Source organism: Talpa europaea, assembly GCF_964194135.1.
Source record: "Talpa europaea genome assembly, chromosome: 13".
Taxonomy (NCBI): domain Eukaryota; kingdom Metazoa; phylum Chordata; class Mammalia; order Eulipotyphla; family Talpidae; genus Talpa; species Talpa europaea.
Genome location: NC_140080.1, coordinates 24,516,000 through 24,660,178, shown reverse-complemented (window position 1 = coordinate 24,660,178; position 144,179 = coordinate 24,516,000). Strand labels below are relative to the sequence as shown.

Here is a 144,179-nt window from a genome sequence, read left to right as displayed (position 1 = left end):
ATCTTTTCACTGATGAAGCCTATTACTATAAAAACAAAACCTCACAGGTATATATATTGTTTGGATTTCACTGTCTTCATAATTATTCCCTAATTATAAAATTTGAATTCAATAGTTGTTTGATAATTAATTATATGTATGTAAAAAAAAAAAAGAATACATACCCAAAAAAAAGAAAGAAAGAAATCAGTTTAAATTAGCATTAGGAATACATGAGTATTTTTTTTTCTTCCTTTAAGTGGGTATATACATGAATCAAATGTGAAGGACAATGAACTATGCTTCCTAAAGTTTTTCTAGAGCAAAGATATGACCAAGGTGAAATCCTACAACAAACAAATAGAATGCCTTTAGTGAAACTGTATTCCAAAACTTTGGTTAAAAGTAATGGCTGAAGAATCAATCAACCCAGATTCAAATCCAGCTCCATTCCTTACTAACTGCTATGACCCAGAGTCAGTTACATAGTATGTTGGAAGTTTAGTTTTCTTCTACAACTCAGGAAGACTAACAGGGTTAGCCAGTGTAATGAGTTCAAATCTAGTCAATATTTTATAAATCGTGGCTATTTTTCATCATTACCACCTATGGGTTATTCTATACCCAAAACTGCATTCTGGAAATACCAAGTTTTCTACATATGATATTGTGTCCAAAACGTAACAATAGGTACTTACTTCTACTCCAAATAACACAACACTCCTGACTCCAGGGATCTCTGCTAAAGCCGCCTCAACTTCTGGTAATACCATGGAAAACTTGGTCTTTGGAAGTACCAATTTTACACCTGTTAAATCAATTTCTTGAACAGTGCTTCCAAGACCTTTAGGGTACTGTTCTGTTACAATAACTGGAATTCCCAAAATCCGGGCTCCTTGTAACTGAAAAGAGCAACCAAACACAAAAACCATTAGCAATACAGCGACTATGTATGCTTTATTGGAATGAATATCATACTTCAGCAAATTGGAAAAAATAAACAATCATACCAATCTTTGTCCCACACTAATAATATCTCCAAAATACTTGATAGCTGGTCTGAATCTCTCTTGCATGTCACAGCAAAAAAACACAGTGCTGGAAGGTGTAAGATTTCCCAGGGTAGTGAGCTGAGGAAAAAGGGGAAAAGAATAATTTAGTGCTTGTTATACAATGACACTTATTTTCAGTGGCATCAAAAAAGGAGGAAAAAATGTTCCTATTGTTTGATTCAGTAAGTCAATTCCTACAACTATTACCCAAATGAAAGTACCTGAATTCCAAGAAAAGAAATTATCCAGATTTTCACGGAATTGTTAATGGTGAAAATTAGAAATAAACCAAGGGCCAACAATACAGATGTGATTTAACCAATTTTAACACATTCACATGACAAAACTTTTTTTTTTTTGTATTGTAAAGATTTATTTATTTATACAAGAATCAGGGTCCAGGCCAGATGTACAGGAGGGTGAGAGGATTCACTAGAGACAGAGCAGGGAACAGAACAGGCAGACTGATTGAAATACACTGCTGAGGGGAGCAGCGGGCGAGACAAGAGAGGTCTGCCTTGCCATATGGGTTTCTCTCCAGCCGGGGCTGCGGACAGCTTCACAGTGCTGCACTCAACCGCCTATGCCACCAGGGAGGCCCGACAAAACTTTTTTATACACAATTAAAACATGTAATATAGGTTTTCAAAGAATTCATGCGATCTCAGTACTAATATTCACAATGAAATGTTAATTTTGAAAACAGAGTACAGTTCAGTAGTATTTCAATAATGTAAGAATGAAAGCAGAAGTATATAAAAATATAATAAGTGCTGATATAGTCATAGTGTCTTACATTCCCCAGTGCTATTTAAAAGCATTCTCAGAATGTCACTTAAAAATATGTATTGCTTTCATAATCAGAAAAATGTTACAATAGTAAAACTTAAAGTTGACGAAAGTATCACTTTTAAGTACAGAAAAACAAAATCTAAAATCTATAAAAGAGACTAAGGGATAAAACACAAATCAATTGATTGATTCAGAGCAAATCCAGAACTACTGCTGACATCAAGACAGAAACAGTAATATACTATTCTCAAAAATAACTTTGTAAACGGAGTTCAAAAACACACAATTAAATGAAGGCCTGCACATTTCACCGTTAAGTGGACAGAGAGAACCACCAGCATTCTTTTTTTAAATATTTATTTATTTATGCATACAAGAACTGGGGTACAAGCCAAAGGTATGGGGGGTGAGAGGATTCACCAGAGACAGAGTGGGGAACAGAACAGGCAGACCGACTGAAATACACTGCTGAGAGGAGCAGCGGGTGAGTCAGGAGAGGTCTGCTGTGCCATGTGGGCAGCTCCCTGGCTGGGGATAGCACTCATGCTGCAGTGGGTACAGATAGCTTCACAGGTTGAGTCTTAACCCCTTGCGCCACCAGGGAGGCCCCCATCAGCATTTTTAAAATCAGGAAAGTTAATGAAGGAAGACGAAAAATGGGCATTAGATTACTTAGCCTTTACATTAATTGGTGTAGTGGATCTACTCTAGTATTTGGGGTCCAATATTGATGTACCCAAAAAATAAAAATCTCTGTTGCATGTAAAAATTAATCTCATTGGATTCTTAAACGGCCAGGTTGCTTTCTCTCTACCTTCTCACCTTAAAGAATACTCTGTAAAGCACAGGTCTGGTCCTGAATGAATAGGTCCATTATGTTTACTAGGCAGCCTCAAAATTTTTCATCAAATGATCCTGTTTTGTTCTCACTAACACCATGCACAATCATTACTGATAATTTCCTGGAGGAGGCTGTATCCCAATTACGTGGCTTCACCATTAGTCTGGCCCTAGCCTCTCTGCCTCAGTGCCTGTGCACTCAGGGGACTCTTGGGAAACAACTACACAGGAATTAAGTAAATCATTAAATGAAATCTTTTATCCTTAATAGTATGACTGTTCCAATCAGTTTGCACTTTATTTATCTACACCCTGGTTTGAGGGCACTTTAATGTCCCTCTGATACTAAATCCCAACAACTTCATGTAACAATGTGAACACCATCTGTAATTCTGACACTACATATAGGGTTTTCCTACTGTGTTAATAGTAGTATGATTAAAATAAATACACACATATCTTAAATTATATATTCTATGTTTGGCTCGCTCCTTATTTAAATCTGTAATTCAAGTAATCTGCCTCCATATTGGTCATTTTCAAAAATAGAGAGTATCAAGCTTATGCAAATATTTAGGGTATTAGTTTTAAAACCAATCAAGATTTAAAATTGCATCTTAAATTCTTAGAAGTATTCAGTTTTTGGTTCAAACACTATACATTTTCTTTTTGCAAAGCTGAACTGTGGGTTCCTTAGTCATCCAGAACATGTATAGGCCATAGTATAAAAGCAGTTTGCCTACAACTGGCCTGTTTCAAATTATAATAATGCAACTCAGCCATTCCCAACAATGTACAACAGGTAGAACCAGCACTCATGCAAAACAAAACCATTTGGCAGTTACTGCAGTGAGTTGTATCCCTGCGCTAAAATGCTCACAGATTATACTTGCTTCCATCTTCAGCTGGAAGATCTGATCTCAGGCTGTACTGACTAACTCCACTTCTGCGCCTAACAACTTTGATTGTCTGAATTCTAAATTCACACCAAGTTATAAGATGCAAATCAGGAAGAAAATTGCTGGAGGCAGGCAAGGTGGCAGCAGCGGAAATGACAAAGAAAAAAAATTAAATACAATAAAAGCAGATCAAAACTCAAATAACTATACAGTCTAGGCCTCTAGTGAAGGAATAATAAGCTGCCTAGGACATAAAATAGGACAACAGTATTCCAGCATACTCAGTAAGAAAATATTAAATTATATAATATTTCAGTATGGCTACAATACAAAATGATCAAAATATCAAAACATCGGGATACTTAAAGGAATAATACCTTACTACCCAGAAATCCTCAATATTCAAAGTTGTGTTCTCCCGGGTTTCCTATTACCCAGTGATTCCCTGTAACTCACCTTAGCTCTGGCAGGGACCACCCAGATGTCACATTAGACATAGATGGAGGGGGTCAGGAAACAGAACCCTACAAAACCTTTCCAATATAGCTTTCTAATACAAGAATTCATCACCTATAAGCCTTCAGTAAAAAAAGACATCACAGAGATCAAAGGGATTTATGCAGTGATGAAATCAAAACGCCTAGACTTTCTCCTCTCACGGAGTTTGAGTTTAACTTCCAACATTCCCTTGAATTTGGCCTGCATTTAGTAATTCACTTCCTAAGAATAGAGTATAGAGCGGGGAGGTAAGTGCAATGGAGAAGCCTGCCCAGCACTGCCTCTACCAGGAATCAAGATCAAGGCAACTAATGGTGCTACGTCACAGGATGTATCCTGGAGGTGATGTGATGTGAACATAAGGAACATTCATGATCCTTCTCTCAAAAATCCCACAACCCCAGTCTAAGCATGAGGAAAAAAATCAGACAAACCAACACCAAAGGGCAACTGTACCAGAACACCTACTCTGTACACCTCAAAACTGTCAAGGTCATCAGAAACAAGCAACAGGAATGTCTGAGAAACTGTCACAACCTAGAGGAGCCCAAAGAGATGTGACAATTAAAAGTGGTCAGTATCCTGGATGGGATGTTGGAACATAAAAAGGGCATTATGAAAAAGCTAGTGAAAACCAGTAAGGCATAAGGTTCAATCAATAGTAACAGCAATGTTGGTTCCTTAATCATGACAAATATCACACAGTAAATTGCTAGCAGGAGGGGAACTTGAGTACAGGTATACAGGGACTCTCCAGATTATCTTTGCAACTCTGCCTGAATCTAACACTACTCTACAATAAAAAAAAAATTATTAAACAAAAAGATCTCCCTATACTATGGCAGTGAGGGGAGGGGAGGTAGGAAATGCTACTTTGTGAATAACCTCCAAATACTACAAACCAAAAGACAGGCTTTGAACAAAAAAAAAAAAAAAAAGTGAAAAGTAAAAAAACTTTGTGCCGAAGCAAATCCAAGAATCCAAGATTCTTCTAAAACACAAGATTCCAACAGACTGTTGTTCAAATTACAAATCAAATCTGATTCAGGGGCTTCTAACTTTGACTTCTGGATTTCTTATACACCAAAAGCTTACAGACTACTAAAAACATTGTCCATACTCTAACATTTACATATTGCAGTTCCAAGGCTGAAATCCTAGCAGTAGCAAATTGAAAGCAGACTGACCAAATATCAGGAGGACGAGAACAGCAATTAAGGATCAACACATATTCAAGAAGTGAGAAGAAATCACATGTAAAAATATATGAGTGGGGAAAAAAAATGAGTATATATACTTCATATATCCAGCTACCTACATACTTCCGATAAATATATACATACATAATACATACATAAATATACATGTTTAAATACAAAAAGTTGATCACATTCAATGGCTTCTTCAAACAGAAGAAATTAGTTCCAAGCCTGAACATTTTGTCCATTTTAAGAAACATCATTGCTGGGATTAGACCTCAGGTTTCATATTCAAAACTTTTCATGACCCTTTACTCCCTTGTTATGACAACACATACCCTCCTCCTCCACTACCATGTGTGCTCTGACCCTGCTTTCACAATGACAGCAGCGCCTGCTATGGGTCTGCCCCTCCTTGTTCAGTCCCCCTGGTTAATCAAGGTTGGGTGCATACAGGGTGTCTGGCCTTGCTTAGTGAAGCACAGCGCACGTGTTCTGTTCTCCCCACAAAAGTATTGCCAGGGTGAGTGTTATGTTGAATTGTGTCCCTAAAATTCATATTGGAAATCCTAACCCACATTTAAAAAATAATCAGTGAAGATGGGGTCATCTAGGAGTAGGGTGGCTTAGAGAGCCACTCTAGAGAACCAGCCATATAAGGATATCAATATGGCTGATATCCTTATAAGAAAAGAAAATTACCACACAGAAAGACACAATGCCTTGTGAATGTGGAAGCAGAGATCAAGGGGATGCATCCCTGAGTCAAGAGATGATAAAGATGCGAACATACTCCAAAAGCTGAGAGAGAGTCATGGAACAGAGACAGTCCCTCACAGCCCTCAGAGGGAACCAATCCCACCCACACTTTCATCTCTAACCTCCAAAACTTTGAGAATATAAATTACTGTTGCATAAACCACTCAGTTTGGGTACTTAAGTACTTACTTCCACTGGTACAGCAGTTCCCTAGTAAAGTATCATAGTGAATAACTGCATATCTTTAGGAATGATTGAAGTTTAGAATTGTAAGCGTGAGGTTTTCAAAACTTCCACAATTATTACAGTCACAAAAGAGGCACGATCTGCTCAGGAGACAGTTCAGAAGGGGACCCAAGGTAACATTATTTCACTCACCAGTGTTTCCAAGGATGTTAAGTCACAACTGCTGTAGTAAGAACTTGCTCTGGTACTGACTAACTCAACACAGGTATGTGATATGACTCCCCATGGCTACAGGGGTTCCTACAGGCACAGTCTGTGGGCATCAGAATTGGAGTTCAAGTTCACTGATTTCTATGATATGAAATAAGCACTAACATTTCCAAACAGCAAATTTACTCTGTGACAGAATGAGAAAAATAGTGTCTACCTTGTTGGCCTATTTCAAAGATAAAATGAGTTTTGTGTGATCAGTTAGTAAGAGTATTAGGCCACTGAGATAACCCTCATAGAGGAAACACACCCTCTATTCTAAAGTTAAGTACATATTAAAAAACATTTGCTTTACTGGCATTAAAATACCATTTACTAGTAATATCTACTGCCTTGCTTCTTGCTTCTTATGTTAACACAGTCTGCAAAATTAAGAAAATGATTCACAAAGTGAATTTCCAGATGTCACCAAAAGACTTGCTATTACATGATCCATTCCTGGCAAAACAGGTTTGGGTTTTTGAATTTAAGCATTAAGAGAATATTTATTTCATTCTTATTATTACAACTCTCTCTAATCAGTTAAACTATGAACTCCCCAAGGGAAGTCAGTTGTCTCCATTCACCTCAGAGCTAAGAACTCAGGGCTTTCTTAAGTCTGTGGCTCAGACTAGGGTAAAGATAAGTTGGCCATGTACCCAGAACACCGTGACCTTTGAATCTACTGGATTTCCCTTCACTTACTAAATGAAAGAAATGTCCAAACTCAAAGCATAGCTCCCACCTCCAAAGAATTTATTTACATGTAATCTCTCAGTGCAAGTATAAGGCACAAAAAGTATATAATGTTTTGAACAGTAATCTGGAATGCAATCTTTTAATTGAAGACTGCATTACAACAACGTATGTTTCAGGAGTATAATATTGAAAATCAGGGCCTCCCCGGTGGCGCAGCGGTTGAGCGCTGGGTTGCGAGGCTGCCCGCGGCCTCTGCGGCACCGGTTCGATCCCCGGCTGCTTCCCGGCCACTGGAGGAGGGTCCCACATGGTGCGCAGACCTCTCCTGCCGCCCGCTGCTCCCCTCAGCAGTGTACTTCGGTCCTTCTGCCTGCTCTGCTCCCCGCTCTGGCTCTGGTGAATTCTCTCACCCTCCCGGGCTTCTGACTGTACCCAGTGCATGTATAGACAAAAAACAAACAAACAAATAAATAAATGGATAAAAAAAACATGCCTCTATTGGAGAAAAAAAAAAAAAAAAGAAAATCAACATGTGTATGTATACACTACATTGAGTTCATCACTGAAAGGTAAAATTTTTTTAAGTGACACACTCCCATCAAACCAGCAGAGCAGAGACAATGACTGCAACCTCAGGACCCAGCTATCTGCTCTCAGTTCCCCGGCGCTGTCTGCCCACTTGAGGTTTGTCCTCACCGTGTCCCTACTCAGTTTCTGTGCTTTGGCTCACCCACCTGGTCTTCCCATACTCCCATGGTAAAGATTTTGTGATCAAAAACCACTGCCTTCAAGTTAGCAAGTTAAAGGGAAAACAGATTCACTTTCCTCTTCTGTCCAAAGCTTGCCTTCACTCCCTGCCCAGCATGAACTCTCAGGTCTCATGAAGCTATAAAATGTCCACGCCTCTATTTAAGATAATAGCATTAATAAACTTCCAGGAAGGTGAAAGCTGAAACAGAATCCCTTTCCAATTAACCAGAGCAGAAAAAGGGTAATAAACCTTCCCAGGGAAGCCCTTATCTTGCGCCCACACAAGGCCAGAGCTTGTCCCTCTTTACCCCGAAGCAAATTTCTTCTCACTGGTCTCCTCACAGTGGCCATTTCCTTCTTTCTTCTATTTGGGTTCTGCCTTCCCTGGTGACAAGGTGGAAAAACTCTAGTGGAGTATGATATCAAATTTACAAGAGATTCCAGGGTTGAATGCTTCCATTCATTAATACCTGGGAAATACATTTTGAGAAATGAAACTTCTAAAGTCTTAAAAAATATCCAAATTCCCATCCTATAATCCTCTCATTTATATTTCCACCCTGGCATCTAAAAATTCCTCAGACTTCAAGCATGCAGAATATAAACCATGTAGACACATAAACTATGCTTGAAACATGAGCTGTCTTCAGTTACCTGAGCTGCCAGCAGACACTGGGTCACTCTGACAGACTATTTCATAAAGGAAGACACTTAAAAGATACCACGGTCCCATACTAGCAAGGGGCGGTGGGAGGGAGGGTCTTAAAAGATCAGTCCCTGTAGAAGCACGAACCAACCACGGGTACAGACAATATTGTGTAAGCAACCTCAGTATTTCACAAGGTCACAGCAACAGCAGTCAGGGCAAGCATGAAAGCAAATTAAGAATACATTCCAGAATATATAGTAGGTGAGCCGGAGCCACAGAGAACTCTCAGGCCTATCTTCAGAGAAATAACCAGCCCCACTATTTAAAAGGTAGACTACATGTGGCCAGCGTCATGCTCTTCGTCCCTGCCTCCAGGAGAGGGGCATAACATCCCGGTGGCTGGCCGTGTGGCCAGCTGTGCTTCACTGATGGGCCATCTTAAGTTTTCCTGAATGACATCTATTCCCAAAGAACAATAAGCAACAAGAGAGTGATAATATTAGAAGCCCAAAATGAGTGGCTTGTTTTCCATACTGCTTGATGATTTCATTAAGCATGAAAAGAAAACATGAATGCTATAGTTGGCTCTAGTCGATGACCTTACCATGCTGAGCTAGCTCTAACATGACACAGAGAAGTAACCCCGAGCAATTTCCTATTGTGTTCTGCTTTTCTGCAAAAAGAAAGAGTTAAAATATGGGGTAAGAAGCAAGACCATGTTCGCATTCACTGTGCCAGGCACTTATAAGTTGCCACTCTGTTGTCTGTGGAGTGAACTCTATAGTCTCGTCTAGCCATAAAATGTTCTTATCTCTAGGATAATATAGCTAGGATTCAAAATATAGTAAATTGGTCATTGAAAAAAAACCCTTCTTTTCTGAGAATACACTCACATACATATATATGTACATACTTATACATATGTATCTCAGAGCTATGTGTATATACACCTATATATCTTCTCAAATGGATATTAATATATATAAATGAGAACAGGTATATGGTGTCTGCATGTACATGGTGTCTGCATATTATCTATTTTTAAGCTAAGTGAGACACCTGGCTAAAAAATTCAAAGTATTATGATTACTAAAATGAGAATATAGAAAATATTTTTAAATAGTAGTATATAACTGTTTCAGACAATTTTAATAACATTTTTTAAAAGGATGGAGCAGAAAGCAATTGCTATACTTACTGTTCATCACAAAAAAATTAACTATGTTAATTTTTAATAATAATAATTTTAAATAATTTTATTATTTTAATAATTTTATTTTAATAATTTTTAATAATTCCTGTTTTGCAGGAATCTAGAAAACTTAAATAAGGGACCAGGAAAATGAATATAAGAAAGTGAAAATCAAAATCAACAAAAACTATGAACCAGAGACACTTTTTGGGGGGTGGGGGGCGGGAGGGGAAGGATTGGGGTCAGAATGGGGCGTTTGCAATTGTATGGGGGAATATAAAAATAAAATTTATTATTAAAAAAAAAAATTAACTATGTTATCTCCTATACCAAGCAAAACATGTCAAATGCCACAAGTGACCTGATTTATGTCTTCTGAGAAATGCATAAGACATTTCAAGCATAAATAATTACATTATTAATTTCCAGAATGTATAATTTAAAAGAGTTGTCAGACCCAAGGTCTTGAATTTTTCAAAATAAAAAAATCCTGGGGCCTCCCTGATGGTGCAAGGGGTTAAGACACAACAGTATGAAGCTATCCACAGCCACTACAGCACAAGTTCAATTCCCCAGCCAGCCAAGGAGGTGACCCACATGGCACAGCAGACCTCTCCTGACTGGCCCCCTGCTCCCCTCATTAGTGTATTTCAGTCAATCTGCCTGTTCTGCTCCCCACTCTGTCTCTAGTGAATCCTGTCAATTCCCGCACCTCTGGCCTGTACCCCAGTTTTTGTATGCATAAATAAACTTTTAAAAATATATAAAAAATAAAATAAAAATATCCTACCTTGGGGATAAAAAGAGCTTTATAGACTGGGGGGGGGGCGGGGGGGATTGGGGGAGGGAAACTAGTTTGGCATAGAATAGAATAGTTTGGCTTAAGCAATAAACTATCCTCCCTCCCAACCCCTACAGGAATGCAACACAAAGAAGTCTGCATCCTCAGTATATAGCCAGACCTCCTCAGTTAGTATTTGGATTCTCGCCTTTATTAATGGATTTCTCAAAGATGCATCCAATTTCCTGGGTATTTTGGCAGCAATAATATAAATAGGCCAACAAAAAAGTTTCCAGAGAGATGTCAATCATGAAAACTCTTGGAGACATAAAAATGAGGAGCAGTAAACATCTAAAAACCACAATTCAAACTCTTCAGATGGACAGCAGGACAGACTGCGGGATATGAGAGAGTATCAACTTCCTTTTAAAGTCTCCTGGGGTGGCAGGTGGAATACCATAGACTTCAACCCCTTGAGCAGAGGAATTTTACGCAGGCTAAAGTGCTTGCTTTGGAAGCTTCTGGCATAGAAGGTGGGGGTGACAGAAAACAAAAAAAAAGAACCAATTCTGCAGCGACTACATCTGGGAAAAAAACCCTCAACAAATTAACACTTGAGTATTAAAAATGTCTTTTAACCACAAATCCCACATTTGAGTTTGGGCTTCCCAAGAAATGGCATGTCAGTTTCTAAACTAATGGAGAAATGATGTAGTACCTAAATTATACTTTCAGTTGTTTGGTTTTAAAATTTCTATTGAAAAAAACAAATCTTCCAATGACTCATCTCAGCTTAAAAAAAAGGACGGAAGACTGAGCCGCAACACTGGCGCACGGCTTTGTAGAAAATACTTAAGTTATTAAACAGGTACAGCTAGCAGAACTAAAAAATCATGGTCTAGCATAAGTTGAGTGTTTAAGAAGGTTTGCAGTCCTGGAGTCAAATGACTTTCAGCGGAGGCGACACATTTGTAATCCACAGATTCAGCTGTCTGTTACCAGAAGAAACTAGACAAAAGGTTATTTCCCTTAAGGTTCGGGGAGGCTTCAACTTGGGGAACTGACATCTGGGGAAGAACAGGGGACAGGGTCAGACTATTCTAAAGTTTGTGTTTCTGCAAGCGGTAAACACAACTCCGGGGAATAAACCCTAAGGTCAGTACTCCCCACCATCCCTGTTCCCCCCGTCCTGCATCACCCCAAATAAAAACACAGCTCCTACCGCACCGCCCTGTGGTCACGCAGGAGGCTGGGACTCGCTCCTGGCACACAAAGCGGATGCGGAGGGCCGAGGGCCACACACGTGGGAAGGGCCGCACCGCCGCCCACAGTTGGGGGTTCCACGCCCCCGCCTGAGGCGGGGACAGCTGGTGACGGTCACCTTCGGACAGGAAGATCCTTTGAGCCGGCCCCCCACTTGCGAAAGCGGCGCGGCCCTTCCCAGCCCGGGAGGCGCGCAGGGCCCGGCAGCCCGGGCGGCGCGGGGCACCTGAGGAGCGCGGCGGGGGCGGGGACCGGGACGGGACCGCGAGCCGCTCGGGGCGCACGGCCCTCCCGGGGACGCACCTGGATCTGCAGCGGCACGAGGCGCACCTTGCAGCGCTCGCTCACCGCGAAGCCCTTGGGCAGGTCCACGTACTGGCCCCACTCTTCGGCGAAGAGCTGCACCACGAATTTGCGGTGCATGTCGATCTGATCGCCGTACAGGCTGAGGAACTTCTGGATGAGCAGCTCGTAGCCCGCGCCGTGCGGCACGGACGAGGGCCGCGCGAACACGGAGAAGCAGAAGAGCACCGGGACCGTGCCCGACGGCGCCGCCGCGCCCGCGCCGCCGCTGCCGGGGAGCGCCGGGACCGCCGGCTCCGCCGCCGCCATGTTCGCCCGCGCGTCCGCTGCGCCCAGGCCGCCGAGCGCAGACACCGCCGGCCGCCGCGGCCCCGCCTCCCCGCCCGCCCGGCCGCGCCGAAAGGCGAAGGGGCGGGTCCTGGCTGGCGCGCCCTCCTCCCCGCCCCGGCGCGGGGAGGGCTCGGCGGTGGGGTCGGGGCGCGCGCGCGGGGGAGGGAGCGAGCGCCTGCGCCCGCCGCCCGGGCCGCCCCCTCCAACCTGCCGCCCCCTGCGCCGCGCAGCCGCCCTGCCCCGCGCGCCCCTCGCCCGCCGCCCCTCAGACGGCCCTGGGCGCCGCGTCTGGGCTCCCTTAGCCGTCCTCGTGTGTGCGCTATGCGAGCACCCCCGTCGCCCCCGCTCTGCACCTTCAGACGAGCTGCGTTCTCCAAGAGACAGTTCATTTAAAACTATGTTGCCTGAACCCATCAGGCCCAGAAAGATATTTTCGCAGATATTACTCCATAGTAAGGTCTTCCATTTGCAGATGCAAATATGCTAGTAAGAGAAAGGTATTTCTTTAGGCTGATGGATTCCAAAAGGGTGCCTATTCTGGGTGGACTGATTATGAAAGTGTTTCTTTCTTGTGTCTGGGGATAGGGGACTGGCCGGCCTCACGGGCTGTGGCGCGTTACCTGTTGGCCCGTGCGGAGGCGCGCAGTCCTGCTTGAAGATGGCAGCGGTGATCTTAAAAACAGTAGGACAAACCGATACTCTAAGAAATGCCGCAGGATTTAAGGCCTCCGCAGGAAGGGCCTCCAAGGCTCAGAACTGCACTTTTTTTCACTTCCATAGAAACAGTGTCTCTAGTAGTGCATGTGAGACCTTCGCTTCCTTTTACGTCAGCCCAATTTCCAGTAAAACTTGGGATTGCAAATTCAAAGAGGCTTAAGAGTACAAATTAAAACAGGTTTCTGTTTTTAAGTGAGTAAAATCGATCAACAAACAAGCAAACTAAAGCAAAAAAACCCTCTGTGTTATGAACGCTGTGGGCCCTCTAACGAACTAGAATTACAAAAACATGCACTGTGAACCCAGTTTCCTTAATGTCAGGTCTTAAGAAGATCGGTTCAAAGGCCTACAGGTAAAGTTACCTCTTAGACAATAGAGGTTTCCTCTTCTTAGAAAACTACTTTGAAGTCAGTTTCTAACCTGGCACTGTTGACATTTGACATTGATAAATAATTTTTCATGTCGGGGCTGGCTCTCTGGAGTATTTGTATTTGTAGTGTGTTTAGCAGCATCCTTGGTGTCTGCCCACTAGAGACCCCTAGGTAGCCTTAACACCCCACTACTCCCTAGTATTTTCAGATATTGTCAAATATCTCCCAGGGGGCAAATTTGTCTCCAGTTGAGAACCAATGCTTTACCATAATGCTAAAATCATCCTTTTGTCTTTACTGCCCACTTATTTAAAGCTACTGAAAGTAGTCTGTTAGCTAGCTTCTCATCAAACTTTTTTTAAAAAGATTTATTTATTTATATAAGAACCTGGATGCAGGCCAGATGTGCCGGAGGGTGAGAGGATTCACCAGAGACATAGCAGGTAAAAGAATAGGCAGACTGACTGAAGCACACTGCTGAGGGGAGGAGTAGGCAAGACAGGAGAGGTCTGCCCTGCTGTGTGGGTATCTCCCTGGCCCACCAGGATCGAACCCCCACTGCAGAGTCTGTGGACAGCTTCACAGCACTGGCTTCAATCACCTGTACCACCAGGGAGGCCCTCATCAAACTTTGACAGTTCATTTAAAACTATGTTGCCTGAACCCATCAGGCCCAGAAAGATATTTTTGCAGATATTACTCCATAGCAAGGTCTTCCATTTGCAAATGCAAATGGAAGAAAGGAAGAGTAAGAGAAAGGCATTTCTTTAGGCTGATTGATTCCAAAAGGGTGCCTATTCTGGGTGGACTGATTATGAAAGTGTTTCTTTCACACTCCCAGCCCCCAGGAGTTTTTGGGACAGGGCAGATTGGAAATTAGAAACTTGTATGAAATACAGGCCCTTCAGTAAAGCAACTTTGCATCTGCACAGTGTTCCATGAAGGATAGTCCTGAGTCAACATACTTCATTCCACTGTCAGATTTTTTTTTTAAAGATTTATTTATTTATATAAGAACCAGGGTACAGGTCAGAGGCGTGGGAGGAAGAGAGGATTCACCAGAGACAGAGCGGGGAGCAGAACAGTCAGACAGACCGAAGACACTGCTGAGGGGAGCAGCAGATGTGGGAGGAGAGGTCTGCCATGTCATGTGGGTTTATCCCTGTCAGACCAGGATCAAACTTGTGCTGCAGAGGCTGCAGACAGCTTCACAGTGCAGCGCTCAACCGCCTGCACCACCAGAGAGGCCCAACACCAGTCTCTTTTGATCTCTCCTTATACTTACTTTATTTTCAGGCCCCAAAGAACTTTCATTAGATTAGATGTGGGAAGTTAGGGAAAGAAAATCCAGAATGACTAGTTTCTGTCCTTGAGTATTTGGTAATGTCATGGTGCCATCACTGAGATGAATAGGACTAGGTGAGGATCATGTCATGGGTTAAAAGCAGAAGTTTTATTTTGGTCACACTGAGTTTAAGCTGTTTATTAGGGATCAAAAGTGAATGGTTAGTACATAACTGCAATCATGAATCTGGATCTCATAGTTGAGGAAGCTCATGATGTGACTATAAGAGATATCAGCCCAAAGAGGTATTTGGTTCAAACCATGGGAATTGATGAGATCACTTGGAGGGCTCTATCTTTGTCATAGGACCTATGACAAAGAGCTAAGGTTGAGAAAAGGAGGTGAAGTAGGAATGAGATTGAAAAGGAATAGATGTTTGGGCCTCCCTGGTGACGCAATGGGTTGAGACGCAACCTATGAAGCTTGCACAGCCTCGGCAACACAAGGTCGATCCCCGGCCTCCTGCCAGCCAGAGAGCAACCCACATGGCACAGCAGACCTCTCCTGCCTCGCCCATTGCTCCCCTCAGCAGTATACTTTGGTCAATCTGACTGTTCTGCTCCCCACTCTGGCTCTGGTGAAATCTCTTACCCCCCCACACCTCTGGCCTGTACCCCAGCTCTTGTATGCTGAAATAAATAAATCTTAAAAAAAAAGAATAGATGTTCAAATAGGGAAAAACCCTGGACACTGAAATCTTGGAAATTGAAGGAAAAAAAGTATTATTATGTTATTGACCCAAATGAAATGTGTTAATCATGCTAAGTATGCAATACCAGAAATTTCATTTGGTTCAACCTACTAGAAAGAAAAAAACGGCCATCTATGCCAAATGCTACAGATTTCACATTATACTGGTGAGAGTGACCAGAAGGAAAGGAAAGATTTATGGTGCACTAGTTGAGAGAGAACAATCGAAGGAGTACAGTCCTTGAAAAGAATGAACTCCAGAGCACAGAAGGGATTGGGGCTTCTTCTAGGATCAGGGACATTTGTTCTGTTGAGAATGAAAGGAAGAGGATAGGGTAAACATACAGTCAGGTTAATAACTCTGCAATAAGGGCCTCCCTGGTGGTGCAGGCAGTTGAGCACAGTGCTATAAAGCTGTCGCAGCCTCTGCAGTGCCAATTCAATCCCCGTCGGCTTCAGAGCAACCCACATGGTGCAGCAGACCTCTCCTATCTCGCCCACTGCTCCCCTCAGCAGTGTATTTCAGTCAGTCTGCCTGTTCTGTTCCCCACTCTGTCTCTGGTGAATCCTCTCACCCTCCCGCATATCTGGCCTGTACCCCGGCTCTTATATAAATAAAAAAATAAATAAATAAATCTTTAAAAAAAAATAACTCTGGAATAAGAAAATGAAAAGTTGTCTAATTATACACTTTTTGCTATGTATAACTTTGTATACTTAAATGTATATTATCCTTATTTGTTGGTATAATGTAGATATCTATTATTACATTAAAGGCAGTCATAATTTTGACATGGTTTGGATATTTCTAAGTCTGTCTTATTTTCTTTTCAAGGAACATACTTTCAGAGTCACATTTCTATTTTAATACATTCACCTCACCATGGCCATCTTTTGATGATCAAAGCATATTTATAATTTGTCTTATTTTGTATATCAGAATTTCCATGTATCTCATCAGGAAGTTTCTGTCCCGCTTCACTTTGCAATAAAGGGGCACCTGAAGTGGAAAGAAAAAAGCAAAATTATAAACTATTGTCCAAACCCAGAACTCCCACTGTCTCCAAAATTTATCTTAAGAACTTGAAATCATGCAGCCGAAGACAGTTCAGCAACATCTTATTAGTCACAATTCACATGATTTCAGTTTTCCCAAGTTCAGTTATGGCTGGTTTGGAATCCTTAGTCACATTCTTGCTTCCCCCACTGCTCTGCTACAGGAGGCATATCATCAGTGGCAAATGCAGTTTTCTGATTTGCCGTTCTTTGATAAAAGTTAGGAGAGTTTTCACATCAGTGTAAAATTTAGCAGCCATGTCTTCCCTCCTAACAAGTTGAATGAAGTGTCCTTGCTCTGAAGCCTCCCCTTAGCCTCTGAATTCCTCATCCCTCAGCAAATTCTATTCTGTGTATCCCTGTTCCTCTTCTATAAGAACAGTTTCTCCTGCCCTACTGGATGTTACTCATCAGACATAATTTTTTAAAGCAAAGAGATAATTAACTTGTTTCCCCCCTTTTCTCCTGCAAATATTAGCCCATTTCTCTGCTCTCTGTAGGAAAACTTCTTGAAAAAAGTGACTTCATTTCTCTTTATATTTACTCATTAACTCATTCCAATAAGGCCTCTGGTTTCAGTCCACTAAAACTGCTCTTGTCAAAGTCACTATATTTATTAGTCAGGGTAACCTAGACCAACAGAACTAATGGAAGATATATATGTATATCTCAGTTTGTATGTATATACTTACATGTATGTATGCATATATACACACGTACACATAAAATATGGTTACAAATATATATATGGGGGAAGAGAGATAGAGAGAGAAACCAGGAAAGTCAATGGCATAAATCCTGATCTGAGCCCCAATGTCTGACAAACAGGAGGACCAATATCTGAGAGCAGGAGAAATTTATGTCTCAGCTAGTGACATTTACCTTTCCTCTGTCTTTTTATTTTCCACAGTCTCTCAATGGATTGAAAGATGCCCACCCACACTGGTGAGGGTGATGAGCTTTACTCGGTCAACTGATTCAAATGCTAAACTCTTCCAGAGACAAACTCACAGACACACCCAAAAACAATGTTTTATCAGCTACATGAGCACCTTTAGCCAAGTCACACAAAATTAATCATCACAAGTCTACTCCTTGTCAACTTGGCATCCATACACATCTCCTTAAATCATACTTAAGTTCCAAATAATGATAAAATCTTAAGTCCACCTGACATGATATAACCAAAATGCACTAATCCCTTCCCCAGAAAAGGAGCGCCCTTGAGTGATGTTTACTATTCACTTGCATATTCCATAAGTTAATATGATGATAGAAAATTAATACAACTTAAATACTAATATAAAGTCAATACATCTTATACTATAAGACATAAGAGAAAGATATGACAGGAAGCAAAGGTATTTGCTTAAAATATGTATACATACACATGAACATAACAAAATAGGAGGAAATAAATACTATGACAATTATAGTCCTCATTTATAACTACCTGGCATTTAGAACTACCTTCTTTTAATACCCATTCCCTTTGACTATAAGCAAGAACCTCAGTAGTCAAGGTTCTTTACCTGGTGGGGTAAAGAATCTTCATTCTGGATCAGTCTAGGCCAACAGTAGTCCTGCCTGGATTGGGTTCTTGTAGTTTTCTGTTGCACTTACTCGTAGGATGTGCTAATACCAAGACACACCCTAAGGGATCTTCTGTATTCCAGACATGTTCTTCCCTACTTCTACAGGGAGCAGCCTAATTTCTCCTTGATAGGCAGGATCAATCACTCCAGTGACTGCCAGAACTCTCTCTGTCTGTGCCTGTAGATACAAAGGCATGAAGAGTCCAAATTGGGGGATATACTGAATTAATTTTTCTTCCTCTCCTCCTACTACTATGGACCCATTTCTCAGATCTCCATAGAAAAAATACTAGAGAAAAGTGACTCCACTTATCTTTGACTTACTCTTTAATTCACTGTAATATGGCTTCTGTCTTCCTTAGTCCACTAAAGGAAATCTGCTCTTGTCAAGGTCATCAGTGATCTTGTGCTAAATCCATCACCACTATTCCTATGGTAAAGGACCATGTCTAGGTTAGGAACTTACTAAATGTATCAAATATGTCCAACACATCTCTGATTATACTCTACTTTTTGAAATCTGATTATGTTATAGCTTCTACTCTACATTAACCCAATTTTCTTTATCAATAATTGCCTTTATTTTTATTCATTCTTCCATTAACTGATTTTTAAATAGCCTCAGTTCTTAGTCTGCTTCTCTCTCTGCACATTTTCCCTAAGCAATATGATCTATTCTCATAATTTACATGTCACTTACCTGCTATGACAACCAAATTTATATCTTAATGGTGACTCCCCCATGAGTTCAGACTTACATCAAAATGCCTATTTGACCGCTACACCTGATGTCCCAGGACTTCTCAAATATACCATAATGCAGAACTCTGTTTTCATCTAATCAACATTTTTCTTCAAAGTCTTTCTTCAAAGTGGCATCACCTTTCGCCCAGTGGACAAGCTAGACACCTGTGAGTCATTCTTGACTTGTCCCCCTCCCACACTCTAACATGCATTTATTTCATCAGCAAAGTCCACACTTCTCCTAACAATTAATCTTAGGTCATTGATTTTTCTCTGCTCCATTGCAACCTCCTGAGTGGAAGCACATCACTTGGACAACTGCCAAGTGGTTTCTCTAAGTCAACTCTTGCCTCCTAGTCCACGCTGCACAAGAGCAGAGTCAACTTAAAAAAAAAAAAAATGAGGACATCTCCCTTCTCCCCTTAAAGGCCCTCAGAAGATTTCAACCATAGTCTATAAGAAATGAAGCTCATTTTCTCACCCTGATCTGCAAGGTCCTACAGGGTCTGACTTCTACTCCACCTCTTTTCTCATCTTCTATCTCTTGATCCTTAACTCATATTGCTCCAGCCACACCGATTTATGTAAGAATATCCCTGCTTCAAAGGATAGTCCTTACTCTGTTTGCAAGGTTGTTTCCCAAGATTTTCCCTCAGATAACCCCCCCTCATTCTTATCATAGCACTGTCTTTACTCTTGTTTTTAGCATTTAGTATTCAGTATTCATCTTTTTCATTAATTTATGAAATGTGCAAACTATTAGAAGGCAGAAATTTTGTCTACCCACCTTTTTCATCCAAGTATTCCCAGCAGCACAAATAAATAGCCTGTCAAACAACATAAAACCGAGAAATACTTGAACACATCAATGGCTATCTACATTTAATTAATGCATCTTTTTCCTTAACATTCTTTTTATTCTTAAGCAAAGTAACTTGGAGTCATTTCCTACTCTCTCCCCAAAGATGTTGTAAAGCACTAGAGGAGAACTTGTTCTAGCCTCTTAGCTGGGCTGGCTGCTGGCATTCCTTGACTTGTGGTCACCATTATACATATCAATACTGTAATGACCCTGAGTGCTGGCAGGGGGCTGGGGGGGGGGGTGGCACAATAGAGATGGAGTGACTTAAATTGATTGAAAAGGAACCATTTGCTTCTGTGAGCTGTTGTCATTATGTGGTCAAAGGAGAATGGAATTCATACAAAGGGAAGATATGACTTTCAGGGCAAGTGACCTGACTGACCCTAAGATTGTAATGATATGAAGAACTGAAGAACTATGAACATTTTTTTTTTTAAAGATTTATTTATTTATACAAGAACCAGGGCACAGGACAGATGTGCGGGAGGGTGAGAGGATTCACCAGAGACAGACCTGGGAAAAGAACAGGCAGACTGACCGAAATACACTGCTGAGGGGAGCAACAGGCAAGACAGGAGAGGTCTGCCAAGCCATGGGGGTTGCTCCGCAGCCGGCGGGGATTGAACCAGCACTGCAGAAGCTGTAGACAGCTTCACAGCGCTGTGCTCAACCACCTTTGCAACCAAGGAGGCCCTGAAAATTGTTTTGGTGAAACTCCCAGTGTAGCCCAGAAGATACTGATAAACAGACACATGAGGGGCAAGGAAGAGATAGGCCAGATGTTCGGAGAGGCCAAGCCCAAAGTAAAGTGAGCAGGTAGCCCTGATAACACACCTCTGAAAGCACTTATAAATACAGGTGCTGCACTAAGCTAACCTGAGACTCTGGATTCCATGGCCATGAGGTTTTCGCAGCCTTATCCAGATTTGGCATCTGCAGCAGAGGCTCTGCCTAGAGAAGCAACTTGCCCTCCCCCAATGAGCAGTTGCCACAAGGGGAGCTGTGGATCCCCAACATGGTCACTCTCACCCTGTCTTAGTGGCTCAAATCCCTCCCCCTCTCTAGTGCCAACTGAACACTTACATTGTTGTAATGTGGATTCTTCCCAATAAAATCAAATTATAACTCTATATGACCGGCTGGAATTTTAAGTGAAACTTCCTTACTTTAGTGAGAGATAGCATTTTGAGATTCAAACCTCCTGTGACAGTCACCTCATTCCTATCACTGCTTTCATCTTTACATCACAGTCGTCTATGTCTGTCTGTGGTCAAATCTCCCTCTGCCTCCTTCTTATATGGATATTTGAAATAGCATTTAGGACACACCTGGCTCATCTCTCCATCTCAAGATCCTGAAATAAACCACATCTGCAGAAACCCTGTTGTCATAGAAGGTAACAGATAACTCAAGGAGCAATAATGCAGCCTACCGACAGTATTTCCCACATGGAAGTCAATCACACTATCGTTGAGAAAAGTATTGATTTCTCCCCATTTACTGATGAGAAAACTAAGGCAAAGGGAGGTCCCACAGCTTATGCAAGATCAAATAATCATTAAGTAGCTGTGTCTGAACTTGAATCCCGGAAGCTTGTGAACTTAAAAAAGAGCTGCCTCTACAAATAAATGAAAAAATAATTCTTACAGAATTCCCCCAACAGGATTTGCCAAGATAGAAGTCAAATGGGAAGAGGTTTCTCCTTTAAAGGCAAGACTCCTAGGTTATTAAATTCCCCCACTTTCTCAACTTTGGCAGGACTCCTTGTTTTATCATGTAATTTATCATCTAACACGCACAGAATTACTTTAAGTGCAGGGCTTTTAGAGTACAGTGAAAGAAGTGTGCTATATAAACTGTATACAGTAGTGAGTTATTTGATAAACCAAGAGACTTTTAACCAATCCATCAAAGGAACACCAAGTGTGAGCTGGCAATTAGCAGCAAACAAGTCAGATAATCCTTTTCACTTTTAATTCTTGCAAAAAAATAAAAAAATTCTAGAACAGCTTGCTAGATTCCCATGCCCCCAATACACCAGCCTAGTTCAACCTTCCTGTACAAACCCAAAATCCCACAAATGGGTTTTCTAGATTGAGCAGCGTATGGGATCAAATGTCAAATTTCCAACAGACAATTCCATAACCTTTGAGCTATGGAGCCCTAAAAGCTTTGTCCCCTTGAAATGGTTAACTTATCTACCCGCCATCCTTGCTTCTTGCTCAGGTCAAACAGTTTTAATGAAGCAGCCCATTTCTCTATTCATGTTCTGGGTCTCTGCCAGGCACTTCTGCATCTATAACCTTTTCTAGGCCCATATTCCTTATAGCACCCTGTCTACCAATTCATTCCCTATTTCTCTCCCATATACTGGGAGTTTCACCAAAACAATTTTCAGAGTTCTTCATATCACTACAATCTCAGTCAGGTCACTTGCCCTGAAAGCCATATCTTCCCTTTGTATGAATTCCATTCTCCTTTGACCAAATAAGGTGAACAGTTCACATGCACTTCAGTTTATAGCTCTAAAATGTGAACCAGTGCTGGGACACCCAGGTGGTGCTATCTACAAAATACTAGAAAGATGTATTAAAAAAAATACTACTGTTCCTCCCCTGGTGGCACAGGGGTTGAGCGCTGGGCTGTGAAGCTGCCCACAGCCTCTGCAGTGCTGGTTGGATCCCACTGCTGAAGGGAACAGTAGGCGTGGCTGGAGAGGTCTACAAGCCATGTGGGACCCTCGCCAGTGGCTAAGGAATAGAACCGGCCCTGCAGAGGCTGCAGGCAGCTTCGCAGCCCAGCGCTCAACCACTGTGCCACTGGGGAGGCCCAAAACACAAGGTTTTAACGAATGTTATTAATCTATGATTTTTGTTTTGACTTATGTTTTAGGTTTTTATTTTTATTTTTTTTAAGAGTTATTTATTTATGCGTACAAGAACTGGGGTGTAAGACAAAGGTGCAGGGGGTGAGAGGATTCACCAGAGAGAGTGGGGAGCAGAACAGGCAGATCTACTGAAATAAACTGCTGAGGGGAGCAGCTGGTGAGACAGGAGAGGTCTGCTGTGCCATGTGGGTTGCTCCCTGGCCCGTCAGGGATCGAACTCATGCTGCAGTGGCTGGCGATAACTTGATAGCACTGTCTTTAACCCCTGCGTCACCAGGGAAGCCCGGTTTTAGGTTTTTAAAATATTGTTTTACCCTTGGGATTTTTTGGTCTTGTTTCTTCCCTTAAAACTTTTTCTATGTGATAAAGTATTTACAGGTAGAGTTGAAATCTTTAAATCCCTCCTGATACCCCTCCCCCCAACCCAGAGAAAACTTTTTCTTGACTTCATATATGTCTTTCATGATCAAGTATTTCACTCTGGCTATTCAAGAATATTCACATATGAATATAAATACTCATAATTTTTGTAACTGTATGAATGGTATCCATCTTTGATTTGTTTTTTTATGCAATATTATGTATCCAATAATTCATAATTATTCTGTAATCCAAGTCCCTTAATCAATTTATTTATTTATTTATTTTTATGAAATTTTTTTTAAAGATTTATTTATTTATTTATACAAGCATTGGGTACAGTCAGAAGCACGGGATGGTGAGAGAATTCACCAGAGCTAGAGCGGGGAGCAGAGCAGGCAGAAGGACCGAAGTACACTGCTGAGGGGAGCAGCGGGCGGCAGGAGAGGTCTGTGCGCCATGTGGGACCCTCCTCCAGTGGCCGGGGAGCAACCAGGGATCGAACTGGCGCTGCAGAGGCTGCGGGCAGCTTCGCAACCCAGCGCTCAACCGCTGCGCCACCGGGGAGGCCCAAGTCCCTTAATTTAAATACCATAGTATTTCACTGAATTAACATAACACATTCATTTTCACTTACCACAGATGGATATTTAGAAGATTCTAATTTTTTGCTATTCTAAAGAAATGTTGCAATGAACATTTTTTTGTATACCTCCTTGTGAACAAGTGTGATAGGCTTCTGGATTTTATTATCAGAAACCAAATTTGTAATTAGGTATGGTCATATGGAGGTTTATTAAATGTAGGCAAATCGATTTCTTACTAAGTTTACATTCTCTTAGGGACATATGAGGTTCAATTTCCCACACATTTTTTTGCCAATTCTTTCAGACTACCCCACTCCCACCGAAATCTTATGATGTTTAGTGATGTCTCTGTATGGTTTTGATTTTCCTTTTGATTTTTGATTCCTTTCCTTTTGATTTTCCTTAATCCTTACTGATTGTGAAAATAAACAATTTTCATATTTTTGTTATATAATTAGATTTCATCTTGTCATAACTGCTTATTTTAATTCTTTGCTATTTGTGTTTATCTTTTACTTATTGATTTGCCAGGTTCTCCCCATATATATTTGCAAAACTAAACTAATTTTGAAATATAAGCATCCCAAATATTGTTACCTATTTGTAGCCTGATATGTAGTTTAACAAACAAACTTGATACTTGGTAATTTGGGTGGGGAATCATAATTTTTTTAAGTTGTTTCTATGGCAATTAATACCTGCGAAATACTAAAGGGATTTCTGGGGACAAATACATATTCCACACATATCAAAGACAAGCCACTGAACCTCTTGAAGTTCACCTTCTTTGCAGCTAAAGACAACAAAATTAAACATGTTGCCAACTCTCAAGGATTTTCGTATTGCTCATCTAGGCTTAAATATCTGCTAATTTAGATAATGGCTGCAGTCCACCCATTAATAGCATTTACAACAAAAACATATGACCAGTACTTGGATGGCCAGTCATTAAGTAATGTGAGTCATTTCCAGATGATATAGAGATAATTTATAATGTCAGTATGAGTTTTATTTGAATAGTATGGCATCTACCAGGGTTGACCTTAAAATCAACAATCCAGACATTTGGCGACTATTGAGGGACTCTAAAAAAGACCACCTGCCTACCAAATTACAAGATACAAACTTAAAATATTCACTAGAATTTGAGGGAGGAAGGGGAAGGATGAGCAGGAAAGAAGGAGAGCTTCGGAAAAAGATTGGGAGGAAAGAGAGCAAATTTGAGCCTATGTAAGTCAGAGTTAGTGCTAGGTTATTCTACAGTAACAGATAATGCCTAATAATAAATTCTTTTCTTGCTTAACTTACACATTTCGGCATAGGGATAGATGACTCCATCAATGTTGTTGCTCAGGAAGCAGCACCTTCTGTGATCATCAGAACTTCCTCCTCAAATTGATGTACATCATTTCTTATCACATTTGGTTATCCACAGCAAATCCCATGGCCACCTGCAATTTCAACAGGAAATGATGTGCTTCTAGTGATATGCCTGGAAAGAAGGGAACTGGAAATAGCCAGTAAACAGAGTAGTGGATACCAAAGGTCACCGTTCTGGTCACCAAAGGTTGATTTAATTGGTTCATTCTTTGTCCTACAAACAGAATACATACGACTTTACTCCAAAGAGACAATCCCAGCTCCCACTCATTCATGAAATGCATTCCAATATTTTGGACCCATTCATTATATTCATTAATTTCTAACTGAATTTTGGATTTGGCTGCTTTATAAATGGAGAAGTATCAATTTAAAACAGGAGTAATTATTTTCTAATAAACACCATTTATTAGTGTAACAGAAACAGATAACCATGATGAGGCTGGAAGCAATAGGAGAAAAGTTCAAGTTAAGAATGGCTGAATATGGGCCTCCTTGGTGGCTTTCGTCTCAGTGCTAACATGGCTATGGCCTGAGTTAGATCCCTGGCCAAGGAGCTAACCCACAGGTGGCACAGCAGACTTCTCCTGTCTCACCCACTATTCTCCTCAGCAGTGTACTTCAGTAGATATGCCTGTTCTGCTCCCCACTCTGTCTCTGGTGAATCCTCTCGCTCCCAGCACCTCAGGCTCCCAGCACCTCTGGCCTACACCCCAGTTCTACTATGCAAAAAAAGAGGATACATGTATTTATATATATGTATATATGTAGAACTCTTCATATATATATATATCTCCTTATTTTAAAAAAAGGCTGAATACTGCCAGTTCAGTGATTTTTCCATAAATCTTTTTTTTTTAAGATTTATTTTTATTTATACAAGAACTGGGATACAGGCCAGAGGCATGGGAGGGTGAGAGGATTCACCAGAGACAGAATGGGGAGCAGAACAGGTAGTCGAACTGAAGATACTGTTGAGAGTAGCAGCGGGCAAGGCAGGAGAGGTCTGCAGTGCCATGTAGAATCTCCCTGGCTGGCCGGGTATTGAACATGCGCTGCAGAGGCTGTGGACAGCTTCACAGAGCTGCGTTCAACCTGCTGCACCACGAGGCCCTTTCCATAAATCTTACCAATAAGCTGGATAGAAAGTTGTCTGGCATTTCATTTATTCTAAACGAGGCTTATGGTTATATCTGCAAAAGACAGACAGAAAGAACTTCCACTACTTAGTACTTTTCCAAAGTTAATAGGATGACGTGATAACACTATGTAGTGTGTATTGTAAGAAATAGGCACCAGAGCACGTCCCCATTAAGTTTTATCCTAGGCATGTCTAGATATGCAAAATTGAATTCCCTTCCCTTGTGGGTTCACTAAATTTAAACTCCAGGACTCCTTTTGCAAATGCACCTCTTTTCTATTTCCCTCATTTTCATCCTACTTGCGTGGTCTTTAGCCCTGAGCTCATGTGGACTAAAGTCTAATATCTGTGCTTCTAGCATTTAATTTACTTGGTGCTAACTGAGTTTTCCCCTTACTGAAGATAGATCTATACAAAGGAAGGAGATGTTTTGTATAAGGATGGAAAACTTTCATCAAAGGAAAATACCATATTCCAACTGTTTTTAGCAAGTGATGGCACAACTGGCTGAAAAATAAATTGCAAATGAGAAAGGATGGGGGTATCTTTTAGGATGTAGATTATACTTAAAGAGGAATAACCCAAGGAAGTAATGAAATAACTTGAGAAGAAGTACAGAATATCTAACAAAAAAGGGAACAAGCAATTGAAGAGAAAAAGCCTGGAGAAACTGAAACAGAAGTAGCAATGTAGATTTTCCCTTACTATCATCTGTGGAGTTTGCTAGAAATACAGAATCTTGGGTCCTGACACAGAATCAACATCTGCATTTAACCATATCATCTCATTATGTATGTGTGTGTTAATGTTGGCGTTCATCTCGACTGTAATTATTTAGTGATTTAAAAACAGGAAAATATTGTTCATATAGTCTGGCATTCTGAAAGCAGCAACTAACAGTTTCTGGCAACTGGCTGTTAATCAGTAACCATTATTAAAATCAATTATCCTTTTTAACTGGAAACATTTTTTCTGCTATCTAGAATATTATAGCTGAAGTAGTTTATGTGAATGGCAGGCAATCAATATAAAATTTAAATAGAGGAATGCCTTGCCATTTATATATTTACATATTCTTGTACATGTACATAAATCACATGTACAAATTTATAAAATATAAATAAAATGTGTAACTTTGTCATGTGAGAGTCTTTAGATAATAAAGGATTCCTAGACACAGAAAAGTGAAGTGTACCCAAAGTCAAAAAAACTAGTAAGTGACAGAATATGGAATAAAATCTAGCTCCCCTGACCATAACCTTCACTGTATTTAATAACTTCTGAGGTTTCAATACTGCTAGTGACATTAATTACAGTTGTATGCCATGATGCATTTCAAATAAGAATCAAATTATAGCTTGAATGGTATGGGTTCTTCCACTTTCAATTTAATATTTTTCATAATTTATAATCCGATTTTTCAAATGTTTGTTAGGTTATGATGGTGCACTAACTCTTCTACTTTCTAAATAAAGGAGCCCACTAACATTGATTTAAATATTAAAGTTTTGGGCCTCCCCGGTGGCGCAGCGGTTGGGCGCTGGGTTGCGAGGCTGCCCGCGGCCTCTGTGGCGCCGGTTCGATCCCCGGCTGCTCCCCGGCCACCGGAGGAGGGTCCCACATGGCGCGCAGCCCTCTCCTGCCGCCCGCTGCTCCCCTCAGCAGTGTACTTCGGTCCTTCTGCCTGCTCTGCTCCCCGCTCTGGTTCTGGTGAATTCTCTCACCCTCCCGTGCTTCTGACTGTACCCAGTGCTTGTATAAACAAAACAAAACAAACAAACAAACAAATAAATAAATAAATAAATAAAATAAATATTAAAGTTTTAAGAGACACTGATTTTAATTTCACTAAAGAGTCTCACAAAGTTTAAAATCTGAAAGCTTCTCACACATGGGTGGTTTTAATCTATTCAATTTTTAGAATTGAAACCATAAAACATAAAATGGTAAATACTAGTTTAATCACCATTTTCCATGTGTCATTCACTAATGTACTTTTTCTTTTACCAGTAAAAGCTCCTTCTTTTTAACTATTAACAAATATTAGATTCCCATTTTTTGCTCATAAATAACACTTTATTATTTATATCTTGAAATCTTAAAAATATGGAAAGACAACAAAATTGAAAAATAAATTGGATAGAAGCATAAAAAAAGGAAAGAAAAATAGCACATCTATGTTAAAATAATGTAATTCACAATTTCATACATACAATGGACACAATATAAAAATATTCAGGCATAGAGGATGAAATGCAAAAAAAAAGTATATTTAACAAATATAAGATTTTAGATTTTTGCTATTCTAGATTCAATGTTATATATTCTTTTCAATAAAAATTTAAGTGTTCTGTGTGTGTACGTACAAATGTTCTCTTATGCCCTGTGGCTTGAATTTTCATCTTCTTAATGATGAATTTAGAGATGTGACTCTTAATTTTAATTAAATTAGAGCTATAATCTTCATAGCTATTGTTCCAGATCTGTTAAATTTTCATATTCTGAATTCGTATTCTCTCATCTTCTAAAAACTTTTGCTTTTACTTTCACATTTAGTTTTGCAATCAATCTGTAGTTGATATTTGTCTGTGGTATGATGCTGAAACAATTTATTTTCCCACATGGGTATCTAGTTTTTACTACATAATATTTTGAAATCAAAGTCATTTCCCACCACTCTGCAGTGCTATTTGTATCATAAATCAAATGCACAGAGATATGTTTTTGGTTTCTATTGTCTTCCTTGTTCTATTTTCTATCTTTGTGACACTGTGCTAAAATCTTAATTATTTTAGATTCATACTAAATGTCTAGTTAAAGATTTAATTTACTTAAAAAAAGAATATTCAGTGTTAAGCATTTCCTGATATAGGTTTAAGTAATTTGTATATTTCTAATATGTTGGACACATCTTTTATTGAAGTCCCAAAAGGAAAAAAAAAAAAGAATAGAAAACAAAGAATATTTGAAAAGATAATAGCTAAGAATTTTCCAAAACTGATGAAGACTTTTATCCGTGGAGTCAACAAATTCAAACTCCAATCAAGATAAAATCTAAGTTAGAGACAGGAGAATGGAAAGATGGTATAAAACAAGTTGCAGAAGTAGAAAAGGAGTAAAAAAGGGGCAGGTAGCAAATAGCAAGCAAGTAGCAAAGCAAGCAGCAAAATTATGAACTTTAACTCAAATACTCTTTAATCTAACTCCAGTTAGATTAAATTTAAATGTGCTAAGTGTATGGATTAGGATTTTTCAGATTCCCTCAAATGACTTAAAGTTACCCCGCAACCTTTGTAAGAGGTGTAAGAGTGTAATCTTTGTCCCATGTCCCCTAATTTCCTTCAATATCTGACAGGCTTTCCTGCTCCCCCTTCAGTCTCGAAGACTTGACTCAATTCTCTGCATTTCTGTCTCTTATCCAATAATTCTTTACTGTTTTGTTTGGATCCTGATCATTGCAAGTAAGTGTTTACAACACATTTTATACCGTTTTTATAGTTGTTCACAGTATGAAGAGTGATCCTATCTAGCTAGTTTGCCACAACCAGTAAAGATAATTTCTCGAAACCCTTCTATTTTTCATGGCAAGGGCTTTCAATATACCTCTATCTAAAATTGTTAAAATGGTTCCCCCATTTTAAAAAACTTATTAAAAATAAACGCTTTAATAAAAAAGCATAAAAATCACACTAAAAGTCAGAGACTCTCTGAATTTGAACATTAACATTATATTTAATACTTATAAGCCTAGGGTTCATTTTATGCATTGCCCCAGTACCCAATTCCATCTATTTTCAAATAGGCATACATTTTGGGCAAACATGTTTAACATCAATTTCTTGTAACTTAACTAATTCTAAGGAGAAATATAAGATAGACATTATATTAGGGATATGGAGCAAAAAAGAGTCCAAATATTTATAACCCCTAGAAGACACTGGAGAGACAGGAGCACCATGAGGCTGAAAGGAAAGGAATAATTAAAGAAAATTATGTGCATACGGCAAAATCCATTCTTGATTTTCTTAGGATCTCTATGACTCTTTACAGCTGATCTGGAAAATCTGGCCATTCTCCTAGTATACAAATAATGCTGAATTGGGAACGCCAATATTCTGACATCTCAGTTTCTTGGTTGTTATGCTTGGTTGTTCTTGATCATGAAAACAAGGCCAGATGGTATCAGCACTTAAAAGGCTCTATGAGACACCTACCAGAACTTAAATGGAAGTTGGTCTTAAATAACTCAAAGGCTTTCAGTTGTTTTTCTTAGCATGAATGAGAAATGTGCAGTTAGTTGGCAAGAGATATTAATTTTAATACACCGAGCTTTGCTAAACGTAGTTCTGTTAAGAACTCCTTGGAGTAGGGAAGATTTCACATCAGACAAAGTCCCTGATGACTGTTGAATACTGATATTCAAATAATGATTAACAAAGTAGAGGAGGGTATAGTGAAGAGTAATCAATGCAGAGAAATATCTAGAGGATGTATTTTAAGATCTTATCATGTGACAAGCAAAGGAGCAATTTCTGACTCCAATAGGACAAAGCTTCTGACTTGAATAGTTGGGTGGGTGGATCACGACACACTTTATTGTGATCAGAAATATAGTCCATTGAAATAGTTTGGTATTTTTAAAATGAGTTAAAAAAAAAAGAGGGGCAAAGGACTTGAGCTGATATAGAGGAGAAACTAACAGCTTAAAGGTCAAGAGACTCAAGATCAAGAAAAAATATAGTTAAAGATGTCAAAGCCAGTAAATCTAAACAGAAAATATGGAAAAGTCACTGTGGGATTTATCACTATGTTGATCACTAACAACATTTAGGCAGCCATTTCCATATGATTGTGGCATTGAAAGTAAGCTTTCAGTATATTAACTTACAAAATGAAGTAAGGAAGTGGAAAAAAAAAGTTTTCAAGAATTTTGAGTAACTTTAAAGGGATGCAAAGTTGAGGGAGGGTCTTTTGTTTTTTCAGAAAGCATAAACTTAGGGAGTGGGAAAAACCCAGGGGACTAGTTAAGTAAATCTAGGAGAAAAAATGCAAAATTTACAGAAAGAATATTAAGTGAGAAAGAGGAGTCTTGAAGAAAAGTAATGGGCGGAGGTTAGTCATAAATCACAAGGAAATATTTAACATCTGAGTAGGCAAAGCTGCTAATGAAGATGCAGATGTGAATGTGTGCAAAAGGTTAGCTGTGTAAATGATACACCTCCAGACCCTAAACTCTATAAGATACATTGATTAAGCTGCAGCCTGAACATGAAGTTGATTCTAAAATATATGTTATAATTAATGAAAATAAAACCATTTCTAATAATCATCCAGAAGACTCTAAATAAATGACATTGTGAACAATTTCAACAAGAAGATTTTAATGAAAGAATCTTATGTGCAAGACTGAATTTGAATTGAGATTATGTGATGAAGGGAAGTTGCTGATATTCCACAAAGGCTGCATTTTCATGAGTAAGGCTGGCCTAGCCTTCATGGATATCTAGTCCATCAACTAAAATATTTGCCAGTGGTCAGTATAGGGTGAATGATTGAGATGGCAGAACTCAAAGAGAAGGACATACCTACAAAAATGATACAAAATAAGAGCTGAGAAAGGGGTTTTTGAAGCATTCATCACAATAAATTGCAACTGGTAATCTTTTATTTATATTGACCTTTGGGATTTAGATAGAGATTACCCTTGTTGACACAACATCCTTTCCTATTATCTGTCTTGTGATGATGCTAGATATAGGCACACCTTGTTGAACATTAAAACTAAGAAAGGTTATGCTAGACTTGAGTGAATATGTCATCAGGACAGCTAAGAAATTTTAAAATCAGATTGCAGTGTCCATTGGTGCTTTTGCTAATACACTCCCTGGCAATGTATTTTGCTTTAGTCCAATTTAACCTTGATATACTTGATATTATAAGCTATTCAGACTACAGGAAATCAGGGTTGAACTAGTGACCTGATTGTAAAAATATATCACAGGAAAAATGCCTATACAGCTCATCAACACTTGGAAGACTTCTAATAGTTAATATTAGTTAAATATTAACTAGCTGATATTAATTAAATAAATTAATACACTAGACATTTCTAGAGAGTCGTTAAATATTTACTACACACTTGAAACAGTCAATTCTGAGGTGGCAAAGTTAGAAAGATATCCTGTGCAGAGGGAGGTTACAGATAAGCAAGGGATGAGAATGGTCCATGCAATAATGACTCAGAGTTGGAAATCTAAATATAGCTCATGTTTAATTCATTGTAGATACAGGTGGTTACATATTCATAGATACATTTTTATTTATAAATACTTGGATTAGTATATGCACATCTATTTCCTTGCTCTGTCAGCTAACAGGATCATGAAGCAATAAGACCCCAGAAGTATCCTAGACCTTAGATTCTGTTATTCCTATAAAGTAAGCATGTTGACTCCAGGACCAAGGGAGGTAATTTTTTTCCAAACACTTTTTTATTTTATAAAGGCTTTATACTTATAGAAAAGCTCATACAGAGAATTCCCATATTCCTCCCTCCCAACTCCCCTTTCTATTTCCACTGTTATCAACATCTTATATTAGTTGTGGTTTATCTGTTACCAATATTTTTTTATTTATATATATTTTACATCAATGTTAATTTTTTTTAAAAAGATTTATTTATTAATTTATACAAGAACCAGGGTACAGGCCAGATGTGTGGGAGGATGAGAGGATTCACCAGAGATAGAGCAGGGAACAGAACAGGCAAACTGACTGAAATACACTGCTGAGGGGAGCAGCGGGTGAGACAGGAGAGGTCTGCCTTGCCATGTGGGACCCTTGCAGGCCATCTGGGGTAGAACCGGCACAGCAGAGGCTGCAGACAGTCTTGCAGCACTGCGCTCAACCGCCTGTGCCACCAGGGGAGGCCCATCAATGTTCATTTTTAAACAATATTTACTTCCCACGTCAGGTGTAGTCCCCAAAGAATTTCCTTCACCAACGCACCCATGCACCATCACTACAATCCCCTGTGCACTTCCCTCCCTCCTTGTGATCCCTCTACTTCCTCCTCCCCTGCAGGATGTCTCTGGTTTATAATTGTCCGTTTGTTTTTGTTCTGTTTTGTTGTTTGTGACCATATTAAGCACAATCATGAACTAAATTACCTCACTTGGTCCTAGAGTCAGCCTGCTTACTTTACTGGTAATTTACTTCATTTTTCAGGGTGCAGGTTAATCAGTGTTTTGTGCAGTTTATGATGGTGCATTATTTACATGGCTAACCTTTTGCACACATATTCACAACTACATTTTCATTGAGCAGCTTTGCCTGCTTTCAGATGTTAAGTATGTACTGTGTTGTATGAGTCTGCAGCATCTAGTAGAGCCAGAAGGTCAGAAAGTACTCAACAAATCCACAGTGATGGTGTGTGTCAAAGAGATACAGCAGCCAGCTGAAAGCACTTGTAGTGGTCAAAACTGGAATAACTTGAGCAACAAAATTAAGTAGTGAGGAATTATATTCCACAGAATCAAATAAACATCTACAAGCTCTTGCTAATGTAAACAAGCAATTGAGTAAATGGGAGAATAGAAACAAATCTCTTGCACAGAATTCCAAATAATCCAAGTAGAGAGTTTACTTTCAAGGTCATAGAAAATAACAGCTCACTTTAGTGTGGTCTGTGCATCATGACTTCCTTCAAAAGAATACAGTATGAAGAGGCCTCCCTGGTGGCACAAGATGTCAAGGAGCAGCCTATGAAGCTCTCCACAGCCATCACAGCAAGAGTTCGATCCCCAGTCAGGGAGATACCCGCATGGTGCAGCAGACCTCTCCTGACTCGCCCGCTGCTCCCCTCAGCAGTGTATTTCAGTCAGTCTGCCTGTTCTGTCTCCTGCTCTGTCTCTGATGAATCCTCTCAACCCCGCACTTCTGGCCTGTACCCCAGTTCTTGTGTGCATAAATAAAGATGACGTACACAGGCACCAACCTGACAAATACCTCAGCCGGGTGATCTAGGTTAACAGCAGTGATGTGGTGTAATAAAACTGGTGTCGGAACTTGGTAGTGTTCCTCTCCAAAACATTGTCTGAAGGAGATTTATTAAGTGCTTGCCCTCTGAAATGTTTGCCCTGCAGGAGGGAAAACAAATTCACAGATTTTTTTCCAATACACTTTTTATTTTATGAAGGCTTTACGTGTAGAAAAACTCATACAGAGAGTTCCTATACCCCACCCACTCCCAGCCCTGTTTCCACTATTATTATTAACACCTTATATTAGTTGTGGTGTATTTGTTACCAATACTGATAAATTATCATAAACTAAATTTCATATGCTTTATTGAGATTCCCAGAGGTTTTACACAATGTCCTTTGCTATCCCAGGATTCGATGCAGTGTCTTACTACATTTAGTTGTCAGGTCCCCTTAGGGTTCTGTTGCCTGTGACAATTTCTCACATTTTCCTTGTTTTAACTGACCTTCATAGTTTTGAGGAGTGTTGATCAAGCATTTTGTAGAATGTACCCAGGATTCTCTGATATTTTCTCATGATAGACTGACACTATCTATGGATTATTGCCCACAGTTCTTTTTTTTCAGTTCACTGTCAATGACCAAAGTCTAAGAAAAGCCTATAAGAATACTATTATTACTTTGCACTTCTCAAATAAATATCCCCCCTATTTCCTAGAGAAAAGTGGATTTATTTTAGTGTCAAACTTCAATTGATCCAAATCTCTTTTTGTGTTGTCATATAGTACACAAGTAGATCTTAATAGCATCAAATAAGGTATTCTCTTGGATTTAAATAGAGTATCAATGTAATGAAATAGTAAAATCAGGAATTTTGAGGCAGGTCATAGAAATTTGACCATTAACAGACTGCTTGTTTTTAAAAACTTAATAGTTTGACTTGCTTATCGATCACCAAACTATTTGACTACAATAGAATTTACAGGGGTATGTTTGATCATTATCTTTGATATAACCAGTTTGTTCATATTTCTCCCTTACTGGACTTCAATGACAACATCAAAAAAATTGTCTTTTTGTTTGTCAAACGCAGATAGTCTGACAAAAAGTGTTCATTATGTTATTGCTTTCTTGGCACAGGCATTCATGTACTCTCTTGAGAACTATTAGCTTGTTTGTGTGAGAATATATAGTATCTGGTCTCCATAATGTAATTGTTAGTATTAGAGAATTTGCTTTAATTTTCTATTATATCATGGACAATTTATAAAACATGGGGCCTCCCCTGGTAGCACAGAGGTTGAGCGCTAGGCTGTGAAGCTGCCCAAAGCCTCTGCAGCGCCGGTTCAATCCCGGCCGCTGGCGAGGGTCCCACATGGCACAACAGACCTCTCCTGCCGCGCCCACTGCTCCCCTCAGCAGTATATTTTGTCAGTCTGCCTGTTCTGTTCCCTGCTCTGGCTCTGGTGAATTCTCTCACCCTCCCACACTTTTGACTGTAACCAGTGCTTGTATAAATATATAAATAAATAAATCTTTAAAACAAAAAAAAACCATGATTATAGAAAATATAAATTTTTTGGCCCAGATGCCCACTTACAGATAATTGTATATTTAATAAATAGCACAAAGAAGGGCCATCGTGAAAAGAAGCAAAAAAGTTACCTGGTTTCTAAATTTGATCAAACTGTATGAGGTGTCAGTGTAAGTCTCTCTTAGGACCCATCCTTTTCTGTTATGTGATCTTGATTCCTATCCATAGTAATCCTCAGCTGCTCTTCTTATTCCAGCTCTAATTCACTAATAGGTAGAAAGGGCAAAATATTTGTCAGTCCGAAAATATCTGCCTTGAGAACCATCCTGGAAGATTCCAATCAGCACATGTGGTGGACAATCCTGAATATCTTCCTGCAGAGATCTTTCTTGCAATTTTCAGTCTAGTTGAATAATTAAACATTAGAGAGTTTAAATTCCAGTCCTAACCAGAATGAATCTAATTTCCAGTTTGAAAGGCAAGTTGGCAGCACTTCCTTCCAGTTAATTTTTTTTAAAGATTTATTTATTTATTTATACAAGCACTGGGTATAGTCAAAAGCGCGGGAGGGTGAGAGAATTCACCAGAGCCAGAGCAGGGAGCAGAGCAGGCAGAAGGACCCAGGTACACTGCTGAGGGGAGCAGCAGGCGGCAGGAGAGGTCTGTGAGCCATGTGGGACCCTCACCTGGGATCGAACCAGTGCTGCAGAGGCTGCGGGCAGCTTCACAACCCAGCGCTCAACCGCTGCGCCACCGGGGAGGCCCTCCTTCCAGTCAATTTTAGCTTCTCTTTCACCTGTCATTTCCCTTGACATTGGGTTTTAAGTTGTGTCCGTGCTAAAGACACTTGGAAATGAGGGGGCATTTGGGTTACCTGCCCTGCAGTGGCCTCTGAAATGGTCTTTGTTTTATTTGACTTCTCCTTAAAGACCCACGAAGTTAGCTGCTGAGATGTGCTCTGATCCCAGGTACCCATCCTTTCTCACTAATTTCCTGCTAAAATTTGAGTCCTGGGAGTCCCTTTGTTTCTGACATGCTCTCCTCACTTCTCATTTATCTCTCCTCAAAGGCCAGGAAAATCCTGCTATAGATGGAAGCCCCATTATTCTGGATCCTCTTTACTGTCTTCACCCAGATTTCTAAAAAAAAAAAACTATTGCCACCTTTCCCCACATGATTTTGTTCTGGTAAAATGGGATCTTGACATTTTGAATTCCACTTCTCACCTTCCTCTCCTCTCCCTCAAGACTCTCATTCCATTCTTCACATTGTCTTAGGATCATTTAGGGAGGCCAATCAGAAATTCTTCCTTTTTCTGTGTCCTTCCCTGAAGAATTGTACCATAACCCCATTTGAACTTGAGAAGAGACTGGATCCCCACGAGGAAGAACCCAGCAATACTTGGGCAATTATATGCTGTAGTAATTTTCCATTCCTCTGAGGGACCTATGGCCATTTTTTTCAGGTAATTATACACTTGGGAAAGGAATACCCAAACCTGTCTAGGACTGTTGAATAGAAGGTTCATTTTTATATACTAGCCCCCTAGAGTAAATCACACCCCACCCATTAGAATACAAGTTAACAGGATTCAGAAATTAAAGAGATATTGGTTATGGTTCATCTCATAGTTCTGCCAGGTTGACCATCATATCCTTTGATAATTTACTCAGTACTAGACCATAAACTAGGAATGGATATACTAAACAAGTGGTAGATACTACATAGTGATTTATTCAAATACAGTAAGATCCACAGAAGCAGAAAAATACAAATAGAAGAGACTGAATTTTCCCTCAAGCCCAAATGGGCAGATGGGACAAAAGAGAATGAGAATAAAGAAACAAGATAACACTCATAGCAGGAATCTAGAATACTTAAATAAGGGACCAGGAAAAACAATAACGATAAGAAAGAAAAAATCAAAATCAACAAACTATGAACCAGAGACACTCTATGGTGGGGGGGGAAGGGGGGGTTGGGGTCAAAATAAGGGGGTTGTATTGTATGGGAAATATAAAAATAAAATTTAAATTAATTAATTAAAAATGATATAATACATAGGTAGAGTTCAGCATCCTGGGGGAGTTGTTAAAAATGCAAGTTCATAGGACCTTCATTCAGAGATTCTCATTTAACAGAACTGGGCAGCATCTGGGAATCTGCACATTAAAAGTTGTACAAATGATCATTATACTCTCTGGCCTTGGGAATCATCTGTCTTTTGCTGGAATCTGGAGACTTAGGTCATAAGGTCTTCATACAGTCATTTGATGGGAAGGAGGAACTGCCAGTGTTCACAAGGTCGGGCATGTAGACTGAGAAACACATTCACACTTACAACTCTTTCCCCTCACTCTTGAAATATGACAGGTAATCACACAGCTAGGCTCCTATCTACAGTATAACAGTTCACATAAATCAAGAAACCAAAGTCCTGAATAAGGAAAAGAAAATGAAGCTACGGAAAGAAGTTTCATAACTCCACAGACATTTTTCATACTGTTTTCACTCTGACTTTTCATTTAGTGAAGACATTGCCCAGAGCTTTCCTGATCTGAAAAACATAGTTCCAGGAATAAATCTTTTTACCAGTAAAACAGGCACCAGAAGTTATGGAAGATCATGAAGGTAGCTCAAACTTGGCCTTTGTTATACACATTAAAGAATTTACTTATAAATTTACTGATGTTTGGGCAGAACGAGCAGCCAGTTTTTCCTTTCCAGTTTTTCCTTAAGAAGTCTTCATGTGCATAGCTTGAGATGAGATGTTTTTTACTTTAACTGCCTTGAAATAATTCATCTTTACTATGTCATGATGTGATGAAATCTACAAGGAAGTGAAATATATTGAGAGATAAAAACTACATAAAATTTATTTCTACTGAGAAATTGTCAAGTATCTTAAGTTCCCTCTTAAAATGTCACTTCATTCAATTCTCTGCTCCCTTTAAAAAAAAAAAAAAGGTCTGCTTTCCATATAATGCTTTCCTTAAAGAAAAGCAGTAACTTTTAATTGTCTTGAAAGCATAAACAAGCAGTGAACTGCAATTTTTCAATTCAAATGACAGAGTATAGAGTGAAAAAAAAAAATCTACTCATTCTCCAAGCAATGTAACACTTATTTAACTATTAAAACTGTATGAAACTCCCCGGCTGCCGGCGAGGACATGGCACGCAGACCTCTCCTGCCACGCCTGCTGCTCCCCTCAGCAGTCTATTTTGTCACTCTGCCTGTTTTGTTCCTTGCTCTGGCTCTGGTGAATTCTCTCACCTTCCCACACTTCTGATTGTACCCAGTGCTTGTATAAATAAATAAGTAAATCCTAAAAAAAAAAAAAACCTGTATAAAACTGTCTTTGAAAATATTTGTTTTTCACTGCTTTTTTTAATATTTTATTTTATATAATTCTTACATCATTTTTCATCTTTGTATAATGTATGCATTTTCATTTTGGTTCTATTCCCCATACAATTGCACCCCCCCTTATTTTGACTCTAGTTCTTCCTCTCTCAGCCCCTCCATAATCCCCCCCACAGTGTGTCTCTGGTTTATAGTTGCTTGTTGATTTTGATTATTACTTTGCATTTTCAATGCAATTTAACAAATAAATGATAAATACCCTTTTCTAACCTCTTTGTACTTACTGACATATCATTCTTTGTAATAGTTGTAGAGCATAACAAAATATATTCTACCAATATTTAACTTTTTCTATTAATTCAATTAATAATGCTTTCCTGAACTGCAAACATATTTTGACATAAATCCTGGCTCACTATTACCAGTTTTTCCCATAGAAATAAAACTGCTGAGTGACAATGTTATGCATTTTATATTCTGATAGGTACTGTCCTCCAGATACACCCATTCATAATCCCACCAACAATGCCCATTAGTGTTCTGTTACCTGCTCTAGACATATCCAATCTTTGTAATTGTTCAAATCTGATGGGCAAAAATAACTCACCTTAATTTTAAGTTATAGTTTCCTAATTGGTAATAAATTTTATGACTTTTTCTCGATACTTAATATAGGTATCTGTATTTTTTTCCACTGGATTTATCATTCTTTATGCTACAATTACTTGAATTACATCCATATTAAGTAGAAACTCACAAAATGATATCACAAAATTTTGCTTTAAACAGTTTTATGGGTGCGCAGACCTCTCCTGCCGCCCGCTGCTCCCCTCAGCAGTGTACTTCGGTCCTTCTGCCTGCTCTGCTCCCGGCTCTGGTTCTGGTGAATTCTCTCACCCTGCCGCGCTTCTGACTGTACCCAGTGCTTGTATAAATAAATAAATAAAATAAATAAATCTTAAAAAATAAAATAAAATAAACAGTTTTATGCTTTTTTAAAAAATTAAGATAAATAAAATTACCTATTACATTCCCCCTATACTCACCATTTCAATATTCTTCATTACTTGCTGAAGATAGTTTCCACTTGCTGTTACTTTTCTTTGGTTTATAAGACATCCATTAGCATTTTTTCTATTACAGGATTCCTGTCTATGAATTGTTTTAGATGAAACTAGGTTTATTTCACCTTCATCCTTCAAGGATAATTTTGCTGCACATTAAATTCTAACTTGACAGTTGTTTATCTACTGTTTAAAGATACTGTTCCATTTACTTCCTTCACAGTTTGATGAAGTCAGATGTAAGTCTAATCATTTGATTTTTAAAAAGTTATGTGTTGGTTTAGTCACTAACTGCTATCAAGAATTCCTTCATGACTTGCATAGGTATAATACTTTCATTCTTCCAAGTTGAGGATTGCTGGGCTTCTTGAATACTGAAATTTTGTCTATTGCCACATTACAGAAATGCTCCCTCATCTCTCCTTCTTGGAGTCCAATATCACCTATAATATTTCTCCACTGATAATTAAAACTTTGTTCTTTTCATCTTTTAAAAATTTCTTTTTAGACTAATTTATATTGTTCTGTCTTCAAATTTATTGATTCTGTCCTGTGTCATCGCCATTATGCTGACTAGCCAAAATGAACATTTAAATATCTAATATTGTATATTTCAGGCTCGAATTTCCATTTCATTAATTTCTTACAGTTATTATTTCTCCGAGATTTCCAATATTTTTATTAACAGCAAACATTTGTTATAACTACTTCACAATCCTTTCCTGCTAACTCCACCATGCAGGATAGCTCAGTCTCCATTGTCTTTTCTTAAGAATGAGATGTGCTTGTTTTCATATCTAGTAATTTTAAAAAATATCCCAGGTATTGTAAAAGTTATATTCTTCTGAAGAGTATCAAATCTTTGTTGTTGTTTTAACAGGCAATTAAAGTGGTTATCAAACTGCAAATTTATTCTCTAGAGCATCAGCTCAAATCTCAGATCAGATTTTGTAGCTTTGACTGGGCTGTTTGAAGTCTGGTTGTTCAGGAAGCCAAGTTTATGGCAAAGGAGTTTTCTGCTGGCACTACTCCATTCTGAGCCCAGCCCCACAATTCCCTCTTGTAAAGATGGCTCATTTTACTAAGAGAGTCATTTGTGTAGTTTTAGCTCAACAGAAGCAACTGAGCCTGGAGATTCCTAATTGAGATAAGTATAATTGTCCTAGTGATACATTTCTCTGTCAGCTACTCACAAATTTGTTCAAACTCTAAGCCTGTTGCACTTCTGATCTTGGGAGTAATATCAGGATCCTATTCAAATTTATTCTTTACATGTACAATTAGTGGTTTCTAAAGGTATCTTGGATCTTGCTTGTACATCTCTCAAAAATTCCTAAAGTCTTTGGGCTTACCAGTTTTCCTACTTTGCTATTTTATCTGTGTCTCTGTGTGTGTGTGTTTACCATTTTAATGGGCATTTAAGATAAGGGAGATATGAGAGCATATATTTAACAGTCTTCTTCCTTTGAAGTTAACAGTTAAACAAAATTTCAGAACAAAAACTCCAAGCATATATCAATGAAGATGGTTTTATTGAATAATAGGTCAGGGCCCATAAAAATCAAGTACTCTAGTACAATTAAATCATATTCAAAATTATAAACTTTAAATATGAAAAAATATACTTTTAGTGACTGTCTAAACTATTAACCACTTATTATTTAAAATCTTCAAGATTAATGCACCTATTTACTTCTTCGCTGTATCTCCAAATAAGTAAAAAGATTAATCAACTAAAATTTGTTATCAATTAAATCAGAGGAAAGCTTTTACTTAGAAAAGCTACTGTATATTAAGAAAATGTAGCACATGCTCAACTGAGTTCCCTGTGCCCATTTCATACTAAAGAATCCCATGCTTGCCTCTCACCTCTCCTAACAAAGCATATGAAAATCCCATACATAAAAAACCTTAGAGTTTGATCTCCCCATTCATTATTTGATCATAAAGTTCTTTGGTCAGTGGGACATAAGATTTCTTCAAGGAATCCATGAAGTAAAGTGGATCAGAAATTTTCAGTGGACTAAATCCTTCTTCTACCAACTGAAACTTCTGTGGTTTGAATGTACCTGTCATTTCCATCTTTTCCTATAAAGCAATAACCGTGATTAGTGGTATTAAACATTTAATATTTTCTATAACATATAAATAGCATATTAAAAATAATATTTAACTATAATATTTAATATTTATATTAAATATTACTTAACTATATTTCCTGTCCAATGATCATCTCTATATTTAGCATAACATTAGAAGTAAACTTAGAACATTTAAATGTTTAGCTTGATTTACCAGCAAATTTAATTCAATATAAAAGAATTTTGAATATAGTCCACAGCTAATTAGAAATACCTAAAATACATAGGTTTATTCCTTCAATTCAATGTCAGTACAGTATTGTGTACCGAGAGCTAGTAAACACTAAGAAGATAAAAGATATAAAAGATAGCAATCTATTCCGTAACACAGAGTACTATTAAGAACTAGAGGGAGTAATGAAAGCTCTACAACTTGGTTTCCCACTCAGATGCCTTGAGGTACATCTGTGAATTTCCAGTCTGCATGGAATACTTTCAATTTTCAAAGCAAACCTAGTGACATTTGTTGGCCACCAATCTCAAACTACTAGCTCAAGGTAATGTAATTCACTTTAATTAATATTAATAATTAATAAATTAATTCAGTTTTATTAATTGTGATACATCTTTTTAAGTGATGTCATCTATTGCAAAAAAAAGGGGGGGGCTTAGTGGTTGCTGTGATTTAAAATTAAAAAAAATGGCAAGTACAGCCAAAAAATCAACATGATCCTGTCTGGTTCAATGTAATTCCAAGGTTTGAAGAATTGTGCAATGCACAACTTATATATTTTTGGTACTTGTGGTTATTTAAAAGTGAAAAAAAGTATCATTTTAGATTTGTATGCATTATTTTTTCAAGTAAAAAATTGTTAGACCAAAATACTTAGTAATTTGTTTTTACCTAACTATTTATGCTTAGGTTTTGGCCCAAATGCTATGAAAAAAATTATAGAGACACTAAAGATGTCATGAATTTATAAAGTTTGAGGATCTCTGCTTTAAGGGATGAAAAGGAGATGAGAGGTATCTTGGTGGTAGTTTCAGGCATACAGAAGAAACCTTGTTTTAAATGAGAGCACATGTAGAGATCAATATAAAGTTTCATGAGTAACTTGGCCATTATTATTCATCTACCTGAACTAATACAAGTGTCAAATTCTCTTTGAATCTCCTCCCTTGATTCTGTCCACAGTCCCCTCCCCCAACACTATCATCAGAGAATTAGATAAGACTGTAGAAACATATACATTTTCTCTTTTTTAAGAATAACAGAAGCTCATAGTATTTGTGCAATTTGATGTTTTTGCCTCTTTTTAAAAAAAGCAGTGTTACAGCCAGTATCATTCTTAATGGTGAAAAGCTGAAAGCAATTCCATTAAGATCTGGAACAAGACAAGGATGTCCACTCTCACCACTGCTTTTCAATATAATACTGGAAGTCCTAGCCAGAGCAATAAGACAAGAGAAAGACATCCAAGGAATCCAAATAGGAAAAGAAGAAGTCAAACTATCACTATTTGCAGATGATATGATAATATACGTAGAGAACCCCAAAAACTCCACAGAAAAACTAATTCAACTCATCAATCAGTTCAGTAAAGTGGCAGGATACAAAATCAACACGCAAAAGTCAGTAGCCTTCCTATACACAAACAATAAGTCTGAAGAAGAAGAAATCAAAAAAACCATCCCTTTAATTATCGAAACAAAAAAATCAAATATTTGGGAATAAATCTAACAAAAGAGGTAAAGGACCTATACAAAGAAAACTATAAAACACTGTTAAAAGAAATAGAAGAAGACACAAAGAAATGGAAAGACATCCCCTGCTCATGGATTGGAAGAATAAACATTATTAAAATGGCCATCCTACCAAAAGCAATATACAGATTCAATGCTATTCCAATGAAAATTTCAATGTCATTCTTCAAAGAAATAGAACAATTATTGATGAAATTCATATGGAATCACAAAAAACCCCGAATAGCCAAAGCTCTCCTGACAAAAAAAAAGAAGGGAATGGAGGCATCACACTCCAGACTTCAAACTATACTACAAAGCCATAATCATCAAAACTGCATGGTATTGGAACAAGAACAGACATACAGACCAATGGAATCGAATAGAAAATCCAGAAATAAACCCACAGATCTATGGTCAACTAATCTTTGACAAAGGAGCAAAGACTATGCATTGGAGCAAAGAAAGTTTGTTCAATAAATGGTGCTGGGAAAACTGGGTTGCTACATGCAAAAGAATGAAGCTTGACCACTACCTCACACCATACACGAAAATCAACTCAAAATGGATTAAAGATCTAGACATAAGACCTGAAACCATAAAATATATAGAAGGAAATATAGGCGAAACACTACGTGATTTGCACATCAAAGACATCTTTACAGACACATCACCCAAAGCAGTGATAGTGAAGGCAAAGATAAACAGCTGGGACTACATCAAATTAAAGAGCTTCTGCACAGCAAAAGAGACAATAACAAAAACAAAGAGAAACCCCACCAACTGGGAGAACATTTTTGCACCAAACACTAATGATAAAGGACTGATCACAAAAATCTGCAAAGAGCTGATGAGACTCAACAACAACAAAGAAAATAATCCAGTTAAAAAATGGGCAGAAGAGCTAAAAAGAAACTTCTCTGAAGAGGAAATGCAAATGGCCAACAGGCATATGAAAAAATGTTCAACATCACTTGTAATCAGGGAAATGCAAATCAAAACTACCATGAGATACCATCTCACACCAGTGAGAATGGCACATATTAAAAAAACTAGCAACAACAAATGTTGGCGAGGGTGTGGAGAAAAAGGAACTCTTCTGCACTGTTGGTGGGAGTGCAAACTGGTCCAACCACTATGGAGAGCTGTGTGGAGATTTCTGGACCTACTAAACATAGAGCTTCCATAGGATCCAGCAATGCCACTCCTAGGTCTTTACCCAAAGGACACAGAAACATCAATTCCAAAGAACACCTGCACCCCTATGTTTATAGCAGCACTGTTTACAATAGCTAAGCTTTGGAAACAACCCAAATGCCCAAAAATAGATGACTGGATCAAGAAGATGTGGTACATATACACCATGGAATATTACTCAGCATTCAAAAAAGATAAGCACATGCAACTTGCAGCAACATGGATAGTGCTGGAAGGGATCATGCTCAGCGAAATAAGCCAAAAAGAAAAAGAAAAATACCGGATGGTCTCACTCATAGCAGGAATCTAGAAAACTTAAATAAGGGACCAGGAAAATGAATAACTATAAGAAAGTGAAAATCAGAATCAACAAAAAACTATGAAACAGAGACACTTTTGGGGGGGTGGGGGGCGGGAGGGGAGGGATTGGGATCAGAAAGGGGGGGTTGCAACTGTATGGGGAATATAAAAATAAAATTTATTATTAAAAAAAAAAAGCAGTGTTACACTAGATATATTTCCCTCAGGTCAGGTAATTTTCATTAAAGCAGTACTTTTTAACTGGTCCAACCATTATGGAAAGCTGTGTGGAGATTTCTGGACCTACTAAACATAGAGCTTCCATATGATCCAGCAATTCCACTCCTAGGTATTTACCCAAAGGACACAGAAACATCAATTCCAAAGAGCACCTGCACCCCTATGTTTATAGCAGCACTATTTACAATAGCTAAGCTTTGGAAACAACCCAAATGCCCAAAAATAGATGACTGGATCAAGCAGATATGGTACATGTACACCATGGAATATTACTCAGCATTCAAAAAAGATAAACACATGCAATTTGCAGCAACATGGATGGAGCTGGAAGGGATCATGCTCAGCAAAATAAGCCAGAAAGAAAAAGAAAAATACCGGATGGTCTCACTCATAGCAGGAATCTAGAATACTTAAATAAGGGACCAGGAAAAAGATTAACTATAAGAAAGAAAATATCAAAATCAACAAACAACTATGAACCAGAGACACTCTATGGGGGGTGGGGGATAGGGAAAGGAGGGATTGGGGTGAAAATAAGGGGGTTGTAATTGTATGGGAATACAAAAATAAAATTTAAATTAAAAAATAAAATAAAATAAAACAGTACTTTTTAATGGTCTCAACGATCTCATATAGTTATAACACTGTAATTAAACTTGTTCTTATTCTTGAAATTATAGAGAATATCAAAAGTTCTTACTATAATAAGCAGTAGTTTGAAGAACAAATTCATGTAACATTTGCATCTTTGATTACTTCCTAAAGATTATTCTGGAAATAAAATTACAGTGTCAAAATACATATAAGTTCTAAAAGCGTGGTCATATATTCCCAAATTGTAGTCTAAAGAAGTTATAGCAATTTGTATTTCCATAAGCAGGATGAAAGAACCAACTTAATTTCATCCCAGTCATACTGGATATTGTCACATCATTTTTTTTTTTTGGCAAAATCATCCTTTATTAATATTTGTGCTACACAAATTTTTGGTAAGGTTGTGTTCTATTCATTTTATCAGAAGCAACATACTTTTGCATTTTTTATATCATATAATTTATTATAATTCATTTGGACTGCCAACTAAGTATCTTGCAGTGTGCTAACTGTAGCAAACACTACAATAAACATAACAATCATGACCCATATCCTTTTAGGTGTTTAATGATGCTAAGATATTTTCTTAAATTTGTACAAGTCTGACATAGTTCTATGGAAAATATTCCTTTTGCTTAGTGAATTTTAAGTTGCTCTAAAGGAAAAAATATATATTGTTATTTTATTTATCAATTCTGTATTCCATAAAAAATAGGTTGTTTCTGTGGTATGATGGAACTGGGTATGGTTATGTAAGGGCAATGTGAGGGATCCTTATGGAATTGTTCATGCCTTGACTGTAGTTCCTGATACATGAAGCTACACAGGTAGTGAAAGTACACAGAACTTAAGACACAGACACACACAAGAGAGCACAAATTAAACAGGAAATTTCATTATTATACAGATTGTCTTAGGGGCCTCCCTGGTGGTCCAACAGGTTAAGACACAACCTATGAAGCTATCAGCTGCCACTGCAGCATGAGTTCAATCCCAGACAGGGAGGAGACCCACATGGTGCAGCAGACCTCTCCTGATTTGCCCGCTGCTCCCCTCAGTAGTGTATTTCAGTCAGTCTGCCTGTTCTGTTCCCCACCTTGTCTCTGATGAATCCTCTCACCCTCCACACCTCTGGCCTGTACCCCAGTTCTTGTATGCATAAATAAATAAATCTTAAAAAAAAAACAAAGTAAATGTTCTAGATGTGATAATTTTGCAAAATGTTACCACAGGAGGAAACTGAGAAAAAGATACACAGCATCTCACTATTAGTTCAAACAACTTCACACAAAACTACAATAATTTCAATAACAATTTACATTAAAATGTTATTTCTGCTTTATATTTACTTGCATTTAGTATTTCAGAAGGTTGTTCTGAAAATATATATGAGACAATATATGTAAAAGTTCTTAAAAATTAAAAAAAAGCACATGAAATATGTATTTATGACAGTTAAAATATTGTGTTCTATTGACCAAGCAGTGACTTGGCCATAGACTGACTTAGCAAATGCTTTAAAAATGAACATGACACCACTCATTACTCCATTAGAGATGTATGTCAGACAGTAAAATTACCTGAATTCTTAAAAATCGTGGGCAGGCATAAGCTGGTAAATATGTTACAACTTGTTCATAAGCTTTTTCCAAGTCTAAAGTCTTATTTGGTTTTAGAATAATAGAAGCCATTCCAGCTTTTCCTTCATACTCTGGAGGGAAAAAGTTTGAAATGGAGTAAATTTTACAAGTACTCAATAGACATAAAAATAATCCTGTTAATTACATAATAATTGTTACAATTGCATACTAATTACAATAGTTGCAAATAGAGACAGCAAATCTACTTCAGGAATAACAGTACAACAGTAGCAAAAATGTGAGGGTCCTTCCCTGAACTTATGATTTACTGATCAGAAATAATTTGGGAATAAGGAAGAGTATACCTAACTGTCTACACTACAGAATACACAATCCATAATTTTCATCCTCTCACCATTAATATGAAATATTAGGACAGGAAGCATTTACTTAAAACCCATATTTGGAAATGCCCATATCTGCATCAATGCAAAAAAAAAAAAGGCATATTTTTAGTTAAGAAACTAGAAAATGAGGCCTCCTTGGTGGTGCAAGGGTTAAATCTCAGCACTATGAAGCTACCTGCAGCCACTGTAGCACAAGTTGGATCTCAGCCAGGGAGCTACCCACAAGGCACAGTAGACCCCTCCTATCTCTGCTCCCCTCAGCAGTGCATTTCAATAGATCTGCCTGATCTCTTTCCCACTCTGTCTCTGGTGAATCCTCTCACCCCATCACATCTCTTGCCTACACCCCAGCTCTTGTATGCATAAATAAATAAAATAAATCTTAAAAAAAAAGAAACTAGAAACTGTATTTCCATAACTAATTCCACAGATTGCTTACTATTATTCACACCACCTATGAAGTTTTTCCAGGAGATCAGAATTTACTGTTGCATTTCTCTAGCACCCAGTAGATGTCTAGGAGAGTTATCATCCCCTTTCTCTTCCTTCTATCCAAATGCTCCCACCCGCCAGTGCTCCTTGCATCTATGTATAGTAATTGGAAGATACTACCATTTGTATTTAAAAAAAAAGAGTAAAGGGAAACAGCTGTCCTATATCTTCAAGTAGGTTACTTTGTCATTTTCATGAAACAATCATTATGCATATTTACACAGATAAATGAAGCCACACAGATCTCAAAATATTTTAAAAAGAAGATACAGCTTAACTGCTATTCAGTGTTATTAGATATTTAACCAGAATAGGTTCCCACTTACTAAAACTTAGAAATCTTAGCCATAAAGAGAAGAATAATCGACTATTGAAAAGCTATAATTATTTTCCAGCAGTGAGTCACCAACCAAACTTTTGAAGTTTTGTTTAAAATTACATAAACACGTTAAAATTCAGTTGGTACCTTGTCCTTGATGTGACCATAGAGTTTGTTTGCTTGATCTAGGGCACTACTTCGCAAGACATAACTAAGATATTTATTTTAAAATATAAAAAATAAAATGTTAAATTAGTAAGATTACTGCAAATTTAAAGAACAGTACTAGCACATTCTATGCTGAGAATCCTTCCAAAACACAGAATATCTTCATACCAGGCACTGTCACACCATAGACATTTGTTTCCTGTATGAAATCCAACTTCCCAATAACTTCGGCAACCTCTGTAGTTGCAACATTTTCCCCTTTCCATCTAAATTAAAAAAAAAAAAGTTCCAGTTAATTCACCAATATTTGAAGAACCAGGTATCCAGTTTTAGTTTGACTGCCTTGCATTTAGTTCTGTGTAAAAGCAACCAAAAATAAAGGCAACTTTCAAAATGAAAGGCATTTAAAAAAATACAAAAGAACACATCTACTTTTATTTATTGGCCTTTCAATAAGCTTAGATCCTTGAAAGGCACAGCACCAAGCGGATTCTGTGTCCTTGGCCTGAGCAGAAAGTGGCTTTGCAGTTTGGCGAGAACCACACCTCGATTTCCACTGTACTCTCACGTTTCCCCTCATAACTCAAGTTACTCAGTTTGCCACTGTGTTGTTCTTTGCTTTGTACACATAAACACACCTCCTGCCTAGACAGAATCTAGTTTCATCTGGAGCATAAACACCTTCAATTTTAAGAAGAGCTGTTTGTGCTCTCTGGCCCCAGAGACCCCAATTGAAGTCAGCAAAAAGGGCTTTGGGCCACAGCCTCCCAGTCATATTTTAGAAGTCCTATTCACAGCAGACCTTAGTTATTTGCCCCACCAAAGTTCGGCAGCAGGAATTTCACTCAATGAATGGCATTTTTTTTTAAATAATAAATTTTATTTTTATATTCCCCATACAATTGCAACCCCCCCATTCTGACCCCAATCCCTCCTCTCCCACCCCCCACTCCCCCAAAAGTGTCTCTGGTTTATAGTTTTTTGTTGATTTTGATTTTTACTTTCTTATAGTTATTCATTTTCCTGGTCCCTTATTTAAGTTTTCTAGATTCCTGCTATGAGTCAGACCATCCGGTATTTTTCTTTTTCTTTTTTGCTTATTTCGCTGAGCATGATCCCTTCCAGTGCCATGAATGTCATTTTAAGGAAGAATTTTGTTAATAAGTCAAAAACATCAGTACTTTTTTTGTTAAAATTACTTTATCTGGGTCTCGTTAGTATAAACTGCTTACTGTAAAACTTTTATATGTCATAAAAATAATGTTAAGTACTTCTTTATTTTGTAATATAATAACAAGCACAAAATATTCTCTTACCTCTCATGACAAAGATATAAAAAAAGAAAGGAAAATTGTTGTATTTCAGTGTACTGACCTTTGATTTCTAGTTATTAACACTATTAGCTGTTTTAGTCCATTATTTTAATTAAAATAGTCTTACATAAAGTAACTTTAAAACATAAAATAACTTTAAAACCTGGCGCAAGAAGGTGAAGAAATAGGAAGTATAATTTACTTATTCATTCCAGTATTTTCAAATACTTTCTATCTGAATAAGACTAGTCTAGTGATTGACTCATAAGGCAAAATATTTTCATTAACATAAACTAATCTCAATAAAAAGGGAAATCAGGCTGTTTCATTAATTTTATCAGTAGTTCAAGAATTAGAACATATTTTACCCAACTGGTTGTCTGTTTTAAGAAGACTATTTAGACTGCTAAGCTAGTCTACATTCTAAAATAAGAGACCAGGAAAAAACCTAATTATAATAAAGTAAAAATCAAAATCAACAAGCAACTATAAACCAGAGACAGACTGCAGGGGGGAGGAGGGAGTAGGATCAAAACAAGGGGGGTGGGAATTGTATGGGGGCTATAACCAAGATGAAAATGCATACATTGTGCAAAAATGAAAAATGATGTAAAAATGTATAAAAAAGAGGATCTCATTGATTTGAAACAAACTGGCACATTAAAATAATTAAACAAACTGGCACATTAAAATAATTATCAAAATTGACATCAAAATTGAACATATATGTTTCAATGTAGAAACAGATGGCCAATGAATTTTTAAATGGGAAGACACAGAGATAAAAAGGTTCTGCCCCCAAGGTGACACAGCAGGTAGACTATTCTACAGTGTTTCCATGAAGCCTTCCTCTAAGCCTGCTTCCCAGTCACAGAACCAGTGAAACCGTGTACCTGAAAGTGTCCCCGATACGGTCCCAAAAATAAAGGAAATTCTGATCTTCGAACATTAAATCTCCAGTGTTAAAGTAAACATCTCCCTTCTTAAAAACATCACAAAGCAATTTCTTTTCTGTGTGTTTCTTGTTCCCAGCATAACCAAAGAAGGGATTCTTGGCATTTACTGGAGAGATGAGAAGTCCAGGCTCTCCTGGTAGAGAGAAAATGTACTTTCAGTTACTATTTGACACAATTATCATACACACCATGTATGTACCTAATTATATCTGAACAATATAGCCAGGATTGGTCATCTTAACTACCTCTGAACCTATTTTTATCATATTTGACATCATTCACTCTGGCTGCCTACTTCTGAGCACACCCTTTCACAGATGGCCACAAACACAAATGAAAGTGGGAAAACAGAAAGGAAAATGAATGTAAAGGAAGGGATATTACATTTGTTTTACCTCCTTAGTAGATAGACCAAAGGCTACTTTGCCTTCAAATACATAACACTGTAATAATGATAATTATATAAATAATAATCATAAAAATAATCTTAAGAAAAAGATAGTAGCAATATTTATTGGGTACTTACTAGATGTCAAGCCCCATGAGGCCTCTGCAACTGCATCATAATACATTTCTTCACAGAAATCCTCTGAAATTAATATTACATTCCCCGATTCACAGGGAGGGAACTAGGGCCCAGAAGGATGAAGCAAACTGGCAAAATCAAATGGACTGAAAGGCATGTAGCTAGAACTCAAATTCAGGTCTCCAGGATTTATACAGAGGTTTTTGTATAATACTTTTCTGATCTAATTAATATGCTATTAGACATTTAAGAAAATGGCTCATTTCTCCAGAATGTCATTTTGGAAATCGGTAAGAATGAGATTAGGATATGAAATTACATTAGTTTTACATAACTTGGGCATATGGTCTGAAATAACTTTTCAGTCAGATTTATTCAAATTAATCAAGATTTTGCCCAGTGATCTACAAGATAAAAAGCTGTTTCTAAGAGAAGGCAGAAAGACAAGAGGAGCTGCAGTCATGTTCCCAGAGGTTTCAAGGCTATTGTTGACTTGCTTTACCCTCTGTGCAGAGACAACATCTGCAGGATGCCTTAGGTGGGGGTGAACTGCAGCAAACAGTAAAGCAATTCATGTCACTGCAACACTCTGTTCACCTCTCCTTGGCACCTACTCCCACTTTCTGGCCTCCAGGGACACAAAGGCCTTGCCCAGACAAGCTTGCTCTGCAACAGCAGAGGCTCTTCATTGTCACGGTCAACACCCACACCATCATCATCACTGCCGTGGTGACACTCTGAGCACCAGTCAGGATTCTGAGCGCTTTACAAATGGATCCCATTTCGTCCTCAACAGAGGCTCTAATATCTTCATTTTACAGGTGAAGAAACAGAGGTCAAAGAAATTTCCCTCATGTTATACAGGTACCAGATGTTGGAGTTGGGAGTTTTTTTTTAACTAGGTCTCTCCTCCAAGGCATGTCTACCAGCCTACTGTTCCCTTATTTTGGAACTTTTCAGGCCTCTTAGCTTTCCCTTAAAATTTATGTTTGTGTTTTTTCTTCTTTAGGACATAGGTGAGTTTCTTTCCTGACAAATTAACTATTGCAAATGCTGAAAAAGGTTATAATGGGTTCACACCTATCCCTTCTAGGCATAATTTACCTGTGAAGAAACAATGTTTCAGTGGAAAAAAAAATTGAGTAACCCATAATGAAAATTGCAAAATAGTAAAGCAGACATTTGGAGTCAATCTGCTTTTTCAGAAACCCCGAGGTTGCATAAGCATTTCAAGTTCCATTGTCAGATATTATTATAATTGTAATCAAACACACTAGAAAAGCATGCTCATTTTTCTTTGTAATCTCTTTAGAAACTGCTTTCCTCCTGGACACTGTCGATAAAGTTGAAATAGGGAAAGGTATTTGATAAAAATTCTTAGTCTTGAAATTGAAAGAACTGGACAACTTGTGTTTTAATAGATAAGTCTTATTTATATATTTTTTCAATATTTTAACTAGCATAAAAGAAAAACAGATTTGCAACCTTTTCCTTCACATTTGAAGTTGTCAGGGTAAAAGGGGAAACTCCTCCTCCCCCCACCCCAGCATCAGACTGTTGGCAGAAGGAAAAAGATCAACTTGATAATGTGCACACTGGGAATCTATCTGGATCCAGCCTTCAGTGAGGGAAACTGTAAATCCTGAAGAAAGGAATGAGATAGGGGCCTGGGACACCAAGAAGCGAGGAGGAGAGGATGACTTCATGTTCACTCTGCATATAAAAACAGATTTCTCCAACAGAGGGGTTATTTTGACAGATAATCCTACATGTAGATAATACCCCCTAATCTTCATTCTTCTAGGTAGTAAAAGGGAGTGGGCAACAGCTTCCTCAATTAGCATTAGGACAAGAGATAATCCTCAACTCCAGGGCCTCATCTAATCTCAAGTCAATATAATTTGCATGTCTGAAGCAGGGTAGGTGGCTGAGGAGACCAGCTCTAAGAATCGCAGGGTGCTATCTTCTGAGCATCTTCAAAGTCAAGATTTAAAGGAAACGTCTCTGAAATGTAGTTTTAATATATTCTAGGTCCTTCAAAAGTAATTTCACTGTCAACATTAACTTTATGAAATAAATGCTACCTCTACAATAGAAGAAAATGTGACTCATGCAGGTTGAGTGACCTGTCTAAAGCTGTCCAGTTATCAACTGTCAGGGTCTACGTCTAAATCCAGGTTATACTTCAAATAAGAAATGAAGTCATTCATTTTTGTACTTTATTTTGGTGATACAGAATATTGGGTTTATGGCACTATTACAAACTAGAAGTACTGGATTAAGCAAAAAAAAAAAAAAAAAGAGCCACATAAATAATCACTTTTAAATTTTCATAATTTACCATGTGAGGGAGGTTCTCGCCCCTAACAAGCAACAATTAAATCATACTACCTGCAATGAACTTCCAAATAAGTGGCACTGCATATTAGAATTAATCATTCTGTCTTTTCTAAATGGAGAAAGAATTAAATAAAAATTCAGAAACTTTGCTTGAGGAGACATCTTCAAACATAAGACTCTTACCTTTTTTCACATGACTACACCAACCCTGCTCATTTCTAATGGGTTCATCTTTCTGAAAATCATACTTTATCAAGTCAAAAGTGAAAAAAAGCTGCAAAAACAAAATCAAACAGAAACAAGGATTTATTTACTTGTGCAGTGACATCTACTGGTAGTGGATTTTTATGCTCAGGCAATTGGAATACAGAATTAGAAAGTTAATTTATTAAAATAAGTAAGCTGTACTGATAAAAAAAATCAAATAACTATTTGAACAACAGAACTAATGGTGTTTAGTTTCATTTATGTACACATTACCTTAGTGACACGGTACTAATTTTAATTTTGAGTGAGTGAATCTAGCATCTAGCAATTTATACTTTGAATTACACACTCTACTAACTCCAGGGAAAGGATTGCTTTCTTGTCCTGTTTTAACAATCACTCAAAAACAGTCCTTGAAATGGAGTTTCAATAGAACAGAAATGTAAACTATGTGAGGGCAAGGATTTTTTCTTGGCAGTTCCTAGAAAAGAGACAGGATGCCTGAAAAGTACTTGTAGTTTCACACTTGGACCAATCCCCAGGTCCTGCCCCCTTTTTGTCTCTAACACTCAGTGCCTCTGTCCACTGCGGTGGTATGGGATGGCAAATCTGCTTGAACACTCTTTATGTTGGCAAACAAGTTAACTGGACATCTCCCCTTGTCCCCAAATATTTTCAGCTCCCCCTGCTCCTGTCATGTCATATTACCGTCATTGATCCACTGCAATTTGACCCCACAAGAGAAGTACAGATTGGTTCAATTCACCCCCCTGATTTCATATATAAGAAAATCAGTATTTACATAATCACTTTAATAAGCAGTCTTAATAGGTTAAATTAGAAAACAGTAAACTAAAATGGAGGCAATAAAATGAAGTAAGAAAAATTTATAAGGAAGAAGAAATAGAAGAGAGAAAAAAATGAAGAGAAGGGTGCTGAAGAGAAAAGTGAACAAAGACAGAACAGGGAAGTGCGAAAGATCAGGAAGATTAATGAGATGATTGCAAGAGTACTATTTATCATAAAATTAAACACAAACATCTTTGGTGTTTAATGTTAGTAAAGTAAGCATATCACTAAGACCACAATTCATTATTTGAATTAAAACAGAAATAAGAGCAACTAATACTGATTAAGCACTTAGTGTATGTCAGACTCTGCCAAGAGCTTGAGAGCGGTATTTAATCGTTTACACCCTACAAGGTTGACATTAATAGTACCCTATTTTAAGACAAAGGCCAGAGAAAGAGGCAGCGAAGCAAGGTAAACTATGTTGTAATTCTAGATATAAAGATTATTAAAGCACAAGCTTGCCTTTTGGTCCTTGTAATTGGGGTAACAAGATATTGGCCACCTGCCTAATGACTGTAGAAAGATTCCACAAGTTCCGGAACTGCATTTATCATCTTGGCCAAACAAGAACAGAGGAATCTTCATTACCCATTCTTTTCTCTCTTGTTTCAACATGTTTCAGTTTTTGAAAACAATTCCCCAGAAGCTGGTGATATCAGTTTTAGGGGTTATTTGCTTTCAGATTAATTTGGCAACCATGTGTGTGGGAGAGATTCATTCCACTACTCCAAATCACTGTTCAGTGCGTCTGCTATTAGCTACAGGGAACTGATGATCAGAAACCAAATAATTTATAATCCAAATGAAATTTGAATGTGTCACAACATCTAGACAGAGCCTGAATCAGAGCTTCTTTCCTTCAAAAGGTCACACACGATTACAAAAGTCAAGTCTCCTAAATGTGTATGTGCAGTTATATAACAACATAGTTCTAAATGGGTCTGAGAGTTGTGTTAATTTGCAGCAACATGGACGGTGGTGGAAGGGATCATGCTCAGCGAAATAAGCCAGAAAGAAAAAGAAAAATACAGGATGGTCTCACTCATAGCAGGAATCTAGAAAACTTAAATAAGGGACCAGGAAAATGAATAACTATAAGAAAGTGAAAATCAAAATCAACAAACTACTATGAACCAGAGACACTCTATAGGGGGTGGGGGCGGGGAGGGGAGGGATTGGGGTGAAAATAAGGAGGTTGCAATTGTATGGGGAATACAAAAATAAAATTTATAAAAATATATATCTATGTATAAAAGAAAACATTTCTTTAAAAAAGATCAAGCAAAACAGAAAACTAAGAAAAATTTGAATTTCCTCAAATCTCACTCAAAAGTTAACCATCATAAACCGGGTATCTCTAAACATCCAGTCAAAGTGATCCCATTAAAGAGAAAAGATCCACTCAACCTTCAGATCAGTATCTTTGTTCTCTGACCTGTCACCAACATAATCTCACTACTATCCTCAAACACGCTAGGCATGCAGCCACCTCAGGGTCCTGTGCTGACTATTGAATCCACTTTGAATTCCTGATACATCTATTTCCAAAATCTTCCCTTTCTTGCCACTTTCTCAAAGAGGTTTTCCCTGGCTACTCTATCTAAAGTTGCAAAAATCCCTCTAACACTCACACATTCCTTTTCCTATTTCGTTTTCCTTTTTAGCACTTAAAAGTACTTAATACAGAGTGTATTTTACTTATTTCTCTCACTTTCTGTTTTTTCCAAGAGAATAAAACTTACACATGGGTGAAAATTTATGTGTTTTTTTTCCCCATTGTGTTCACTGTGCCAGGCATATACAAAATATTTAACAAAAATGAATGCATTTAATGTACATCAGGTACAAACGTGTTTAAGTCTACAGAGAGAAAAGGAGGAAACTGATTAATAAAATAATTTATGAAAAATGAAACCAGACCATTTTAATAAATGCAGTTTAAATTTGCTTGAAGTTACAGAAATTGGAATTAAAGTAAGCTAAAATGTTTCATCAGCAAAAGATGTTTGCTTTCTGTGTGGTAAAAAATATAACCTTGCCTAAAAAGAGGTCTGGCTTTGTTATCAGTTTCTGGAATATAATCGCTAAACTCTTGCAATGTCATGAGGGGTTGGGGACTATTTGTTTGCCTAAATGTCTTGGGCAATCAGATAGCGATAATATGGTGAAGAGCATCACCTCTGAGTTATACCAATAATGTGATGTAGGGTGAGGGCTCGGAGTCTCCCAGCTTGACCACCTAAAGGGCGGGAATGGAGGTCAGCCATGAAAGCAGCCAATTAGATTTACATCATCAAATCCCAAAATAGACTCTGGATACCAAGGCTGGGTTCAATTCTCTAGCTGGCACTTTTCCATGCATATTGTCACACAAGGATTTCCAGAGAGCAATGTCAGCCTAACTCCTTCCAGGAGGACAACACCTTGTATTTGACACTCACCTGGATTCTGCCCTGCGGCTTCTTCCCCTGACTGGTTTTAGTCTGTATCCTTTAGATGTAATAGAGGTAACTATGCATGTGACAGGTTTCAGTGAACTTTGTGAGTCTTTCCAGTTATTTAGCAAACCTAAGGGTGCTCTTAGAGACTCCCCAACCCGAAGGTGATGTCAGAAGCAAGGGTGGTCTTGTGTGGACTGTTCCCTAACTTTGTGGTTGGCTAATTCTCTAGACCCTGAGAGATGTCTACTGTAAAGACAAAAAAGTTCATAAAAATGTTTAGAAAGTGCTGATCCCATATTCTATCTTTATATTGTGGCTATGGATTTGCCATGGAATATTAGCATGTATATCCAGTCCTTTTTCCCACCCAACTCCCATTTTTGTTAGTGTTATATTTATTTTCAAACTGTCAGGATTTTTCCATTCCATTCCATCTGTATATGCAACTGTAAACTAGTGGATCTTCTTGTGTTTAAAGGATGCAATGCTTGCCATAAAATCTGTTAAGTGAAGGTAATTACATCCATTTCTAAATTCTGCTTTATCTTCAGGTTGGCCAGAAATTTGCACTCAGTGAATTTCAGGAGGGAACATTGTATTCCTATATATACATGGGTACTACTATATTCTTTGATATCTTAAAATTTTGAGAACACTTTGCGGTTGCCTTTATACTTGAAGAACCTTTTCAGGACTAAAATTCTTTTTTTTTTTTAAAGATTATTTATTTATCAAGCACTGGGTACAGTCAGAAGCGTGGGAGGGTGAGAGAATTCACCAGAGCCAGAGTGGGGAACAGAACAGGCAGACTGATGAAATACACTGCTGAGGGGAGCAGCAGGCACGGCAGGAGAGGTCTGTAGCACCATGTGGGACCCTCGTCGGTGGCCAGGGATCGAACCGGTGCTGCAGAGGCTGCAAGCAGCTTCACAGTCCAGTGCTCAACTGCTGCGCCACCAGGGGAGGCCCAGGACTAAAATTCTTATGTGAAAACATGACTTCCCTTTTTCTCTGGCAATGAGTATTTTGTTTTGGAGGCAATCCTGAGATATTTTCCATCTTCACCCTATACTTTATAGATCACTTGTTTTTTCTATCTCATCATCTCCTTGTAACTTCTATGATTTTTTTTCAATAATTTACCCAGACTACACTTTTTGGATGATTCTGTGCCATATTTTTTTTTTTTTCTGGAACACAATCTAATCTTTTAATGATCCAAATCTTTATTTTAAGAACATTTCTTCTACTCGGTTTCAAATAATCCTGTTCTCTTAGATCTGTTATTTTTTGCTTATTCTTCAGGGACACCAATTAAGCAAGTATCAGATTTTTTTTTGTTGCTGCTGTTCTATCAAACACTGAAAAAGATGTACTAAAATATCCTACTATGATTCCGGATTTGTTTACTTTCCCTTGAGGTTATAAAACTATTGCTATATAAATTCTGAGACTTTCTCTTATATTTTCAGCTTTATTCTTTAAAAATAGTATTGCTGAATGAGTTCTATTTTGACAGTTATTTTCTCCAAGACAGTGGAAATTACCTGTCCGTTATCTTTTGTGTTGCATGATTGCTACTGAGAAATCAGTTACTTGTCTTTTACTGCTAGGAATGTGGTTTTTTTGCTTATTTTAAGATTCTATTGTTATCTTGACATAGGCATTTAAAGCAATCATGTACCAGAATACTACATATAATTTTCAAGTGATATAAAAACAAAAGGTAACTAGAAATAGTGAATTTAGAATACCCAAAGGAAATGGAAAGAGGCAAATTACCATGTATCAGCTCTTTACATATTATATCATTTAATTTGAAAACTGAAGAAAGAATTGGGTGTCATTCATTTTTAGAAAGGAAAACCAAGAACATGGTTGAAGTTTTCATTACTTATAAGCACCACAATTCTCCTAAAGTTCACTTTATTGACATTCTCAACTTAAAAATGTTATATTATTTACCAGCAAAGTCCAAAAGATAGTTTACATGCTTCAATATATTTCTTTTGTAAATAAAGTACTGTACTTACCTTGTAAATGAAATTTGTTCTCCCAACTGATCCAATTTTCCCAGTGTGATTCATGAAACAAATGTTTCCTTCAGTAGCTCCATAAAACTCACACATCTTAATGTTTCCAAACCTGTCTAAAAATTCTCTCCATACATCACGCCTTACACCATTTCCAATTGCCAAACGCACTTGATGATCCTTTTCGCCTTCTCTCTGTAAAAAGAAAACATTTTACTTGTAATTTATTAATTACAGTTCTCAATTCTTTCTTTCACTGCTATTATTAAAGGGGCAAATACCCAGAAGTTACATATATGCATCAAAAGAAAGGAATGAAAACAACAAAAACATGTAAGTCTGTTGCAGAACCCTATCCAAGTGCTAATGAAACTAACACCAACACTAGTCCAAAGTAATACAGCTTTTATTATCCACATCTGGGAAAAGCTCCTTTACTGTAATCTAAATTCCAGATTACTGAAATCTTGTTTTGGTTGAAATCAATAAGGAAGGGGGGCCTCCCTGGTGGCGCAAAGGGTTAAGACTCAGCACCATGTTGGTGAGGGTGAGAAGAAAAAGGAACTCTCCTACACTGCTGGTGGGAATACAAACTGGTCCAACCACTATGGAAAGCTGTGTGGAGGTTCCTCAATGTGCTAAAAATGGAACTTCCATATGATCCAGCAATTCCACTCCTAGGTATCTACACAAAGGACACAAAAACATTAAATCAAAAGGACACCTGCACCCTTATGTTTTTTTCAGCACTGTTTACAATAGTTAAGCTATAGAAACATCCCAAATGCCCAAAAATAGATGACTGGATCAAGAAGATGTGGTATATATACACAATGGAATATTACTTAGCAATCAAAAAAGATAAACTCATGCCATTTGCAGCAACATGGATGGAGATGGAAGGGACCATGCTCAGTGAAATAAGCCAGAAAGAAAAAGAAAAATATCGATGGTTTCACTTATAGGAGGAATGTAGAGGAACCAAATAAGGGATCGGGGAAAAAAAAGTAATTATATTAAAGTAAAAATAAAAATCAACAAGCAACTGTAAACTGGAGACATTCTGCAGAGGGGGAGAAGGGAGGATGAAAACAGGGGTGGGAAGAGCACAAGGGACTATAGTGATGGTACACGGGTGAACGGGTGGTGGGAATTTCACAGGGACTATAATTGAGATGAAAATGCATACATACATTGTACAAAAATGAAAAATGATGTAAAAAATTAAAAAAAAAAAAAGACTCAGCACTATGAAGCTATCTGCAGCCACTGCAGTATGAGTTTAATCCCTGGCCAGGAAGCTAACCCACATGGTACAGCAGACCTCGCCTGTTTCACCCGCTGCTCCCCTCAGCAGTATTTTAGTCAATCTGCCTGTTCTGTTCCCCACTCTGTCTCTGATGAATCCCCTCACCCCCCCACACCTTTGGCCTGTACCCCAGCTCTTGTTTGCATAAATAAATAAATCTTAAAAAAAAAAGAAATCAATAAGGAAGAAAGCATATTTCTGGTAAAAAAACTATTAAATGTATATTTGAATTTGCATTTTCAGCTCCATCACATTTATTTAGAATAAGTCTGTTTATTTTACTTTTTTCTATATAAATTTAAACAGTGTATTGCATCTTACACTGATTCTCAATTTTTCTGCAAAAACTGATATAACACTTACTCATTTATATGTTGTATATGTCTATAGCTAATATCCAAAGTTTATCATATAGTAAATAATAAATTGAGGTCATCTAATCACTGCAATTTTGCCTTGTAAATATTATAACAACTATTTGTAACTATTATTTTCAAATATGCAATATCCTATATTCAATAAACGCTATCTTAACATGAATTATACACTGATCAAAGGTTAAAGTAAGACTGTATTGTCAGAATAGTCATGGTAAATCCATTATTCTTTCTAAGTTGTCCCAAATCATCACCAAAAGTAGTACTAAACAACAAAAACTAATAATAAATTAAACAAATCAGTGTCTCTGGCAAAAAAATGATTGATTGATGACATTCTTTATTTCAGTTCCTTCTCATTTTCATCATAAAGATTTTAATCTATTAACTTGCAAGAACAAAGATCTTGAATGTGAGTGGTGAACAATAATTCTGAAAAGATAATTAGAGGTATGTGAAGAAGCAGAGACGATAAGGCTGAAATCTAAGCGTGCAGGTGTAATAATTAACAAATACTCCCAGAAGTGTTAAGCAAGCATGAAAAAGAATGCAGAAGGCAGAAGGTCTGGCTGGAAATTTAAGGAGCAGCTGCACCCTAAATACATATAGATAATGACCTAGGGGTCTGCCCTCACTACACACTGCCCTCACTACACACAAACTGGAAAAATCCAACTAGACAGAAGCCACTTTGGGTTGAAAAACCTATCACATATTTTAGAGTTAAAACAAAATCTGAATACTAAATGGTTAGATCTCTAAATTCTCCTGCTCTGATAGCAGAGCAAATCTAATCAACAGTGACAGAAATAGGAACAGTGCTCATTTGCATTTGGTAGGAAATGACCTGAAGTTATCCAGGAGGAATGTCTTTAAGAAAAAGGTTAATTGAAAGCCAGAAAGAAAAAGACAAATACCGGATGGTCTCACTCATAGCAGGAATCTAGAAAACTTAAATAAGGGACCAGGAAAAAGAATAACTATAAGAACAAAAATATCAAAATCAACAAACAACTATGAGCCAGACACTCTGTGGGGGTTGGGGGGTGGGGAAAGGAGGGTTTGGGGTAAAAATAAGGGGGTTGTAATTGTATGGGGACTATAAAAATAAAATTTAAATAAAAACAAAAAACAAACAAACAAAAAAAACTTCTCTTCACCTTTGTATAAATGAAGACACAGGATTATAACCTCTCAACTACATAAAAGAATTGTAAGACTCAATGAAGTGGTGTTAGGAAATGTGCCCCCCCCCATTCCTCCATAGAAGGGAAGTCCTTTGTAAACCATTTATACTTAATACAGAGAAAACAATCAAAAAAAAAAAAAGAAAAAGGTTAATTGAATAAAAATACTTGAAATGTTGTTAAATCATATTGAGACATTTCAGCTGTTTGATGCAGAGCTTGAGATGAATGGAATTTAGAAAGCAAACTAGAAATAAACAAAGCAATTATGATAAGGAACAGAAAGTTGAATGAAACATTTTAATTATATTTTAACTATATTATGCGTTTTAGCTAGGAATAAAATTTGTAGATTGTAATTTCTTTATAATAATTTTAAAAAATGATCATCAACATATGTTTAAACCTTCATAATTATTTTGACCAGAGAGGTCACTGCTATTATCCTATATAAAAACAGCAGCTTTGCAAATCTTAGGATTTATTCTCCCTAATCAGATAACTGTCTTTCATATGGCATAACTCTCTATGCTATTCAGGGTTGGGGTGAGTTTTAGCAAGTGTCGCTATTTATAAAATATATTGGCACACTCTGGAAACCCATAAGAAATTTACATCAAACTCCATACACTTTAACTTATATGGGCTATTGCTATGCAAGTTTTTTATAGAATAAGAATAATTATTCATGCAAAATGAGTCAATTGATACAGAAAATCAAATTATCAAAACATTCAGGACAAGGTTTTTGTCTAAACATAAAAATCATTTAATTTAGGGCCTCCCTGGTGGTGCAGCAGTTGAGTGCTGGGCTGCGAAGCTGCCCACAGCCTCTGCAGCGCCAGTTCAATCCCCGGCCGCCGGGTGAGGGTCCCACATGGTTCACAGACCTCTCCTGCTGTGCCCACTGCTCCCCTCAGCAGTGTACTTCATCAGTCTGTCTGCTCTGTTCCCCGCTCTGACTCTGGTGAATTCTCTCACCCTCCCGTGCTTCTGACTGTACCCAGTGCTTGTATAAATAAATAATAAATCTTAAAAAAAAATCATTGATTTACATGAGATATCTTTGTTTTATTTTTTTCTCCTCTGAAATGAAAGTTAGATCATGGTTTGAGGGGTATGAGGAAAGATTAAGTGATCCAGTTAGTGTTGTCGGGGAAGAGAATGTATATTTACCTCTCCTGCTATTAAAATGCACACACATCATGGAAAATTTGGAAAGAAAAATAAAAACATTAAAAATTGTATTATTCTACCATACCACTATTACTGTTTCTATATCCATATATATGAAAACTTCTGTCACACTGTACCTATGCTTATATATTCTGTCTTATTAATATATTCTGAATATTGTTTTAAGCTATCAGCTCTTATTCTTTAAAAATGTGATTCCCCGGGCCTCCCTGGTGGCGCAGCGGTTGAGCGCTGGGTTGCGAAGCTGTCCGCAGCCTCTGCAGCACCGGTTCGATCCCCGGCTGCTCCCCGGCCACTGGAGGAGGGTCCCACATGGCGCGCAGACCTCTCCTGCCGCCCGCTGCTCCCCTCAGCAGTGTACTTCGGTCCTTCTGCCTGCTCTGCTCCCCGCTCTGGCTCTGGTGAATTCTCTCACCCTCCCGTGCTTCTGACTGTACCCAGTGCTTGTATAAATAAATAAATAAATAAATAAGTAATTAAAACAAAATAAATCTTTAAAAAAATGTGATTCCCCAAGTTTATTTTTGATAGCCACAATATTTTTAAATATCACCCTTATAAATAATACTGAGTTAATATCTTGTCTATAAATCTTTGATATAAACATTTTTATGACTCTATTACCAAATTGTTATATAAAAAGTACATTATATTTGTACCAAACTTCAGCAATCCAGTCAAATTAAGGATTTGTATATAATTTAAAACATTTTCATTTTCAATTTGATAAGAAAATGCATTTGTATTTAATTTGTTTTTCTTTGATTTTAGGCAAATTAACAACTTGTCATATAATAGTAATAAGATTAATAATTTAATAGTTAGCAGTATTATTTCTTTTTAAGTTGTTAGCATTTTTTTTTAAAGATTTATTCATTTATTTATACAAGCACTGGGTACAGTCAGAAGCACGGGAGGGTGAGAGAATTCACTAGAGCCAGAGCGGGGAGTAGAGCAGGCAGAAGGACCGAAGTACACTGCTGAGGGGAGCAGCGGGCGCAGGAGAGGTCTGTGCGCCATGTGGGACCGTCTCCCTGTGGCTGGGGACGAACCGGCGCTGCAGAGGCTGCGGGCAGCTTCGCAACCCAGCAACCCAGTGCTCAATCACTGTGCCACCAGGGAGGCCCTGTTAGCATTTTTATTCAATGCTTGTTATTATAATTAAATAAATTATTTTCTTTTGCTAACATTTCTACCTAATTATTCATTTAAAATAAAAAACAACAGATGCTTTTTTCTTTACCTTTAATGATTATATTTATCTAGAACTAACATTGTGAGAAAAGCATAAATTTTAAAATTTCATCTAATTATATATATATTGAATTGTCTCATTTATGACCAATTGAAACTTTGTGAAAATTGAATTTTAAGTTGTTCAATTGTATTTAACCAAAGACTTAACAAACAGGTCTTCAATTAACAAAAATCTAAAATTTTACAAACATCTTTAAGCTGATTTAATAACTAAATGTACACAAAATTCTTTTAAATAATCCTCTCAAGTCTTCCATTAAAAGGTAGCTGAGAATCTAAACATAAGCACTCCTAAGAGAGTAAAATTTAAACAACAAATGTTAGTTATTTTATAATTCATGGAGATAATTATCTAAACTTGTCAATGACATTATTCAGATTTTGTTTGCCTGATTCAAATGTTGAGCATGGAAATATGTAAGTGAAAATAATATGATTTCATTTATAATAACAAAGTAAATTTTATAGGCATCCAAGTAGTAAGCCTAAAGGATAATTATTTTTGATATGCACATAATCCCATACATATACATATATGGAGAGAGAGAGAAGTAAACAGAAGTTTAAAAAACTACTTTGCAAAGGAAAGCAATTTTTACCTAAAAGATATATAAAGGACCTCCCTGGTGGTGCAAGGAGTTGAGCACCGCACTGTGAGGCAATCCGCAGCCCCTGCAGCAAGATTTCGATCCCCAGCCAGGCAGGGAGCAACCCACATGGCGAAGCAGCCCTCATCAGAAGTGCGGGAGGAGTCTGTTGACTATGCAGTGATAGTGAAGGCAAAGATAAACAGCTGGGACTATATCAAATTAAAGAGCTTTTGCACAGCAAAAGAGACAATAACAAAAACAAAGAGAAACCCCACCAACTGGGAGAACATTTTTGCACCCAACACTAATGATAAAGGACTGATCACAAAAATCTGCAAAGAGCTGATGAGACTCAACAACAACAAAGAAAATAATCCAGTCAAAAAATGGGCAGAAGAGCTAAAAAGAAACTTCTCTGAAGAGGAAATGCAAATGGCCAACAGATATATGAAAAAATGTTCAACATCACTTGTCATCAGGGAAATGCAAATCAAAACTACCATGAGATACCATCTTACACCAGTGAGAATGGCACATATTAAAAAAACTAGCAACAACAAATGTTGGCGAGGGTGTGGAGAAAAAGGAACTCTTCTGCACTGTTGGTGGGAGTGCAAACTGGTCCAACCACTGTGGAAAGCTGTGTGGAGATTTCTGGACCTACTAAACATAGAGCTTCCATATGACCCAGCAATTCCACTCCTAGGTATTTACCCAAAGGACACAGAAACATCAATTCCAAAGAACACCTGCACCCCTATGTTTATAGCAGCACTGTTTACAATAGCTAAGCTTTGGAAACAACCCAAATGCCCAAAAATAGATGACTGGATCAAGAAGATGTGGTACATATATACCATGGAATATTACTCAGCATTCAAAAAAGATAAACACATGCAATTTGCTGCAACATGGATGGCGCTGGAAGGGATCATGCTCAGCGAAATAAGCCAAAAAGAAAAAGAAAAATACCGGATGGTCTCACTCATAGCAGGAATCTAGAAAACTTAAATAAGGGACCAGGAAAATGAATAACTATAAGAAAGTGAAAATCAAAATCAACAAAAAACTATGAACCAGAGACACTTTTAGGGGGGCGGGGGCGGGAGGGGAGGGATTGGGGTCAGAATGGGGGGCTGCAATTGTATGGGGAATATAACAATAAAATTTATTAAAAAAATAAATAAATAAAAAAATAAAAATACAACTGGAAAAAAAAAAAAAAAAAAAAAAAGAAGTGCGGGAGGGTGACAGAATTCACAAGAGCCAGAGCGAGGAACAGAACAGGCAGACTGACGAAGAAGTACACTGCTCAGGGGAGCAGCAGGCGCGGCAGGAGGGGTCTGCGCGCCATGTGGGATCCTTGCAGGCGGCCGGTGATTGAACGGGCACTGCAGAGGCTGCAGACAGCTTCGCAGCTCAGCGCTCAACCGCTGCGCCACCAGGGAGGCCCCCTGAATAGCTTTTTAAAAATTACACTTGGGGACAAATTCAACATCTTTTCAAACACATTATATTAAAGATAATTAAAAAAAGAATAAAAGTGCTATGTGGGCAGGGACTGTTGCTGTTTTGGTCTCACTCACCCCATTGCCTAACACAGTGCCTGGCATATAAGAGATGCTTGCAACCTATTTGTGGCAAAGAAGAAGGAGAAAAAGAGAAGACAGGACAAAAGAAGAAAAGCAAGGGGGGCAGGTTAGGACAGTAGGCAAGGAAGAAGGGGAGAATGGAAGAAACCAGCTCAAAAAAGTCTCAAACACCCTTGCTCTCTTTACTCAACTCTTTCCTCGGGAATTCAGTAATAAGAACCAATCAAAACATGAGTTTCTAATTTAGTAGTTTGTGCTTAAATGTTTACAAACTCTCTCACACACAGCACCCCCACACAGAGAGAAAAAGTCTTTCACATTACAGAGCATCCTTAATTCATCTGCAGCCATTTCCAATCCCATTCAAAATTAAAAGGGGGGCGGAGCAACATGGCGGCAAGGAGACGCTGCGAGTAAGATCTCCCATTAAAAAAAGTTAATAGGGAGGAAAAGCGGCAGGTCCCAGTGAGAACTGGGACACGGAAGATAAACGGACGACTCCAGCAAACTGCCCTAAGAAGAAAGTTGCCATAAAAGAGGACGAGAAGGGAGGGAAGCGCAGAACCCTGCTCCCCTCCCCCGCCCACAGAGGCGGCACTCTCCGACCGGCAGAGAGGAGGAAAACAACAAACCAAAACGCCCAACAAGAAAAACGGACACAGCAAGTGGGACTGTGAGTGGAAAGGAACTATTGCAGCCACCACACCCCGTGAACGGGAGCTGAGGCGAACCCTGCAGGATCCGCCGCGGAGGTGAGCTCCACGCGCCATTAAAAAGAGAGCCCCGCCCCCCAGGAGGAGACCAGCACCAGCACACAGCCCCGGCCGCCCCCGCCCGGTAAGCTTGCGCGAAAGCGGTGCTCGGATTGCAGCTGCCCAGGTCCCCGCGCCTGCGACCTAGGCTTGCGGGGAGACGGCGGAGGCCCTCCCTGAGTGAGCAGGAACAAGGCGCCCAGGCAGGGGAGCGGGATTCAAAAGGCGCCATTCCCGCGCCACTGATCTGGGCTACAGCCCGCGTCCTGGAACTGAGGGCTTTGGAACTGAGACCCGGGCGGAGGCCCTCCCTGAGTGAGCAGGAACAAGGCGCCCAGGCAGGGGAGCGGGATTCAAAAGGCGCCATTCCCGCGCCACTGATCTGGGCTACAGCCCGCGTCCTGGAACTGAGGGCTTTGGAACTGAGACCCGGGGCACGAAATTAGGGGCGTGGGTTCCCCACGACGGTGGGGCACAAGACAGACACAGCACCCTAAAGCCGTTGAGGTGTACCCTACCATCCCCGCTCTGCTCCCTGTCCCACGGGGTGGAAAATCAGCTCCCCAAGGGCTCTAGGAGAGATCTCTGGTGCCACCTAGCGACTTGACCCCAGCACAGGCTACTGAAGGAGCTAGTGGCCAGCTGGGGAGTTAGCCCACACCGGGCCCCTTCTGAACAAGTAGTCTGAGCCCACAGGGAGAGCGAGCACCCACAGCCGGGGCAGACCAGGCGCGCAGAATAGAGTGCCTGAGACCAGAAGCGCAGGGAATGTGTCCCACATCACCATTTTAGAACAGGGACATTTCTTCAGTAAAGACTACCTGCAGAAGGCTTCCCCAGGAGCCAGAGGTGAGCGGGGGAAGTTCGCCCACGCCAGACCCCCTCTGGCCTGCAGTCCAAGCCCAGAGGGGAGCAGGAACCCACCGCCGGGGCAGACCAGGCGCACAGGGGAGTGTGTCCCCACATCGGCATTTTAGAACAGGGACCTTTCTCCAGTAAAGGCTGCTTGAAACTGACAGATGACTCCTGGAAGAACCAGAGGGGAACAGAGAAGCCCACCCAAGATGCCGGCAAGTCCCAACAACACAGTGTCCCAACGCATACGGCAAATTAGAAAACAGACAGTAGGGAGGAGAAGAACCACACGCAACCTAGCAACTCTCCAGAGAAAAAGCACACCACAAAAAGAAAGCCAGCCCCCAGATTGCAACGACAATAACTTGGAAGAATTTCTGAGCCTTCCAGAAAGAGAATTTAAAATTGCCGTGATTAAAAAACTGACAGAAGTCATAAAGGAAAACAATGATAAGGGAAAAATAATCAACGATCAGAAGAATGCAATTGAGTCCCTAGAGAGGGAAAACAATGGTCAGAAGAAAGAAATTGAGTCCCTAAAGAGGGAAGTAAAAGAAATGCAGGAGATCAAAGAATTAATGGAAGAACTAAAGAATTCTGGGAAAAGCAATGAAAGCAGAATAGATGAAATGGAAGAACGAATAAGTAATCTTGAAGACACAGAAATAAAAAGAACCAAAACAGAAAAGGAAAGAGAAGTACGAAGGAAAAAGAACGAAGAAAGACTTCGGGAACTATCTGACTCCATGAGGAAAGGAAATATAAGAGTTATAGGAATACCAGAAGGAGAGGAGAGAGATGTAGGAACAGAGAAAATATTCAAAGAGATAATTGAAGAGAACTTCCCAAATGTGAAGAAGGAGCTGAAAATTGATATACAAGAAGCAAGAAGAACACCAAACTTCCACGACGAAAGGAAAAATACAGCAAGACACATAATAGTAAAGCTCCCAAGAATCCAGGACAAGGAAAAAATAATGAAGCTGGCAAGAGGGAAGAAACAGATAACATTCAAAGGAAAACCAATCAGGCTGACATCAGACTTCTCCGAAGAAACACTACGGGCAAGGAGAGAGTGGAGGGACATAGTCAACAGACTCCAAGAAAACAGATGCCAACCAAGAATACTCTATCCCGCAAAGCTCTCCTTCCTCTTTGAAGAAAGAATATGGACCTTCCCAGACAAACAGAAACTCCGGAATTTCATTGCAACTAAACCCCCACTCCAAAAAATACTACAAGGAGTCCTAAAGCCAGAACCTCAGAGCGACGAATAACAATGAAAGAAGGCCAAAAAAAAAAAAGTTATTAAAAGAATAAATAAATAAAATCAAAGGAAAGACAAACACAATGGCAAATACAGATGTTAACATATCAATATTAACTCTAAATGTAAATGGACTAAACTCTTCAATAAAAAGACACAGAGTTGCAGCCTGGATTAAGAAACAAAACCCAACCTTTTGCTGTCTCCAGGAAACACATTTAGCTACAAAAGATAAAAATAGGCTCAAAGTCAAAGGATGGAAAACAATCCTACAAGCAAATGGGCCAAAAAAGAAAGCAGGAACAGCTATACTTATATCAGATAAAACAGATTTCAAACTCAAAAAGATAAAAAGAGACCCCAATGGTCACTACATTATGATCAAGGGGACAATACTTCAAGAAGAAATAACACTAATTAACATATACTCACCAAACGAAGGAGCACCAAAATATATCAGACAACTGTTGTCCTCTCTGAAAACAGACATCAGAGAAAACACATACGTAGTGGGAGACTTCAACACACCACTATCAACAATGGATAGATCAACAAGACAAAAAATAAGTAAAGAAACCAAAGCTCTAAATAAAGACCTAGAGCAATTGGGCTTAACAGACATCTATAGAACACTAAACCCCAAAAAAACGGAGTACACATTTTTCTCAAGCGCACACGGATCATTCTCCAGGATCGATCACATACTGGGGCACAAGACAAACATCAACAGATACACCAAGATTGAAATCATATCAACCATCTTTTCTGACCATGAAGGCATCAAACTAGAAATAAACCATAAAAAGAAGGCAAGGAACTTTCCTACCTCATGGAGATTAAAAACCACACTACTGGAAGACCATTGGACTAATGAGGAGATCAAAGAAGAAATTAAAAAATTTTTTGAATTGAACGACAAGGAGGACACCAATATCCTAAATGTATGGGATGCAGCAAAAGCAGTAATAAGAGGAAAATATATAGCAATAGAAGCTCACATCAAGAAACAAGAAAGAACGCAAAGAAACAACCTAATCTCGAAGCTCAAAGATCTAGAAAAAGAACAACAAGAAAACCCCAAAACCAGTAGAAGAAAAGAAATAATAAAAACCAAAGCAGAAATAAATGAAATTGAAACTAAAAAAACAATCCAAAAGATCAATGAAACCAAGAGCTGGTTCTTTGAAAAAATCAATAAAATAGACAAACCCCTAGCCAGGCTCACAAAGGAAAAAAGGGAGAAAGCACAAATAAACAGGATCATCAATGAAAGAGGAGAAATCACAACGGACACAGCAGAAATCAAAAGAATAATCAGTAACTACTATGAACAGTTATATGGAAACAAGTTTAACAATCTAGAGGAGATGGACAAATTCCTACAACTCTACAATCACCCAAAGCTAGATAAAGAAGAAATAGAACACCTAAACAGACCAATTACAATTAGCGAAATTGAAATGGTAATCAAAAACCTCCCCAAAAACAAAAGCCCAGGACCTGATGGATTTACAAATGAATTCTACCAAACATTCAGAGACGAATTAGTGCCTATCCTTCACAAACTCTTCCAAAAAATTGAGAAGGAAGGGACAATACCAAACACGTTCTATGAAGCCAACATTACACTAATACCAAAACCGAACAAGGACAACACAAAAAAGGAAAACTACAGGCCAATCTCCCTAATGAACACTGATGCAAAAATCCTCAATAAAATTTTAGCTATCAGAATCCAACAATGTATCCATAAGATAATTCACCACGACCAAGTTGGATTCATTCCAGGGGCACAAGGATGGTTTAACATCCGAAAATCAATCAACGTTATCCAACACATCAACAAAAAGAAATATAAAAACCATATGATAATATCAATAGATGCTGAGAAAGCTTTCGACAAAGTACAACACCCATTCATGATAAAAGCCCTTGAAGTTCTTGGGATACAAGGAACATACCTCAACATCATAAAGGCCATCTATGACAAGCCAACAGCCAGTATCATTCTCAATGGTGAAAAGCTGAAAGCAATTCCATTAAGATCTGGAACAAGACAAGGATGTCCACTCTCACCATTGCTTTTCAATATAATACTGGAAGTCCTAGCCAGGGCAATAAGACAAGAGAAAGACATCCAAGGAATCCAAATAGGAAAAGAAGAAGTCAAACTATCACTATTTGCAGACGATATGATATTATACATGGAGAACCCCAAAAACTCCACAGAAAAGCTAATTCAACTCATCAATCAGTTCAGTAAAGTGGCAGGATACAAAATCAACACGCAAAAGTCAGTAGCCTTCCTATACACAAACAATAAATCTGAAGAAGAAGAAATCAAAAAGACCATCCCTTTTGTTATTGAAACAAAAAAAATCAAATATTTGGGAATAAATCTAACAAAAGAGGTAAAGGACCTATACAAAGAAAACTATAAAACACTGTTAAAAGAAATAGAAGAAGACACAAAGAAATGGAGAGACATCCCCTGCTCATGGATTGGAAGAATAAACATTATTAAAATGGCCATCCTTCCAAAAGCAATATACAGATTCAATGCTATTCCAATCAAAATTTCAATGTCATTCTTCAAAGAAATAGAACAATTATTGATGAAATTCATATGGAATCACAAAAAACCCCGAATAGCCAAAGCTCTCCTGAAAAAAAAAGAAGGGAATGGAGGCATCAGACTCCCAGACTTCAAACTATACTACAAAGCCATAATCATCAAAACTGCATGGTATTGGAACAAGAACAGACATACAGACCAATGGAATCGAATAGAAAATCCAGAAATAAACCCACAGATTTATGGTCAACTAATCTTTGACAAAGGAGCAAAGACTATGCATTGGAGCAAAGAAAGTTTGTTCAATAAATGGTGCTGGGAAAACTGGGTCGCTACATGCAAAAGAATGAAGCTTGACCACCACCTCACACCATACACAAAAATCAACTCAAAATGGATTAAAGAACTAGACATAAGACCTGAAACCATAAAATATATAGAAGGAAATATAGGCAAAACACTACGTGATTTGCACATCAAAGACATCTTTACAGACACATCACCCAAAGCAGTGATAGTGAAGGCAAAGATAAACAGCTGGGACTATATCAAATTAAAGAGCTTTTGCACAGCAAAAGAGACAATAACAAAAACAAAGAGAAACCCCACCAACTGGGAGAACATTTTTGCACCCAACACTAATGATAAAGGACTGATCACAAAAATCTGCAAAGAGCTGATGAGACTCAACAACAACAAAGAAAATAATCCAGTCAAAAAATGGGCAGAAGAGCTTAAAAGAAACTTCTCTGAAGAGGAAATGCAAATGGCCAACAGGCATATGAAAAAATGTTCAACATCACTTGTCATCAGGGAAATGCAAATCAAAACTACCATGAGATACCATCTTACACCAGTGAGAATGGCACATATTAAAAAAACTAGCAACAACAAATGTTGGCGAGGGTGTGGAGAAAAAGGAACTCTTCTGCACTGTTGGTGGGAGTGCAAACTGGTCCAACCACTGTGGAAAGCTGTGTGGAGATTTCTGGACCTACTAAACATAGAGCTTCCATATGACCCAGCAATTCCACTCCTAGGTATGTACCCAAAGGACACAGAAACATCAATTCCAAAGAACACCTGCACCCCTATGTTTATAGCAGCACTGTTTACAATAGCTAAGCTTTGGAAACAACCCAAATGCCCAAAAATAGATGACTGGATCAAGAAGATGTGGTACATATATACCATGGAATATTACTCAGCATTCAAAAAAGATAAACACATGCAATTTGCTGCAACATGGATGGCGCTGGAAGGGATCATGCTCAGCGAAATAAGCCAAAAAGAAAAAGAAAAATACCGGATGGTCTCACTCATAGCAGGAATCTAGAAAACTTAAATAATGGACCAGGAAAATGAATAACTATAAGAAAGTGAAAATCAAAATCAACAAAAAACTATGAACCAGAGACACTTTTAGGGGGGCGGGGGCGGGAGGGGAGGGATTGGGGTCAGAATGGGGGGCTGCAATTGTATGGGGAATATAACAATAAAATTTATTAAAAAAAAAAAAAAAAAAACCTTTAAGACCTACAGGAACGAGTTTATGCAGTGGTTAGTTGTAATTTAAAACAAATGAGAAAGCTAATGCTGTACAGTTTATCTTCATGTACATTAGTGTTTGTATATTTAATTAACAGTTAGCTCTCTTCCTTATTAATTTAATAAATAGTCCTTAAAAAAAAAAAAAAAAAAAAAAAAAAACAAAATTAAAAGAGACTTTGCTGAATGGGTCTGAGAGATTAATACAGACACCTGAGGTCCTGGATATCAGACCAGTTTCCCTCTGGCTTCCAGCACCGTGCATCAAACTGGCACCATATTAGGAGAGGCATCACACTAGTCTGAACGAAGACTTCAGTTTCTTTGAAACCTTCCTTGAGAGCTCTTTCCCAGTACTGTTACACAGGAGGCTGTTGAGCTACAGTTACCTCCTACCATGTCAGATTTATTTGTTCATTTGCTGAAATGCAGGCTTTTAACAATATCCTCCTAGAAACAAAGTCTCTTTCTTCCAGTACAAGTACTTAATCTGACTCAGAGAACCCCTAAAACATGGGCTAAATGGCCTCTTTATGTGCATGTGAAAAGAGAACCTCTGAGGTCCTAGTTAAGTACAAGTAATTTTGTATCCAACCTTGATTTCTCAGGAAACAATGAGTATTTGCTGATAAGCTGAGTGAGTGAAAAGAAACATCGATTCATAGTGAGAACAAAGAAGCATATCATTTCGGCCTTCACCAAGGGACAACCAGTTGCATGGAAAGTAAGGTTTAATCCCTAAAGGATCACCTAAAACAGAACAACACGTGTCAGGCATTATGATTTTTCCGTCTTGATTCTATTTATCTTAAGACGGCTTCTTCCTGAAGTCCTCGGAAAATTACACACGCATATGTATCATACCAACACCTCCTACTCAGGATAAAAACTATCCATTCACAGTTTGCTTCCTTCCACATACTCTCCAAAATTATACAGTGAAACAACATATAGGCTCCCAGCCCAGTAGGTGTTACAGAAAAGATACAAAGTGACAGTATATGCAACCAGGATGTTACAGAATCCTGGGGTGGAAAAAACAGGCAAAAAGATGTCAGACTTTCTAGTACTAGAGTGAGGAAGGAATAGTGGGGGAAGACATTGGGAGGGGCTTCTTGAGAAAAAACTGGAGAGTACAGCTGATCTCTGAACCTGGGCTTGGGGTGCCAGGGTCTCCTCACAGTGGAAAACAGACATAAAGCCTTTGCCCCCAACCTTTACTGTTTGCTAGAAGCCTTAATGATCATATAAACAGCCATCTAAGATATCTGTTGCATGTTATATATATATATATATATATATATATATATATATATGATATACTGTATTCTTTTTTTTTTTTAAAGATTTTTTTATTTATTTATACAAGCACTGGGTACGGGAGGGTGAAAGAATTCACCAGAGCCAGAGTGGGGAACAGAACTGGCAGACCGACAAAATACACTGCTGAGGGGAGCAGCGGGCGTGTTAGGAGAGGTCTGCGTGCCATGTTGGACCCTTGCCCCGTGGCCGGGGATCAAACCGGCGCTGCAGAGGCTGCAGGCAGCTTCGCAGCCCAGCGCTCAACCGCTGCGCCACCAGGGAAGGCCCGATATACTATATTCTTACACTAAATTATGACGAAGAACTTATTAAGAAAATCCTAAGAGCACATACATTTCTGTTACTGTACTTGTATGCAGCGATACCTTTGGTTTATATCCTTTACTTACAAGGAAATACACACATATAATGTCTGTTTAAACCCATGTACTTCGGAGTCAACTGTATTTACAAGGAGAGGCCTGGATGGTTGTGTAACAGGGTGGTCCCCAGGAAAGGGGGAAGTTCCAGGTTCCCTGCCCCACCCAAGGGAGGGTGGAGCTGAGCAGGAAGAGGAGAAGCTGCAGAGGATACTGAGGAAGGAAGGAAGCAGGATGGAGCCAGAAGGAGACCTGGAGGAGGCGCATGGAGCCTAGAGACACGTGAAGAAACTGCGCTTATCTTTTGGTCATGGACTGGGTGACACATATGTGGGTGAGACCCGTGGGGAGGTGACAATGGCAGCTTTTATCTTGATGTTGATTTTGCTCTTTTCCTTCCGGGCTTGTCTGGTTGTTTCTGACCCTTTTCTGTGGGTCCCCACTGGAAGATGCTTTAGACTTGTGGCAGGCTTTGGGGCCTTGTTCTGGGACGATCCCATATGGATGGAGTTTTACCCATGAGGGGACGGGTAACTTTGGGTGCTTCATTTAGAAACTAGACTCTTTGCCTTTCCTGTATTGTTTTCCTAGTTGTATTAAAGTTCCTTCCCATTAAAGTCTCCTATGTTTTGTGTTGATGCGGCGGATGGCAGAACCCATTTAGAATAGGCAGGTTTGCGGGGTTTGGGCTGCCCCTCTCCCTGTCCTATAACAGTTGGACAGTACAGGCTCCAGCTGCCCCTAAAAGTGTTGTCATGGTGCTTTTAGCTCTGGATTGGGAACAGTCCTGATTTCAGGGACCACAACTGTAAGTTTAACAGACCATTTTAAGATAGTGTGACAAGATCACCGTGATCTCAAGTGGTATCACAGAAAATAATCACAATATGGATTTTTTCAAAATCATTTCCTAGGTGTAATAGTAGCAGGGACTGCCTTATAGAGCAGGTACTCTGGAGCAGAGTGCTTTCTACCCCGGCAGCACTTGTGAAAAATCAAAGTGGAAGGAAAGTGCTTCTTTAAACCAGAGACATTTCAGCATTGTGTTCTATAAAAAGGACCACCCTGTGAGTCTGCCAGACTTGGCTGTAACCTGAAGGACTGTGGTAACTCACCCGGGAAAAGGATGCGTAGATGTGATGGGAGGTTGATCTGCCCTGGAAACCCAGAAATAAGGTCAACTGAATCAAAACTACCACACTTCGTTAAATGCACAGGGGCCCATTAACAAGATAATTTCTGCTGTGAGCTGGATGCAGCAGAGGCCTAGCCTCTCCCACACAAAGATGCATACCTTTCATTTATTCAAGCTCCCTCAAACGATTCTGTCTTCCTCAGGAACTCTGACTTTCAGATTACTATTGAATTTCCCTGGCAAGTCTGGGATGACAAGTCTGGGAGGGAGACATTGTCCTGGTCACTAGTACATTAGCATATGAGTGTCTGGGCCTGTTATAATTGTTACTTTGCTATCTCTCTAATAATTCAACAAATTTTTATTGAGCACCGGTTACCTTGTGTCCAGCACTATTCTGGATACTGAGGATATGAATATAAATAAAGAAAATTAACTCCCTGCATTTTTTGAGTGTATATAATAATGGGGGCAAGGATTAAGAGAGCAAAAACAAAGTTCAATATGAAATGTGTCATGGTGTGATGGGCTCTATGAAGAAAAATAAAGCAGTGAAAGAAGACTAACCTAAACACATAGACTAATAAAGTAACACTATGAACCTGTCAGGCTAGAGACCATACCCTCAATTTTGGCACATTCGCTGAGATAACAGTAACCATGTATGAAGCCTCTTAAAAGAAGGCTAAGTCTCCTCTTCCAGAGAGTCCCCTCCATATGTGCTTCCATTTGAATTTCTTTATCTTTAAATTGAGACATTAATCCTTATATCAACTCTGGATATCATTATTACTATAGTCATAGATGAAAAAAATGCTTAGAAAAACAAAATAATTTGCTCATATCATAAAGCTTATAAGCAGGGGTCGAATTTCAAGTTCCCTGACTCCAAAGGACAAAGAAATTAAATGACTTGCCTAGTATCACATAATGAATTAATGAAAAAGCAGAAATTAAATTCCTGATTTTTTAAACTAAACTCATCATTAATTTTTTCCATTGTGAATAAAATGATCTATTGGGAAATCTTAGTTCTTAATCATTACTGAAGGTTCTTTTATTTGTTGGTAAGCTCTACCCATAGGGGAAAGATTGATCATATCTGATCTCAACATTTTATGTCCAAGATAAGGATGTCAAGAACAGACAACTAGTTCCAGTGTATATTTTGTCATATATTAATTGTCCATAAATGTGTGGAAAGCCTCTTCAATAAATGGTGCCAGGGAAATTGGACTGCTACATGCAAAAAAAAAAAAAAAAAACTAGACTATTATTTCACACCATACATGAACATCAACTCAAAATGGATAAAAGACTTGGATTAAGACCTGAAAACATAAAATACATAGAAGAAAACATATGCAAAACACTTCAGGACATAAACCTCAGAAATATATTTGTGGACTCACTTCCAGCAGCAAGGAAAATAAAGGAAACAATAAACAATTGGTACTATATCAAACTATAAAGCTTTTGTGCAGCGAAAGAAACAGTGAACAAAACAAAGAGACACCCTACTGAATGGGAGAAAATATTTGCATACCATATATTTGATAAGGAGTGATATAAAGATCTACAAAGAGCTTACACAACTCAACAAAGAAAACAACACAATCAAAAAATGGGTAGAAGACCTAATTAGGCAATTCTCCAAAGAAGACATTCTGATGGCCAGCAGACATATTTTTTCATCAGGGAAATTCAAGTCAAAGCCACAATGAGACACCAGCTCACACCTGTGAGAATGGTCCATATCAAAAAGACCAGGAATAAGAAGAGCTGGTGAGGATGTGGAGAAAAGGGAAACCTCATACACTACTGGTGGAAATGTAGGCTGTTCCAGCCCCTATGGAAAGAAATGTGTAAATTCCTCAAAACACTAAAAATGGATTCACCACATCATCCAGCAATTCCATTCCTGGACATCTATCTAAAGAGCACAAAAATACTAATTCAAAAAGAAGCCTGCACTCCTATGTTTATAACAGCTCTGTTTACAATAGCTAAGATAGAAATGGGCCTTCTTGGTGATGCAAGGGGTTAAGTCTCAGCACTATGAAGCTATCGGCAATCACTGCAGCACGAGTTTGATCCCTGGCCAGGGAGTTAACCCACATGGCATAGCAGACCTCGCCTGTCTCGCCCGCTACTCCCCTCAGCAGTGTATTTCAATCAGTCTGCCTGTTCTGCTCCCCACTCTGTCTCTGCTGAATCCTCTCAACCCCTCCCCCCCAACCTCTGCCCTGCATCCCAGCTCTTGAATGCATAAATAAATAAATCTTAAAAACATGATATGGAAACAAGTTAAATGCCCCAGAACAGATGAGTGGATCAAGAAAATGAGGTATATATACACAATGGAATACTACTCAGTAGTCAAAAAAGATAAACTCATGCCATTTGCAGTAACATGGAAGCAACTGGAAGGGGTCATTCTAAGCAAAGTGAGCCAGAAAGATAAATACTGATGGCTTCACTTACATCTGGAATCTAGAGAAACTAACAGAGGATCAGACAAAGCCAAAGTCTAAGACTGACCCTTGAAAGCAGACCATAGATCTGAGACACTCGGGAGGGGGAGGGAAGGGAAAGGGGACAGTTGATAATAGGGGCAGGGGAGGAGAGCCTGGTGGAGTATGGTGGAGGTCTGTGGGCACATTGGTGGTGGAAAAACTATTGTGACCACACCAGAGGGGAGAAATCCTATATAGTGAATAAATGAACAAGGATATTTGAAAACAAACAAAATAACCCAAAAGAACAGACAACTAAAGCAATAGGCTTGTGAAAAATAGCCAATAAATAATAAAATTAAGAATTCTGGATGTAAAGTTTAAAATGTTAAATTGACGTGGAATGTACAAAAACCTTACTAAAACTATCTTTACAGGCAGATCTACTGAAATACACTGCTAACGGGAGCAGTGGGCGAGACAGAAGAGGTCTGCTGCGTCTTATGTGGGTCAGCTCCCTGATCAGGGATAGAACTAAGTCCACTGAGGTTATAGCACTGATCCTTAACTCCTATGCCACCAGGGAGCCCTGAAGAATTAATTTAAAATCAAAGTGGTCACTTATTTAGAGGATATTAATAAGGAGACATATGAGGCAAGGATACATGAAAGTCTAGCTATCCTGAGAAGCCAAGCCCGAAAAACTCAAAGGTGGTTCTGATAATACCCTCTACAGCAGTATAAATATAAAAACTAAATTAAGCCTGAGACTGCCCATGAGCTTTCCAGATTTTGCATCTGCCACCAAAGTCTCTGTCCAGAGAGCAGCACTCTCTTCTGAGAGGAGCTGACACCCTGGGAAGTTCTGGACCAATCACCATTGCTCTCCTGTTGGTCTCCTGAAGCCCATCTGAGCAGTTGTTAACCTTCCTCCTTTTATTGCCAATTGGGTTGTATGTTTATATCATTGCAATGTGGATCTTCCCCAATATATCATATTGTTATTACATGTGAGTGGCTTGAACTGTCAGTGAAACCTCTCCATCCAGGTGGAAGGTAGCATGTTGAAATTGCCACCTCTTATTACAGAGTTCTACAACATTCTTCACCTATTAATCAGCATTCATATTAAGAAAATAAAATAAATAGAATCTATAGATTCAATGAGAAGTTATATGATGATACTTTCAGTATTTTCTAAAATGTGGCAAAATAGAAGCGGGGAAGAGCTGCTTTCCTAGTCTCAGAGGAAAAGAATAATGACCTCACTGCTCGTGACTGAGAGGAGGCAGTCCCTTGACTTTTTTAAGGTTGAGCTACTGCCAGCAGGATTAAAAGAAGCTCATCGAATGTTTATGCCAAAAGAACATTTGTAATTGGAGTTCTGAAAAGGAGGGAAAAAAAAAACCAGGGTTGGGTGGAGGGTGGGTGAATGTTTCCAGGCAAGGATAGCCTACCTTAGGGTTTTTTTTAAAGCATTTTTTAAAAGATATTTATTTATTTATGCAAGAGCTGGGGTGCAACTACATCTAATCACTCAGCTAAGAATGTACTTCTGCCTGCAGGTAAACCTCTTTGGGACTATATTACTTACCCTGAAATTGACAACAAATCTGGATGTATTTAGAGAACAAGTGGTTTTCTTTTTTTTTAACCTAAGGATTTATGTTAAATAAATGTCTATGGGACTTCAAACCATGGCTTCTGACATATTCAACTTTAATTCTTTGAGGGTGTGGACATATCATTTGGCCATTCTCTGGCCCTACCTGAATCCACTGCTGTGCTAGTGGCCCTCTTTGCAGGGGAAGTTCATTGAAAGGAACGACTGTTGGAGCAAAAAAAGCAAGATCTGAAGGAATAAGATGTCACAGCAGAATGACTTTCTTCTTTTCCTAATCTTTAATGCCAAGAACTGCTTGTACTTTTCTGTGTGAAATCAACAAAGGAAATGAGGTAATACAATGCATTTCTGTTGTAAAAAATTATTAAATTTTTCTTTGGGAAGAGTTATATTTATTTATTTCTCTCTCCTTCAATTTGCATTTAGACAAATGTTTAGATTATTTCACAAACATTAACTTCTCAAATTTAGTTAAAAATTAAAAAAAATAACTTAAAGCAGCCAGAAATTCTTTCAATTCTCAGTTCTCTGAAATTCCCTGCAGCTACAGAATTTTCTGGAAATGAATGTGATACAAATACAGAGAGGTGAAAAGATCAAAGGAAAAAAAAGTTCAAAGGAAAACACCTAAAACATAGTATTCAATGACATAACAATGTAATAGAGTGGCAAATATGACAAATCATTAATATCTTTATTATATGAAATAAGAATTCAAATGGATATGATAAAAGATACCAAAAAGAAAGATGATTAAAAGAGACAAGTAAGAACTACATCTGGAAAAGTTATCCAGCTTGTCAGTAACCTAAACAAACAAAATAAAAGAATATTTGTTTCTAGCCAATAAAATTCAAAATAAAATAATCTTTTTCCCATTAAAAAAAACTAAGATGTCTTTTGGGTTCAAAAAATATTAAGAAGCTTAAGAAAATGGGGTTTCATCTACCATGTTTGAAAGACTCGGCTGTGACAACTGGCCTAGTTTCTCTTTCCTCCAAACTTCAAAGACTTTGAGGAAGTTTGAAGAAACATCTAGTTCTCCAAGAAACACAACTGGAAGGCTACTCTGTTTAATAATACCTCATACTGATAAAAAAAAAAAAACTATGCCATGGACATAATCTCATAATGTTGATGAGATTCTCAATGTTGTCAACCACTTTAAACAGCAATCTGACAATATACCATAACAATCACATCCTTTGACTACTTGTACTTCTGAGACCTTGTATTAGCTATATTGCATGCACAGAGTAATTACAGCATTATTTAGATGGGCAAACTCTAGAAAAAATTCATGTATTCAACCATTCAGTAAACACTGAGCAAATGACCTTTCAAAGGTTCAAGCTGCTATTAAAGGATGAGAGGAAAAAGGAATAGCAGGGGGCAAGGTTTGGAAAAGCCTTGAAGAAGCTCATTGGGTAGTGCCTACCATGTCCATTACTAATGGTAGCATTTATCTTATGAGAGGGCTATCATTCCTTACATTAACCTAGTCTAGATACCATACCACCAGAGAATATGATGAAAACTGAAAAAGAAAATATGTAAGGTTAAGGCATTAATATTATTCTATTGGAGCTCTTCATGTGAGACCATAACACTGATAAGCAAAGTCTTCCTGAGGAAATAAAGATCAAAAAACTCAAAACATATTTTTGGGACTTCCTATATTAGCTATGAACCTGGGGAATTGCTCCTGACCAAAAAAAAAAAAAAAAAGGTTGCGGGGGAAGGGTACATGGAGTTGTGGGGTAACAGTGGTTTCTGCCACATGAATGTGGATTAGGGATTAGTAGCTTAAAATAAATACTATCCAGTTTGTACATAAAATTATCCAGTTTCATATTCTTTTCTGTGTTCATTCCCCCTGTGTAATTGCTTATCTTTAATAAAGCCTTAATGCAATGACACCAGTCTAGTTTCACTTGAGTTGTAACTAAATGATTCATGTCCAAGGTGTATATAGCCAGAGGGTGCAAGAGAATATATCCCAGTCCATCATCCATGACTTGACATAGTGTAATAATAGCAAAGGCGATGACCAGAGGTCCCCTAGCTTAGGAAAGGAGCTTCTCAAAGGCTAAGGGCAGGTCAACAGGCTCAACAGCCCCATCCCAGGTGCAGATTTATCTCAGGTATGGAGACATCCTCTATCACCATCCTTCAAGGGGTTGGAGTTGATGGGAGTACAGGAGTCTGTTTTGAGTCTCAAGAATATTTAAAAACTTGAATTAAAAAAATAAGCATTTAAAAATATAATAAGGGCCTCCCCAGTGGTGTAGCAGTTGAGCGCTGGGTTGCGAAGCTGCCCGCAGCATCTGCAGCGCCGGTTCGATCCCCGGCAGCTCCCCGGCCACCAGAGGAGGGTCCCACATGGCGCGCAGACCTCTCCTGCCTCCCGCTGCTCCCCGCCTGCTGCTCCCCTCAGCAGTGTACTTCGGTCCTTCTGCCTGCTCTACTCCCCGCTCTGGCTCTGGTGAATTCTCTCACCCTCCCGCGCTACTGACTGTACCCAGTTCTTGTATAAATAAATAAAATAAAAATAAATCTTAAAAAATATAATAAGACCAAGAAAAGGCAAATAACTTGAGCACAAAAAAGCAAACAAACTAAGACACACCTTAGGCTATTGCAACTTTTTGTGCTTGTCTAATTCCAAATGGGAGCAATTTATCAAAAGTATGTGGGAATGATTACTTTAGGTAGAGGGTGCAAGTACAAATAAAAGCAACACTGCATCTTAAGTTTAAAGCAAAACCAAGCAAAAAGATATTCTAGTGTAATAATTTATTCACCAGGAAAAAACAGAGACACAAGTAAAATCAATGTCATTAGGTTTTGTTTTTGTTTTTTAAAGAACAGCAATTCAAAAGTTAATCTAATTCAACCTTGGAATAACTACTTTCGGTAAGCATAGCATGCATCTAAATTTCCTAATCAGTTGCACCCTATATTTACAGGAATTTTAATCATTCTACAATGTAGTGGACTGGACTGTGAGTCTCTGCTGTCCTGCCATAATATAAAGTGCACCACTATCTTTCTGGATGGTTTTCCTTTTTTTTTCCTCTCACTTGTTTTGTATTTATTTTATCTTGGGTATTTCATATATCTTTGTAAGGCATTAAATGTTATTCTGGAAGAAAGTGGAATATAAACAAACATCACTTTTCTCTCCTAATATTATTCTTTGTGAAATTACCTTTTCTCTCTGATGATTACTCTTACCTTAGGCTGTTTGCAAAGGTAGCGACAGAGTTCTCCAATATACTGAAACACTGTCACATTATACTTTTTACAGTCATTCCAAAATTGGCTTGCTGAGAATTTCTTCTTTAACACACACGTAGCACCTAAAAGAAAAAGTAAAAACTGCCACTAGGGAAAAACTCAAGGACAGAATTAACATAAAACAAAAAGGATGTTGGTCTGTCTACAATACTTTTCCTCAGATTCAAAGCTTTTATAATTTATAACTGACCATTTATCTCAAGCTTATTTCACAACATTAATCCAATAAATCTTCAAAAAAATTCATGTTGCAGCTTTATTTTTTGACTACAAATATACTTTTTGCAATACATGGGATAAAAGAAGTCATCAAAATTAGTAAAGAGTTACAAGTATTAGTACAAGACTACAGATAAAGAGTCCTCCTTCTACCAGAAACAAAAATATTCACTGATTCTTGACCTCGACTATATACATTTTATTTATTTTTAGACCTTAAAAAGCAATCTTCAGGTCAGAAGCTTGAGGTCAAGAATTAGCAATGTCAACAAGAAGGTAAGACATTTGAACATGTTCCAAGGAAAATGTTAGTATCTTGATCCTTATTTTTATTCATTGTGGACAGTCATCATATTTTAAATATTCCACACATTTATTGTAACTTAGACATGTATAATTAGTAGTGAATGAGCTCTCTCTATATATTATTCAGGGTTAGCTGGTTATTACTAATGTAAGCGTATTTGTGAAGAGAATCCACTGTGTGACAAATGATACCAATGGACTTAGTGAGAATCTAGTGTACGTTGTTTTCACAGAGAGCTTTGACAATTCCTACTATGCAAGTGCCCTCACAGTGTGACTTTGCTTAAATCTAGATTGACTTGTGCTTGCTTTGATCAATGCAGGTAAAAAGACCACGTGACTTCCAAGGGTAAGCCTTAAAAGCTATGAAGCTTTCACATTTACCCTTGTGTAAGGCACCTACCACCATTTAAAGAGGCAGTGGTAGACCATAACAGGATGGAGGGAGAAACTTGGTCAAGAGCCACCTCTACACACATGGTCGAATTACCGGGGCTGCTTTTTCCATTTCAAGAATACTCTCAGTATGTCATGAAATTGTGTCCTTTTCATAGGCATTGTATTATATGATATGTACATAATCACTCTGACTTCTACTTCAAACTTTAATGAACACAAGTTCTAATTATTAGGTATTTTGAAAACCTATCAAAAAGAAAATAAAAACTTACCTAATTCAATACATCCACCAATTCCCAGGAGAGATCCTGAACTATGATACAGAGGAAGGGTTATATAAATGATGTCTTCAGCAACACAACCAAAAGCCCACAATCCAGCAGAACCCTTTAAAGTCTGCAGTTGAGTAATCACAGCTGCTTTTGGTAGACCTGGAAGAAAAGAAGCAGAAAAAAATGCGTTGATGTCATAGAAAGTAAGGCTACACTGACGTACAAATGCAATGAAGGCAAAATATATCCAATTTTTCTATGTGCTTTATAAAAGAGTCCATGTAAAGGCAAGTTACTGTTGTAAGTTCCAGAATCTATACTCTATCAGAAGGGTCAAAAATGCAAAATTACATGGATTTTGAGAGATATTTGGTTTCAAAGAGCCAAGTATGCTTTAAGAATGCACAAAATGACAAAACTCTAAAAATGTACAACCAGAAAGAGACAAATCACAATGTAATTCTAAACCATATTTAAAATAGCAAGTTTCTAACAAACTCTTTCAAGTAACATTCTATTTCAATGATGAGCCATTCATTTTGCCATGCTTAACATGCCCTTAAAACCGAGCATTACAGATATCAGATTCCATGAGGCAACATAATGAAACTGTTCTATACATTAATGATCCAAATGTAGTGTTCTCTTTTAATTTCAGTCTTCGTCCATGAAAAGCAGACATTGTAATTAGTGTAGAAAAAGTTTTGTATATAATGCTTTTGTGAGCAGTTTTAGCTCACATATTTTCCATATTGGTAAAGTCTTCTCTATTTATCATGTCAGCATAATAAATTTATCCAGTTAATAGAAAATGTAACTTGATATTTATGGTTGAGTATGGGTGATATTTTATTTGCTTCATGCTATATTTCCATACCATGGAACACAAATTGTTTTCTCAATGGTAACTATTATATCTGGAATTAATTTATTAGATTACATGGCATTACAGTTATATCTTATCAGTTCAAAGAGTCCTAATATTTTCATAAAGTCTTTATGCAGAGGGTCCCTTCTCAAATCTATCTTGTCAATAAAGTTATTCTGCTTCATAAAACACTATGGTGATAGAGTATCCAATGTCTCAGAAGCAAGCAGAGTCCCAAGGCTGGGAGGGCCCAGGAAGCAAACAAATAATAGTAAGATCAGGAGTGAAGAGCACAGACAGTACAGCTTTAATGTGGCCTCTCTTATTTTACTTTTATTATTTTTTAAGGATTTGTTTATTTATTTATGCATAGAAGAACAGGGGTGTAGGCCAGAGGTGTGGGGGTGAGGGGATTCACCAGAGACAGAGCAGGGAGCAGAACAGGCAGATCGACTGAAATACACTGCTGAGGGGCACAGCAGGTGAGACAGGAGAGGTCTGCTGCCCCATATGTAGGTTAGCTCCCTGGCTGGGGATCGAATTTAGGCCATGACGGTGATAGCACTGAGACTTAACCCCTAGGCCACCAGAGAGGCCCCTCTATTTTTTTTAACCCCATGGGCTGATATAGGTCTACTTAGTCATTTGTCAAAGGAGTTGGTGAAGATGGGAGTGGGAGGGGGGATCACTAACATCAGAAGCTCTGCAAACATGTTGCACCCCTGACTTGACTTTATTTGAAAATTCCAGGAATTGAATTTAACATTGTCCATCCTAGATTGTCCATCCTACATTTAACATTGTCCATCCTAGATTGGAGCAGTTCTTTGCTATGTCTGCTTGCCTAACACATTAAATATTCTCCCATACCTGAATTTTTTTTTTTTTTAAAACTCATTTCTTTTTTTTTTTTTAAAGATTTATTTATTTATTGATTGATTTATACATACATACATACAAGCACTGGGTACAGTCAGAAGCGCAGGAGGGTGAGAGAATTCACCAGAAACAGAGCGGGGAGCAGAGCAGGCAGAAGGACCGAAGTACACTGCTGAGGGGAGCAGCGGACGGCAGGAGAGGTCTGCACGCCATGTGGGACCCTCCTCCGGTGGCCGGGGAGCAGCCGGGGATCGAACTGGCCTAGCAGAGGCTGCGGGCAGCTTCGCAACCCAGTGCTCAACCTCTGCGCCACCAGAGAGGCCCTCCCATACCTGAATTTTTATAGGCAAAACCTCCCACCTGCTTCTTACGTGCCTTTCCGGATATGCCCTCATCTCATGTGATGCTGTGCTGCTGATGTTTCTTCCTGGATCTCTTTGCCACTGACTACTTACATGTCCTGCCTCAATTTCCTTGATGTGACACTTTTTTTTTTTTAAATAATAAATTTTATTTTTATATTCCCCCATACAATTGCAAACCCCCCATTCTGACCCCAATCCCTCCCCTCCCACCCCCCACCCCCCAAAAAGTGTCTCTGGTTCATAGTTTTTTGTTGATTTTGATTTTCACTTTCTTATATTCATTTTCCTGGTCCCTTATTTAAGTTTTCTAGATTCCTGCTATGAGGGAGACCATCCGGTATTTTTCTTTTTCTTTTTGGCTTATTTCGCTGAGCATGATCCCTTCCAGCGCCATCCATGTTGCTGCAAATTGCATGTGTTTATCTTTTTTGAATGATGCGACACTCTTTCAACTGACATTTTGACCCACACTTGTAGCTCTACATGCAGCACTTGTATCTCATTCAGACAAATAGCTCTACCCATTCCATACAAACTAAAGCCCAATTTTTGTCTTGTAGCTCTTCTCTTCTCTTCTCTTCTCTTGCAGTAAAAAGAACTACTTATATATTCAACCGTCAACTGGGCCATCTTGAATACAGAGTAGGACATTCTTTTTTTAGTTCAAAATGTTTATTCATGAAATTAAGTTTTCAACAATCAAGTGACATCACCAAGATGGTGACATAGGACAATCCCTGCTTCACTCTTCCTCACCACAGGAACAATTAACTACTGTTTGGAAAGGGCCAATATTGAGAGACTCCAAAAGCCCAGGGGTGAGGCTAAAGTACCCTCCGCACCTCAGAGGTGAATACAGATGATATCAAAAGGGACGTCAGAGAGATCCATGCATCAGTGCAGGGAAGGTGGGTGGAGAGATATCAAGGAGCTAGTGTTCTCAGGTGACCATAGATGCAAGGGCTACTATCCCAATCAAAGGCCAAGGGTAAGGAAAAGTAGAGACAGTGTGAAAGTCCATGCCCTTGGCCAGGTGAAATCCAAAGTGGAGGCACTGAGGTAGGAAAACAACTTAATTCAAAGAGATATATGTATATCTCAGTTTACACAGTAACCAAGAGATTGAAATGATCAAAGTGTCCACTGATAGATGACAGGATAAAGAAGATCAAGTATATATATGCAATGAAATGTTCTTCAGGTATATAAAAAAATATGAAATCCTAACATTTACAACAACATGGATGGATCCAGAGGGTAAAGCTGAGTAAGATAAGTCAGATAGAAAAAGACAAACACTATATGAATTCATTTATATGAGGTATATAAAGAACAAAACAAATGTATGAACTGTATAAAACAAAAATAAGCTCATAGACTATAGGACCAAATTAGCAGTTGCTAGAAGACAAAGAGAAAGGAATGGTGAAGAATGGGATTAGTCTTTTAGTGGTGAACATAATTTAATATACATAGATGTTGATTTATAGCAATGTACACTTGGAACAGATAAAATCATAAAATGTATAAACCAATGTTACTTCAATATGAAATTGTTTAAAAAAAATCCCAAATGGGGGGGCCTCCCCAGTGGTGCAGCGGGTTGAGCGCAGCACTGTGAGCCTGTCCGCGGCCCCTGCAGTGCAGGTTCAATTCCTGGCTGGCCAGGGAGATATCCACAAGGCAAGGCAGACCTCTCCTGACTCACCCGCTGCTCCCCTCAGCAGTGTCTTTGGCCCATCTGCCTGTTCTGCTTCCTGCTTTGTCTCTGGTGAATCCTCTCACCCTCCCGTGCTTCTGGCTTGTACCCCAGTTCTTATATAATAGATAAATCTTTAAAAAAAAATCCCCAGTGGGAATCATGGGGTTTTTGATCACAACGGCACCTTGAGTTATGAAACACAATCTATAGTAACTTCCAGGTATTTTACCCAGATATCCTCTAGTTCACCTTCTTACTGCATGTGTTCTGACATTATTTGACAGACTTTGTGCTACCTATTTCTACTAATCAGACCAGTTTTATCTCAAAGGCTAAGTTGACAATAATTGCCTATTATTCTACCTAATGTTCACTTCGTTGATTCCACAAAAGAGGACTATGTGGCTCTTCCTGATAGGCTGGCATCACACAAACCAAGCTTATTGTCATCTACAACCTAAGTGCCAACAACAGATGACTAGACCAAGATGATGTGGCACATATGTGGCACACGATGGAATATTATTCAGTTATAAAAGAAGATTTGTGAAATGGATGGGAAGGAGGGGATTATGCTAAAATAAGCCAGAGGCAGAAAGACAAATATTGAATGATTTCACTTATGTGAAATATAGAGGAAAAAAACAAAGGAACTAAAAATCTAAACAAAACAAAGTTTAGAAATCGAAGCTTCTAGAGGAGTGCCAGGGTGGACTGTAAACGATGCGGGAAATTGGCTCATAGTAAAGGATCAAGGGATATGGGTGCTCTGGGGTGGGTAGGGTGTGGTGACATACATGAAGAAGTGTAAGCCTATTCCTCTGAATCATATACAGTTGTATAAACCAATGCTATCTCCAAAACAAAACAAAACAAAATAAAACAAACAAAAGCAAAGCATTCACAAGAGTATCTACTTTTTCTCTGCTTTTGAGAAGTACTCATCCTTAGTTCTACAGTTACCGATTTCCCTGTCCCCAACATTTTTCCTGATCTCATGGCAACCCATTTTTTAAAAGAATCACTTTTAATTGGAGACTTGTCCAAAAAATTATGCTTTATCCAGTTACTTTCCTACCAAAGGCTTATGTCACTTCTTCAAAGCACTTTAGGCAACTAATTAGGATATTTCCAGGATGATGGTGGAAAACAAATCCAGATCAGTAAGAGAGTAACTGGTGAAAATGAAGCAGCTGGGGGAAGCAAAGAACATGGGCTTAACAAAATGCAAACAGTATTTTCCACATATACATGTAAGTTACTTTTTGATAAGGGGTTGAGTATGAACCAGTTATAATGTACAAAAAATAAGTAGACAAATAAGCAGAAACAATGATTAATTTGAGGCTGGGGAGCATTTTAAATGATAAGAAATAAATATAATTTTAGCTAGAAAGATTGTTTACTAAGCTAATGATACCAGTCAATGTAAAACTTCTGATGAAACACTATTAGGATGATGCAGAGGAGAGAATGTGCAGCAGAACAAAAGAAATGACAAGAGAGAGAGTGGGTGATGAAAGGAAACAAAATCATCATCATCCACTGTGAAAAATCAGCAGACACTTTTTAGGAAGTATTGTAGGACAAGCCTCCCAAAAATGTTCAGATAGAATTTTCCGAGATGGTTAGGGTATGCTTTCCAATACATGTCACCTTGGCATGTGGAAGGTCAATTGAGACCCTGAGGGTTTCAAGAGAAAGTGTTCCTATTACCTTAAAGAATGAAGATTACCCAGATTTAGGATCATCTCTAGAATTAACTTTTTTTTTTTTAATCAGAGAAACCTATCTTAAGGTAGGGCAAACATTCCTTCTAATAGGAGTCATCTTCTCCTTGTCATGTGAAACATGCCCACCCCCTCATTCCTGGACATCCCAAGCAATTATTCCACGCTTTATCTTAGGATATAAACCTTCAGCTTGTCCAATTTACTCTAAAATTTACAGTCATGTAAATTCCTCATGCATGTGTAATTAGGTTGAGTATTTTTCTTAGTCTTTTCACTTAACTATCTGGCTGGTGTTATTTTTTTGTTGTCACCTGACCAGCCTAAAAAGAACCCATGGGGATGGGAGACCTTTCCTCTGTACCCCTTATCTATTAGTATATAGGGGAAGATATTCATTCTATTTAAAGATATGGAAGTGGGCCTCCCCGGTGGCACAGCGGTTGAGCGCTGGGTTGCGAAGCTGCCCACAGCCTCTGCAGAGCCGGTTCAATCCCCGGCTGCTCCCCGGCCACCAGAGGAGGGTCCCACATGGCGCGCCGACCTCTCCTGCCACCAGTTGCACCCCTCAGCAGTGTACTTCAGTCTGCCTGTTCTGTTCCCCGCCTGGCTCTGGTGAATTCTCTCACCCTCCCGCGCTTCTGACTGTACCCAGTGCTTGTATAAATAAATAAAAAATAAATCTTAAAAAAAAATAAAGATATGGAAGTGGCTGTAAAAATGTCTAAAAATACTGAATGCTATTGGTTTGGGGATGAAGAAATGAGAATGAGCGCATGGGATGCTTCTCTTTAAGATTTCTAAAACTATTAGAAATGTTCATCTTTATACTGTATAACTCTAATGCAAATAAATGTCAGGTAGAAAAAAAACAGGGGGTGAGAAGATTCACCAGAGACAGTGGGGAGCAGAACAGGTGGATCTACTGAAATAGACTGCTGAGGGGAGCAGCGGGCGAGACAGGAGAGGTCTGCTGTGCCGTGTGGGTCAGCTCCCTGGCTGGGATCAAACTCAGAGTGAATTCTTAGGGAATATCTTTATTCTTTTGTTGTTGTTTACCTAAAAACGTTTAGCTACTTGATTCTATTCTGTGTCTTCTCCCAAATCTGCAATGCCTTCGAGACTTCCCATTTCCCTAAGGAAAATCCGAAGAGCCTGCTACAAGAGTCCAAATTGTGGCTATATTTGTATTGTGCTTAGGATTTCTCATTTCACACAAGACTATAGAGAACAGTTTTAAAATAGATTGACAGGTTTTTTTTTTTTTAATCTAGAAGGCTAATTGGAAACTATTTAAACTATTCTCTTCATTTTATAGCCCAGGAGCCAATGGAACAAAGAAGCTAGCAAAGACCTTGTGAAAGGATCTGGCCAGATTTCAGAGTTTAACTAGGTTGGTCCAGTCTACAGAACTTCCAACGCCTTTCGTACTATCAAACTTAAAGAAAATCTTTTCAAATGATACAATAACAAGTGAACATAGTGACTTCCCAAGGTAAAGTCAAAGCATTTGAAATTTTCACCCAGGTTCGACAGTTCTTGCATCTGAGAACTCCAAGTTTTCCTGGAACTTTTTCTGAGATGTTTGATAACTACACATGGCAGAAAGTTTGCCAATCCTGGTTGTTTGCCAATAGATGGAATCTTTCTAAGTTTTAAGGAAAAAGAGTGACCAAACCTGTTGTTCCAGAGGTAAAGATATAAAGACAAGGAGATTTGAGGTTTGAGGTGACATGGTAGCTGCGTGGCACAGGCTTGTCAGATGCCGTGGTCAGTTTCTCTGTGAGTGAAATTACACCTTTTGGAACAGAATCTTTCATCCCCCAAACGCTGATATCTTCTGGGAGGTTTGGAAGGATTTCTTCTACAGTTCCAAGTAAATCTAAAACCAAAGAGATAGTGATAAGTAAGCAAAAGCTAAATCTCAGATCATGTATCTTGTGTTTTCTCTTTTGGAACTGGGGTACAATGTAAATACAATGCTGATTTCTGTAATATTCCAGCTGTTTTATGGTTCAGTTCATAACAGGCAAATCTGGTTATTGTCTGATTAAATCAGTGCAAACTGGCCAATTCTGATTGAATTTGAGAGACTCCGTTATTCACACTATACCCCCTCCCCCAATTTTAAAGTAAGATTATTTTGAAGTTTGTTTTAAATCTGAATTCAGGATATTACATTAAACTTTTCCGCAGAGTACAACTAAATAATTCCTCATTCCAAAAAGCCACCTGTCTGTCACTGTTCAGTTTTGCTATAATACAACACATGGGGAGAATCCCCTGACTGCTCACAAAATAACAAGATTATTATGGTTTAGAGACCACTTCAAGGCCAAAAGATAAATGAGGAGATTTACGAATGTCCTTTCCTCTGGTTTAGGATAATTAAAGATAAAAACCCATGAAAACAGAAAGAGAAAATGCCTGTAGAAAAGGCAGTAAGATTCACAGTATGGCAAAAATATGCAAGTAAATAAAAAATCACTTGTCTCGGACAGCTGATGAAGTTCTCAGCTATTAACAAAGACTCAGAGTCTAAATGAATTTGCAGCCGGGGAAGGCTGGGGAGTGCCATCCAGAGCAACTCTGTCTTTCACTCTCCCAGCCCAAGCATTTATTAAAATATGAAGAAAGGAACAAGAAAATAGTATGCAATTGTATTTATGCTTATACAAATTAATAAATTACTGCTGGAACAAGTCTTTTTAGTTAGCAGGGAACATGCATGCAAGCCAGCATGTACTTGAGAACAGGAGTCAATTTGGGAAGAGGTTCTGTTTGCAGAACTTCTAACCTTTTGGAACTACTTATGCAGAGTAAACAGGTACTCTCAGAAAACTCCAGCTCCTTTTAGGCAGCAGGCTCCCAACAGTCACTGAGTGCTCCTATATACCTGATAGTTTAGGGGTTTCCTTTAAAAAAAAAGATTTATTTATTTATGGGGCCTCCCTGGTGGTGCTAGGGGTTAAGATGCAGCACTATGAAGCTATCTGCAACTACTGCAGCATGAGTTTGGGTGTTTCCATCTGAACTCTTGGCCTATGCTTCAAGGTCACACAAAAATCTATTTGTGAATGGGCGACTAGATTTTCAACATTCCATTGGGTCACTATGAGTCACAAGACCACACCTGAGGCAGGAGGTTTTAGTGTAATAGGTGCTAAAAGAAAGTAAATGTGAATTGTAAGGTGGCAGAGGGAGGGGTAAGGAAAAGGAGCAGGATGGGGCTGGAGATAAGGGAAAGAAGAAAATGGGAAAAGCTGGAGCTGAAATAATGAACATGAGGAGAAATGGCGACAAACACAAGCATGAACCTGACAGATTTCTATGTCTTAGCACCAGAAAATTCAGGCTCCAGTTGCCACACTGTCTTACCCCACCTAACCCATGAGTTCCTTATCTTTAAAGCAAGGTTATGACTGAGCTGAGAATCACATAAGATGTGTACAAAACACGTTATAATTTATTAACAACTTTTAAAAGGAAGGGGTTACTATTATTTATTATTACTACTATATATGAAAAGGCTATAGTTACATATACTTTTCAAAATCATATATAAGTATCCCACCATTTTTCTGTTTGTTCTAAGAGAAAAGCACATATAGGTAAGTGGTAATATTGGAAGGATGCAATACTAGTGAAACCACGGTTGAAATTCTGGGTGAAAGGACTAAGGTTCAATTTAAAACTACTTAATTTTCAATAAGCACTGAAATTTTCCAAGGAAATTTGTGATGTCTCTTGACATTTCTTCTAAACCAAGCTATACAGATACAAAACCACTTGCAAGTATTTTTGAGACTTCAAACTACAAGAGAAGGGAATACTAATTTTAAAAAGCATTTCACTTGTTTTATATTACTGTTTTATAGTTTGCAAAAAATCCAATGTCTTATTATTATTAACTTTTATTTTACTTTTCAGATAGCTAGCATAAAGTTTTTCATGGTTATATCAACAGGGGATTGACAGTTCACAAAACAACTGTATGGCCATCTAGCAGATTCATAGAGACCAGGTTCTGAGTCTTTGTCCTGTATTTGACTAAGTTGCATCAACCAAGATACCCTAAGTGACTTTCTTTCCCTCTTAACTTTCATAAAAACATAGCTGTGTACCTTCCTTTCAGAATCATTGGGAGTGCCTTTTATATAAAGAGCCTTGAGTAAATGGGAACTGCCAATATTTCTGTTAATGATAACAATAGCAAGTATAACATTTGCCTAGGGTTTAGCTGATGAATTATCAGAAACCTGGCATGACTGAAACTCTACCTGTATTGCCTGTAAAACCTATTTGAAGCTGGTTCTGAAAAATAACTTTTCATTGAAACTTACCAAAGTAAAGTGTTCAAAGTCCATTTCCAAACAAACTGCTTACTAGCATTTCTTATAGCTAACGCCATATTAGTTTGTACCAGTAAAATACAAATGAGACCCCTTTTTAAAAGTCTCAAATGACTATAATAAAAATAGCAATTGCTTCAATTCACCAAGGATCTAGTTAGTGCACACTAAGCACTCAGCTAGCCACTTTACAAAAGCTAGGTCATTTACTCCTCAGAATTACATTGTGAAGTTAGAGGGTATCATCACCATTTACAACTAAGTCAAGTGAAACCTAGCAACTGATGATCTTATCTTAAATCATACCTCTAAGATATGACAGACCATAAAAGAGATTCAGGTCTGTCTGGCTTATCTCTCTCTAAATCACTTCTCTGGTCTCTCCACCTCAATCCATTCTCCCTGGAGATAAAATGACTGAATAGTACATCTCTATCAGAAGCATCCAGTGAGAACCTAGGACCTATACAATTTTAAGTTCTAAAAGCTATATGTATATATAGTTGACCAATTAGATTCAAGAGGCCAAGAAAATAGTATTACAGAGTAAGAGTTTAAAGTACAGAAAAGTGACTGTGATCTACAATAAGCCATGCCTTAGATCAAAATAGAATTGCCCCATCTTTCAAAACGGTGTAATTTATATACTTTTAGTAGGCTAAAATGAAACATTAGTAAGATTTAAGTTTGAGCTCTCTGGCTACCTATTTATTGAGCAAATCAACTGACTGATTTTGGCTAAAGACTCCAGCATCCCACAGTGGCCCTTATATACAAAAAACTGACTGAGGATGTTAAAAACAAAAACAAGGAAACAATGCAATTAGTTATTGGCAAGCACAGCACAAAGTTGGCACAAGTAAAACTGCAGAATTAATTGGTCCTAATTAAGCAATAACTCAGTCAACAGCAAAGTCTGAATGCTCTATTTTGAGAAGGAAGCAGCCCTATGCACTTTTAATCACTCCTGAGACCATGTACGGGATGTTTCTCAGGTTGGCCTCAACATCGTAGCCACAGAAATCTTTTCAGTGGTACTGTGGTCCTCTTAGTTTGCTCTTCTAGAGGAAATGTATGGTTTTATCAATTCATACCACAATTTGAGGTTTAGATTTGCTCCAGAATTGCAATCTAAATTAGACTGAATGGGAATTTGGGAAGTGAACCCTGAGATGAACTATGACATTTTCCCTCCCACCTTCACATGATCACTTGCCTGCCGCACAAGTGGTAAACATTGGTGGACCAGGTTATCAAAATTCTCTATGACTCATTAATTCTACTTATCGTTAATAAGAAAAGTTATCATGCTGGTGTTACACTAAAATTTTCTAAGGCGAGAAGCCAAATTTCAATCCTGAAAGCAATGGCTGCTGAATGAAAAACTGTGAACCAAAAAAGCATACAAGACTTCCTGGTTTCTCCATTCCTCTAACTTAAATAAGATAAAATCAGGCCTTGAGAGTAAATATTTTATTACTTTATAGGTCACAAATTGAGCTGGAAAATAAACCAGCACAAAGAAAAGTGATAGTCTTAAATGACTGTTTTATAATGTATTGCCCAACTCATTTTTGGGTTGTGTCCAATTATTCTATGACAGAAATTACCTGAAAATGTCTGTATTTTAGAAATTACTCAAGTACAAATGAAGATTATTTTTCCATATTGCTCTTTGCATTTGAAAACCCTGCATGAAGTATTGATATGAATCTATTAATCTAAAATACTTAGGTTGTTACTGTGGTATTTGCCCGTACCCTCCTTCCTATCACCATGTCAGAAGAATAAGCATAAACCATTTAGCTGATACTAAACAAGTCATTTTTCATACTTCAACTCCATTTTGTGAACTAACCCTTCTTCCTAGGTTCTCTGCTAACAAGGCATTTAAGCAAAGACTTACTTTTCATTGTTCTGTGTCAGTGTGTACATCTAAAGCAACCTAAGAGAGAAGAGGAAGGAGGCTAGAATTTATTGAAAGAAAATGATGCTCATAAGGCGCTGTTGGCAGACAGAGGAAAATGGGGGAGCGCCAGAATCACACCCGCTAGCTGGGAGGTAGGGGGTGAGACCTTGTTAAGCAAGTCCAAGCAGTGCAAAATAAGAGCAGACATGAAGGTTGGAATTTACACACTTCAGATAAAACATATTTGTTCTGCAAATGTCTTCGACCTTGATAGTGTTACAATTCGAGGCAGGTAGGTATTCCACAACCAAGTCAATATAACTTTCCTACTCATCAAATAATCTTGTCACATCTGACAAAATTTAAAACTTACCAAGTTCTTTTTCTGTGTCCTTACCTTCCCTGAAAGTATCAATGGATGCTCTCAGAAAATAGTTGCAAGTAGAGATTTCAGACATTTTCCAAAGCTGCCATATTTACTACATATTTACATATTACTCTAACACACGGGCATGTTTACACTGGGAGAGAGAGTATTAAACCACCAGTCACAGAACTGCAAAATTATGTTGTGCCCTTAATAGATACACTTTGTCACATACCCAAAGCACTACTTGTGAACATGTCTAATGAAAAATGGTGGGAAAATAGGCAGGGTTGCCATTCTGCACACAAAAAAATCAGCACCCCATACTCTACCTGCGCCCACAATGAGGGCCCTGGGCTGGCAGCTGTGGATGCAATGCAGGAGGGAGCTGGAGCGAATGTTGGAGTTGAGGAAGGCCACCACACAGCCCAGCTTGGCCAAGCCGAACCACACATGAATGAAGTCAGGTTCATTACTCATCAGCAGAGCCACGGTGTCCCCCTTTTTCAGTGTGCAATGGTTGAGGAGGGCATGGGCCACTCTACTACTCCTTTTGTCTACGTCCTGATAGGTGTAGATGGCCCCCTCATAGATGATGAACGGTTTCTCGGGCTGCTTCTTGGCATTTCTCAGGAACTTGTCCAGGACAGTGACCAGCTCCCCGCGAGAGCAGTTTATCTGCAGCCGAATTCCATAGCGAACCACCTTCAGCAGGTACCAGAAGTCATCCCAGAAGTAAGGAAATAGGTGTTTCTGCAAGAAATGCAGGAAGACCATTCCAGCCCCTAGTCCTGTCAGCCATGATAGGAGCATGGGGGCCACCGCGTCAGAAAGCACCCCTCAGTGTCTGCTCTTGCAGCTCTCGGGGGCACCGCGCGGGACCTCAGTGCTGGGAGCCTGCGGCTTGTGCCAGCCTTTCAAAGGCGAGTGCGATCCTGTAACAGAATCAGAAGTTTGTGCAGAGGCAGCCCCAGTAGGTCTTGGGGCTGTCTTGGGACACCCGGTGTTACTGCACCAAATCAAGAAGCAGCCTCGGGACTCCAAATCTGTGAGCCCTGCCACTCGGCGCGAACTCCCAAGGCGGCCGGCGCGCAGCGGGGCGGTCGGGCACTTTCCAGCGCTCTTCAGCAGCCTCGGCCAGTTCCCGGCGTCCCGGGGACCCCGAGCAAACCCCAGCACCCTCAGAAGGGGCAAGTCAGACGCAGATGCTCCGCTTCTCGGGGTAGTCTTTCCGGCCACCGGCACTTGGCAGCCGAATCCGAGTTGAGAGAAGGTGCAGGGCGACGGATGAGAAATACTGAGGTTTCTCGTTTCCGCCCTCCAGAACCCGAGCTGGGAGTCCCAGCCACGCCTGGGCCCCAGGGTGTCACCCTGTTGGATGGGATCCGAGCTCGGCAGCGCCCTTACCCCAGCTCGGCTCCGCGCCTCCCAAGAGCGCGCCTTGAACTCACTAAGTCCACGCGAACTGCTGCCAGGAGCCCACCGCGCCGGCTGGAAGGAAATGCCTCCCACCCCCGTGGAAGGTGCCCTCCCGGGATTCTCGGGGTGGTGAATCTGTTCGCCGAACCCCCGCGGAGGTGTCAGTCGCCTACCGCGCGCCCCCGGGCTCCGGGTCAACCCAGCAGGGACCGCGCTGCGCCCGCGGGAACGGCTCGGGGTGGGAGGGGAGGCCGAGGGGTGCGACTCGGGCAGGGGGAGAGACTCGGGCAGGACTCGCCAGCCCTCGCCCCTGCGATCCCTCCACCCCTGCACGTGCGCTACATCGCGGGTCGGGTGGGGTGGGGTGGGGTGGGGAACCAACCAGGCGTCAGATCACCGAAGTCGTGGCACCGGGCTGAGGGGAACCAGGCTGGAACTGGGTTCCGGACGCTCTTTCATGAAAGTGATAGCCAGTTATAAAGAGAGGTAAAGTAGGGGCTGGAGAGATGCAGGAAAGAATGAAAGAAAAAAGCCCCGGAGGGTAGAAGTGGGGCCAGTGATGGAGATCAGAGAGGGAGAGAGGAAAGAGAACAAACAACAAAAACTATTTCTGGAATAGATCAAGACATATTTGAACTCTGTTTACAAAACATAAAGTTGGTTTGTTGTTTTACATTTTGAAAACACGTTAATAGGCTGCTATTGGCATTTATATTGGATTTCAATCTTGAGCGTGTCTATACAGTGCTTTTAACAAAGTTTTCCAAAGATGTTGATTTATATGGGAAGTTAAATCCACACCCACATCCAATTTTTAGAAAGTATAGGATGCGAACTATTCTCTGTTTTTAAAAACGACAAGATTATTTTTCAGATTTCAAACTAAGGATTTTAAAATAGAGAGGGAAGTGGAGAACACAGAGGTAAATGCAACAAAAAAAAATACACAGTGATGGGATTTTACTGAAGATAAACTGATACATTTTTCTCTTGCAGACACCATCTGTGCCAACTTTCGCTGCTTTTCAGAAGTGTCTAAAGCGTTAGTTAATTGCACACACTGAAACCATTAAGAACTGCTTCACATTGTAAGGGTTCTTCTTGTGTCTTATGTTCTGCATCTGAGTTCTAGCTAAATTCAGATTTTCTAATAAAGAAAATACTGATAATTGCCAAGACAGACTTTTGTCTATTAATCTGACAATGATTCCTTTGAAGGCAAAGTGAGGAGCACAGATGCAAGAGAATCTCTTAGCAATCCTTTGTGTAGATGAAGAATATGCTTCCTAAATTTACTCAGAAGCTCTGGTCTTTTCAATTCTGAAACTTTTTTTAGTTATGAAAAAGGATTCATATCAAGTTGTTTACAACTTGAAAAGTCAGTTTACAGCTTGAAAAGTATCTCTGAAATTCTATCTTATTCTTTCTTGGTTCTATTGTGATTCAGTTACCTCCTAGAATACAACATTTGAAATGGAGAACAGAATTTTTGGAGTAGTTGGACTCAAACTTAGGAATTTTTCAATACCAGTAGAATCTGTTCTTCTTTAGTAGGGAACAAAAAAAAAGCTAACATAGGTTTTATATTGTTAAATTAAAAGCATTAAGTACACATTAAAGCAATTACCATCTACTGTCACTATAGTTTCATAAAAGCAAGGATTTATTTCAACATTAAAAATAAGGGAGAAGAGTATCATTATAATTAAGTACAGTCTTTCAAAATAAATAAAATAAACATCATAAAAAGTGCATTGTGTTAAACTTATTTTTTCTTATAATAGAACTGCTAACACCATCCCAAGGCATGGAACTAAATGTTTAGCAACTCTTTCTATTAGTGAGTCCAGAACATATTGATCACCATAAATATGAGACAGTTTGATTAATTGGGAGAACTACAAACACATACTGCCAAAATTTTTATTGGCCAAGATCAAAGATGAAAGAAAAGATGAAATCTATGAAAATCTTGAAACAGCTAGCAGTACTATGTGCATTTCTATAGCAGCCCACATGTCTGTTTTGATTTCTTCCAGAAACTTGTATTCTCTTTCAAATAGTGCCCAAGACCGCTAAGTAAAGTAGATAAAATTATTAATTATGTTTACTAATTGTTGCAAAATGGAGGAAAGACAGAGGTAGTTGTGACAATAAATTTACCCCTTAATTAAAATAGAAATTAAGGGCCTCCCCGGTGGCGCAGCGGCTGAGTGCTGGGTTGCAAAGCTGCCCGCAGCCTCGCAGCCTCGCAGCCTCTGCAGCTCCAGGGCCACCAGAGGAGGATCCCACCTGGCGAGCAGACCTCTCCTGCCGCCCACTGCTCCCCTCAGCAGTGTACTTCGATCCTTCTGCCTGCTCTGCTCCCTGCTCCCTGCTCTGGCTCTGGTGAATTCTCTCATCCTCCCGTGCTTCTGACTGTACCCACCGCTTGTATAAATAAATAAATAAAAATAAATCTTAAAAAAAAAAGTCACCTAAATACTTAAAAAAATAGAAATTAAATCAATAAAATTAATTAAAATAGAATTAAATATGCAAATAGTCTTGACATTTCTGCCAACATTAATTTTTTTTAAGATTTATTTATTTATACAAGAACTGGGGTACAGGCCAGACATGCGGGAGGGAGAATGGATTCACCAGAGACAGAGTGGGGAACAGAAAAGGCAGAATGACTGAAATACACTGCTGAGGGGAGCATTGGGCAAGACAGGAGAGATCTGCTGAGCCATGTGGGTTGCTCCGTGGCCAGCAGGGATTGAACCAGCTCTGCAGAGGCTGTGCACAGCTTCACAGCACTGCTCTCAACCGCCTGTGCCAGAGAGGCCATGCCAACATTAATTTTGAACAGGAATAATGGACTATTTCTCAGGCTCACTTTTAGTAAATACAGAAAATTTACTTTTTTCGTTAATGCTGCTTGAAATTAAATATGTAACTAAATTTAAGTCAGCATATAAAGAAACAACTTGCTTTATTTTCAATCTAAAGATGTTCTCCTCTACCCTGTTCCTATTTCTGATTTAACTTTCCTCCCTAACCCACTCCTCCACACCCTCAGCTCTGTTGAAGATGCTTATATAGTGATTGGATCAAAGTGAGACTCAACATACAGTGTCAGGATGGGGCATGACATCTTATAGAATTTTCCCACCGTGACAAGAATTCTGACTTTATGCAGTCAGTTACTTGTATCCTGAAGTCTTCTGGTGAAGCTCTGTAGCAGTCACACTCTGGATTATGGGAGGTTTTGAGAGAGAGTAGAGGTTCAGAAAGGTCCCTAATAATGCTATTTCAGTATCAAAATAACTACAGCAGCTGTTTGCAATGGACAAAGAAGGTCTCTAAGTACCTGGATTGTGACTGAGGCTTGAGGGAAAGGACAGAAGTGATGTGGATGAGTGAGGGAAATAGCTGGCTCTAAAAATGAGGGTGAGAACACTTCATGTAAGACTCATCTGCTTATTACAATTCTATCCAAGAACAGGGTTTTGCTCAGTTTTAATCACTGTTTTAGTCTCTCAACACAGCTTGGCTTTTGATAGGAAGCTTCCTCTGCCTACAATCTTTGTTTATATTAATGAACGATCACTGCCCCAAATATTATTCCTCACAAGGACTCATGAAACAAACTCAACATTAAACATCAGGAGTGCTCTTAGAGGGCTGGGAGGCATTAACATTGTTACATGTCTTAGATACATCAAACACTTCCTTAAATATAAAATTTTATAGCATCAAGTAAGGGATCTTATAATAATAGTCTCGGGAACAATTTCCAAACAAATTAAAGATTTTTTTTTTTTTTGCCACCAACTATAAGCTATGTCTACAAATTTATGCCAGTCAAGATTTTGCCAAGAAGACATCTTACATATACATTTTATTCATGATTTTTAAAAAACAGCCTTCTAATATCCAGATATTTCTGTTTATAACTTCCTCAGTGTTGGCAAAATGTACTATTTGGAAAGATATTTATGTAAAGTTTTATCACTCACTCTGAATCCTCAGGGCAGCTTCATTTCTATTTTATAAGCTACCTACATGGAGACAAGTTATTTGGTCATTAGTGAAATAACCCTTGGGAACTTTTATTAGGAATTAACAATGTTCCAAATATCATAGTGAATTGTTCCAAGAGTTCCTACTAGGGCATATCCCATAAGGTTTAATATTCAGTTTCGAAGCTGAGTGAGGAGTGGAACTTGAGGTTCTTGAGACATTCTGCTACACTCAGAATTTACTACACTCAGAAGTATCTTTTCCCCAATGATTTAATTCTGATAAGTACTTCTCCCTCAGTAGGCAGGTGGTCCAATGCTGGTAGGTGGTGGTTCAAGATGATTTGGCCACCTTGAACCTGCTCCAGCTCTTACCTGCTCTGACTCATTAAGAGGTACATGTAGGGACCAGGAAGGCACATCTGTTGGTGTTTTGTTTGTTTTTTGGTTTTTTATTAAATGAAAAGTTTTAAGCATACATAAAGAAATAACTAATAAACTTATGACACCCCCATGTACTCATCACCTCAATTTTGTGATTAGTTTTCTGCCTAATCTGTTTCAACTTTTTTCCCCTAAAGTATTTTAATTATAGACAATATGACATTTCAAACCTAAATACATCTGGGTTCATCTCTGAGAAAAGGACAATTCTTTACTTAATCACTGTATGCCAGTAACATCTAGTAAAATTAACAATAATTCTTTACCCAGTGCATGTATAAACAAACAAACAAACAAACAAACAAACAAATAAATAAAAAACATGCCTCTATAAAAAAATAAAAAAAACAATAATTCTTTAATACCATAGTCCATATTTAATTTCTTCCAAAATGTCATGTGGAGTGGGTTGGTCTAAAACCATAGTCAATACACACTTGGAAGTCTACATTCTCTTTTAATCTAGAATAGTCCTCATCTCAACCTCTTTATCTTTTCCCAAGATACTTCTCTGTAAAGGCAACAGGTCAGTGGTCTTGTATAGTGTCCCGCCTTTAGCATTTCTCTCATTGACACTATCCAAAAGAATCACAGCTATGTTTACTCTTTGATTCAATAATCTCATTTTTAAGAAGCTGTCCAAAAAGTATATAGCATGTACACAGTCTCAACAGTTATAGTGTGATTTTTCTGGATATTGTCAATTTCTTCTCCACATCAGCTGATTGGCATCGCCAACATTAATGTCTGAGAATATTTGGGAAGTGCAAAAGAAGCCTCTAATATGACTGCTGTCATTAAATTGTCATAAATACATGTAAGTTAACTGATGTTACATATTTTAAAGATTTTGGTTCTATGTTCTAACACCACTATTGCAATGTTTCATGTATCAAATACAAATTTTTCTTTCAGTTTACATGAAACTATGTCATTCAAAATCCACATCTGTTTTTATGATACTGAATTTGTAGTCTGTATTATGTAGTAAATTAGAAAAACACATTTAAAACAAAAGCTAAAGCAAATTAACAGATTTTTCAGAGATGAGAAACATAGCAACAGGATGAGTTAAGAAATGAGAAACATGGCAACATAGCCTCAAAATTCAGACCACACATATCAAAGAAAAATTGTTCTCTAAATTGTTTTAAGAATGTGTGTTCTGATTTGCCACAGGAGACACACACAAATCTCGGCTCATTTGTATGGGGGAGGGGGTGTCTATCCATAAGCTGCATAATATACTAACAAATGAAAAACCTAAAGTTTACAGACAAGGAATTTCTGATGTATGCCAACAGGAAAAATTTGTCAATTCATTAAAATTGACTTTTGAACCCAGATAAAGATTCTAAAAGAACTAATCTGGACCTTTCTCAAAATTCATGAACAGAACTGAAAATCTGATTATGTCAATGGCAGACAAACCCAAAGAGAAGGAGAAAACCTACTACTTCATCACAGCTGTGAGTTTCCAACAAGCAGCATCAACACCAGATTCTGTGGCTATGTCCCAACAAATTGAGAACCTGAACAAACACAAATACGGTGAGGACATTCTTCTTTGAAGATCAGAGTACAAGGGGCATGACTTGCAACAAGATGGTGGAAGAACCTCAGGCTGTAGCACTTACCTGGGGGAGGGTAGAAGCACAGTTAGATCTGGATTCTATCATTTGGCCATATAATTAATCAAAGTTTAGGCAGAGGAGACCCTCATGTAATGCAGGATCATCTTTGACAAGGCTTTAGAAGGAATGTTAACTAATAACATCATCTCTTACCAGGAAAGTTTATGGCTGACATTCTACCTGTGGCCTGGTATAGTGATGGCTCACTAGCAATATAAAGCACAGAATCTAGGCCTCAGGCTCATCCTGCAATGCACTCCTGAGAAAATTACCCATGCTGTATACAGAATAGAACAGATGGACCAAAGATTTTTTCTGTCCTTGCTCTTGATCATCAAGTGTTCTAGTCTGGTCGCAGTGAACCTGGATATTGGTCCTCACACTCACATTAACTAAGGATGCCCAATTCAGGCTCCTGATAGAAATCATTTGCATAGCTTCACATTCAAGTCTTCATGTCCTCTGGCTTCCAAAGACTTCTAAGTCATGTTCATTTACTGGTGGGACTTTGCAATAATTTCAGGTATCTGTATAGTTCTACTTAGCACCTATTGCCATGCCAATAACAAATGCAGAGAAAACTGTAAGCTAGGTTTATATATTCAATATTATGCCACCTAGCGAGTCACTTCTTTGGGACAAAGACAAACTCTAATTCTCTCCAGGTATTTAATACAGCCTTCGCCATAGCTTTTATCCCTTTCCCTGTGATTTGGGTTATTCCAATAGCAGGCCAATATTTAGCATAGTAAAAAAGGCTTATATTCTCCAAATTCATATATGTTAGGGAGTCTTGGTAGGCGTTAAGTCATAACACTCATTTCTCCATAATTATTCTACATGGACCTTTTATGAAATAAAGAAGAGGTTCCTTGGCTGCTTCTAAGGGACCAGGAAAGCTGCCTGAAGCATCGTTTACCTAATTTCAAGACTTGAATCCTGTTCTTCCTCATTCCCTCCTATCCCTTGTCTATTGGATCCCACTTGGCTTCACCTATCTCTTCACCAGTCTCAGTACTAAGAGTAAAGGACTGATGTGCATGACATGATCATCCTGTACTCACGTAATCACAATGGTCAGATGTAGTATCAGGTGGAATGGGAGAACCAGGTCTACCACAAATACACTGTAGGTCCCTGGCTCCATTTAATCAGCAGGACACTGAAGGGGCCCAGCCTGTCCTCCTTGAGCAGAAAATCTACTGGAAGATTGACAAGTGGTATTGCCTGATGCTTTAAGGATTGGATACTCAGCCCATGTGTGAGAGAAATATCCCTGCTGGGAGCCAATCCTTTGGCTTCTCCACAAGAAGTGCTGCCAACTCTAACTTTGGCAGCTTGGATTATCCCAGTCTTGCAACTTTTGCAGTCTTTAGAAGGTGTTATTACTTCTTCATATTTTATTGCTAGGAATTATGATTGATTGATTTTGAGCACGAGACTAAAGTAAAAGGCTAATTTACCATTTATTATCCTACTCAGTATAATAGCTTCTCTTTGACTCTTAGAAAAGTTAGTCGATTGTTTTCGATGTGCTCCTATGAGTCACTTGACTCATGTGCACATTTTGACAGCAAAATATTTTGGTTTTGTTTTTTTTTTTAAAGATTTATTTTTATTTATTTATGCATACAAGAACAGGGGTGTAGGCCAGAGGTGCGGTGGGTGAGAAGATTCACAGAGACAGAGTGGAGAGCAGAATAGGCACATCTACTGAAATACACTGTTCAGGGGAGCAGCAGGCAAGACAGGAAGCATCTGTTGTGCCATGTGGGTTACTTGCCTGGCTGGGATCAAACTCAGGCCTTTGAGGTGATAGCCTGAGACTCAACTCCTAGGCCACCAGGGAGGCCCTCTTTTTATACAATTTTGATGAAAGTTCTTCATTAATGGGTAATTTGAAAATAGTTCCTCCTAGTTTTTGGTTTGTTTGTTTCAAAAAAAAATCTTAAGAATGTTTTTTAAAGAACAGAAGTCCTTTGTTTACAGGTTCTAGGGCTGGGACTTGGATATCTCTGGTGGGTGATTATTGTGCTTACAAGAGTGAGCCATACTTAAAATCAACAGATAATTTAGATGAAATGGATACATTTATTTTAAAAATTACCAGAGCACACTGATTAAATAACAGATCATCTAGTAATCCTATCTCTATTGAAGATATTGAATATGTAGTTTCAAAACTTCTCACAAAGAAACCTCCAGGCCAAAACCACTTGTTTATTTTTCATTAAAGAATTCTACCACACATTTAAAGGGGGGAAAAAAAAAAGCAGTTCTACATAAACCCTTCTAGAAAGCTGAAGAGGAAAGAATACTCCCTAATTCATTCTATGGAGGAGGAATTACCCTAATACCCAAATCAGACAAAGACACTACAAGGAAAGAAAGAAAGGTAAAGACCAATATTGCTTATGGATAAAGGCGGAAAAATTCCATTTCTTAAAATGTTAGCAAATCAGGGGCCTCCCCTGGTGGCACAGGCAGTTGAGCCCCGTGCTGTGAAGCTGCCCGCAGCCTCTGCAGCACCGGTTCAATCCCGGCTGGCCGGCGAGGGTCCCACATGGCGCGCAGACCTCTCCTGCTGCCCACTGCTCCCCTCAGCAGTGTATTTTGTCAGTCTGCCTGTTCTGTTCCCCACTCTGTCTCTGGTGAATCGTCTCACCCTCCTGCACATCTGGCCTGTACCCCAATTCTTGTATAAATAAATAAATAAATCTTAAAAAAAATTTTAAAAATCTATTTAAAATGTTAGCAAATCAATTTCAGCAATATATACAAAATAACAATACATCATGACTAAGGTGAGGTTAATCTCAGGTTAGTTTTTATATTATAAAATCAAAGAAAGTAGACTAAAACTGAAACACCTCAGTAGATGCAGAAAAAGCACTTGAGAAAATCAAACAACCCTTCCCGATAACAAGTTGCATCACACTAGATAGACGAGAACTTTCTCAACTTTCTCAATCAAAAGTTACAGTTAACATCATACTTAATGGTGAAACTGAACATTACCTTTCTAAAATCAGAAATATGGCAAGGATGTCCTCTCACAACTTCTACTCAACACTGTAGTAGAGACTCTTGTTAATACTATAAGGTAACATAAACTTGGTAAAGAAAAAGTAAATCTAGTATTTTTCACTGATGACATGAGACATGATCATCTATACAGAAAACCCAATGAAATGCTCAAGGAAACAAATATAATAAGTGAATTTTGCAAGAGTTCCAGGGAACAAGATGAGCATACAGAAATCTGCTGCAATTCTTTACACTAACAAAGAAAAATCAATATTGAAAAATTTTTTAATCATTACATAAGTATTATATACTGTAATACGAAGAATACAAGAATATACAGGAATATAAAATACATAAATCTGACAAAAGTTGGGCAAATCCTGGGCACCAAAAACAAGTAGAGACTGTGAAGGTACAATTAAGTTAAGAATCTGGAGATAGGGATATTATACATTTTCCAGGTAAACATAACTTAATCACAGTGATCCTTATAAGTATCAGAAAAATTTGACTATATAGCATTAACTTTAAAGATGAAGGAAAGGAACATGACTAAAGGAATTCAATGACTTCTAGATTCTGAAAAACTGAGGGAACAGATTCTTCCCTAAAGTCTCCAGAAAAGATACAGTCCTAACAATACCTTAATTTTAGCAGTGAAACCCATTTTGGATTTCTGACCTCCAGATATCTAAGAGAATAAACCTGCATTGTTTTAAGCCACTAAGTTTGTGAAAATGTGTCACACTGGGAATAGGAAAATAATACACCTCTTATCCTTTTTAATATCTGTAGAATTCGTATTGATGGCTTCTCCCATTGTTAAGATTAGCAATGGATAGATAGGTATATAAAACAGATATCTAACTCTATCAAATTTATTCTTTTCTGGTAACAGTAATACTTTCACAGGAGAAAGCTATAAAGTTTTAAGGAGTTCATGTGTAAGAAAATTCATTGTAAAATATAAAGAGTCCCATGAAGGGCAAGAAATATATATATTTTTTAAAGATTTATTTATTTATACATACAAGAACTGGGGTACAGGCCAGATGCGCGGGAGGGTGAGAGGATTCACCAGAGACAGAGCAGGAAACAGAACAGGTAGGCTGACCGAAGTACACTGCTGAGGGGAGTAGCAAGACAGGAGAGGTCTGCTGCGCCATGTGGGATTCTCACTGGCTGGCTGGGATGGAACAGGCCCTGCAGAGGCTGTGGACAGCTTCACAGTGCGGCACTCAGCCGCCTGTGCCACCAGGGGAGTCCCAAGAAATATTATTAATGAGCCTAAAAGCCTAGAGTTTTCTTTTATATTGTTTAAAGATATTTACTACATATGAGGGCCTTGAATTAATAAAAGTCTTCGGTTTGTCACTATGTTACCTTTTTGCTTTTTCTTTCCCAGATAGCTCCAAATACATTAATAGGGGACATGAATCACCAATAACTAGTTTATTAGGTATTGTTTAACCTCTCACCTAAATACAGTTCTTAATATACGTATATTACAAATGTGCTATCATTCTGCTATCTCTGGCCTGTGCTCCAGCTCTTGTATGCATAAATAAATAAATTATTTAAAAAATTATATAAAAAAAAGAAAGATCACAAATACCTTTTGAGGAAAGTTAGGTTGATATGAGACATCCAGTATGATGGTTTATATGATGGATGAATGAACAAAGAGTATTGAGGGGCAATGGGAGTTGCTTGGGTATCAGAAAAACACCCAAGTAATATTTTAAATGAGCTTTTCTCATACCAAAGAGCAGAGATTTCCCAGGCACAGTTTCAGGAATCCGACTACCTGGGTTATACCTCAGCTTTGTATGATATGGCAAAGCAGTTGGCATCTCTGTCTTTTACCTGAACCACCTACCACCAAGGGCTAATATTGAGATAGCATAAAGAACAACCTCATTGGTTCCTAGTAAATATGATCTATTCTCTCTTTCTTTGTTTTCCAGATGTTTGTTAAATCGCATCAGGTATTAGGGAAACACCATCTGACTCAGGGCTCACAGATGAGGAAAAGCACACAGCAAAATTGGTCAACCACAGTCACACAGGTAATTAATCTGAATGAACTCCCTAAATTAACTTATGATTCATCTAGAAATATAACTTATTTCATTTTCACTGACCTGGACCCAAAATGCTCTTAGATTCTGAGCTTTCCATTGCTAAACAAGGTAGCACTTAGAAATATATGATTAAATGAGTAAGATTTTAAAAGCTTCACATTACAACTGTGATAACCCTTTGATTATTTTTTAATCAGTTGGATCAAAGATGAAAATCATTTACTTTTACTTTAAAGATTTTCAGTAGTTTCCTTCTCATTTTTGATTATGTGAATGTATGAAAATAAGTTTACCAGTAAGCTTCAAGAAGCTAATTTTAGCATCTGGTTCATGAGCAAAAATTACTCTACTACATTAATATTTTATTGATAAACTAGACGAACTTTCAAGATCTTGTTCTCTTCACATCTCAGAACTGTAGTAGGGAGAGGCAACCAGACTTGATTGAGCCTGAAACCACAGATTTGAGGTCATTTATTCATATGATTCAAAATCCCTATTGCATAAGAATTTATAGGAATAATATTTGTGCCCAGCATCTGTATCTCATAATCACAATGCAGGCAAAGTCCTAAAAATAAGAAAAATTTGTATGAAGATAAATATATCCAAGACTGTATTTCATAAATGAAAATTCATGAGATCAATAGCAATGAATATCACCTTTTGAAAAATTTTAAATATCAAAATTGATATTTGATATTAAAATAACATTTATAGCACATGTACACTTGCTAAGATAAATTCAATCAAAAGTTAAAATTTTGACTAAATAAATTTATTATTGATTCCAGCTTCCTTTTGTGTTGATTGGTATTTCATATTTGCTTCATTAGATATTTCACAAGTGCTTATTTTCTACAAGAACACATTTGTGTTAACTTGACCTAGAGCAGGAATAGTCCTTGAAAGAAATTCTGGAACAGACACTAATGGAATACTACTCAGTTATTCAAAAAGATGAAATAGTGCCTTTTGGGACAAAATGGATGGATCTTGTGGTGATTATGCTAAGTGAAATAAGACAGAAAGTAAAAGACATACCAATCATTTGACTTATTTGTGAAATATAAATAACCAAAGGAAACAAACTGGCAAAGTATAGCAAAAATAGTTCTTAGACTCTGAAAAATATTAAATACTCTGGTTACCAAAGGTCATAGGGAGAGTGAGGAGAGTGAAGGGGAAAGAGAGGGATAGGATATAAATGGGAAATTTGGTGGAGGATGAGGAAAGCACATGCATAAATGGATGTGTAAAAATTCACCCCCAAAGTTATGTACTTATACAAATGACCAACAAATTAAAAGAATTTGGGAAGAAATTTTTAAAAAGGAGAGTCACCCAGATGATATCAAATGAAACAGAATGAACTGTGCCTACCCAGTTTTGACTGAATTGCAAAACTGCAAACAAATGACCATAACTGCTCTAAGCCACCAAGTTTTAAAATAGTTTGTTACACAACATTAAATAAAATAGTTGTCAAAAAATAAATAGCTTTTTTTTCTAAAAGCGCATTTCTACAAGTGCACTAATCCAATGCAGATTTGTAGCTTGGTGATATTGTGGAGTAAACTAGAGTTTTCAACATATCAGTACTGGTTTTACACATAAAATGTTTAGTCTAAAATCTCTTGTGTAATGAGGATGGTTGAAATGTCAAAACATAATGTTCCAAAGTGGAAAGTAAGAATGGAATTTAATGAGTATTTTTCTCAACAAGCCTGCGGTGTTATACTCGGGTACTCCTTGTTCCAAGCCTATTGACCAGAAACTGTAAGAAATTGAGATGCCATCTGAACGAGTCAACCAGGAGATCCTATACTGGCCACCTAGAGCTTCTTTTGGAAGGATTGCCCTGAGTCTTACAATCTGCTGACCAAACTAATAATATTAATGATAATAGTACTACTTATATTCAAATAACTGTTCATGGGTAGTAGATATATTTTAAAAGCTTGATATATAATTCTCACCCAAAGGTTTTCCATAAAATTTGTTTCACTTATGCACATATGTAGGTATATATTTAATTATGATTTAAAATGTTTTTATTACTGGGCCTCCCTGGTGGCACAATGGATTAAGTCCAACCTATAAAGCTATCTGCAGCCACTGCAGCACAAGTTCGATCTCTGGCCAGGGAATTACCCACATGGCGCAGCAGACCTCTCCTGACTCACCTGCTGCTCACTCAGCAGTGTATTTCAGTTAGTCTGTCTGTTCTGTTCCCCACTGGTGAATCTTCTCACCCTCTACAACTCTGGCTGGTACACAACTCAGTTCTTGTATGTATAAATAAATAAATCTTTAAAAAAGTGTTTTTATTACTATGAGTCCTGGTCAAAAATTTTCTGAAAACCAGTGCTTCAAAGAACTATACAGATTTTTTTTGTTTGTTTTTTTGTGGGAAACACAGGAGAGGTCTGCTGCACCACAGGGTCTGTTAGCTCCCTGGCCAAGGATTGAACTCAGGCCATAGGGGTAATAGCGCTGAGACTTAACCCCGAGGCCACCAGGGAGGCCCAAAGAACTCTGATGCAGGAACTTAGAGATGAGAGAATAATGTTAGTTCTTATGGACAAGAGTAGTGGAGACAAACTGTGGTCAAAAAGGACAGGTCAGGGAAGTAGAACTAGAAATAAGTGGGGCCACTCCTAGGGCCCTATAAGACATGGAATAGGTGATACAGAACTAAGGGCCTCTGTGGACTCTTGATCTCGTCCTATTGTCCTTTACCCAAGTCCCAGACGGTTGGGCTTTATCCATGTCCCAGTAATCATTTCCAGTGATTAAGAAGGGAATGTTAAGAAGGATTATAGCACTTGGGTATGGTGTCTATCATTCCAAGTTAGAATCTCTTCTGAATTTCCCCTAAGAGAACTTCAAGTATAATGCTGGAGTCAACTGTGTTTTGATTGCTACATTTGGGCACATCATGAGTTAGGTAGGCTACGTATGGTATATTATTTCTATAGGAGATATATTCAATAAAGAACTAACAGAGTTTTCTAATGATTTGGTAACAAACTGTGACTGTTCATAGTGGAAGTGAGAGCTGGTGAAAAGTCACATGGACATAGGAAGTTTCTTTCATTCCAAACATATGAACAGATGGTAGAAGCCATGTAGAAAATGCTTTGTCATTTTTTTCATAGTGCAAAAATTCTTTTTATAAAGCTTGTAAAGTTTAATTGGGGATTGAGACAAATGGTAGTCATATTAAACATATCTAATCTTATCATAGTCTGTCATTCATTTTCAGGTCTCTCTAAAACTGAACTATGCTTAACTTGAAGATATTGAAAGGTAACTGTTATTTCTTTCTGTGCAAGAAAATTCTTGTGATGGCATCCTGCTGATCTTCCTGCAGACCATGCCAAGACATCTCATCTTGGCACTGGGGATACACTGAATTGTGCAATATATCTTCTGATTGAATACTGTTCTGGAGCTCAGAATTGCTTGATGTGGTGTGGCTCACATAACATGGAACTACAAAGAGAATCGACATCGAGAACACAAACAAGTTTTTTCTCAAAGTGCTCTGGACTTAGTAAACTTCTAGATTGTAGGAAATGTGATTTCTTTGTGTTCCCAGGTTGAATGTAGAGCTTGATACCAGCTGACACTCAACAAGTCATTCTTAAATGTGACAGCCACATTTCTCCCCAACATTTATGGTTGGAGGCTTTACTAGCTAATCTTCACGAAAATCTTAACTAGGTTTTATCGCTGTTTGCATCTTGAAAATGAGGAAACTGAGAAAGTTAAATAATTGTTCAAGGTTACATGGTTCATAGAGGACGAGCTGGGATCTTGACCATGAAGTCTGACTCAAGAGTCCACACTCTTAATCATGAACTCAACCCCTTCTTGATACTGAAATATTGTTATAAGGAAAGGGGACCATGAGGAATATTACCAGAGGCTTTATACTGAAGATGATCTATCGGATTCTAACTATTACATGTGAGCTGTGGACCAGAAGATGGATAAAAGGCAAAAAGTTAAACAAAATGAAATTATCAAAGTGGGGGGAAAAAAGGTAAAACTTTAAAATCCAGTAGAGTGCTATTAGATTAATTACCTTGTCTGTTTCCCTTCAGTGAAACTCTTTAAAAGTCTGTAGTATTAGAATCTGTTTCAGTTGTATCAACCAGAACATATCCACATAAGAGTGGTTACATAAATTTGAAATTTCTTGTATTCTCATCTAAAGGCAGGAAGTCCATTCAATTTTTTTTTTTTAACAGAAACTCCAACTCCTATCTTTCTGTTCTATGAGTTTATTCATCTTCAAGTTATTTTGTGACCCAAGACGATCTATGGGATTCTAACTATTACATGTGAGCTGTGGACCAGAAGATGGATAAAAGGCAAAAAAGGTTAAACAGAAAGCCTGCTTGGGGCCTCCCTGGTTGCGCAGGGGGTTGAGACACAGCACTATGAAGGTAATCTGCAGCCACTGCAGCATGAGTTCAATCCCCGGCCAGGAAGGTGACCCACATGGCACAGCAGGCCTCTTCTGACTCACCCGCTGCTTCCCTCAGCAGTGTATTTCAGTACATCTGCCTGTTCTGCTCCCCACTAGGTTTTTGGTGAATCCTCTCACCCCCTGTGCCTCTGGCCTATACCCCAGCTCTTACATGTATAAAATGGGTAAATCTTTAAAAAAATAAAAAAATAATAAAAAGACTGCTTCATGTATGTCAAGCTACGTTTAAACAACATTCACAGAAATAGAAATGACACACAATACTTTTGCTGACATCCCATTGGTCAGTGCTTAGTCACAGTACAGCATTGAGCTTTAAGGAATCTAAGTAAGGTAGTATTTCTTCCTGTGTATCAATGAGCTTGGCTAAAAATCAGGATTCTGGACTAAAAGAAGGGGTGCTATGGACATCCAGGTAGACATTTAACAGTTTCTACTCCAGTGCCGAACTGACATGTTACTTATCCTGTAACATCTCTCCTTTAACTTCTAATCTAGTAAGATTGCTCATTACTTTGAATTCTACAGCATGCTGTATGTGCTTCTAATTGCAGTTTTAATTCTCTTTGACATTGTACCTTGGTCTTATCCTTACAATTTGATGGTCAGATCCTTGGTGCCAGACACCTTTTTAGTCCTCTGTGCATTAACGCAGCACCAAGAACATAGTACTGGATTGAGTAAACATTCAGTAAAAGTGCAAATAGAATACTGTTTTTGTTTCAGAGAAACAAATGAATGGTCATAAACATCATTAATGTTAATACATTACATGCAGCCTCCCTGGTGGCACAGGAGTTAAGTCTCAAGTGCTGTCAAGCTATCACCAGTCACTGCAGCATGAGTTTGATCCCTGGCCAGGGAGTTAACCCACATGGCGCAGTAGACCTCTCCTGTCTCGCTCTCAGCAGTGCATTTCAGTAGATCTGCCCAGTTCCTGTATTGTGTGTAAAAAATTACATGCAGGAGATTTCCATAATGTCAATGAGAATATAGGTTTTCCAGCAAATAGAACTATTTAAACATCTACTTTCTGACCTAAGAACAATGCTGATTAAAGAGACATTTTTATTACATCATGCAGATGCATCTGAATAGCACAGAAAATGCAAATGATGAACACATAATAATTATCATGTCATAACATGTATGAATACATCATTTTTTTTAAATCCTGAATCAAATCCCATTATATGGGTATCCCACGTTCTATCCGTTGATGGGTATTAGGGTACTTTCTATTTGTTTGGCTATTATAGATACTGTTGCTATGAACATTCAGGTACAAGTTTTATAAGGATACATGTTTTCATGTCTTGGCTATATGTAGCAAGGAGTAGAATTGCTGGATTACATGGTAACTCTATGCTTAACACTTTGAGGAAAGAATAGAAGTGTTCCAAAACTTCCAAGTCTCACATTCTCACCAACAGGGTAAGAACATTCCAATTTTCCATATTTCCTTTTTTTTAAGACTTATTTATTTATGCATACAAGAATTGGGGTACAGGCCAGAGATGCGGAGGGTGAGAGGATTCACCAGAGACAGAGTGGGCAACAGAACAGGCAGACTGACTGAAATACACTGCTGAGGGGAACAGTGGGTGAGTCAGGAGAGGTCTGCTGCACCATGTGGGTAGCTCCCTGGCCGGCCAGGGATTGAACTCTTGCTGCAAAAGGTGAGGATAGTTTCAGAGTGCTGTGTTTAACCCTTTGTGACACCAGGGAGGCCCATTTTCACTAATAATTGTTATTAACTGTCTCTTTGAATACAGACATCTTAGTAGGTGTGAAGGGATAGCTCCTCATGTTTTTATTTTATCTTTTTTTTTAAGATTTATTTATTTATTTATACAAGCACTGGGTACAGTCAGAGGTGCAAGAGGGTGAGAGAATTCACCAGAACCAGAGCAGAGAGTAGAACAGGCAGACTGACAAAGTACACTGCTGAGGGGAGCAGTGGGCGGCAGGAGAGGTCTGCGCGCCATGTGGGACCTTGCCTGGCGGACAGGGATCGAACTGGCGCCGCAGAGGCTGCGGGCAGCTTTGCAACCCAGCGCTCAACCGCTGTGCCACCGGGGAGGCCCAGCTCCTCATGTTTTTAATTTGTGCATGACAAGTAATGATGTTGAGAATGTGCCTGTTAGAATCTGTATATCTTGGGGGCCTCCCCGGTGGCGCAGCGGTTGAGCGCTGGGTTGCAAAGCTGCCCGCAGCCTCTGCGGCACCGGTTCGATCCCTGGCTGCTCCCTGGCCACCGAAGGAGGGTCCCACATGGCGCACAGACCTCCGCTGTGGCCCGCTGCTCCCCTCAGCAGTGTATTTCGGTCCTTCTGCCTGCTCTGCTCCCCGCTCTGGCTCTGGTGAATTCTCTCACCCTCCTGCGCTTCTGACTATACCCAGTGCTTGTATAAATATATAAAAATAAATCTTTAAAAAAAAAAAGAATCTGTATATCTTGGGAGAAATATCTGTTTTTCCCACTTTTTTATATAAGAAATTTAATGTAGATATATTTACCCAGTTTCACTGAGGCATAATTAACGAATAAAACTGTATTTGCTTAAAGCACACGATATGATGATTTCAAATATACATTATGAAATGATCACCACAATTTAATTTCTTAACTGTATTTTTTAAAGTAGACTTTTCTTTTTTAAAAAAAAGATTTATTTATTTATGCATACAAGAACTGGGGTTCAGGCCAGAGGTGTGTGTGGGGGGTGAGAGGATTCACCAGAGACAGAGTGGGGAACAGAATAGGCAGATCTACTGAAATACACTGCTAAGGGGAGAAGCTGGCGAGTCAGGAGAGGTCTGCTGCACCATGTGGGTAGCTCCCTGGCTGGAGATCTAACTGTGCTGCAGAGGGTGCAGATAGCTTCATAGGTTGCGTCTTAACCCCTGTGCCACCAGGGAGACCTAAGGTAGACTTCTCTTGATTTAATTTCATGTTCCTAAGATTGTTGTTTTATTTTTTCTTTCTACTTCCACTTTGAGCATTTGAATAATTTTGCCGTATTTCATGTATACAAATTCATTTGGAGTCATAGCTGAGTATAAATAAAGCAATAATTAATCCAGCCACTGTATTAACCTAGTTTACAAGTTGTTTATATAGAACTGATAATATTTTGGTCTGCCTCATGATTACATTGCAAAATTCTCCCTTTTCTCCCTCAACTTTTAACTCTCTCTTACATTTTCATGAGACAAAGCAATTAAAAATATAACCTGCTCCAGTATATTCATCTGACACACAAATTTCTACATGGTGAATTTTGAAAACATGTTTTTACTTTATAGTTCATTGCAACACATGTGATATCTTTCATTGCTTAAAACTGTCAGCAGTTTCTTTATAGAAATTATTTATTTATTTATTTAATTTTTTTAATTTAAATTTTATTTTTATATTCCCCATACAATTACAACCCCCTTATTTTTACCCCAATCCCTCCTTTTTCTGATCCCCACCCCCCAACTTTATAGAAATTTTTAACATAGTTTTATTCCCTCAAAAGCAAAAATGATGAATGAAAATAATCATTTGTCTGTGGAACCAAGGATATTATATACTTGTATATAAAGCATCTTTAATCCTTCCACAAGCGTATATTAAAGAGCACTTAAGAAAATATAATTGCTAGTGCAAAAAGTATAGAGGGCCTCCCCAGTGGCGCAGTGGTTGAGTGCTGGGCTACGAAGCTGCCCGCAGTCTCTGCAGCGCCGGTTCGAACCCGGGCTGCCGGCGTGGGTCCCGCATGGGGTGTAGACCTCTCCTGCTGCGCCCGCTGCTCCCCTCAGCAGTGTACTTTGTCCATCTGCCTGTTCTGCTTCCTGCTCTGGCTCTGGTGAATTCTCTCACCCTCCCGTGCTTCTGACTGTACCCAGTGCTTGTATAAATAAATAAATAAATCTTATATTTAAAACAAAAGTATAGAGTGTTTTGCAACCTTGCAATACATAGTTCACTTCATTTTGATAATCCTTGAATTTGAACTGATGTCTTCAGACATCCTACACTAATCAAGGGTAATTGTTCAATAGAAATTATTTGCCTGAAGTGGTCTTTTCAAATATGCATGCAATTTACTGAGCAGTAAGTAATTAGCTACTAAATCTCCTTATGTCTCTATGCTCCTGACATTTTATTCTAACTTAGGAAAAAACTGTGTCATTAAGGAATCTCCAGTAAATTTTGCAGTGACTACCAGAGAAACAGTGACCATATGCCTATCTATTGGGGGAGAGATTCTGCCATTTGTTGTATAACCAGCCAATGGTGAACCTTAAGGACAGGGCCCCAGGTCTGGGCCCAGTTACTGGGCAAGAGAACCTGCTCTTCCTGCTGACCAGTGTTTTTCAGCCAGGAACATTTTTTTGGTATAACAATTTTGTCATCACAAAATTAGTTGCAAAACTAATTTGGTCATCACAACTAAGGCTATAGGTGGCAGAGGAGATGGGGTGGGGAGGAGCAGATGGGGTGGTGCAATAGTATCATCTTGAGGGTGGAGGTCAAGCAAGTTGCTAAGCATGCTATAATGCACAGGATAATCCCCTACAACAAAAATTGTTGGATCCAAAATCTCTTGTTTCTAAGTTAAGAATAATAATGCGGATAGAAAATAACTTCGTTTTCTCCAAATACTCTCCCTTTTTCTGCTTATAACTAGTAATTGTCAATACCTATTGAATGCCAGGCAGTATGCTAGAGACTCTGGCACTGAATCATGTCCTCTTTAAATATTATACATATTCATACACATACACATACATACACAACCTCAATTCAACTCCCCATTACATTAATTATGCCAGTCAGCTATTTTTCAGAGTTATTAAATAATTTGCCCATATTTATAGAACTAGAAAGCAACCAAGTCTAGATGTGGACTCAAATTCAGACTGACTTTCCAAAGTCAGTTAGCTACTTTTATTGCAATTCACTACTTTTCTGTTGGCCTCAGACTATATTGTGCAACTAATCAATTCACATGTTACAGGATACCACAACTTAGAAAACTGGAAACAAACACAGGAAATTAATTGTAACCTAATTTGATGTAGGAAATGGCCCTTATTCCAAAAACCATTGCCATTGTAAGTTTGTTATTTGAAGTTAGATTTCTAAAATGTTAGAGACTTTAAATACTTACAAACTTTCAGAGTTGACTTTTCTTTGATGGTCAAGGGCATCTGCTTCAAAGAGGGCTAGCGCAAACACATTTCCAGTCCCAGACAAAGTAAGAGACAGGTTATCTTCTTGGATGAAAGCACCTTTTGTTTTACAACTAACTGATAATTGGGACGGACTTACCTTTTTCCCTCTTTTGCTTTCATTTCCTACTCTTAACTGTTTCAATTCACTAATAAAAGTAAATCCATAAAACAAACCTTTGTCTACACAGTCACAATAAAACAATAAAAGCATATCTCTCTCTCCTTCTTTTTCTTTATCAAAAAATTAATGTGGCCTAAGTGTTTTGAGTAATTTCCAAGTATTATAAGGAACAAACTTCTACGTTTTCAAAGTTTTCTGATGGATATTGCTGAAAGACCTCATGCAATCACAAGAATAGTAAGGGATACTTCAGTTTATTGACTTAAAAACAGAAAATGTCTGTGGGATCCAGGTAAGTGTCCCTAAGCATTTCCAGCCTTTAGCATCTTTATCAATAGGCTGAAATCGACACAAAACAGTACTTCTCTCTGGCTTTTTCTGCTACATAAACTTGAGTGATTCAGGAATATCTGTTCTTAGGGCATTAATGTGAGCACAGAGTTAGTAAGAGTTAAGGTATTTCCCCTGTTGGTCCAGGTCAATAGGCACAGTTCATCTTGCATTACAAATTTCTTGGTATAAATAAAACCTAGACAAGATAAGAATCATGCACATGACAAACTTTCATGTTTCCTTGAAGTTATTTCCCCAGATCTCTCTGGCTGAAGATAAGGTTCACAAAGATCTGAAGAATTAGCAAGCAGCACAAGACATTCCTGAATCATGGCACTAAATACTGCTATAGAACTTCACCTCACTGTACCCTTTATGAGACAGATGCTAGCTAGTGTCAGTGTCTCCTTCTTCTTGTCACATTGTCTATGGTGCACTTTTGTCTTTGCAGTACCTTTTATTTGGCCAAGTCACCCTCCTTCAGAATGGACACATTGAGCTAAGTTACAATAAAACTGTTCCATTTGACATATGCTTTTAGAATTTTCAGATAGTTCAAGAAATTATTTGAAGTAAGATGATTCTTCACCTATAACAGATTATTATTTCATCTCTAACTTAGCGGTTACAGACTCCAATGAGACAATGTTCTACATAACATGAGTCTCACAAACTTTACCCTCATGAGTTATAGCTGTAGCACATGGCTTCACCACTTCCTATATATCCATGAAAATGGAAATGCATCTGCTCTCTGGATAAGCAGTATAAGTTGCTAGTGAGTGGTTAATGAGAGCTATATATCTCTTTACTTTAAAGCATGACCTAAGTTATTTCAGAAAATGGCCTTCACTTTTCTTAACATTTGGTAGAGTTTATTATCTCTTGAAATGAGTAGGATCATAACAAAGTAGACATGAAGTTGAGACATGTTATAGGTAAGTTAATGTCAGGCTATAATTTGGTATAAAAATAGGGTATTAGAATCAAGAATATAGCATATTGGCCAGAATTAAAATATGAGTTAAATTCATGAGGAACCCAACCATACATAATATTTGAAACACTGTTCAAATAAAATGAAGTAATCTTGGTCTCTGTTTTTAGGAGTCATCTATTAATTGTAAGTTATTATCTTAAATTATAAGGGTAAGAAGAAAATATACTGTTCTTTTTAACATATATTTGTACATTTTCAATTTACCCGAATTCAAGGGATTCCTCCTCTTCAGCCCATCAATGCTGTTTTGATGGAAGACTGTGAAGGAGGGCCTCCAGCTGGAGGGTAAAGGCAGGAGAAAGACAAATAAAAAACAAACTTCTTAATGTTATTTAAAGGGAAAGCTTAAGTTAGAAAACCAGTACAAAGAAATATGAATGAAAGAAGACATCTTTCTCATGACCTGCTTCTTATACATTTATATGCTAAATAAGCATTAACAACAGGAATGGAAAAAAGCATTGAGAAGAGTTTAGAGAATGGAGTAACATAAATTAAATACCTATCATGAAGAGATACATAGCTATCATGAAGAAAATCAGATTCATATCTTCATTATGAATTATACTCTAAAGCTTTCCTTACTAACACTATGTCAAGAGCAATTACATTCCATCAGTCTTGGTATTACTGGAAATTTAGCCCAACATTTAGGAGAAATAGTCAATTTATATTTAATTACTGATTAGGCATTTATAAATTTTAAATAAAAATATGAACCATTTCCAATGAGTAAAGATATTTTAAATTCACCTTATGAGTGATATGTAGTATTTTTAAATTTAGATTGGACATGGGTACATCTTTTACATTACTTATCCCTTTCTCTAATTAGTGCCTATTTCTATGTACACTGAACAATTTCCAATTACGGATAGTACCAAATATACAATATCATTTATTTTGTGTTATCCATTCAGTGACATTTCCCAGAGTAATTTTTTTGGATGTAAACATTAAAACATTGGCATTTTTGTTAAAAATATTTTTATTTATACCACAAACTCAAATCTAATTATGTGGGGGGGGTGGTTATCATAATCAAAGGGTAAAGGCAAGAGAAAGACAAATAAAAAACAAACTTCTTAGTGGTTACTTAAAGGGAAAGCTTAAGTTAGAAAACCAGTACAAAGAAATATGAATGGATGTTTTCTAAGGTACTGGGAGAAAAAGGGCCCTTTGAGGTCATGCCATGCACATTAGAAACTAAGAATAACTATGAGTGCATAGCTTTACAACTGGCATTTTGTCAAAATGGTGGACAACAAAATCAGAATTGTGCTTTATTCCTATTCTCGCTAGTCAGATATTTGTACATTTGTCTAAATAAAAGCTTCTAGACAACAGATGCACTGGATATGAAGGCTATCAGTCACAGAGAGTCACTGAAAGAATATGAATTCCATCAATCACCCAACGGGGGCCAAGAAGAGTGGAATAATGGCATACATATCCCATCTGGAAGCCATCTGACCCCATGGCTAAGATCCTCATTCCAAAGCCTGAGAATAACTCTGAGACAAAGTTACAGTGTTCTGAGACAATCCTCAAATTGTACTCCCTTATCACCAAGGGACAGAATTTTCCACAGGACACAGGAAAGCAAAAATAAGAAACAAAGTACTTGTTTACCATAGCTACAAATACACTAGCTAAGTAAAATTCATCCTGAGAAAGACAGAATTGTTTTCAGCATCTAATTTTAAGACCCTGGAAGTCAGTTAAAAAAAAAAAAAGTCAGACTATAAGGTGAGTTTCATTTATAAGGTGATGCTTGAAATGGAAACATATTTTACAGTTTTTAGGTTTTATAAACTCATCAACACAATTGAACTTCTAAAATTTTGACCTTACTGTTGTTCCTTTCTCTTCTTTCTTTTTACCATTGTTTGATTATATCCCATGTAAAATGTTATATGTAACTACCTAAAAGAAAAGAGAGATCACCAAGTAGGGCTGATATTGGAAAATGAAATAAAGTCTGAGATGTGGAAGGAATTTGCCAATTGGGTTCGTTCAATTAAAATTTTTGAGGTTTATAGATCTGCAGAGGGAAATATAGTTTGTCTTTGCTTACACGAATGTCATAGGACATCATGTTTTGTTTTGCTTTTAAGATTTTTTTATTTATGTATACAAGAACTGGGGTACAAGCCAGAGGTGAGGAGGGTGAGATGATTCACCAGAGACAGAGTGGGGAACAGAACAGGCAGACTGACTGAAATACACTGCCAAGGGGAGCAGTGGGTAAACCAGGAGAGGTCCGCTGCACCATGTGGGTAGCTCCCTGGCCGGGGATCAAACTCATGCTGCAGTGGCTGTGGATAGCCTCATAGGTTGCATCTTAATCCCTGTGCCACCAGGGAGGCCCTAATTAATTTCTAAAGATTTATTTTATTTATGTATGTATACAAGAACTGGGGTGGGAGCCGGAGGTGTAGGGTGGGGGGGATGGTAAGAGGATTCACAGAGACTGAGTCAGTAGCAGAACAGGCAGATTGACTGAAAAACACTGCTGAAGGGAGCAGCGGGAGACTCAGAAGAGGTTTGCTGTGCCATGTGGGTTAGCTCTGGCCAGGGATCAAACTCGTGTTACAGTGGCCGCTTATTGCTTCATAGTGCTGAGACTTAATCCCCTGTGGCACCAGGAAGGCCCCTATTTTCTTAATTTATATTTTAATAGTCATGATAAGTAGTAGACAGAATCAGTTATGATACAAATTCGAAAGTTAGAGTATGGTCTGAAGTATTTTAAAACTCTCTATGCTAGAGACATGTCTCAAGGGTCTAGAAAACATCTGTGTATGCTCTGATGTACTATGAGACAAAGTCCAAGCAGACTCAGTTGTAGAGGTTGGGGATTGAGTCACACAAGTACCTCTGATGATTTCAGTACAGCCTTCTGTCTGGAATTCATTGTCGGTCAGTCTGTCTACCTACCTACCTACCTACCTACCTACCTACCTACCTCCCTCCCTCCCTCCTATGTATATATATAATATGAATATAGATAGATATATTTTCTCTGTGCCCCATCCATTTCTCATTTCTGTGACTATGTTAATATGCATCTTAATAAATTAAAATAAACTTTTCAGACCTCCCCTGGTGGCACAGTGGTTGAGTGCTGGGCTGCAAAGCTGCCCGCAGCCTCCGCAATGCCGGTTCAATTCCCAGCCGCCAGACGAGGGTCCCACATGGCGCGACAGGCCTCTCCTGCTGTGCCCACTGCTCCCCTCAGCAGTGTATTTCATCAGTCTGCCTGTTCTGTTCCCTGCTCTGGCTCTGGTGAATTCTCTCATCCTCCCACACTTCTGATTGTACCCAGTGCTTGTATAAATAAATAAATCTTCAAAAAAAATAAAATAAACTTTTCTTGTAACATAGTACCCAAATCTCCCATTCTGGCTATGTGTGCTTTCTGATTTACATCTATATATCCTCAACTATTCAATCATATCTCTATAAATTCTTAATACTGCTCTATGCCACATGTGGCCCATTTATGTCTGGTCTTTCCTTATGCTTTTCATTCTGCTTGTCCTTCTCAAACTGTCAACTATGTAGCACGAGTTCAATTTCTTTTTTAAATGTCTCAGCAATTCAGCACTCAGGTATCCAAATTCCTGCAGCATTTCTTTTCTCACCTGCTTATTTTAGCATCTAATTATATACTTCCATGTCTTGTTAATTATTATTTCAAAGTTTAATGAGATTTCCATAATTAGATATTTAAAAAATAATTACAGTTGTATATGAGACTTTACATTTTCTAGGTAGCAAATTGTTTTGCTCATACCAAGTTCTTTTTATATGTTGAATAAATGAGTATTGAGAGAGGAAGATCAAGTACAGTGATCTAGCCACATAGGTCCAAGAAAAACACAATATATATAATAATAACAACCAGTTTCTCATTTATGCCAACAGGCAATTCATATTAGCAGGAAATGTGGTCAAGAGAAATATTTCATACCTTAATCAAGATTTTGATAAGACTGTATTTTCAAGTCTGTCATTTTCTGTGTGTATCCTCTTAATATTGCAGAATATCTATAGTGCCAGCTATCATCTCACATTGAGTCTTTGGAAAGAAGTAAGATTGATTCAAGATATTCCTTTAATATTGTCCTGACTTAAAAAAGAAGTAATAACACATTTCCCAAAAACTTTGGTTTATTTAGTCACATGATTTCCTCAAAGCACTAAAGCTACCCATCATCATCAATGAAATATCTTTTATGAATTTATTTATTTATTATTTTTTTTAAGATTTATTTCTTTATGCATACAAGAACTGGGGTGTAAGCCAGAGGTGGTGGGCAGTGAGAGGATTCACCAGAGAGAGTGGGGAGCAGAACAGGTAGCTCTACTGAAATATACTGCTAAGGGGAGCAGTGGTGAGACATGAGAGGTCTGCTGCGCCGTGTGGGTGCTCCCTGGTCAGTTGAGGATCAAACTGGTGCTGCAGGGGCTTGTGATAGCTTGGTAGTGCTGTTTCTTTAACCCCTGTGCCACCAGGGAGGCCCTTATGAATTTATAATTAGAATTAGTATCTAAGTTACATGAGACATAATAAACATTACCTATCAGCACAGCTCATTTAGGAGTATAAATAATACCTATTTTATTAGCAAAATTTAGTTCCAAATTAAAATTAATCTTTTTTGGAGTAAGCTGGGAAATCATTGTTGTTCAGGAGAAGGAAAGTAATATATTCACACATATTTTGACAAGGTCACCCTGGATGTTAAGTTGAAAATAAACTGTTAGGACAAGGGCAGAACCAGGACAATAGTTAGGAGGTTACTGCAACAATCTCTCTGGGAATGAAAGTATCCTGGATATGTCTGACACAAGTGAAATGGAGAAAAGCAGTCAGACATCAAGCTATATTAAGAAAATGGCACTGACAACGTATGCAGAAGAATTCGAGTTTAGGATGTGAGAGAAAGACAAGGACAAACCCAAAGTACCTAACTTGAATCAACAGAAATAATTGTCAGGGGAGATAAAATTGGGAGGCGTCACATGGTTTGGAGTTTCTCATCTATGTTGGGATATGAGTAAAATGGTTTTATTATCCACAATGACTAAACAAAAATCAGAGACCCACAGAGTCTGAAAAAAAGCTCAAGGTTCCTTACCAGTGGGCAGAACAGGAATGAGAACTTCAACTCTCTGTTCTTAGATTAGAACTCTTTACCACACTTATCCTGCTTAACTCATTGGCCATCTTGCTATAATTATTTATTCCAGTTTTCATGGTAACACATGTTTATTGAACAGTGTCCATATTCAGGGAGTGTTCTATAGGCTGGGAATACAACAGTGAATAAAACCCACAAACCCTGTCTGTTGAGGAGCTTATATCTTGCTGGTTGAGAACACAAGTAAATAAATAATTAATGTATGATAGCTTGGTTGATGGCAAATGTAGATTTTTAACAAAAATCAGGAAAAGGGGGAAAGGAATACGAAGGTCTTAAGAGACATTAATATACAATTATTTTATATAGAGTAGTCATGGAAATTTTCAATGAATTGAATTGAACAAAGACCTATGGAAATGAGAGAGAGAAAGAATCATGTTCACTCCAGGAGAAAAGTTTCAAAAGGAATAGCAATTTGAGACTCCCTCTTCCCCGAAATCAGTCAGTCAGAAGAGGGTAATTTTTCCCTCAGTGGCTTAAAAGCAAGTGGATTTTTACCAGGTAGCTAAATTTATTAAAGCACAAACTTAGATCTGATATTATGGGGTGAAAAATATAAATTGCTCTTAAACTTAAGAACATGTACAACAACAATAAATTATACAATAATGTATACCGCTACATTCTATAGGGTGGACATCAGCCTTGAAATCATTCTTTACACATACAAAAACCAAAGAATACATTAACTATCCCTTACTACAAATATTACTTTAAGTAGGCAGCCTAGCATGTGCTGCCATCTTGTGGCACCACAGAGACACACTATTAAGTAAAGAAGGAATAAATTTATGCTGCTACTGGTCCTTTTAATTGACCAAATGCATATCTTCAAAGAAAAGCATGCTCTGTAACTGGTCTTTGTGATGAAATGTTTTTGAATTAAATTAACACTGAATTAAAAAACTGGAGAGCCTCCCAGGTGGCGCAGCGGTTGAGCACTGGGTTGCGAAGCTGCCCGGGGCCTCTGCAGCGCCGGTTCGATCCCCGGCTGCTCCCCGGCCACCTAAGGAGGGTCCCACATGGCGCGCAGACCTCTCCTGCTGCCCGCTGCTCCCCTCAGCAGTGTACTTCGGTCCTTCTGCCTGTTCTGCTCCCTGCTCTGGTGAATTCTCTCACCCTCCCGGCTTCTGACTGTACCCAGTGCATGTATAAACCAAACAAATAAATAAATAAATAAATAAGACATGCCTCTAGAAAATTAAAAAAAAAAAAAAAACTGGAAAAGGGATTTTTATAGAAACTGACCTGTTACAAGCTTGTCTTAAAAATTGCACTTTACAATTACTTCATCATACATAAAATTTCTTCTCAATACACCAATATATAAATTTCAGAAGAATTTTATTATTCTGCAATCCCCAAATCAACCTCTTTCTACATGTAAGCAAAGCATATGCTGAAAGCAATTCAAGGGTAACTTTCATTTCTCTCCATGTCTGTGAATTTTATAGTTCTTACCTGTAAATGATTTCAACAGACTTCTTGCCTTAGTTTTCAGAAATACTGTGGTTGAGGAAATATTATTCCATGGAGGGAACTTCCTGAGGAGGCAAATTAATCTGCCCTGAAGAGTAACTCCTGTTTCCCTGAAAGTTAAAGTCATGAATATATTATTGTGATCTCATTTGCCTTCAGAGCAAAAGTGCTGGAAAGATCACTCCTTGCTGAGTCAGAGGTCTGAATTTTGCTTCCCTCTGAGGTTCTTTGTTCATACAGTGCATTGTGACCCTGCTTACTCCTGATTCCACAGCCATTACTTTCACCTTACAGTAGACTGCTGCTCGGTGGGTCTAACAGACCTAGCTCACCTCTCCTGTAAATAATATTTGATTTTTCCAAGATACCTAGAATTTACATTTGATTCTATATTAGTAACTCTCACATTTGTTTAACCTTGGGTTGCTATTGAAGTGGATTTATTGTTCATACAAAGATGGCCTGTGGTCCTCTTATATCTACCCTTCACTTTGTCTGTCATCACTAAGAGAAACCATGACTTTGGTTCTGTAGTGCCAGGAAGGCACAGAGCAGGATATCTATGATTGGAGCAGATGGGTAAAGGAGAGTCCTGGAGCCCTCCGTGGCTTTCTCAGGCTTTTATTGAGCTTTTACATGTAGTGCAGCAACTAGGTACACGGTAGGCAGGGGTTCTGGGGGCAGGGCAGGAGGCCAGGAGGCCTTCAAGCCCCTGAAAGTCTTCACACTGGTCTTCTCTGGCCTTCTTTCTCCCCTTCTCTCTCTTTCCTGCCTCTTTCTCCTGCCTCTGCTTCTCTTGGCGGCTATATCAATACTCCAGCCATGGCCCACAGTAAACAACACAATTTATAACAATTTAACAAACACAGGTGCCCACTTCAGGCATGCAATCCTAATGGCAGAGGGCAGAAAAGCTGAAAATTATTTACCCTACAGGTGCCCCACACCCCAACTCACAACACAGTAGAAAGTTAGGATTCCTGAGTTTAGAAGATGTGATCCTTTGGTGTACTACCACTCCAGCTCTCTTTCATACCTCCCATCTCTCACCAATACCAATCCTCAGATTACTTCATCAGGTGCAAACATAACAGTCTGAAAATCTATTCCTATTACAACCCATAAAAAATTAAAAAATGAAGAAAAAATAATGTACCATGTATGTTGGAACAAAACGATCAAAGCACAACAACAAAAACCCGAGGGGAGCCCCATGCCAGCAGAACTGCAGAACATGGCAGAAGACAAGTTCAAGGTAACAGTTCTAATAGCACTTATGGAACTTAAAAAAAAAAAAAAAGCAGTGTATAAAACAACAGAAGAAAGAAAAAGAAAAAAAGGAGGCAGCTACAACTAGAAATAATGGAGCTAAGAAACACTAGTGCTGATTTTAGAAATAGAGTTGAGGTCTTTAATAACAGAGAAACAGGAACAATGGAGAAAATTAATGCACTTCAAAGCACAAAGTTGGAGAATGCACAAATAGAACAACGAAGAGAAAAAGAAATAATAAAAATGAAAATATTGTGAGAGGCTTTTGGGACAACTAAAAGTGAAATGACACTTATATCATGGGGGCCCCAGAAGGAAAAGGGAAAAACATAGAAAAATTATTTTTTAAAAATGGTGAGAATCATCTCAGTCTGGAGAATGAACCAGACATTGTGATTCAAGAGGCCCAGAGTTCCAAACAAAATAATGCCAGACAGACCCACACCAAGATTATAGTAAAGCTGCGGAAAACAAAAACTTAATGAAATGTTATTTTGAGCATTTATGTCTCAGTAATTATCTTAAACACTATCGGCCTGAATTCACAGGTCAAAAGACTTAGAATAAATAAATGGATTTTAAAACACAGTCTAGTCTGTTGTTTGCAAGAAACCTGTCTTACCAACAAAGACTTAGAGACTGAGGACTATACAGGTAAGTGGAAAAAAATAAAAATTTAAAAATTTCAGGAAAAAGTATATCTAATAAAACAGACCTCCAATTAAAGCAGGTAATAGGAAATAGAGACAGATCTCATATTATGATTAAGGGTCTAATGCAACAAGAAGAAAAAACATTTATAAATACAAATTATGGGGAAGTAAACTAAAGGGGAGGGAAGAGCTCAAGGGTGATGAATCACAGGTACTTTGGTGGTGGGAGAATTATGAGAACTACCCATGAGGGGAGAATTCAAACACTGTACAAAAATGAACTATGATGCATGAAAATAAATACATTTAATAAAAATATATAAACCCAATTAATAAATGGGAGGCAGAGAAGAAGTGAACAAAGAGAACATCTAGAAGGGCAAAAGAGATATGAAAAAATGTTCATCATCACTTGTAATAAGAGAGATACAAGTTCAAACTACAGTAAGAAACCATCTCACTCCTGTGAAATGGTATGTTGAAAAGATCCCCAATAACATTTGTTGCACAGGTTGCAGAGGAAAAAAGAACTCTACTAACACTGTCGGTAAGAATGTAAATGGGTGCAATAATTATGGAAAGTGATCTGGATTTACCTTAAAAAACTAAAAATGGAAATAGCATATGACTCAGCAATCCCACTCTTGAGCATATATTCAAAGAATATGAAACTATCTTTGCAAAAATCTATTTGTTCCATGATGCTCTTAGCAACATTATTTATACTAGTATATTTATACTAGGCCATGGGAGCAGTGTAAATGTCTCTCAGTAGACAACTGGATCAAGATGATGTGGTCTAGCCACACCATGGAGTATTAAATAGCCATAAGAAATGATAAAATGTAGCCACTTTCAACAACATAGACTTTGAGAGGATAATGTGTAGCAAAGAAAGTCAGAATGACATACTGGACATTTATATAGTAGACAATTGAACACCAGAAAACACTTTCAAAAACCAGTGAACATCAGTAAACACCTTTAGATGGAGCTGTAAAGTCTGTGCTAAGTGAAATAAGCCAGAAGGAGAAAGATAAATGCCAGGTGGTTTCACTTACATGTGGAATACAGAGCAACCAAACAGAGGGTCATACAAAGATAAACTTTAAAACAAATTCTTGAAAGTAGACCAGATCTGAGGCATCCAGGTGGGGAGTGACCATGGCGGTGGGAAAGCTATGGTGACCACACCTGAGGGGAGAGAACCCCCATGTTGTCAAAAAATTAACAAAGATGTAAAATAGTGGTACATCATTAAAAAATAATAAAATTAAACATCTTGAGGGTTCTAGACTTATGAGGGAGGGGAAGGAAAAGGGATAAGGGGATATAGCAGATGATGGTGATAAAAAAGACTAAATTTTATTGTGGGCAAAAAACTAATCATATTTTTTTTTAAGATTTATTTATTTATACAAGAACTAGGGTACAGCTCAGAGGTGCGGGAGGATGAGAGAATGCACCAGCAAGAGAGCAGGGAGCAGAACAGGCAGATCGACAAAATACACTGCTGAGGGGAGCAGCGGGCGAGAAAGGTGAGGTCTGCCATGCCATGTGTGGCCAGTCAGGAATTGAACCTGTGCTGCAAAGGCTGTGGACAGCTTCACATCGTGGCGCTCAACCCGCTGTGCCACCAGGGAGGCCCAATATTTTTTTAAAAAAGATGTGTACAGTTTGTGAGCGCTACATTCCTGGCTCTTAATATGTTTCTGGTTACCTTATGATGTCCCCCTTCATTGTGTCCAGGATGTTAAACACTACATAAAACTTGTAAAAACCTGAGGACCAATTACAGGCCCCAATGGAAAGGGCCTACTTTCCCTGATTGTCTACTAGTCGCTCACTTTTCTGATAAATAGGGTGTCAAGCTTTGGGGAAAAATGGAAAAGAAACCCTGATCTTTACCTGCCCATTTGGTGGTCAGAAAGAAAAGTGCATTTAACAGCCTTCTAGATATGGCTGTCTAACTAAGTTCCAACCCATGAGAAGGAAGCAATAGTGCTGTGCGACTCATTCCAGGAGCCTTTTAAAAAAAACAGCTAGGGCCTCCCCTGGTGGCGCAGCGGTTGAGCGCTGGGCTGCGAGGCTGCCCGCAGCCTCTGCAGTGCCGGTTTGTTCCCCGGCTGCCAGCAAGAGTCCCAAAAAAATAATTAATTAATTAAATAAAAAACCAGCTATTGTTGTACATATTTTTAAAAACATCAATTTCAAGAAATTGCATGTAAATGTTGGCAGACTCAAGACATACATTCTCATGGGGGAAATAAGCCCTACAAGATTTCAAGGGTGCACCATATCAGATTTTAGGAATCCAATAGTACAGGACAAGCTCAGAGAGTCCCTCCAAATTTGTCCCAGAAGACAAATTACTACTTTTCAAAACTGGCCTGGGTGGGAAAACTCTGAAGAATAATCCAAGCTCTTAACTCTCCATTGAGCTGACTGAGGACTCTGTTGTCACTGACAGTCCAACTTTGCTTCACTGCTCACTCCCTTATAAGAAAAGGAGAGGGATACCACCTCCACATTGCCCTAAGTGAACTCCTCTACACATTTCTGTTTTTGAGTACTTTCCAGGGAATCCAATCTAAGACACCTTTAAGTGTCCACTCCATTTCTTCTCAGATCTCTCTGATTTACACATTCTTCTGAACCCTATGGGATCTGAATTTAAGCGTGCTTAATGCTGACTCCAAGACCCCTTCTATCCAGAACATGGAGTTATACACAAATACACAACATGATCTTTTAAATACAGGAGCAGATTTTAAAAGCACAGGACAAAATTCACAAAATGTATACAGAATTACCTTTAGATTATAGATAACATGTTTTATTTTATGGATTTTTATTCCTAAAAGGACAGTTTATTATTTTATTTATTTATTATTTTTTTTAAAGATTAAAAAAATTATTTATACAAGCACTGGGTACAGTCCGAAGAGCAGGAGGGTGAGAGAATTTACCACAGCCAGAGTGGGAAGCAGAGCAGGCAGAAGGACCGAAGTACACTGCTGAGGGGAGCAGCGGGAGGCAGGAGAGGTCTGCGTGCTATGTGGGACCCACCTCTGGTGGCTGGGGAGCCGCTGGGGATCAAACTGGCACTGCAGAGGCTGCGGGCAGCTTCGCAACCCGGCGCTCAACCGCTGCACCAATGGGAAGGCCCCCAGTTTATTATTAAAAAAATTTTTTTTAATGAAGCAAAAAGTACATCACTGCCAACCTGGAATAGCAAATGTACCAAAAAAAATCATATGAATTTCTAATACAATTTTATATTACAAAATTTGCAGTGACTGATTAGTACATAAATTACCCCAAGTTTATCTCTTTTTCTACATTCCAAGTAGAGTGGTGAGATAAACTTTGTGGTTCTGGATAGCAATATTTCAACACTCAAAAGTTAAAAAAAACAAGGAGCTATTTCTGCAATCTCTAACTGCCAAGTGACGTTTCTGTCATCTGCTTTGAGTCAAGCAAAGGATAAACAAGAAAAGTGTGGAGTGATGGTCACATTATAACACACTCACTTGTTTAGGTTAATCAGCAAAGAGGACCCTTGAGAACTTATCAGGAGGGGATTTCTGGTGGCATGTTTTTATAATAAATTTGAGAACAAATTGCTAGTTCACAATTTGCAAGCCTCTGGTCAAAATATGAACCTAAAACACCAACCTTTGAAAGGCCAAGAATCTACTGAGAAGTTACTAGTATTCAAACAAGCATCAAAAAAAGATCATGTTTCATAGAGAATTTGGTGACCCAATAGTCATTGAAGAGTGTACGCAGGTATGATTATGTTCACAGGAAAAAAGTTTATTAATAATATTATTACTTAAGTATCAATCCCACTGAACATATTTGCCTTGTTCTAGATTGTGTTGCCAGCTTTAAGTAGGGGGAATGGTTAATCAGGTTCAGCAGCAAGTGAGTGGCTGTGTACACATTCTGATGTCATTCCTGAGCCCACTGAGACCCTGTTGGCTATAGGAGAAGCTCTTTGGCACTTTTTTCATAGAAATTGGGCATGATGTCCCTTCTCTTTGAATCCAGACTAGCCTTTAACTGCTGAGACCAATAGAACATTGCAGAACTGATACTGTGCTGGCTCTTAGTCTTGTCTAAAGAGGCTTCAAAATTCTCACCTTGGTTTCTAGGAACCCTGAAGCACAGTGAGAGAAGTCTGACTACACAGAAAGCTCCAATATTACAATATTACAATGGAGCAGGAGTGACCGCCCTTTCTTCCATCTGTGAAGTCAAAAGCTCTGTGAGTCCACCTTGATTCCTCCAAACCAAACCAGCTGCCATCTGCATACCCTAGTAATTCCTAGGTGATTGACATGCAACAGAAAAATCACCCAGTTCAACTCTGGCTGAGTTCCTGGTACACAAAAGCATGAAAAGTAAGAAAAAAGTTGTTTTAATTCACTACTTGTTGGGAGCATTTCATACGTAGAGTCAACAAGCAAAACATTCCACCTGCTGGTTTTGCCCAGGACAGACCCAGTTTCTGTCAATTTTGAAGCATCTTGACATGATTTTTATTTGTTCCAGATTCTACATTTTCCTCAAAATATTATTAATAACTGGGTTATTTTAAGGCAAGAAGTAGTTGTTCTTCTAAGACCTCATCTAGATAAGTGTGAGGTTATATGAAATGAATAGTTTGGCCTGAGACCTAACTTAACCTGAGTAACAACCCTTTTCTCTCTTTTTTTCTCCTTGAAACCCTTAGAGCTTGAAACCCTCAGAGCTAAGAAAATTAGCTTTTCCCTTTCAAGGTCAGCATGGCTTGATTCTGCTTATTCCTTCGCTTTGATCCATTCTCCCTCTCCCCCCCCCCCTTATAGTGCCACCATATTGATCATTTCTCATTTCTTGGCATATACTGCTCCCCTCGCCCCACTGCTCTGCTTCTTGGTGTTTCTTCCATCCCTCCCTTCTTCACTTTCTCTACCTACAGACCTTCTTTTCCTACTCACCTAAAGAATAATATCTACCAGGCCTTGGCTCAGTCTTTTTATTTTTTTAAATCAAGAAAGCATCCTCTGACCATCTTCTCTATCCACAATTCCACATATCTATATTAAGTATCTTCATTACACTCTCCTATGAATCACATTCCTTTTACTTACACTTATTTTACTTGCAGCTAAACGCTGCTTATTTATACGGTTAGTTGATTAATATTTAAGCTTTTCTTTTTGGGAGATCCAGACTGAGTCTATTTTTGTTTCCTGCTTTGCCCCAATACAATGCTCAGTACAATGAACACTTATTCAACATATGTATTATATAACACTGTATCAAATGGACCACAATCTTATAATGTTACTAGGTCTTCCTTCACTGATGTCATCCTACCGCTTGTTCCCCACTGACAGCCCCACACAGCAAATATGATTATGTCCAGAGATTGGGGCAATTCACACAGGCCTGCTTAATCATGTTTTCAATGACCCCTAGTAATAATATATCTTTTTTCAGGCAAATACATGGGACACCTCAGGAAAAAAATATAGTACATTAGTACTTGCTGATCTCCACACTCTTTTATCGTTGATGTGTAAAGATTATAATGTTTCGTCCATAATAAATTATGTATATACACATATATGGAAATACATTGACTTGTATGAATTAGAAGTAGATATATGTGCTGGAAAAATCAGTAATGGTCATATATGTAGTAAAGTCACTTAACACTTCTCTTGCCTATAGATTCCAGACCCAGCTCCATGAAAACTGTGAAATCTCCTGGCTTTTTAATTTTTTTTTAATTTTTAAACATTCTTTTTTTAATTAAAGATTTATTTATTCATGCATACAAGAACCAGGGTACAGGCCAGATGCCTGAGAGGGTAATAGGATTCACCAGAGATAGAGCAGGGAACAGAACATGCAGACTGACTGAAATACACTGCTGAGGGGAGCAGCAGGAGAGGTCTGTGCGACACATGGGAATCTCCCTGGTTTGCCAGGATCAAACCCCCACTGCAGGGGCTGCAGACAGCTTCACGGTGCTGCGCTCAACCACCTGCACCACCAGGGGAGGCCCATGCTCTTTTTTTTTTTTTTTTTTAATTTTTCAAATGTGTTCTTTCACTCTCTTTTCCAACCAACCTTGCTCATACTCTCATTCTTTCCTCATGACATATCAGGATATCCTGTGATTCTCTAGATACCTAATTTTACCTCCTCCACTTCCCATCTTATGTAAAGTTATTATCAGATAATTTGTCAATATCACAAATTTTTATTTTTCCCAAGGAAAAGTATCTCTAATGGTGGGGTTTCATTTATTTAAAATAGTCTGGCAGATGACAATTTTGGAAGCAAGAAATATTATTATAGCTCTCTCTTCAAAAGTATAGGTATCCTTCAGCAACCTAAGACAATCCTTATCTTTTACCATTTGTGCTATTCTTAGCTAGAATTTTGTTTTAATAGTCAGTAGAACATATAAGGAACTGTATCATTTAAAAGCTATTAGAATGCTTTTAAAAAATATTTATTTTTATTTATTTATGCATACAAGAACTGGGGGGTAGGCCAGAGGTGCGGGGAGTGAGACGATTCACCAGAGACAGAGTGGGGAGCAGACTAGGAGGATCTACTGAAATATACTGCTGAGGGGAGCAGCGGGAGAGACAGGAGAGGTCTGCTGCTCCATTTGTGGGTTAGCTCTCTGAGGTAAGCTCCTGGATGGAACTCATGCTGCAATGGCTGGTGATAGCTTAACAGTGCTGAGACTTAACCCCTTGTGCCACCAGGGAGGCCCTTATTCAAATGTTTTAAAAGAACCACACCCCTAAACTAAACATTACAGAGCTTGCTATAGATTTTCTCTCCGCCTTTGGAAACTACGCAATTATGTTTATGTGGTGCTTAGTAGTAGTTCTCCACCCCCATGATTGATGTGGTTTGAATGCTAAAGTTATAGTTCCCTTGTCATCCAAAGTGATTTCTCAAGATGATCTGTTTCCTCTCAAACTTCAGACATTTTAACTCACACTCCTGACAACAGCCAAGGCAGTTCTTATGAAATCAAATTAACTTACCATCAAGGCTATGTTAAAAAAAAAAAAATTCTGGATCCTAGTCACTGTTCTTAGATGTTCCTGGACGTGACTAAAGATCTGAAACATGTTCTAACTATAGTTACTATGGAAAACAAATTCTATTTATTTAAACTTAAAGAAGATTGATTTTAAACATCTATTTTTGCCCTAAAAATCATTTAAGCTTCAATGTGACTGCATGCATCAAAGGGAGGAGTTGAGGAAACTGTCTCCTAGATAACAGAAAAATATATCCTACTACTTTATCTTTGATAATCTGGACAGTTAGGTACGGAGCCTTGCTTTGACCTGAATCACTTGAGAGGGGATGGGTGCCTTTCTAGTAGCAAATATCAATATTTTTGATGTTCTCTTACCAACATTTTCAGTTAAAATTTAGAGAGAAGGGTTCCATTCTGTAAAAAACAGACCAGAAACGTCTTCACAAAATGTATGCCTCATAATTTATGACACTGAAATTTGTAGAACCATTTCTAAATATGGCCTCTGCCTCTACCCATCACCCACCCTAGACCACATCTGCGAAACATGCTCCATTGTCGAGCTAGTGCAGAAAGGCAGCGACAGCACCCTATTGTTAAATCAGACCCAGGACATATATGCTTGACTCCCCTCTGTTGTTCTGTATCTACAAAAGATACCATGTTCTCTTGTCTTAACCTCTTGTCAGTATTTCTAGAATTCTTCCACTTCTTATCATTCTAACTGGCTCTACTTTAGTTAGATTATGGAAGCACCTCTGCCTGACTTTCCCAGCCACATCCCTTAATAACTGAAATTTTACCTCCTCCTCCTCACACCCTATCCTTCAGCAAAGCTAACATGTTGACAAGGCCTAACATATAACATGCTCATTTTTACCTCTGAGCTTTGTGTATATGTCTTCTTTTATGTGAACTGTTCTCTTCATTGAACCCTAACTCCTAGTCTCTTTATTTCCTTCAAAATTGGGCTTAGTAATTAGCCTTTAAACCCTTTTCACTACCAGAAATATTCTCCATTGAATTATTTCCTTTTAAATTCAAGGACATTTAAAACAAAATCAAACTTATATTGTAACTTACATGTCTTATTTTGATAAAAAAAAATCTAACAAACTATGAATCACTAAAAAGATAATGGCCATTTTTCTTTACTATACCTTTGTTCTCGAGGCCAGGGCCACTGAGGCTAAGTCAAAGGAATGAAGCTGCAAAAGCCAACATTTAATTAAGGCAATTCAACAGATGGAAGCCTGTGGCCTCCTCACACCAAAGCATTCTCAAAACAATTTGATTTACGTAGTTGTTTATAAAAAAAAGTATTGGTCTCCATAATTTGGCACGCTTCCCTTCTCCAATTTATAATCACCAAGAGAATGTGGATGATTTAACTAATTAGAATTTAAGCACTCAGCCCACTCTAAATACCCATCTGTATGAATGTTTTCCTTTTAATGGAAAGGCCTCAGAATTGGTAAATGTTCAAGAATTATGACATAACATACTACATATGGCTCACTACTGAACACCATTTTTCTTCATAGATTTTTCTGTTACTATCTCAAATTTCACTCATTCAAATAAAAATTGTGTTCTACATCAAAGACACGTGAGCTTGGTAAACAAAAATTCATTCACCAAAAAGGAAAAGTCGTTTGATTTTCAAAATTCCCATCATGAGCAGAATATAAGTAAGGTTTAAAGGTAGTTAATTTTGAGTTCCTCCAGGAACTGCAGGCGTATGAGACTCAAATGAATTAATGGAAATTTCCTGCAGGTATGAACTAATATATTTTTATTATATGACACAAAGATGAAGAATTGCTTACTGAGTAATTCTTCAGTCTTCCATGGTTTCAATCTTAGTAACGCTCTATATTTTCTTGTGTCCTCCCAATCTCTGCTTTGCCTTGGAAAGTACATTAACTCATTCATATTTATGTTAAAGATTGCCAGCTTTAAAAGTATCCTTCTGTTTGCCTCTAGAACAGGGACTTAAACAGAAAGAATAAACTGTAGGAGAAACAATGTGGGAAAGGAAAGCCTTCCAACTCCCTCCAACTTTAATTGTTTGAGCATAAGGCACATTCTGAAAGGAGCAAAAGGAAACAGTCTTCTACACTTGCTGCTTTACATTTGACATGAATCGATATTCTACATTGTTCAAATACTTAAGCTGATTAATTCAATAGCAGTAATGGTAATAGGGAATTAAAACAAAATATCGCTGATTATTTTTAATCTTTCTTTGATTATGAATGTACTGTAGGATCTTGCAGGAACTTAGGATTCTCATTAACAGAAATTCCCTGCAGGTATGAACTAGATACATTTTTACTATATGACACAAAGATTAAGAGTTGTTTACTTGGTAATTTTACTAAAGATAAGGATTATTGTTTGCCTTTTCTGTACTCCCTTCTAATAGCTGCTGGAGAGCAATGGTCTTGTTACGGAGTCATGTGACCTCTGCTCTTAGACCAGACGATTAGAGTTCATTGATCTTGGATGCATAGATTAGTAAATTTTCCATCAAATCCGGGGAGTTTAGGATCATTATTTCTTCTGACCCTTTCTAGTCGCTTCGGATACTTCCGTCTTGCATATGTTGATGTATTTAATGTTGTCTCACATTTCTCTGAAATTCTGATTTTTCTTAATTTCTTTTCTCCCTGTTCTTTTCTTGCTGTGTAATGTCTACTTATCTATACTCAAGCTCACTAATTCCTTTTTCTGCCAGTTCAATCTACTTTTGAGCCCCTCTGGTGGATTTGTCATTTAGATTTTTTTTAAGATTTATTTATTTATTTATACAAGAACCAGGGTACAGGCCAGATGCACAGGAGGGTGAGAGGACTCACCAGAGACAGAGTGGGGAACAGAACAGGCAGACTGACGAAATACACTGCTGAGGGGAGCAGCAGGCGGTACAGGAGAGGTCTGCTTGCCATGCGGGACCCTCGCCAGCTGGCTGGGATGGAACCCGCGCTGCAGAGGCTGTGAAAAGCTTCACAGGGTGGCGCTCAACAGCCTGTGCCACCAGGGGAGGCCCCATTTTAAATTATTTTTGAGTTACTTCGCTTTTCAGGAAAAGTTTGAATTACTGTTGTTTCCATTTTATAATTTCGGTTTCTTTAATGATATTCTCTACTTATGAGAGACAATTAACATACCTTCCATTTATTTATCCATAGTAACCTTTGGTTATTTCTACATTTTTATAAAAGATACTCAATGTCTTTTGTCTATCAAATGTGACATCTGCTTGTTCATAGGCAGGTTTTGTTGCTTATTTCTCCTCCATGTTTAGGTTTTCCCGTTTCTTTATATCTCGTGATTTTTTGTTGGAAACTGGAAATTTTAGGTAATATATTGCTTACTAATTTGTTAAGTGATTGCCTATAATTGTTTGGTGTAGCCTTTTTTCTCCTCAGTGTGAAAAGTAATTTTACCCCTAGGCTGAACACTCTTGAGCATGGACAGTCACTCTGGGATGCCACTGGTTTGGGTAGGGTACTCTTTGTCTTTTTTCCTGACATAACCAGCTGTTATGTTCGTCTTACTGCCAGCTGACTGCTATATTGTTTTTAACAATACTCTAAAAATAAATTGCTTCACACACTGATCTAATTAAATTGAGAAAACATTGTTAGTAATAGCTTTTGAGGTTAGTGTTGTAGATTTCACAGACCTTCCTTCCTTCCTCCCTGCTTCCCCCCCTCCCTCATCCCTCGCTCCCTCCTTCTCTCCCTCCCTTCCTATCCTGTTTCAGGTTTACTTTCAGGAACATGCCAGTGCCCTGTAGACAGCAGCCTAAGGGTCATATCAGCCCTTCTGCCCTCACATGGGTAGGCAGGGTTCTCTGTTTGGGAGATTTTGTAGAGGCCTGAGCACCTTTGGTAGCCTTAGCATCTTTGGGATCTGCTCCGTAGCAACATCCAGGGTTTTGGCTTGAGTCCTGAAGAACCTGAGACCCTTGGTGATGCAGGCACAGGCATGTTTCCTAAGCTTGGGGTGACCAGTGTAGGCAGGCCAATTGGGCTCATGGCTGCTGCCCATTGGAATGTTATCCTTGATCTCCTTGAGCTTTACAAGGGCCTGAGAGCCTCAGCAGTTACTCATGACTTTGGCATTTTTAGCCTGCATCTCCTTTAGGTCCTTCTTGCATTTTTTGGCAAAGTGCATGTTCCTTAGAAACTTGGGGTCCACCTCTTAAAAGATTCATATCTTTGTGACTAGGTTTCCTGCTGTTTTTTCTGTGCCTTCTTCAGGATTGGTTGCACATGGTATAGTTTTTGGACTTGGCCACGTCTGCACTGAAACCCACAGCTCCCAAGGTGCCTAGAGCCAGAAGAGCTCACTGATTTTCTTTGGTAGGAAACTGCATGCCCATTAAACTACAACATGTCAACTTTGATAAACTAGTGGGCAAACCATTTAGTATCTATCACTAGTCAATCTTTAAATCTCATCTTAATTGCCTTTCACCACCAAAAATCCATTATTTTTGAGTGTCCTTAGGGTTGAACTTCCACACATTATTACAAATGATGTCAGTTCCCTTAGGAAGTGCTTTGATTGCTCTGTTTTATAATCTGCCTTTATGTCTAAACAAAAATCTCTATTCCCCTCTGAAGTTCAGGGTGGGGAAAGTGATAGATTTTTCTCTGGATAATACTCTCGCATTAAAATCTGTGACTTTTGGCAGGGAAGAGAGGGTACAGCACAATAAGCTGATATCCCAGCTTGTCATACAGGACAATGAGCAGACATGGGTAAAAGGACTTCATTTTTCACTGCATCCAAACCAGACGTCCTTTCCTGTGGATGAAGTCTAGGTGGAAGAAGAGAGCTCCTAAATTTTTTTTTAAGATTTATTTATTTATATAAGAACTGGGGTACAGTCCAGAGGTGTGGGAGGGTGAGAAGACTTACCAGATACAGAGCGGGGAACAGAACAGGCAGACAGACCGAAAACACTGCTGAGGGAAGCAGTGGGCAAGACAGGAGAGGTCTGCCGTGCCATGTGAGTATCTCCCTGGCCGGCCGAGAATCAAACCCGCGCTGCAGAGGCTGCAGACAGCTTCACAGCATTGCGCTCAACCTGCTGCGCCACTGGAGAGGCCCGAGAGCTCCTAATTCATGCCCCAAATTTAGCCTCTGCCACAAATAGTTGTGAAACAGAATGGGAAATGCTAACATCCTGCCTCTCCTTGGAAGATAATGTAGGTAATGTAGACAATATTAGAAGAAGAGAATGTCCTGTGCCTTTGGCTGCATCCATCTGGGATGGGGTGCTGAGCTGGGATGGGGGGTGGAGCGAGTAGGTTGTAGATCAAATGCCACATATTTTCATTGTTCTTACCACGCTTTCTTGAATAAATGTTATTTCACTTGTGTCTCCTATGAAATGTTTCTTGAAACTTTAAATGGCTGGTAATTTTACACATAATTTTCACCAGTTTAACAGGGCAAAGAGGCCATGGAGCACATCACATTATCATACCAGAAGTGGAACTTCTTTGTACATTCATTATTCTTGAATGAACATATCTAGTCCAGATGACTGGACTCAAAATCACCTTTGTGATTAATCAGAGCCTACAATGGTTATTAGGAAGGGCAGCTGCCTAAAGAATAAGTGAATAATTTTGATGAGGTATAGCAGACTTGGTCAATTCAAGTAGGATACAAGGTGAAATAAGTGGATAGCATGGGAGAGTGAAGACAATGAAATAATTGATAAAGAGAACAAAAAAGCCAGAAAGACAAGAAACCACAGAGTTGCACTGGTACCAGTTTCATTTCATCTGAGCTTACACTTCACTTCTTGTTTGTGGAGCCTTAAGATCTCTGTAATCCTGTTCATTAACACACCTATCCTAGCAACAAATTACCTGTAGTTCAAGTAACCTGGGAAATTTTCAGATAAAAGAAAACTTAGAAATGTGGGATAAAATGTGACAAACATACTTGTTTTTTATTGTGCAACAGATATGTAACATATAATTCACTACTTTAACCAATTTAGAGTATACAGCTTAGTAGCAGTAATTACATATGCATTTCTGTAAAACCATAACGACCACCATCCATCTCCATAATTTTCTCTTCTCTTCTCACAAAACTGAAACTCCATACTCATTAAGCAACAACTCATTCCCCCCTCCCCTCAGCCCCTGGCAACCATCATCCTACTTTTTGGTTTCATGAATTTGACAACTCTAAGTAACTCATAAAAGAGGGATCATTTTAATATTTGTGCCTTATGACTAACTTACACTAACGTCTAAAGTTCATGTTAGAAGGTATATCATGTGTTAGAATTTCCTTCATTTTTATAGGCAAAATAATATTACTCTGTATGTACATATCACATTATGTCCATCTACTCATCCTTCCATGAACACTGGAACTGTTTCCATTTTTGGGCTATTGTGAATAATGCTTCTCCGACCATGGGTCTATAAATATTTGTTCAAATCCCTGGTTTGGCTTATTATACTCAGAAGCCAAACTGCTAAATCATAGTAATTTTGTGTTTAATTTTTGAGAAACTGCCATACTGTTTTCATCCTGACTACACCATTTTATATTCTCACAACAATGAATAAGGGCTATAATTTCTCCACATCCTCCTCACCCATACTGGTTTCTTTCTGCTTTTTTTTTGGGGGGGGGGCAGGGATGACCATCCTACCGGATAAATGTAACATACGTACATTTAAATTTATA

General features: G+C 38.4%; 2 protein-coding genes across 2 annotated transcripts in view; both read right to left on the bottom strand.

The window, feature by feature from the left end:
* The window catches only part of ISOC1 (isochorismatase domain containing 1), a gene marked incomplete at both ends in the record, with an annotated part of 18,387 nt that extends 5,988 nt beyond the window's left edge, over nucleotides 1–12,399 (bottom strand). The window contains 3 exons of the mRNA XM_084252011.1: nucleotides 678–881; nucleotides 990–1,109; nucleotides 12,091–12,399. Coding sequence (XP_084108137.1) covers nucleotides 678–881; nucleotides 990–1,109; nucleotides 12,091–12,399 — 633 coding nt within the window. The remainder of the gene's footprint in view (nucleotides 1–677; nucleotides 882–989; nucleotides 1,110–12,090) is intronic.
* Nucleotides 12,400–42,010: 29,611 nt separating this feature from the next.
* On the bottom strand, nucleotides 42,011–98,775 carry SLC27A6 (solute carrier family 27 member 6; the record flags this gene model as incomplete). Its single annotated transcript, XM_084252505.1, has 10 exons — nucleotides 98,292–98,775; nucleotides 93,010–93,213; nucleotides 85,788–85,946; nucleotides 84,529–84,653; nucleotides 59,889–60,083; nucleotides 54,539–54,629; nucleotides 51,427–51,622; nucleotides 49,389–49,486; nucleotides 47,835–47,965; nucleotides 42,011–42,187 (listed from the first exon to the last, which is right to left on the bottom strand). The coding sequence occupies exons 1-10, from the start codon at nucleotides 98,770–98,772 to the stop codon at nucleotides 42,011–42,013; spliced, it is 1,857 nt and encodes a 618-aa protein (XP_084108631.1). The 5' UTR covers nucleotides 98,773–98,775.
* Nucleotides 98,776–144,179: the final 45,404 nt, after the last annotated feature.